A 144,179-nucleotide genomic window follows, 5' to 3' on the forward strand; every position below is an offset into this window, starting at 1 on the left:
ACAGAGATCCCACAGTGACCCAGTGTCCCACTGTGTCCGAGTGATCCAACAGGGCCCCAGTAATCCCCCAGTATCCCCCAGTGACCCAGTGATCCCACTGTGCCACAGTCATCCCACAATGTCCCAGTGATCCCATTGTGTCCCACAGTGATTCCACAGTGACCCAGTGATCCCACTTTGAACCCACAGTGAACTCAATGACACCACAGTGACCCAATGATCCCACAGTGTCCCAGTGATCACAGTGACCAAGTGATCCTTCAATGACCCACAAAGATCGAACAGCAACCCAGTGACCCCACGGTGCTCCCAGTGATCCCACAGTGACCCAGACACAACTCATGTGAGCCCCATTGGGTGAAGCCTGTGGTGAAGGCCTCGGTCAATCCCCTCTGGAGAGAAAGCTTCTTTTCGAATGATTCCTCCTCCTCCCAAAATTTCTCATTCCACATCTTCATGTGACGGCATTTCCACAAAAATAATCAACTGGAGAGAGAGATAAATATGGAATTGGTTAAAAACAAAGCAAGAGATGAAAAAAGCACAGAAAGAGCCCAGAGCTCCCTCACACTCACAATCATTCCATTACACTGGCAATCTCTCAGCAAATACCACTGATAAAATCACCAGTTACAAAGCAGAGAATCTGAAGAGAAGAGAGGAAAGTTGGGAGAGAGAGAGACTCGGGACAGACTGAAGAGCGCATGTTGTTTCAATCTTTCTCTAATACAAGTTTTCAGGGTTTTATCTCCTGCTTTGCCACTCACTCATTCCCCCTAAAATGTGCCGGTCTGACTGTCCGTCCTGGTCAATATTTGCTGCAGGGTCCAAACTGCCCCTAGTTCGTTTTCTCTTCTGTTCCTGGAACAGGGAACAAAAAGGTGAACGAACTTTCCCTTTGCTCTTTTCTCTTGTTTTAATTAGCAGTGGATAAAAAGCCTGTAGTTTGTGGTCAACGTTCAGTTTGTGGCTTTTTTCCAATTAGCCGAAGTGATAAAGTAAATTCATGTCATTTAAAAGAGTTAAAGCAAAGAACTTAAAAAAAAAACAAATAGACAGCAAGATCCCTCACTCAGTTGCAGGGACAATCTCTCAGCCACATTCATTTACACAGAAACAAAGCCCAGTTTATAAAGGAGATAAATGTAAAGATTGAGAGGCAATCTTTACAGAGATAACAACTTGTATTTATATATTACAGCAACTACTACAACAACAACTTGCACGTATATATATATATATATATATATATATATATATATATACATACATATATATTTGTATATTTACACATTACCACTACTACATGGCCCAGATAATGGTTGTGCATAAAGTGCTGAGAGGGAAAAGGGTTCGACGTTTCAAAGAGCCAGCCCAGGCACGGTGGGCCGAATGGCCTCCTCCTGTGATGTACCTACTATAATACTATGAAAACAGCTTCAACGTCTGGGACAGGAAACAAAATAGACGCCTTTACGGCAGCCATCTTATTGAGGGACAAGCTGGATATCATACTTGGGGGCCAAGGTGGCCATCTTATTGGGGTCAAGGTGACCACGTTAAACAAAATGGCACCCCTGAAGATTAAACAAAATGGTTGCCCTTGTCCTGAAACGAAATGGCCGCCAGTCAGGCAGCCATCTTGCTGAGGGGTCGGGCGGCCATTGTACTGAGAGGCAAGGTGGGCATTTGAAACAACATGCCGACCATGAAGTTTAATCAAAATAGCCGCATTGAACCGGAAGTAAAATAGGCACCAGTAAGGGTGAGGGGCAAGGTGGAGTTTGTTATGGTGAGAGAGACGGAGAGGGTTCATTTTTTGATCCTGTTAAATCACTGTTGCACAATAGTTAAAGATACAAACTGAGTGAGACTGGTACTAGCTGATGTTTAACACAAAGACAGTGGAGCAGTGAGGGAAATAAAGACCAAAATGTGAACTTCTGCAAAAAAAATGGATTAACATTTCTTTATTTGGAGGGAATGTTGAAGGAGAAGGAGAGACCAGACATTCAGAGGAAAAGTCCAATTAACCATTTAGTGTAGATAATGTAATTCTAGCTTCTCTTAAATAAATCAGAGTAAAATTGGACTCAATCTGAATGTAGTTCTGATCTGGGATTTGGTTCATTTCTCCATTTTTCATACTTTTCTTTAATCTGAAACAATAACAGTATTTGTAACAGTAACAGATCAGGAGAGTGCTGCGGGACCCTGTCCAGTTTAGTAACACAGCAGAAGGGTTAAGAGTACATTGTGATTTATTACAGAATCCAGCAGCTCACTGGGAAAGTTACACATGGTCCAGATGGAGGAGCAAAAAGGTGCAATGTGATTTTACACTTTAATTTGGGGCAATGACTTTTTATCTCCACGAGGTTTAATTTTACATTTAACTTGATGAGCTCTTTTTCCTAAAGAAACTTTAGGAACAAACCATGGCGTTATAAAGAAAACAATCATTTATTATTGTTAATACACTGGAAAAACTGACATTATAATTTAAACAACACCTTGGTTTTATGCCCGATTTAGAATTGCTTTAATCACATTCAAACAACACATTCTGAATTCCTAAAATGCATAACCGTTTGGAAATCAAATGTCCATCTTCGACTAAGCCCATAATGAAAGTTATATCCTCATGGTTGGCTCAATCTTGCCGGGAAGATTCCAGGTATTTTGATGGATACCGTTGTAGTATAGCGTGACTTTCTCTTGTATCCAGGTCATCTGCTTCACAGGCAATCTGTAAACCAGCAACGAGGCATCAAGCTGGAAGGTTGCGAGCAGTCAGGAAGATTCCAGGTGAGGTGGTGCTGCCAAGAAGTGAAAGGTGAACTTGGAGCAGTCGCGGTGGATCTGTGTCTCTCCCCATGCAACATCTGCCCAGATTTTAAAGAGATTTTTAACACAGAATCATTTTTCTGGGACGGTGGGTTATCAACAATAGGTTCCGACAAATACAACCCACGATTGATTGACACTTCACTTGTTTTCTCTCAGTGTCCAGAACGTAACCAAGTTAAGTCGGCAGATTTTCAAACCACCTCTAGCCCTCCTGGAATCGGTCTTGTTGCTATGTTGATCTATCCTCTGCCGTGTGATCATTTACATTTTGTCATTAACAATCTATTTAACAGTCCTTCCTCCTTTTAATCATCCTTTTCCTTCAGTCATGCTGAAGCCGATTTAGTCTCAGGCTTTCGTTTATCGGATGAATGTTTATTACACAGAGCAGCTGGGAAACTCCTGCAGTAATAATGGTCAGGGTCAGGTAAACAGGACTGAGTGACTTTATTGTGCAGCCTCCAGGCATCATCTTTAGAAATGTCAGAATGAAATCCACAAGAGTGTTACCCCAGAACAAACATGAACTGTCTGGCCTGCTTCATCTGCTGCTGTTCTGCTGGTCAGCACTCTCACACACTCCAGGCTGATTGCACAGTTTGTTTGGTTATTTAATGCTTTCTGTTCTCACTAATGTCTCTACCATCCTGTCACTTTATATGTTTGTCCGTCTTTCATTGTGGTGTTCTCCGTTTATATCGTTTATCTCTGTTGATATTCTGTGTGTTTTTCAATCTTGTTATTTCCACTTTTACTTCCATCACTTTGTATTTCTTTTTCAGTCTATCTCTCTCTGTCGTTCCATCCATGTCTGCTTGCTCTCTCTCATTCTATATCTGCTTTCATTCACTCTTTCTTTCTCTCTTTATTTTTCTCTCCTTTCTTGCAAACTGTCTTTATATCTCTCCTTCTCCGAGTAGCTGTCTTTCTCCCTCTTTGTTTCTCTTTCTCTCATTCTCTCTGTCTCTCTCTCCCACACACACTCTCTCGCTTTGATGTGAATCTGTCTGAAATTTGCTGCGCTTTTTTGATCATTATATTTCTTTTGTCTCTGTCTTCTCTCTCCATCTGTCCATCTCTCTCGCTCTCTTTCCCCTTCTTTCTGTCTCCATCTCCCGCTGTGTTTTTCTGCCTCTCTCTCCCTCCCTCTCACGCTCTCCCTCTCCCTCTCCCTCGCTTCCTTTCCCCCTCTCTCCGTCTCTTTCTCCGTCTTTCACTAACTGTCTATCATTCTATCTTTCTCTCTCTCCCTCTCCCTCCCTCTATCTCCCTTGCTCTCTCCCTTTCCATTGTTGGGGACTACACCCATTCTGATCAGGCCCACAGCAGCTACTTTTATTACCAACTTTTCAAAATTTGCCCGGTGGCCATTTGGTTGAAGTCCAGCTGAGCTCTTTAAAGCCGCCATTTCGAGCAACAATTCTTGTGTCGTCTGTGGAGTAAATCCCCTCTCAATCGGTCAGATTACCCATAAAATATATCAGAATCCGATTTAAGATCATTTCAGTGCTCTGTGCTGCTAATATAAAATGTACTTTCCATCCCCTGTGGAGTATGGAGGATGGAGTATCTAATGGGATTTAGTTCTAGTGCTTGAAACCCTTCAGCTCTTTCTATGATTTCATTAATTTAACAATTAGATTGAGTGGGTATTTCACCGCGTTCTTCAGCTCCTCTCTGAACTTAGTCTGGGTCAGGACATAAATACACGTGTTTGTGCAGGAACTGAGGAGCTGCAGCATTCCTGCTGCATATTGTGTGATATAATTAGGGTCAGTGGTGGAGTAAAAATACCAAATGTCTGCAATTCGTCGATAAATGTAAAATACAACCTGTGTCAGCCACAACAGTATAAAACTGCCCGATATTCCGAAGAGTAAAATGATGGATTTATTTATGTTCTCCATCTCTGGATCACTCTGATTCTCTCCATTGCTGCGGCCCCGGAGTCCCCTGCGGACTCGACTGGACACTAAAATACGCCTGACCGTCAGTGCATTGAAAAGCAAAATCAGACAGAACGGTACACAAGGGGTTAAAATTAGGTGAAACATGTCAAATGCGGCCCATACGGGGGATGTACGGAAGCTCAGTTTAATCGCACAAAACCAGTGAACATTATCAATTACAAAGTCAGGATCATATACAAAGTTCCAGGGGAGACTCTCCAAACAGCCCAGCACACTCACTGTTCCCAGAACCACAGACGCCGTTCTCTCGGTGCAATATTTAGCTTTCAGCTTCTCACAACAAATGGCCACAATTCGATCAAAGGTGAAGGCGACTGTGAACCAGACAGAAACACCCGTGGCTGCTTCACTCAAAAAGGTAATAAAACTGCACACTGGAGTAATGTCCAGGAATGACCATGGGAAATACATCTTCTTAATCCAATCCAGTATCACCTCAGCGATAACGACCAGGATATCGGCCACTGCCATTCCCAGTAGGTAGCGACTGATACATTTGGAGAGACAGCACTTTCCTCGGGACAGGATCACAATCGCCACCAAGTTAACTTTAAGAGAGAGAAAAGGAAACAGAAATTACTGATCAGACCTGGTGCCAAAGCAGCAGTTTGAGAGGATCTGGGGTGAAATTTCCAGCTTTGTTTGCCGAAGGGTGGAAAGTGATTCATTGACCTGGGCAGCACTTTCGGGAGAGAGTTATTTTTAAACACAATGATCAATAATGAATTTGGAGATGGATACAGAAAGTGAATAAAGTGAGCACCGGATCCACTGGAAGGGCTGAATGAGGGCGCAGTGCCGGTGGGGAAGGGAGAAGGGGTTTTACACACCGGGAATCCAGCAGATTAAATCCGGATTTGGGCTCCAGACGGATAGAAAGAGATCGAAGGTTGGGGATGGTGAGGGGACAGGGGGAGGTGCAGCTTGTGTATTGCTCCAGGTTAAGAGCGCCGACAATGGCTCGCGCCAAACGGGAAATGCAGTCGAGACTGAGCGAGTGAGTGAGATTGAGAGGGAGACAAGGAAAAGGGCATGTAGGAGCTGGAGGTGAGTCAGGAGCAAATGGTTTGGGAAAGCGGCTAAACTGAAGCAAGGGATGAGGAGACAGAGGATTCAATGCAATGGGTGGAGAGGCTGGGATTCACAGGGAGTGACTGCAGCAGAGTGTGAGAGGAAATCTAATCTATAGGTCCCACTAACACAAACCAACTAATACATTCAACAATTCATTTCTGTGGTTATTGGTGTCAGAGAACCTGTGTTGGTTACAGAATGTGTTCAATAAACTTACGTTGTAATTCAATTAAAATTAAATTTAAAATTATTAATTAAGTCAACCTCGTTGATAATTGAATTCAGCTGAGCGTTAAAATACAGTATCCGAATAATTCACCACGATCAATAAATTACTGATTCTATTCTTGAATTTTCATTATGTTTCGTGTTATCTTGGAAAACAAGGAACATTCACAAAAACAGACTGAGGACCTGACAGGGATATAAACATGAGGAGCGAGTCCCACAATAAAAACTCACCCAATCTGACCACAACGTAATAACACCTTCAAATCATATTTTCAATGTTTACTTGTACTGGAAGTTTCAGCAGTTCATTCTGATGAATCATTCACACCACAGCCTCTCGCTCCCCCTCTCACTCCCCCTCTCCATCACTCACTCCAGACCTCTTTCTTAGGTCCATTTACATAGCCGATTAAATCCTATCATCCTGAGCCTGTATTCTGTTCACCAGCCCCGTGTCCCACCGATCCTATTCTCAGTGTCACTTTGTTAAATTGTGAAGCCTTTGTGGAATAGTTTAATGTTTCTACAGATCATCCAATTCTCCACCTGTTCACCTACACTGTTCACTTCATCTACAAATCATGGAATAAACAGAATCAAATTCCTCTTCCAGACAGATCTGACAATCATTGAGATTTCTTCAAATGTAAATCTAAAGTAAAGGGAGAGATGGCGGGATTGATCAATTAGCTAAACTGCAACATTGTAACTATAATCTAGAGATAAATAGAAGGGCTCCTGATTCCAACAGATAGAGTGCGAAATGATACAAGATAACATCAAAACATTTCATTTTACAATGAAGTCCAGTGACAGTCAGTGAATTCATCCACAGTGAAGCAGAGAAGGAGATGTGAAAGAATCAGCAGCAAACTCTGTTCAGTCACCAGACATCTGAAGCGGCGTCAGATACACACATAGTGAAATAATATTTCACAACTGTGATTACCAATAAATACATTGAAATCCCAGTTACACTGGAGCAACTGATTGGGGAGGGAGGACACTGCACTGCCTCCTTGTAACACTGAGACCTTGAGCTGTCTCATTATCAATCACTGAAAACACATTGATGAAAACATATTCCAGGACAGGTTAGTTCCACAACATGAAACTGTTAACAGCTCCTGATGCTCTGATATCAGCTCTTAGTCCAGACACCTGATTCCAATACATTCAGTACAGAGAATAATCCAGTAACAATGCCAGGGTTGGGTACACAAATGTCACTTCAGATATAACGTAAATCGTTCAAGACCAAACTTTTAAAAGTTAGGGACATACCATTATTCAAGAATACATCCAGGACAGAGAATAATCCAGTAACAATGCCAGATTTGGAAATACAGAGTTCATCACGGATATAATGCAGCTCCGACAAGACCGAATGACCACATTCTATTATTGAAAGGATAGAACAGAACAGGCCACTACGTAAAATATTCCGGGAAGAAAAAATAATTTGCCAAGTACAGCAGCAGGGTTAAAATTTATTTACGCCATTAACAGCCGAGATAACGGCTTACCTGTAACTCCAATGGCTGCAAGAACAGGATAATAAATGAGCATTATCTGATAGATTACTGAATATCCCATTTCTCTGAGAAGCACTGACTTCTTTTGGCCTGGAAACCACAACTCCAGCAGGCACTCTGAGCTGATCCATTCCAACAAGCCCTGATTTATACAGGGGACAAGTCTCCACTGACACGGTTTTACTCCTGACCATTGCTATGAGTTACAGTCAGTTTAACAAACACATTACATCAGCAGCTTTGAGTCCGATCAAAATAATATTCTGATTAAAACACAAACATCTCAAAGTCCAGCACATTATCTTAATCAGATCTCTCTCAGGAATAAAATTTAAATCTGTTCTCTCAGAGAACTGATCCAACAATAATGCACGGCACAATTTACAGATTTTATATAATTATATTGACCATGTTCACTCATGGTGATTCATTTATAATTTAGAACGATTTCTCCGCAGTGAAGGCTGAATCCAGGGACACGAGCAGACCCGTTTCGCTCTGTTCCTGCAGTTTCCCAGTTAAAATATGAAATTTGAGTCTCCGACACGAGGGCAGTTAAAGGGCAGGTTGAGGATTGCAGCCCAGAAATGACTGTGGGTGATATTAGGAGACACTGAACGTGTCCCATTGACATTCCTCTCTCCGCTATTTCACTGCAGATGTTTACCCTTTTATTCTACATTGGTTTACGGCTCCACTAAAATTGGTCCCGTGTAACACCGAACTGAGCTCATGACTCGATTTGACCTCCATCACAAAGGCCCCGTGATTCCCTCACCCGCCTCCATTCCTTTCTCAGCCCATTGCCATTGAAACCCTCATCAATGTCTCTGTCCCCTCCAGACTCCATCCATCCAATACACTCCTGGCCGGCCATCCAACCTCCAATTTCCAAAAACGTGAGCTTGTCCAAAACTATGTTGTCTATGTCCAACCAGCACCAGGTCCTGCTCGGCCTCACTGACCCTCACTGGCTCCCAGTTCCTTATCACTTAAATTTAAAATTCTCATAATTGGGATTAGATCCTTCCATTTCTCACCCCTCCCCTTCTCCATACCTACAGACAACCCACCCGTCACCATCTCATCCATCGGACACTGGCCCCTTTTGCTGGGACTACCCTCACTTGGTTCCACTCACCTATCTGATCAGAGCCAGAAGAAGCTTCTCTTCCCACCCTATCACCGTTATCTCTGATGTTTCTAAAGGTTCAATCCTTGGCTCCCTCCTCTTCCCCATCTACATGCTGCCCTTTGGTGACACAGTCCTCACACATGCACCAGCTTTCAGATGGACGCTGACAAAACTACCGCTTCTCTTGACCCTTCCAATATCTTTGTGTTGCCAGACCCACATTCTGATTGAGTTGAGCCAAAGTTCCCTACAGTTAAAAATTGGTCAGTCATGATCTTTGGCTCCACAATCTCCACATCCGAGCCACGGATTCCATCCTCACCCCGGTTTTTTTGATTGGTGAGTCGTTCACCAATCACCCAAGCCCTAACTGAACTGCATTGGATTCAAGTCTCATAATCCTGTAGTTTATTTCATCCTTTCTTACACGTAAATTCATCAGAACCTCACCCCTCCCTAGCTCTGTAACCTCCTCCAGTCCGACAGCCCCTGCCAAACACTCCGCTGCTCCACCTGTGGTCGCTTGTAAACCGCAGTCTATTTGCCCTATTTTTGACAGCTGTGCCTTCATCCATATCCACGTTCCAGAATGCCCACCCTAAGCCCCTCCATCTCCCTCTCCTAATTTCAGGTGTCAGCCGTGGCACAGTATTAGCAGTCTCGCGTCTGAGTCAGAAGATTGTGCGTTCAAGTCCCACTCCAGAGACTTGAACACATAGTCCAAGCTGACAATGCAGTGCAGTACTGAGGGAGCGCAGTACCGTCGCAGGGTCATAAGAACATAAGAAATAGGGGCAGGAGTGGGCCATACGGCGCCTCGAGCATTGTCTGTCATTGAATAAGATCATGGCTGATCTTCGACCTCAACTCCACCTTTCCGCCGGGTCCTCGATTCCATTAGAGTCCAAAAATCTATCGATTTCAGTCTTGAATATATTCAATGACTCAGCATCCACAGCTCTCTGGGGTAGGGAATTCCAAAAATCCACCACCCTCTGAGTGAAGAAATTCCTCCTCATCTCAGGCCTAAATGGCCGACCCCTTATCCTGAGACTATGTTCTCGACTCTCTCGACAGGGGAAACGGCCTCCCCACATCTACCCTGCCAAGCCCGCTAAGAATTTTATACGATCGCCTCTCATTCTTCTAAATTACAGAGAATATGGACGCATTCTTCTCAATCTCTCCTCAGAGGACAACCCTCTCACCCCAGGAATCAATCTAGTGAACTTTCGTTGCACCGCCTCTAAGACCAATACTGAACACAGTTCTCTAGTTGTGATCTCAACAAAGCTCTGCACAATTGTAACAAGACTTCTTGCTCATGTACTCCAACCCCTTTTCAATAAATTCCAACATACCATTTGTCTTCCTTATTGCTTTTTGTACCTGCATGTCAGTTAACTTTTTGCGTTTCGTGGACAAAGACACCAAAACCTCTGAACACCAACATTTAACAGTTTCTCATCATTTAAAAAAAACATTCTGTTTTTCTATTCTTCCCACCAAAGTGAATAACCTCACATTTCCTCACATTATACTCCATCTGCCAACTTGTTGTCCACTCATTTAACCTGTCTATATCCCTTTGCACACTCTTTATATCCTCCTCTCAGCTTACTTTCCCACCAAGCTTTATATCGTCTGCAAAATGGGATGCATTGGTCAGTACTGAAGGATTGCAGTACTATCGGAGAGTCACTACTGAGGGAGTGCAGTACTGTCGTAGGGTCACGACTGAGGAAGCGCAGTGCTGTCGGAGTGTCACTACTGAAGGAGCACAGTGCTGTCGGAGGGTTACTACTGAGGGAGCGCAGTACTGTCGGAGGGTCAATACTGAGGGAGCGCAGTACTCTCGGAGGGTCACTACTGAGGGAGCACAGTACTTTTTTTTTTATTCGTTCACGGGATGTGGGCGTCGCTGGCAAGGCCAGCATTTATTGCCCAACCCTAATTGCCCTCGAGAAGGTGGTGGTGAGCCGCCTTCTTGAACCGCTGCAGTCCGTGTGGTGACGGTTCTCCAACAGTGCTGTTAGGAAGGGAGTTCCAGGATTTTGACCCAGCGACAATGAAGGAACGGCGATATATTTCCAAGTCGGGATGGTGTGTGACTTGGAGGGGAACGTGCAGGTGCTGTTGTTCCCATGCGCCTGCTGCTCTTGTCCTTCTAGGTGGTAGAGGTCGCAGGTTTGGGAGGTGCTGTCGAAGAAGCCTTGGTGAGTTGCTGCAGTGCATCCTGTGGATGGTGCACACTGCAGCCACAGTGCGCCGGTGGTGAAGGGAGTGAATGTTTAGGGTGGTGGATGGGGTGCCAATCAAGCGGGCTGCTTTATCTTGGATGGTGTCGAGCTTCTTGAGTGTTGTTGGAGCTGCACTCATCCAGGCAAGTGGAGAGTATTCCATCACACACCTGACTTGTGACTTGTAGATGGTGGAAAGGCTTTGGGGAGTCAGGAGGTGAGTCACTCGCCGCAGAATACCCAGCCTCTGACCTGCTCTCGTAGCCACAGTATTAATATGGCTGGTCCAGTTAAGTTTCTGGTCAATGGTGACCCCCAGGATGTTGATGGTGGGGGATTCGGCGATGGTAATGCCGTTGAATGCCAAGGGGAGGTGGTTAGACTCTCTCTTGTTGGAGATGGTCATTGCCTGGCACTTATCTGGCGCGAATGTTACTTGCCACTTATGAGCCCAAGCCTGGATGTTGTCCAGGTCTTGCTGCATGCAGGCTCGGACTGCTTCATTATCTGAGGGGTTGCGAATGGAACTGAACACTGTGCAGTCATCAGCGAACATCCCCATTTCTGACCTTATCATGGAGGGAAGGTCATTGATGAAGCAGCTGAAGATGGTTGGGCCTAGGACACTGCCCTGAGGAATTCCTGCAGCAATGCCCTGGGGCTGAGATGATTGGCCTCCAACAACCACTACCATCTTCCTTTGTGCTAGCTATGACTCCAGCCACTGGAGAGTTTTCCCCCTGATTCCCATTGACTTCAATTTTACAAGGGCTCCTTGGTGCCACACTCGGTCAAATGCTGCCTTGATGTCAAGGGCAGTCACTCTCACCTCACCTCTGGAATTCAGCTCTTTTGTCCACATTTGGAACAAGGCTGTAATGAGGTCTGGAGCCGAGTGGTCCTGGCGGAACCCAAACTGAGCATCGGTGAGCAGGTTATTGGTGAGTAAGTGCCGCTTGATAGCACTGTGGATGACACCTTCCATCACTTTGCTGATGATTGAGAGTAGACTGATGGGGCGGTAATTGGCCGGATTGGATTTATCCTGCTTTTTGTGGACAGGACATACCTGGGCAATTTTCCACATTGTCGGGCAGATGCCAGTGTTGTAGCTGTACTGGAACAGCTTGGCTAGAGGCGCAGCTCGTTCTGGAGCACAAGTCTTCATCACTACAGCTGGGATGTTGTCGGGGCCCATAGCCTTTGCTGTATCCAGTGCACTCAGCCGTTTCTTGATATCACGTGGGGTGAATCGAATTTGCTGAAGACTGGCTTCTGTGATGGTGGGGATATCGGGAGGAGGCTGAGATGGATCATCCACTCGGCACTTCTGGCTGAAAATGGTTGCAAACGCTTCAGCCTTGTCTTTTGCACTCACGTGCTGGACTCCGCCATCATTGAGAATGGGGATGTTTGCAGAGCCTCCTCCTCCCGTTAGTTGTTTAATTGTCCACCACCATTCACGACTGGATGTGGCAGGACTGCACAGCTTTGGTCTGATTCGTTGGTTGTGGAATCGCTTCGCTCTGTCTATAGCATGTTGCTTCCGCTGTTTAGCATGCATGTAGTCCTGAGTTTTTTAGGTGCGCCTGTTGGAGGGTCACTACTGATGGAGCGCAGTGCTTTCGGAGGGTCACCAAGCTAAACTTCCCAAACGGCTCCCACCTGCCCTATCGCTTAACACACATCTTACTTTTGTTTCTCTCCCGTCTCCCGTCATACCCACTCCGAGCTCACTTGACCATGAGACCACCTTCTTCTCACTCGACTCGATTCTAACGAAATTGCTGACCACCCAACTTAACTTCCTGGGCCGCATGTCAGCTGATATTATTAACGGTTCCGGCTCCTCAGTTTCTGCCCCCTCCCCTTCAAATCCGCCGTCATCACCCCTTCCTCAAAATAACCACCTTGACCCTCTGTCCTTGAAACAACGTCCCATCTCCAACCTCTCTTTCCTCTCTAAAGTCTTTGAACGTGATGTCACCTCTCAAATCCATGCCCATCTTTCCTGCAACTCCATGTGTGAATCCCTCTCATCAGGTTTCCACTCCTGCGACAGTACTGAAACGGCCCTTATCAAAGTCACAAATAACATGCTATGTGACGGTGACCATAGTAAAATATCCTTCCTCATCCTTCTCGACCTGTCTCCAGCCTTTGACACGGTTGGCCACATCATCCTCCACTCACACCTCTCCTCCATCATTCAGCTCGGTGGGACAACGTTCGCCTGGTTCCAATCATATCTATCCAGGCATACCCAGAGAATCACCTGCAATGGCTTCGCTTCCCACTTCTGCACCGTTATCTCTGAAGTTCCCCAAGGATTTATCCTTGACTCCTCCTATTTCTGATCTACACGCTGCCCCTCGGTGACATCATCCGAAAACACAACGTCAGGTTCCACGTGTACACCGACGACACCCAACTCGACCTCACAAACACATCCCTCGACCACTCCACTGTCTCTCATTTGTCACAATGCTTGTCCAACAACCAGCAATGAATCAGCAAAAATTTCCTCCAACTAAATATTGGGAAGACTGAAGCCATTGTCTTTGGTCCCCGCTGCAACCTCCATTCCCTAGCCACCGACTCCATCCCTCTCCCTGGCCACTGTCTGAAGATGATCCAGACCGTTAAAATCTTGGCGAACTGAGATGAGTTTCTGACCACATATCTGCTCCATCACCAAGACCGCCTGTTTCCACCTCCGTAACACTGCCCGTCTCCGCTCCTTCTTCAGCTGATCAGCTCCTTTAACCCTCATCCATGCCCTTGTTACCTCTAGATCTGACTATTCCAATGCTCTCCTGGCCGGTCTCCCATCTTCCACCCTCCATATAGTTGAACTCATCCAAAACCCTGCTGCCCGTATCCTAACTCGCAAAAATTCCCGTTCACCCAGCACCCCCTGTACTCGCTGACCTATATTGGCTGCCGGTCGGGGAACGCCTCGATTTTGAAATTCTATCCTTGTTTTCAAATCCCTCCATGCCCTCGCCCCTCCCTATCTCTGTAACCTCCTCCAGCCCGACAACCCTCCGAGATCTCGGCGCTCCTCCAATTCTGGCCTCTTGTGCATCCTTGGTTTTAATCACTCCACCATTGGCTGACGTGCCTTTAGCTGCCGAGGCACCAAACTATGGAATCCCCTCCCTAAACGTCTCCGCCTCTCTACCTCTCTCTCCTCCTCTAAGACGCTCCTTAGAATCTACCTCTTTGAACAAGTCACCTGTCCTCATATCTCCTTATGTGGTTCGGTGTCAAATATTGTTTGGTAATGTCTCCTATGAAGCATCTTGGGGCGTTTTACTACGTTAAAGGCGCAATGCAAATGCAAGTTGTTGTTGTTTTTATTGATCATGGTTGATCTGTATCTTAACTCTATCTACCTGCTTTGGTTCCAGACCCTTTAATACTCTTGTCTGACAAAAATCTGTCAGTCTCAGTGTTGAAATTGTCAATTGACCCCCAGCATCAACAACTTTTTAGGGGGGAGAGAGTTCCAGATTCCCACCAGTCTTCGTGTGAAGAAGTGCTTCCTGACATCACCCCTGACTGCATTCATTCTAATTTTAAGGCCATGGGCACTTGTTCTGTGCTCTCCATCTACCCTAATCAAATCCTTTAATCATCTTAAACACCTCCGTTAGCTCACCCCTTAATCTTCTATAATCAAGGGAATACAAGACTAGTCTGTGCAACCTGTCCTTATACTTTAAACCTTTTAGTCCCGGGATCATTTTGGTGAATCTGTGCTGCACCCCCTCAAAGGCCAATATTTCCTTCCTGAGGTGCGGTGCCCAGAACTGAACACAATACTCCAGATGTTTAACCAGAGCTCTGTACAGCTGGAACATAACTTCCACCCTTTTGCATTCCAGCTCTCTCGTGATAAAGGCCAACATTCTATTTGCCTTTTAAATTATTTTTTGTACCTGTCCACTCGCTTTCAGTGATTTCTGTGCATGGACCCTGAATCTCCCTGCTCATCCACACTTCCGAGCTTCTCACCATTTTGAACATTCTCTGATCTATTTTTCTTAGGTCCAAAGGGGATGACCTCACACTTTCCCACATTGAACTCTATCTGCCACAATTTTGCCCACTCAATTAATCTATTTCTATCCCGTTGCAACTTTCTGCTCCCATCCACACTATTTACTGTGCCTCCGAACTTAGTTTCATCAGCAAACTTAGATATACAGCTAATCCTTCATCCAAGTCATTTATAAATATAGTGAAAAGCCGTAGCCCCAGTTCAGATCAATGGGGGACACCACTAGTAACATCCTGCCAATTTGAGTACATATCCATTATTCCTATTCTCTGTCAATTCCTACTGATCAATTCCCCATTCAAGCCAATAGGTTGCCTCAAATTCCATGTGCTCTCATTTAGAGTCATAGAGTCATAGAGTTATACAGCACGGATAGAGGCCCTTCGGCCCATCGTGTCCGCGCCGGCCATCAAGCCCAGTCTAATCTAATCCCATATTCCAGCATTTGGTCCGTAGCCTTGTATGCTATGGCATTTCAAGTGCTCATCCAAATGCTTCTTGAATGTTGTGAGGGTTCCTGCCTCCACAACCCTCTCAGGCAGTGAGTTCCAGACTCCAACCACCCTCTGGGTGAAAAAGTTATTTCTCAAATCCCCTCTAAACCTCCTGCCTTTTACCTTGAATCTATGCCCCCTTGTTATAGAACCCTCAAGGAAGGGAAAAAAGCTCCTTAATATCCATCCTATCTATGCACCTCATAATTTTGTACACCTCAATCATGTCCCCCCTCAGCCTCCTCTGCTCCAAGGAAAACAAACCCAATCATCCCAGTCTCTCTTCATAGCTGAAGCGCTCCAGCCCTGGTAACATCCTGGTGAATCTCCTCTGCACCCTCTCCAAAGCGATCACATCCTTCCTGTAGTGTGGCGAACAGAACTGCACACAGTACTCCAGCTGTGGCCTAACCAGTGCTTAACAGTCCCTTATGTGGAACCTTGTCGAATGTTATCAGCATGATCTGTAAAAACTCCCACCAAACTCCCGTCTGCTGGGGAAGTGAGGCCTCCACATTGAGCAGCCTCCCACCTCGAATTGACTCTGAAAACACTCCAAGTCAGGCCAACCCAGCAATTGACTTGTGGGCCCCTTCAAATATTGGGCCCAATGAACGGGCACTGCAAGATCATGCGGGGAGTTATAACCATAGCTCTGAGGCTGAATTTGATAAATCTACAGCATTGACTATTTTACATAATTTGAGCTGTAAGGTTGGTTCAGAGAGAACGCATTTCATTCAACGAGAACGGGTGAGAGTGGCGTCATTGGAAGCGGCGTCACGAACGGAGCCGTAGCTTTTCAACATGCTAAGAGTGATATCATCGGCTGCCCCGGCGCATGTCGACGTCACGTGTTGAACAAAAACCGGAAGTACCCACACTGTCACTAAACACTCCCTTCAAACTAAAGAACAAAAGAACGTAAGAAATAGGAGCAGGAGTCGGCCATATGGCCCCTTGAGCCTTCTCCGCCATTCAATCAGATCATGGCTGATCTTCGACCTCAACTCAACTTTCCTGCCCAATCCCCATATCCCTTGATTCCCCTAGAGTCCAAAAATCTATCGATCGCAGTCTTGAATATATTCAATGACTCAGCATCCACAGCCCTCTGGGGTAGAGAATTCGAAAGATTCACAACCCTTTGTTGAAGAAATTCCTCCTCATCAAACTCCTAAATGGCCGATGCCTTATCTGGAGACTATGCCCCTAGTTCTAGACTCTCCAGCCATGGGTAATATCTTCTCAGCATCTATTCAATTAAGCCTTCTCAGAATCTTATATGTTTCAATGAGATCACCTTTCATTTTCAAAAGTCCAGAGAGTATAGGCCCATTCTACTCAATCTCTCCTCATAAGACAACCCGCTCATCCCAGGAATCAATCCAGAGAATGTTTGTTGCACCGGCTCTAAGGCAGGTATATCCTTCTGTCGAAAACTTAATTACCTATTATACACAATGCATTAACTTGGTCAAATATCCATCATGCTTTTCTCTTTGTTTTTGGTCAAGTAACTGTTCATGTATTTCTACATTAATGTGGTCTTTATAGTTTTCCACATTTATAGTTTTCCACACTTCCATACGTAAGGAGTCCAATACTGCACACATTACTCCAAATGCGGTCTCACAAGCCCTGTATAATTACAGCAAGAGTTTCTTACTCTCGTACTCCTACAGCCTTGCAATAAAGGCAAACATACCATTTGCCTTCCTAATTGCTTGCTGTACCTGCATGTTAACTTTATGTGTTTCGTGCACAAGGACACCCAAATCCTTTTGAGCACTAAAATGTAATAATTTTTCACCATTTGAAAAATATTCTGTTTTGCTATTCTTCCTACCAAAGTGAATAACCACATATTTCCCCACATTATACTCCATCTGCCAGCTTCTTGCCCACTAACTTAACCTGTCTAATATCCCTTTGCAGACTCTTTGAATCTTCCTCACAGCTTACTTTCCCACCTAGCTTCGTATCGTCAGCAAACTTTGTTATATTACACTCGGTTCTTTCATCCAAGTCATTGATATAGATTGCAATTAGCTGAGGCCCAAGAAACAATCCTTGCAGCACCCCACGAGTTAGAGCCTGTCTGAAAATGACCGTTTATCTCTACTCACTGCTTTCTCCCCGTTAGCAAATCCTCCATCCATGCTAATTTATTAGCCCCAACCACGTAAGCCCTTATCTTGTGTAAAAACCTTTAATGTGGCACGTTATCGAATGCTTTTTGAATACCCAAATATACTACATCTACTGGATCCCCTTTATTCTACCCTGCTAGTTACTTTCTCAAAAATCTCTGATAGATTTGTCAAACACGGTTTCGTTTTCATAAAACGATTTTGATTTTGCCTGATCATATTATGATTTTCTAAATGTCTCAGTGAGGAAAGCCTCATCCGGGTCTAAGGAGGACAGGAGTAGAACGTGATCCGGGTCCCAGGGGTAGAGGAGGAGGAAGTGATCCAGGATGGAAGGCGTTCAGGAAAGATAGGGAGGGAAAGAAAGAAGGGGAGTGGCAGTATAGTTTAAGGAGAATATTGCAGTGCTTGAGAGAGAGGATGTCCTGGAGGAGTCAAGGACAGAATCTATTTGGTTAGGGTTAAGAAATAAAAGAGGTGCCATTACACTACTGGATGTATTCTCTTGGCCACCAACTGGTGGGAATGATTTTGAGGAGCAAATTTGCAGGGAAATTACAGAGGGGTGCTGAAGCTATAGAGAAGTGATAACTGGGGACTTCAACTATCCTAATATAGACTGGGATAACAATAATAATATAAGGGGCACAGAGGGGAAGGCATTTTTGTAATGTGCTCAGGATAACTTTCGTAACCAGTACGTTTGCGGCCCAACGAGGCAGGAGGCATTGCTGGACTTGGTTCTAGGGAAAGAGATAAGCCAAGTGGAGCAAATTTCAGTGGGGGAGCATTTAGCGAGCAGCGATCATAGTATCATAAGGTTTAGAACAGCTCCGGAAATGGACACGGACCACTCTAAATAAAAGTATTCAATTGGAGGAGGGCCAATTTCAATGGGATCAGATCAGCGCTGGCCCGGGTAAATTGGAATCAATGATTGACAGGCAAAACAGTAATTGAACAGTGGGCGGCCTTTAAGGAGCAGATGGTTCGGGTATAGTTCAGGCACATTCCCACGAGGTGGAAAGGTAGGGCAACTAATGCCAGAGCTCCATGGATGACACAAGAGATAGAGAGTAAGATGAAATGGCAACAAGGGGCGTATGACAAATGTCAGGTTGATAACATAAGTGAGAACCAGGCAGAATATAAAAAGTTCTGAGGGGAAGTGAAAAAGGAAATATGAGGGGCAAAGATAGAATAGGATAATAGACGGGCAGCCAACATAAAAGGGAATCCAAAAGTCTTCTACAGGCATGTAAACAGTAAACGGATAGTAAGAGGAGGGGTGGGGCCGATTAGGGCCAATAAAGGAGATCAACTCATTGAGGCAGAGGGAATGGCTGAGATACTAAAGGAGTACTTTGCATGTGTCTTTACCCAGGAAGAAGATGCTGCCAGAGTCTCAGTAAAGAAAGATATAGTTGTGATACTGGATAGGCTAAACATTAATAAAGAAGAGGTACTTGAAAGGCTAGCTGTACTTAAAGTAGATAAGTCACCCGGTCCGGATGGGGTGCGTCCTACGTTGCTGAGGGAAGTCAGGGTGGAAATTGCGGAGGTACTGGCCATAATCTTCCAAACATCCTGAGATGCGGGGGTGGTGCCAAAGGACTAGAGAATTGCAAATGTTACACCCTTGTTCAAAAAAGGGTGTATGGATAAACTCAGCAACTGCAGGCCAGTCAGTTTAACCTCATTGGTGGGCAAATTTTTAGAAATGATAATCCGGGACAGAATTAAAAGTCACTTGGACGAGTGTGGATTGATTTGGGAAAGCCAGCACGGGTTTGTTAAAGCCAAACGTGTTTAACTAACCTGATAGAGTTATTTGATGAGGTAACAGAGAGGGTGGATGAGGGCAATGCAGTTGTACATAAGGTGCATATGGATTTTCAAAAGGCGTCTGATAAATTCCCTCACGGTAGGCTTATCATCAAGATTACGGCCCATGGAACAAAGGGTGCAGTCGCAACATAGATACAGAATTGGCTAAGGGACAGGAAACAGAGAGTAGTGGGGAACGGTTGTTTTCGGACTGGAGGGAGGTGTACTGTGGTGTTCTCCTGGGGTCATTGCTGGAACAACTGCTTTTCTTTATATAAATTGATGACTTGGACTTGGGTGCACAGGGCACAAATTCAAAATTTGCAGATGTCACAAAACTTGGAAGGGTGGTAAACAGTAAAGAGTATAGTGATAGACTTCAAAAGGATATAGAAAGTCTGGTGGCATGGGTGGTCATGTGGCAGATGAAAATTAACCACACTGTGGGATCACTGGGAAGCTGTGAGCTAAGTGGGACATGGTGGACACTTTGTTCAAGGTGGCCGCCTTAATGGCCGCCATTTTTTTCAGGTTCATTGCATTACAGGAGAAATTTCTTCACCCATTCTATGTAATTATATGTATAAAATCTATATAATATAAATGTTATTTTATATACATAAGTTGTTGTATATCAAGACTGTCCCTCAATCTTTTACACAGCTGCAGTTTGGACACTGAGATCACTGGGTGCACTGTGGAATCACTGGCTGCGCTGTGGAATCAGTGGGTGCACTGTGGATCACTGGGCACCGTGGATCATTGGTGCACTATCACTGGGTGCACTGTTGGATCACTGGGTGCACTGGGATCACTGGGATACTGTGGATCACTGGGTCACTCTGGGATCACGGTGGGATCTTTGGGTGCACTGCCCATTATTGGGGCACTAACATTGGGTGCACGTAGGACCACAGGTCATTTTGCGATCACTGTGGGATCACTGGGTGCACTGTGGATCACTGGGACACTGTGGATCATTGGTGCACTATCACGGGGTGCACTGTTGGATCACTGAGTCACTCTGCGATCACTGTGGGATCATTGGGTGCACTGTGGATCATTGGGACATTGTGATCATTGGGTGCTCTGTGGAATCACTGGGTGCACTGTAGTGTAACTGGGTAACTCTGCGATCACTGTAGGATCAGTGGGTGCACTGTGGATCATTGGGACACTGTGGATCACTGCGGCACTATCACTGGGTGCACTGTGGCATCACTGGGCTACTGCGATCAATGTGGGATAACTGGTTGCACGGTCGGATCACTTGATCACGGTGGGATCACTGTGCATTCCATGTAATTCGATGTAGTATACAAATTTATATAATGTTGTTGTTGTAGTAAAACAGGGAATCCCGGAGAAACCTCTTTACCCAGATGGGCCGAATGGCCTCTTTCTGTGCCATGCTGCATTGTATGCTATATATATATTATATAGCATACAATTTCGCATGGCACAGAAAGAGGCCATTCGGCCCAACTGCTATTTCTATTTTACAACAACATCTTCTTGTATGCATTATATATATATATATACAAGAAGATGTTGTTGTAAAATAGAAATAGCAGTTGGGCCGAATGGCCTCTGATCTATACTGTGCTATACTGTACATTCAATGTAAAATATATATAACTACATAATGATATTATATATTATATTGTATTACATATTCAATAATTTGTTGTTGTTGTCAAATAAGGAATTCAGCGGAAAATCTTTACCCACAAAGACCTAATGACCTTTTTCTGTGACGTGCTGCATTCTATGTAATATTTATACAAATATATATGATATTGTATTATACATACAAGAAGTAGTTGTAAGATAGAAATAGAAGTCGGGCCGAATGAACTCTGTGCTGTCGATACTACATATATGTCAATATATTATTAGATTATACACTGTATTATATTTTCTACTACAGAAGTTCTTGTCAAATAAGAAATTCAGGGAAACTTCTTTACCCTGATGGGCTGAATGGCCTGTTTCTGTGCCGTGCTGTATTCTCTGCAATATATATAAAGATATGTACGGGATTAAATTCGATAAACCCCCGAATCCGGGCGCGGGGGTCGATTAACCCCCACGTGATTAACCTGAACCCGGTCGTTGAGATGCAGACAGTCCGTGAGATTGGTGCTGCCTGGTGATTTCCCTGATTCCTGCGAGCGGTCAGGCCTGGCTGCGCTGTTCAGCAGCTTCTCACCAACAGAGGGGGCCCAGATATTGCGTGAGTCGTTAGCACTTCTTAAAGGCAGGCTGCAGCTCTTCAAGGCAGGTTGCACATCGCAAAGTCAAACATTTGATTCAGATACAAACCTTCGGGGTCATTTGTTCTTGTGCAGTTTTGATTGGCAGCTTCTTCTGAATTAAACAGACCATTGCTGAAAATGACTGGCTCCCAGTCACTGTTTTGATGGCATTTATCAGCCTCTCTTTTTCAAACTGGTGAGTCTGTTTGGAATCTCTGAGAATGTTAATCAAGTCGACAGCTTCCATAGTTTGTGAGAAAAAGACAACAAAAAACCAGGATGTTCGAAAGTTCGGTCACAGTTTCGTATAGTATTTGTAAATTATTTATTATTTTATTTTCCAATAAGGATCTGGATGAGCTTTACAGTAAAGCTGTTGCCTTACTGCTCCTATTTGTTTATTCTCTTACTGTTTCATCAATTTGTTTGGCAGATAAAGTCTAAAACAAGGTCTAGTGTTGTGTGAATCTGTCACCCCCTGAAGAGCAGGCACTATTCGGCACTGGATAGAACGAGTGGGCTGAGATAATCTGAAGGGGTTTCCCTGTTCATTACCCGTAGCCCTTGAAATGTTACATTGATATCAGGACAAGCGGAAACACTGAGACATTGGGAGTGAAGTCTCACGTAACAGAGCAGCTGCTTTTTCAAGCTTGGAAATTCAGCTGATTTTAAATAAGAAAAAATTGACTTCATTCAATTTGGCAAAAAAGCAACTATCTCTGAACTGTCTCCACTATATGAAAACCACCGACATTTTACTGATCGGCGAATAATGATCTTGTTCAAACTGTACAAAATAAAATTCAATTGTAATCTTTTTAAAGTAACAATCTGATATATAGCATTCTCCAACCAAAATAAAGCACCAAGCATTCCCAGGACGTTGAGAGATTATGTGAGTGGGTAAAACTGTGGTAAATGGAGTTCAATGTGAGGAAATGTGAGGTCATCCACTTCGGATCTAAGAAAGAATAATCAGAGAGTTTTCGAAATGGTGAGGAGCTCGGAACTGTGGAGGAGCAGAGAGATTTAGGAGTCCAAGTACAGAAATCATTAAAAGCTAGTGGACAGTTACAAAAATAATTAAAAAGGCTAATAGAATGTCGGCCTTCATTTCAAGAGGGCTGGAATATAAAGGGGTGGAAGTTATGTTCCAGCTGTACAGAGCTCTGGTTAGAGCCCATCTGGAGGATTGCATTCAGTTCTGGGCAATGCACCTCAGGAAGGATATATTGGCCTTGGAAGGGCTGCAGCGCAGATTCACCAGAATGATATCGGTGCTAAAAGTGTTAAATTATGAGGACAGGTTGCATCGACTCGGCTTGTATTCCCCTGAATATAGGAGATTAAGGGGTGACCTAATTGAGGTGTTTGAGATGATTAAAGGAGTTGATAGGGTCGATAAAGTGAAACTACTTCGCCTGGTGGCGAATCCAGAACAAAGGGGCATCACCTTAAAATTAGAGCTTGGCTGTTCAGGGTGATGTCAGGAAACACTTCTTCACACAAATGGGTAGTGGAAATCTGGAACTCTCTCCCACAAAAGTCTGTTGAGGCGGGGGGCCAATACGAAATTACAAAACGGAGATTGATAGATTTTTGTTCGGCAAGGGTATTAAGTGTTCTGGAACCAAGGCGGGTAGATGGAGTTAAGATACAGATCATCCATGATCCAAATGAGTGGCGGAACAGGCTCAAGGAGCTGATTGACCTCCTATTGCTCCAATTTAAAAGGCTCGAGGGGCTGAATGGCCTCCACCTGTTGCTATGTAACAGGCTCGAGGGGACGAATGGCCTCGTTCTGTTCCTGTGTCATGGGCTCGAGGAGCTGAATGGACTTCAGTTCCCATATAACAGGCTCGAGGGGCTGAATGGCCTCCTCCTTTGGCTATCTGACAAGCTTGAAGGGTTGAGTGGCCTCAATTCCTGTGTAACTGGCTCGAGGGGTTGAATGGCTCCTCCTGTTTTTATGTAACAGGCTTGAGCGGCTGATTGGCCTCCAGTTCCATTGTAACTGCCTCGAAGGGCTGAATGGCCGCCTCCTGTTTCTGTGTAACAGAATTGAGTGGATGAATGGCCTCCAGTACATACCTATCAGGCTCGAGCGGCTGAATGGCCTCTTCCTTTTCAAGCGTAATAGGGTCGAGTGGCTGAATGGCTTTTAGTTCCTGTATAACAGACTTATGGGGCTGAATGGCCTCCTCCTGATACTATCTAACAGGCTTGTGGGGCTGATTGGCCTCCTTTTCCTGAGTATCAGTCTCGAGAATTTGAATGGCCTCCTCTTGTTGCTATCCGATAGGCTTGAGGTGTAGATTGGCCTCCTGTTCGTGTGTAACAGGCTCGAAGGGCTAAATGGCCTCGTCCTGTTCCAGTGTCATGGGCTTGAGTGGCTACATGACCTCCAGTTCCTGTATAACATGCTCCAAGGGCTGAAAAGCCTCATGCTGTTCCAATCTAATAGGCTTGAGGGGCTCAATGGCCTCCTGCTGTTCCTGTCAAACAGACTTGAGGTGCTTGCCGCCATTTCATCCAAGATGGCTGCCTTACTTGATGCCATTTTGTCCAAGATAGCCGTCGTACTTGCGGCCATTTTGTCGAAGATGGACGCCATACATGCCGCCATACATGCCGCCATTTTGACTTAGATTGCCGCCACACTTGCCGCCATTTTGTCCAAGATGGCCGCCGTACTAACAACCGTTTTCTCCATGATGGCCCTCGTACCTGCCGCCATTTTGTCAAAGATGGATGCCGTACGTGCCACCATGCTCTCAGTGTGTTAATATATATATATAAACATATGATACATAACTTATAAATGCTAGTTGTTGTATTATTAGTAGTTGTTGTGGTCTCGATATAAAGAATGCCACTCGGGTATCACTCTGGGGTCACTGGGAGCATTCTGGGATCACTAACGCACTCTGGGATCAATCTGCGGAGCCTGGGTGCAGTCTGGGTTCACTGGGTGCACTCTGGGATCACTGTGGTATCACTGTCGACAATCTGCAGTGTAATTTCCGCCATTTTGTCCAAGCTGCGTGCGCACTTGCCGCCATTTTGTCCAAGGTGGCGGTTGTACTTGCTGCTATTTTGTCAAAGATGTCCACCATACTTGCAGCAATTTTTACCAAGATGGCAGCCGAAAATTCGGCCGCTTTGTCCAAGACTGCTGGACTCGCCGCCATTTTGTCCCAGTGAGCCGCCGTACTTTCCGCCACTGTGGGATCACTGTGGGGTGACTGGGTGCATTCTGGGATCATTCTGATGTCCATGGGTTCACTCTGGGATACTGTGAGCACTCTGGGATCTCTTTTGGATGACTGGGTGCACTCGGGGTTCTCTAGGTGCACTCTGGGATCACTCCGTGATGACTAGGTGTACTGTGGAGTAAATGTGGGTTCACGGAGACGTTCTGGGGTCACTCTCATGTTTCTGTCGACTCTCTGCGTGGTAATTTCCGCCATTTTTTCCAAGATGGTATTTGCCGACATTTTGCCCAGGACGTCTGCCGTACTTGCCAACATGTTGTTCAAGATGACCGCTGTACTTGCCGACATCTTGTCATAGATGGTTGCTGTACTATACGGCCAATTTGTCCAACATGGCCGCCATGGTTGCGGCAATTTTGTCGAAGAGGGCCGTCGTCCTTGCCGCCATTTAGTCCAAAGTGGCCTCAATACTTGCCGCCATTTGGGACAAGATGGCCGACATTTTTTGACAATTTTGTCCAAGAAGGCCACCGAACTTGCCGCCATTTTACCCCAGAGGGCCGCCGTACTTGCAGCAACTCTGGGGTGACTGGGTGCATTCTGGAATTTCTGGATGCACTCTGTGATCACTTTCGGTTGACTGGGTGCCCTGTGCGATCACTGGGTGTGACTCTTGTTTAACTCTGGGGTCACTGGGATATTCTGGGGTCAGTGTGGGATCACTGCTGTCACTCTGCGCGGTACTTGGCACCATTTCGACCAAGATGGCAGCCGTCGTCGCCGCCATTTTGTCGAAGATTTTTGCCGCACTTGCGACAATATTGTCAAAGATGGCCGCCATACTTACGGCCATATTATCCAAGAAGGACTCCGTACTTGCTGCATTTTATCCAACATGGCTGCCGTACATACCGCCGTTTTGACAAGATGGCCACCGTGCTTGCAGCCATATTGTCCATGTTTGCCGCTGTAATTGACGCCATCTTGTCTAAGATGGCTGCCGTACTTGCCGCCATGCCGGCCGTGTGTAATACTCTGGGATCACACTGGGGTGACTGGGTTTAGTTTGCGATCTCCAGCTGCACACTGGTATCCGTCTATGGTGACTGGGTGCGTTCTGGCATACCTGGGTGCACTCTCGATCAGCCTGGAGAGACTGTGTTTAATTTGGGATCACTGGGTACCCCCTGGGATCACTGGGTGCGACTCTGGGTTAACTCTAGGGTCACTTGGATATTGTAGGGCCACTGTTGGATCACTGGGACACTCTGCGCGGTACGTTCCGCCATTTTGTCCAAGATGGCCGCGGTGCTTGCCGCCATTTTATCCAAGATGGCTGCCGTGCTTGCCGCCATTTTGTCCACGATGGCATCACTACTTGCTGCCATTTTGTCCAAGATGATCGCTGTACTTCACGCCATCTTGTCCAAGATTGCTGCGGTAATTGCTTTCATGCTGTCCGGGAATAATACTCTGGGTTCACTCTGGTGTGACTGGATGCGCTCTGTGATCGCTGGGTGCACTCTGGGATCACTCTGGGTTAACTGCTTTTACTCTGGGATCTCCAGGCGCGCACTGGTATCACTCTAGTTCGACTGGGTGCATTCTGGGATCACTGGGTGCACTCTGGAATCACTCTGGAGAGACAGGGTGCACCCTAATCCCCGGGGTGCACTCTGGGGTCACTGTGGTGTGACTGGTTGCACTCTGGGTTCACTGGGTGCGCTCTGGGATCATAGTGTGCGACTCTGGGTTAACTCTGGGGTCACTGGGACATTGTGGGGTCACTGTGGGAGCAATGGGGTCACTCTGCGCGATAATTGCCTCCATTTCAAACAAGATGGTTGACGTACCTCCATTTTGTCCAAGATGGCTGCCGTATTTACAGCATTTCTGTCTAAGATGGCCGACGTATTTGCGGACGTTTTCTTCCAGAAGGCCGCCGCACTTGCCGCCATTTTGTCCAAGATTGTCGCTGTGTTTGACGCATTCATGTCCAAGATGGCTGCCGTATTTGCCGCCATGCTGGCCGTGGGTAAATACTCTGGGGTGACAGGGTGAACTCTGTGATCCATGGGTGCACTCCGGGTCACTCTGGGTTGACTGGGTGCATTCTCGGATCAGTGGGTGCCCTCTGGAATCCCTTGGCGCACTCTAGTATCACTCTTTGGATGACTGGGTGCATTCTGGGATCTCAGGGTGCAATCTCGGATCACTCAGAAGTGACTGAATGCACTCTGGGGTCACTGTGTTCATTAGGACATTCTGGGGTTACTGTGGGATCACTCGGGACAATCTGCACGGTATTTCCGCCATTTTGTGCGAGATGGCTGTGTTCTTGCCGCCAATTTATCCAAGACGGCGGCCGTTCTTGCTGCCATTTTGTCCAAGATGGTCGCCGTACTTGCCGCCATTGTGGCCGTCGTGTAAATACAAGTTGTTGTTGTAGGAGTAGTTGTTGTGGTGGTGGTCTAAAAATAAAGACTGTCATTTGGCATCGCTCTGAGGTGACTGGGTGCACTCCGGTGTCATTGTAGGGTCACTGGGACATTCTGAGGTCACCGTAGGATCATTGGGGACACTCTGCGCGGTACTTGCCGACATTTGGTCCAAGATGGCTGCCATACTTGCCGTCATATTGTCCAAGTTGGCTGCCGTTCTTGCCGCCATTTTGTCCAAGATGCCACCATGCTCGCCTAGTGTAAATACATATATATATATATATAGTATATATCTATAATAAATAGAAGTTGCTGTTGTTGTAGCAGTAGTTATGGCGGTGGTCTAAATATAAAGACTGCCACTCTGGGATTCTTAGTTGCACTCTTTATCACTCTGGAGTGACTGGGTGCACTTCGGGATCCCTGGGTGCATTCCAGCATCACTCTGGGGTGACTGGCTTCACTCTGAGTGCCCTGGGTGCAGTCTGGGTTCACTCTGGGGTGACTGGCTGTTCCCTGGAGCGACTGGGTGCACGCTGGCATCCTGGAGGGTAACTCTGGGTTGGCTGGGTGCATTCTGGGATCACTGGATGCACTCTGGAATCACTCTGGTGTGAAAGGGTGCACTCTGGGGTCATTGCGTGATCACTGAGCACTCTGTGTGCAATTGTTGCCGCCATTTTGTACAAGATGGCCGCCGTACCGACCGCCACTTCGTCCAAAATGCCGCCATTTTGGCCGTATGTATATCTATATATATTATAAACACAAGTTGTTGCTGTTGTAGTTGTTGTGGTGGTGGTGGTCTAAATATAAACACTGCCACTCTGCGATCCCTCCGGGGTGATTGGCTGCACTGTGGGATCCCTGGGTGCAATCTCTAAAACACTGGGGTGATTGGGTTCACTCCGCAGATACTGTGATATCACTGGGGACACTCTGCGTGATACTTGCCCACATTTTGTCCAAGATGGCCGCCGTACTTGCCGCAATTTTGTGCAAGATGACCACCGGACTTGCCGCCATTTTGTCCAAGATTGCTGCCGTGCTGGCCATGAGTAAATACATATATATATATATTGTGAATAGAAGTTATTGTTGTTGTAGTAGCAGTTATTGTGGTGGTGGCCTAAATATAAAGAGTGCCAATCTGGATTATTCTGGGGTGCCCATTGCCTCCTTGAGAGGGGACCGGCCGAGGCCTCCTCCCACAAAGGGAACAGACCGAGGCCTCCCCCAGAGGGGACCGACCGAGGCCTCCTCCACAGGCTGCAACCAAACAGGGCCCACGTGAGTTCGGTCTGTTTATTGCCCTGGGGTTTAATTTCCTCTCTGGGCTCTGGTTTTGGGGCCTCGGTTTAATATGTTCCCATTCGATTGTGACCGTTCTGATGTCACCAGGTTAAAGCCTGGGGTTAAAGTAGCCCGGCCTGCAATGTTAAACAAACACGTTAACCCAGTGTGAGACAAACAGGGGCCGAGAGGAGATTAACGTCGGGAACATGAACTGCTGAACGGGCTTCGAGGGTTTGTTACAATTTCAAAATGATGCTTGTGTTTCGGGGAGATGGCACAACTTTGAGGGGACAGAGCGGCCATTTGCGGGATTTTGATGGAGCAAATAAGGACAAACTGTTTCCAGTGGCAGGGGGCCGGTAACCAGGGGACACACATTCAAAATAATTGGCAAAAATGCCAGAGGTGACATGAGGAAGGATTATTTTTACGCAGCGAGATGTTATGTTCTGGAATTTACTGCCTGAAAGGGTGTTGGATGCAGATTCAATAGTAACTTTCAAAAGGAAATTGAATAAATACTTGAAAAGGAACACATTGTTCGGTTTGAGGAAAGGAGTGGAACCAACTGCAAAGAGCCTGCACAGGCTCGAAGGTCCGAATGGATTGCTTCAGGGAAATATCATTCTGTGATATTGCTGGCTGGTTCTTGGCAGCCATTTTGCAAAAGCTGCATGGCAGTCATTTTGCGTTGCATTGCGGCCATTTTAAGTCGCATGTCAGGCGGCCATTTTGTGGAGCCCCAGCTGAGCTCCACACAATTTGTGTAAATTGCATATCCAGACCCCCCCCCCCCACACCGCGTAAGACCCACCCGGTGAATAGACCGACCGGCCATATCTATGGTACCAGTTGGAGGATGTGTGACGTAGTTTCCAGGAACCTTTATTCAATATTTTAAAATACGAAAACCAGTAATTTTATTTTAAATAATGAGGGGGGCAGGCCGGAGCTGAAGTAAACGGTGGAGTTTTATTAACACAGCATATGGACAACAACTTACATTTATATAGCGCCTTTATATTAGCAAAACATCCCAAGGTTCTTCACATGAGCAATCAGACATAATTTGCCACATAAGGAAATATTAGGACAGGTGGTCAAAAGGCTGGTCAAAGAGGGAGGTCTTAAGGAGCATAGTAAATTAGGAGAGAGAGGCGGAGAGGTGGAAAGGTTTAGGGATAGAATTCCAGAGCTTTGGGCCTCGGCAGCTGACCACGCGGTGCTCAGGGACACGTTCCAGATTCTGACTCATCACTGGGAGAGGCACCCAGGAGTACCGAATCCAATTATCAGTGTCCCACTGCAGCCCAGACTGAGTCCCACCCTGGGCCTTTCCTGTCTGTACATTGACCCAGTGTCCCACTGCAGCCCAGACTGTGTCCCACCCTGGGCCCTTCCTGTCTACATTGACCCAGTGCCCCACCGCAGCCCAGACTGAGCCCTACCCTGGGCCCTTCCTGTCTGTACATTGACCCAGTGTCCCACTGCAGCCCAGACTGAGCCTCACCGTGGGCCCTTCCTGTCTCTACATTGACCCAGTGCCCCACTGCAGCCCAGACTGAGCCCCACCCTGGGCCCTTCCTGTCTGTACATTGATCCAGTGTCCCACTGCAGCCCAGACTGAGCCCCACCCTGGGCCCTTCCTGTCTGTACATTGATCCAGTGTCCCACTGCAGCCCAGACTGAGCCCCACCCTGGGCCCTTCCTGTCTGTACATTGACCCAGTGTCCCACTGCAGCCCAGACTGAGCCCCACCCTGGGCCCTTCCTGTCTGTACATTGACCCAGTGTCCCACTGCAGCCCAGACTGAGCCCCACCCTGGGCCCTTCCTGTCTGTACATTGACCCAGTGTCCCACTGCAGCCCAGACTGAGCCCCACCCTGGGCCCTTCCTGTCTGTACATTGACCCAGTGTCTCACTGCAGCCCAGACTGAGCCCCACCCTGGGCCCTTCCTGTCTGTACATTGACCCAGTGTCTCACTGCAGCCCAGACTGAGCCCCACCCTGGGTCCTCCCTGTCTGTCCATTGACCCAGTGCCCCATTGGCGACCATCCAGCCCCGGATATCCGGCAGAATCAGCGCTGGGGGACCGGGTGACTGAGTCTCGTGACCCTGGCGCTGGGCCTCTGACGTCACAATGGGAGACGACGCTCGCTCAGCTCGAGCTGGAAACCGTTAAAGGGCCGTTAGGATTTAAACCTGGAGCGCGGCCAGTTAAAGGGGAGGGACAGAGAATCGGCCAAAAATATTCATATAATGAGACCAGGAATGGTTATAAATTGAAATGTTCATATAATGAGACCAGGAATGGTTATAAATTGAAATGTTCATATAATGAGACCAGGAATGGTTATAAATTGAAATGTTCACACTCCCACTCTCAGTCTGGGTCTGAATTCCTGCAGTGACTCCAGGTGTCTATTTCCGTTTGAACTGAACTGATTCCCCCACAGCCTGAAACAGATTAAAGATTCAACAGGAAATAAACAGATTGAACAACAGTGTAAATAACAGGGAGACTGGGGTAAATATTTCAATAATAATTACAGACAAATATTACCCATAAAAAGGGATTGAATCCCATTGATATTTTATTTATTACATTGAACATTAACGCAAACACTCACCAGATCCGCTCCAGATTCCTGCTGGTCAGTATGAGGGAGCGGAGAGCGGGGACAGATCGGTCTGTGAAGGAATTTGATCCCAGGTCCAGAACCGTCAGTGACCGGTTTGTACTGAGAGCGGAGACGAGATCATCGGTACAAGAATCTGAGAGACTGACATCCCATAGACTGGGGATCAGAGAGAGAGAAATAACAGGAATCATGGTAAATCCCGAGTGTTTATTTGTATTATTATTATTTATACTGATATTAATGTACCGTGTCAGATATCCAGTTGTTATGAACACAATCTCACAGAGTCTGGGACTTATTCCAGTTCCTGTATTTTACAGTCCGGGTTCCTCAGAGCCGCAGACAGTAGTTTCACTCCTGAATCTCCCAGTTTATTATTACTCAGTTTAAGCACCGTCAGTGACCGGTTTGTACTGAGAGCGGTGGAGAGATCCTCGGTACAAGAAGCTGTGAGATCGTTATCACATAACCTGGAGATCAGAGAGAGAGAGAGACAGAGACGAGCAGAGATAACAGGAATCAAAGTATATTTCCAGTATTTATTTGCATTATTATTATTTATACTGAGATTGATGTACCGTGTTACATATCCAGTTATTATAAACACAATCTCACACAGTCTGATACTTACTCCAGTTTCTGTATTTTACAGTCCGGGTTCCTCAGAGCCGCAGACAATAGTTTCACTCCTGAATCTCCCAATTTATTGCTCGCCAGTCTAAACACAAAAAGACAGAGCGTGAGAGACAAACTGAGTCCAATCCCCGATCTAATACAATTTCTCTCTGATATTACAGGAAACACTGAAAAATCTTCAGGAAATTAATAACCAGATTTCCCTGTCACGGACAATGAATCTCACTCTGTCCAACTCCCCATAGATTCAGTGACTGTCAGTAAATGTATTTATTAAATAAAGTGCTGTCTGTGTGATGCCTTTAAATGTCCCTCAGTCCGGTCTCATTCCCTGATGATCAGAATGACCCTCCTGGAGGTCAGTGGCCGATCCCATCATGTTTGGGGAAACTTGTCTCACTTCTGCTGCTGCTTAAATCCCAGATTTTATGGGAATGTGGCGATTTTCCCCGAATTAAATAATAAAGCGGTGATTTCCTGTACTTTATGCAGTATTATATTAATCTGTATAATATCTCGGGGTGAGTTATTTTGTGAAACGGCGCTAACGGCTGCTGTAAAATCCGTCCCCCAGGATTTCATGTGATAAGGAGTGTTTATTCTGTCCTGGTACAAGTTTTAAATGTCCATTTGCTCCTTGTTTACAGGGGAGGGGAGTCTCTCTCTTTATGCCCATTAAACTGTCTCCATATTTATTTCAGGTGTAACGGGCCCGACAGTTTATGGGGATTTTTCTGAAGTTCCCTCCCCGAGCGGGGCCTCACACACACGGGGGCAGATTATGGGAATATCCCGGGTTCACTGCCCCCTGGTTAACCCAGGAGTCTCCCGCTTTGTGTGGGGCCACACCGCTGGCCTGTGTGTGTCTGTACTCCTGGGCTAATACCCCACAACCCGTTAGATTGGAACGTTTTTACCGACAGATTTTAGTTCCAAAATCCCACTGAAGTGTCGGCCTGGATTAATGAGCGAGGGGCCTGAATCCACGACCTTCTGACTCAGAGGCACGAGTGCTGCCAGCTGGGTGATGAGATGGTGGATGTATTGCAGAGTGTGAAGGGCTGTGTCATTGATGAGTTGAGATAACTTACCGACCTCCTGCGGGGAAAGCTCAGCTCGCCCACTGGCGGTTGACTGCCCGAAAGCTGTGTTTTGCTCTTTGTTATTGAATGTTTGGTGTTTCTGCTTCCCTCTCCTACACACGTTGACAGTCCGGTGACCGTCACTTGCCCCCACACCTCGGTAAGAGGGTGGGATGCTCCGACACACAGACTGCTGCAATTAGTGTCAGTCTACGTGTAAGTAACAGTGAGAAGGAATCTCTTCAATGGACGTATCGCAGGCAGTGAGAAAAACAGCAATAAATATAATTTATTACAATTAAATTATCAGACTCTTTCAGTGACCTGTATTTACTGATCCGATAAGGGCTGTGAAATCCTGACTGGTTCACCAGGATCCATTTAAGATTCTCCAGTCCTGAGGGAATTACGAACCGATTCTTTTATTATTTGTCATATTTGTGTTGAATCTGCTTCTCTCTGATTTAACTGAACTGTTTGTTTCTCTTCATTACCGAGCAACAATACAATCCGTGACTGTTCTGCAATTGGCCTAACAGTTAGAGACAAATAAACAGTTACCTCAAAACCTGGCATTTGTGCAGTGCGGGTCCCAGCCGCTGGAGTGCTTCACACTGAATGTAGCAGTTCTCCAGATCGAGGAATTTAATTGTATCACAGAGTCCAATGACATGAGACAACACAGCACAGTCAATCGGGGTCAGTCGCAATCCATTAAATGTAAGTGTTTCAACAGATCCGACTGTGACCCGAGCCAGTGTTTTATTCTGAGACTCAAACAGGTAGTGGAATGTGTTCAGGAGGTTCCATTTCCCAGTTTCACTCTCTGTCTTTCCAATCTCTCCTTCAACCTTCTCCTTCACCCAGTCAATCACTCCGCAGATTGTTTGATGAAGAAATGGACCCAGAAACTCCTCCAGGGGCCGAGCTGACTGTGAGGAGGAGAGACCAACAACAAAACGGAGAAATATCTCAAATCTCCCATCTTCCTTGCTGTGGGCTTCACTGAGGAGTTTCCGGATGTCCCCTGGATCTGGAGTCAGGAATTGTGCGAGTGCGGCTACAAACTCTTGGATGGTGAGGTGCGGGAATGTGTAAACCACACTCTGGGCAGAATCATCTCTCTGCAAAAGTTCCATCATGAACCCAGACAGGAACTGGGAAGGTTGCAGATTGTACTTGATCAAATCTCCATTTCTAAACACAATCTTCTTCTCGGAGACTCCAGTGAAGGCCATCTCACCGATCTTCAGTAACACGTCACGGGGGGATTCAATCTCTCGGCCATGGTTTTTCAGAATGTTGTAAATATAGTAGGAATATAGTTGGGTGATGGTCTTGGGAACTCGCTGATGTTTCCTGTCTCTTTGTGTGAAGAAGGGACCCAGTGACAGACCGAGGATCCAGCAGTAGGAAGGGTTGTAACACATGGTGTACAGGATCTCGTTCTCCTCCACATGTTTGAAAACAGCTGCTGCCACCACCTGATCTTCAAAAAACTTGTTGAAATATTCCTTCCGTTCTTCACCAACAAATCCCAGGATTTCAGCCCAGACACTGATCTCAGCCTTTTCCAATAAATGTAATGCAGTGGGGCGGCTGATCACGAGCACTGAACATCCTGGGAGCAGCTTGTGCTGTATTAAACTGTACACAATGTCAGACACTTCACACCAGTCTTCAGGATCTGTGCACATGTACTGAGGTTCTGTATTTCTTCGATTGTCAGCAAAATCGATACTGTCCTTGAATTCATCTAAACCATCGAATATAAACAGTAATCTCTCTGGGTTCTTCCAGAGCTCTCCCAGAATATTCCCAAAGTAAGGATACAGATCCAGTGTCAGATTCCTCAGGTTTATTCTGCAGTTAATCGCGTTCAATTCGCGGAATTTAAAACTGAAAACAAATTGAAAGTGTGGGTATATTTTCCCAGTGGCCCAGTCATAAACAATCTTTTGTACCATTGTTGTTTTTCCAATCCCCGCGACTCCGCTCACTGCTACTGAACTCCCAGATTTGGATTTTCTCCGGGAAAAACTGCTCTGGAACAATTGATCAGTTCGGATTTTTTCCAGTTCTCTCCGGAGATGTTTCTCTCTCCACTCTTCATGGTCTCTGCCTCTTGCCAGCAGTTCATGTTCTACTAGTGTCCGATCTCGAACAGTAGAAATGACCGTTAGCTCAGTGTATAGATTGACCAGCTGGAAAATCTTAACCTTCTCCTTTATTAGGATCGTGTTCACTCTCAGTGTTTCAGTTTGGACCCGAAGTGTTTCCTTGTGTTTCAGTTGAACATCTTCAATTAGAACAGACAGAAAGTGGTTCTCAATGTAAGATGCATTGACATAAAAACAAATTCTCAATATCACTTTACGATTCAGTAAAATTTTCCGAGATTTAATTCACAGCTTCAATAGAGGTGTGAGCAGGAAATTAAACTCAGTTACTGAAAACCTCGCTTGAAAGTGAATCATGGCGGAGAGAAGTTTCAAATCCTCACTTGATTCTAATATTTACTGAACATGGAGATTTCTATGAAGGTGATATTTTCCCTCTGATGATTAATTCAATCAGCCCTGCCCTGTACCTTGGACATCTCATTACAAATCCACACATGATTCTGTTATACGAAACTAGAGTTTCCAATGGAATAATTTATGAAACCGTCAGTGGTGCTGACCTTTTGCGGAAATGGGAAATAGGTTATTGTGGGCATTGGGAGAGGGATAGACTGTGAATGGACAGAAGTCCCACTCTTATTGTATCAGACCTCGGGCAGGTTATCTGGGATATTTTGGCACTGGGAGAGGGACAGACTGTGAATGGACAGAAGTCCCACTGTTATTGTATCAGACCTCGGGCAGTTTATCTGGGATATTGTGGGCACTGGGAGAGGGATAGTCTGTGAATGGGCAGAAGTTTCACTGTTTAACCTCGGTGGTGGGGAACCTTTTAGAAACTGGACGTGGGAGGTTATCTGGTGCATTGCCTGCACTTCTATAGTCACCTGATCAGAGGTAAAGGTTACTGCCATTCTGAAGTGACAGATGGGACTCAAAGATAATTTAAGGTTTTGGAGTTTAGGTTGAGGGAATGGTGATGTATTTTGTTTGGGCAAGAGACTTCGGTCTTGAAAGGTTTCAGTGGAATTCCCAACATTAGAAAGAACATAAGAAACAGGAGCAGGGGTAGGCCATACAGTCCCTCGAGCCTGCTCCGCCGTTCATGAAGATGGTGGCTGATCGACCTTAACTCCACTTGGCCGCCCGATCCCCAAATCCATTGATTCCCTTAGTGCCCAAAAATCTATCGATCTCAGTCTTGAATATACACATCGGAAACAGGAAGCAAGTTCACAATCAACAAAATAATTAATAACGGGGAAGGGAAGTCAGGGTAATTTTCTCACCCAAAGGGCCAGAGAGCCTGGGAAGGACACTAAAGGAGCAGTGTAAGTGGGGTCAAGAGACAATTGAACATGTTTCTGTGGATACACTGAGAGGAGGGGTAGGTGCGGTCATCTCTCCAACAGGGCCACGCTTATTTGGGCCAAATGGCCATTTCTGTCTTACTCACTCTCCTGTTATATTGTGTTTCAGAAATTGTCAACAATTTTGCAGCAGTTTTACACCTACATTGAATGTGTTTTTCGAACAGTCCTTTCATATCATCGATTAGAATTAGAATTAGAACTACTGCCCACATCACTCAGTGTAATGTTAGAGCAGAAAACATTCACAGTTCATTTCAACTGTTCTCCCAATAATTATACTCTGTTGTTTCATTTTGTTCTGAATTTCCTGCAATGAAGGTTTGGGAAATTACAAATCTGTTTCCATCAGTCATTATATTGCGTATAAAAAGACCCCTGAGTTAAAGGACTATTCTTTCAGTGGAATAAGGTTCTCTCTTTCACTGCCATTCTGAAGCTCGCCCATAACTTCCCAATTACCCTGAACATTGTCTTTCCCTCACAATCCTCCACGGATTAATGAACTATTGAGTGAACATCTGTGCATCTTCTCAGATCAGATCGAACATTTTAATGTATCATTCTCTGCTGTGAAATGAAAACATTTTAATATTTCGCATTTCTCCACCTCTTTCCCTACAGTTGATGGTGGGCAGATTTCTCGGGGCGCAGGTAACCCATAACATCTGGCTCATGGCATTGCTCATGGATTGTCAGCCCAGGACATCTGTGTGGCACATAGGAGCTGTGTATGGGGATTCACAGTGTATCAGGATCCTGCCAGGTGTGTATGGGGATTCACAGTGTATCAGGATCCTGCCAGGTGTGTATGGGGATTGACAGTGTATCACGATCCTGCCAGGTGTGTATGGGGATTCACAGTGTATCAGGATCCTGCCGGATGTGTATGGGGATTGACAGTGTATCAGGGTCCTGCCAGGTGTGTATGACGATTGACAGTGTGTCATTATCCTGTCAGGTGTGTATGGGGATTGACAGTGTGTCATTATCCTGTCAGGTGTGTATGGGGATTCACAGTGTATCAGGATCCTGTCAGGTGTGTATGGGGATTGGCAGTGTATCAGGATCCTGCCAGGTGTGTATGGGGATTCCCAGTGTATCAGGATCCTGTCAAGTGTGTATGGGGATTGACAGTGTATCAGGATCCTGCCAGGTGTGTATGGGGATTCCCAGTGTATCAGGATCCTGCCAGGTGTGTATGGGGATTGACAGTGTATCAGGATCCTGCCAGGTGTGTATGGGGATTCCCAGTGTATCAGGATCCTGTCAGGTGTGTATGGGGATTGGCAGTGTATCAGGATCCTGCCAGGTGTGTATGGGGATTCACAGTGTATCAGGATCCTGCCAGTTGTCTATGGGGATTGACAGTGTATCAGGATCCTGCCAGGTGTGTATGTGGATTCACAGTGTGTCAGGATCCTGCCAGGTGTGTCTGGGGATTCATAGCGTTTCAGAATGCTGCCAGGAATGTAGGCAGCTGGATTAACTGGAGTAATACAAACTTACCAATAATTCAAAACAAGTTGTGACTTTTAACTTCAGGCTGCGCAAAACATGTTTTTCCTGCTATACCAGGGCATCTCACAGAAGTGTATGAAGTGCTGCAGTGTATTAGGATCCTGCCAGATGCAAGTGGTTTCACAGAATTAACGACAAATTGAAATGAACGTTTATTCTCTTTCCTCCATCCTTTGAATTTCTGATTCCCAGATTCTGACAATCTCTAAACAAAAGACTACAGTCAAACATTCTGATTCTCAGGAGTGAAATAAACGGTTTGAAATCTCCATTTCATCACTTACCTTTCAGGTGATTGGGTATTTCAGATAAACCTCGTCCGATGTTCATATAATCAAATGGATCAGGACCTGTTTAAATCAATGAGCTTTCATGAAATCAGATCTGTGTAATATTATAGTAAATTATGCAGTGTTTCAATCTGAAATTGAATTCAGTGTGTGATTTTACCGTACCAAGTTCCTGAATCTCTTTCAGTATTTTGTCCAACTTTGGTAATCTGTACATTTTCACAAAGGATTCCCACATCTTCCTTCGGGCCTGAGAGCCTTTCTCCATCACCAGATTTAGGAGAAGTTTGGAACTGTCCGTCCTGTTTGCCTTCTCCGCGAGCTCAGTGACTTTCTGTAAAGAATAATGATGAATATATTGAGGAGTGGAGTGAAAGACAAAGACTGAGACTGAAGGAAAGGAGCTGCTCTGTGATGGGATCTCCCAGTTTATATTGAGGAGTGGAGTGAAAGACAAAGACTGAGAATAAGAAATAGGAGCAGGAGTAGGCCAATCGGCCCCTCGAGCCTGCTCCACCATTCAATAAGATCATGGCTGATCTGATGCTAACCTCAAATCTAAATTCATGTCCAATTTCCTGCCCGCTCCCCGTAACCCCTAATTCCCTTTACTTCTAGGAAACTGTCGATTTATGTTTTAAATTTAATTAATGATGTCGCTTCCACAGCTTCCTGGGGCAGCAAATTCCACAGACCTACTACCCTCTGAGTGAAGAAGTTTCTCCTCATCTCAGTTTTGAAAGAGCAGCCCCTTATTCTAAGATTATGCCCCCTAGTTCTATTTTCACCCATCCTTGGGAACATCCTTACCGCATCCACCCGATCAAGCCCCTTCACAATCTTACATGTTTCAATAAGATCGCCTCTTATTTTTCTGAACTCCAATGAGTAGAGTCCCAAACTACTCAACCTCTCCTCATATGTCCACCCCCTCTTCCCCGGGATTAGCCGAGTGAACCTTCTTTGTACTGCCTCGAGAGCAAGTATGTATTTTCTTAAGTATGGAGACCAAAACTGTATGCAGTATTCCAGGTGCGGTCTCACCAATACCTTATAGAACTGCAGCAATACCTCCCTGTTTTTATATTCTATCCCCAAAGAGAATGAGAAGGAAAGGAGCTGCTCCGTGATGGGATCTCCCAGTTTATATTGAGGAGTGGAGTGAAAGACAAAGACCGAGAATGAGAAGGAAAGGAGCTGCTCCGTGATGGGATCGCCCAGTTTATATTGAGGAGTGGAGTGAAAGACAAAGACCGAGAATGAGAAGGAAAGGAGCTGCTCCGTGATGGGATCTCTCGGTTTATATTGAGGAGTGGAGTGAAAGACAAAGACTGAGAATAAGAAGGAAAGGGGCTGCTCCGTGATGGGATCTCCCAGTTTTTATTGAGTTGAGTGAAAGACAAAGACTGAGAATGAGAAGGAAAGGAGCTGCTCCGTGATGGATCTCCCAGTTTATATTGAGGAGTGGAGTGAAAGACAAAGACTGAGAATGAGAAGGAAAGGAGCTGCTCCGTGATGGATCTCCCAGTTTATTGAGCACATAAAGTAATCACTGGGCCGGGTTCTGATCCATTCTGAACATGGGCAAAATATTCTGTGAACATCTTGATTCATCAACAACAACATTGCACCTTTAATATAGAAAAATATCCCACGGCGATTCACAGGAGTGGAATCAGACAATGGGCCTGAGACAAAGGAGGGCATATTATTAGGGATGACCAAAAGCTGGATAAAGAATCAAATTTTCAGGAGAAGAGGGAGATAGAGAGGTGGAGGGGTTTCGGGAGTGAATTCCAGAGCCTGGGTCCATAAACTACGGAATGCTAGGCCACCGCTGGTCGGGCGATGGGGAGAGGCACAAGATGCCAGAGTCAGAGCAATAGAGAATTCTAGTGAGGGGCGAGACCATGAAGTGATTTAAACAGGAGGATGGGAATTGAAAATTGAAGTCATTCGAGAACTGCGATAGGTGAACGAGCACCGGAGTGAGGGGTGAGCGGGACGGGGGAGGGACAGGTTACAGGCAGCAGCGTTTTGGATGTGTTGAAGTTTACAGAAGGCGGAAGATGGGAAGCCGGCCAGGAGAGCATTGGAATAGTTGCGTCCGGAGGAAATTTCCTCCAATTAAATATTGGGAAGACCGAAACCATCCCTTTGTCACTTCCACACTCCACCATTCCAATGGTCTCCAGGCAGGCCTCTCACATTCCAGCCTCCGTAAACTTAAGCTCATCCAAAACTCTGCTTCCCATAGCCTAACTCACACCAAGTCCCGTTCACCCAACACCCCTGTGCTCGCTGACCTACATTGGCTCCCGATCCGGAAACTGATCGATTTTAAAATTCTCATCATTTTGCACAAATCCTACCATGGCCTTGCCTCTCCTTATCTCTGTAACCTCCTCCAGCCCTACAAACCCCTCAGATCTCTGCACTCCTCCAATTCTGGACTCTTGTGCATCCCCGATTGTCGTTGCTCCATCATTGGTGGCCGTGCCTTCAACTGCCTAGTCCAGAAGCTCTGAAAATTCTCTCCCTAAACGTCTCCGCCTCTCTACCTCGCTCTCCTTTCCTTTAAGACGCTCCTCAAAACCTGCCTCTTTGACCAAGCTTTTGGTCACCTCTCTGAATATCTCTTCGTGTGGCTCGGTGTCAAATTTTGTTTGATAATCGCGCCTGTGAAGCGCCTTGGGACGAATTACTATGTTAAAGGCGCGATATAAATGCATGTTGCTGTTGTCGTTACCCTGTCCTTTCTCTGTACAGATACTGACTGATCCATTGGGTATTATCATCTCTTCGTATCATTGGTTCAGATTCAAAATTTTCAGTTTTATCCATTTCTCCTCTTTTTGGCCTGTTTCTGTTCTGTAACATTCTGTGATTCTAAGATGTGATATTCTGTCACTTCTGTTACGTTTAAATAATCCAAACTCATTCTGTGTCCATCCCACTTACGTGATATTCTTGTCCACTGAAATGGTCCTCGCCTGTTAACATGAGACTGAGTCCCTCCACCCCTTCTTCAATCGCCTGTTCTAGTCTGTCCCGGTAGAATTTCGTCAACTGGAACAGCTGGTAATCGTCGCACTTTGTCAGGAACTCAGTGATTGCAGTGTTCGGATCTGTGAACAAAAATGGAGAAAACTAAACACATTATTTACTTTCTATCCGGGCGGCTACATTTCCTCTTATACCAAACGGCTGAAGCCTCCTGTGAGCCACATTATCAAACACCTTCTGAAAACCCATATACACCGCCTGTGCTACATTCCATCAATCCGTACAGTCAATTCTTAAAAACCGGTGTTTAATTATGTGAAACACGACTTGTCTACAGATCATCCCCTATATCTCTAAATGTTCATTAATTCCACCTGGAATTACAGATTCAAGTAGTTTGCCCACTGCTGATGTACACTAATTGATCTCCAGTTACCCAGTTTATCTTCTCTCTTTCTTGAACAGATACATTACTTTGTCTCTTTCGAATCCATCAGCGCAGATTTTATATCCAAAGTCTCCTCCCTGACTTCATTTAACCACATTGGTTGTAGGTCCAGCGGCATCTCTACTTTGGTTATTCTTCTCAGATCCAAATCCTTCTCTAGTTATCTCTAACTCTGGTCCCACATCCTCCTCCAGTACACCTACATTCCCACCAACACCATCAGTGTTAGAATCTTCATTAAACTCCCCGCAAAATGTTATAACCAGGAAGATTTTGCTCTGATTCCCGTGTAAACCTAAACCATATGGTCTCATAGCTCCTGGACCATATCTCCTATGCTTCTGACTTTCCAAATGTGTTTGGAATGATTTGTACATTCACAGACATAAAACGTAATCCAAACTCCAATTTTTGGGGAATTTTATCCATTATTCGTTTTTCTTCCCCCCCTCAACATCCATAATTTATCTCCCAATACTGAAAAACCTCCTACCTTTTATCCTGCTAATAACTTTTCATTATTTCATAAATCTTCTGTTCCTGCTCCAACAGTTTTATTAATTCCACTCTCTAGTCTCAGGCCCGGATGTTTCCCACCCTCCAGTCATATCAGCTGATGACCGTCCCACTGCTCCATTCACCCAGTCTGTAAAACCATTGTTGGTTGGTTCAGACCGTGACCGTCCCTTCCCTTCTCCCTGAACTCACTCTAGTCCCCAAGACCGTGAACCCTTCCCTCCTGCTCCATTCACCCAGTCTGTGAAGCCATTGTTGGTCGGTTCAGACCGTGACCGTCCCTTCCCTTCTCCCTGAACTCACTCTATCCCCAAGACCGTGAACCCTTCCCTCCTGCTCCATTCACCCAGTCTGTAAAACCATTGTTGTTCGGTTCAGACCGTGACCGTCCCTTCCCTTCTCCCTGAACTCACTCGATCCCCAAGACCGTGGACCCTTCCCTCCTGCTCCATTCACCCAGTCTGTAAAACCATTGTTGGTCGGTTCAGACCGTGACCGTCCCGTCCCTTCTCCCTGAACTCACTCGATCCCCAAGACCGTGGACCCTTCCCTCCTGCTCCAGCCCTGCAGCCACACATTGACCTGACTCATATTTCCATCCTAAGCAGCCCAGTGTAAAACAATTTGGAGACCACCACCCGGAGGGCTTGTTTTTACAGTCTCGAGCCTAAATCTTAATATTCCCTCTATAATCGTATTCGTATTATTGTTTCCGACTATGGCTATTTGCCGATCCCCCTTCCTTTTCAGAGATGGTCCCACGCGTTCCAGGATGTTGTTCACTCTAGCACCAGGGAGGCAACTTACTATTCGGTACCTACTCAGGGCAGCAGAAGTGACTCTCTATTCCCCTGACTATAGAATCTCCCACCACTATCACTCTCCTATTCCTGTGCCCCGCCTACCTCTCACCCCCACCCCACTCGGGGTGTCCCCCTGCTCCCCATCCTCTGAGTCACTGTCTCTATCCACCTTACAGTCCCCAACATCAGGTATCTATTGGACAATTCCAGTACTCAGGAGATCCCTCCACCTGTGACTGCAATGTCCCTCCAGATGGTCACTCACTTCCCTCTATCTACACAGTATCTGTGTTGTTACCTCTTCCTGTGTGAGCTGCAGGTTCTTGCTCCTGATCTGGATCCTTTGTCAGGAGAGAAATTATATTTTGATGAATTTTCTGAACCTACCTGTTTCCATTCTCATTCTTGTTGAAGATGTTGGATCTTCTCCCCTGTTTGGTCCTTCAGCCATGGTGGTGACAAACGTTCCCAGATTCTGATGCTCTGTAATAAATATATTACTGGGAGGATTAGACAGAAATATTAAAATGATGAGAACGTTCTCTTGTTAAACATGATATCCAGTCTCTTCTCCCCCATCAGTACAACAGCTGTTAGTTCTGGGATCGAGAATTTCTCGAGTGTTATGATCAACACCCCACATCAGGTGTGATACAGACAGCTGCTCAGTGAAATCCAGTGGGTCCCTCTGATCTCCACAACCCAGTTCCCGTCGGACAAGACTCTGGACTGGGAGTGCCCATTGGTAAGATTTACTCAAACAGTGCAGGCCAGAACCAGCGTTATTCCTGAGGTAGTGAATATTCTGGAGGGAAATATGGAGAGGGTGATCATTGATGAATTAAATGAACATTCACTCGGTTTTACACAGTTTGGGGGTATTGTATCATTTAATTTACAGATGTATTGAATATTTTTGATTTGTTGAGCTACGTTATTAAATTCAGAATATGAATATGATACCTATCCACAAATACAATATATAGCTGGGTGTGATTCCGCTGGTGTTTGTGGGCAGTGACATTGTCCATGTGTTCAGGGAGATGTCTCCTGGTTGGTGCTTCTATTAGAATATATTTACCACATCTCTTATGTGTCAGCAAATGACTGATGAGCACTGTAGGAGGTGAGGAGATTTATCACTGTTCTAATATTAACACTAATGCGCACTGTAGGAGGTGAGGAGATTTTCCACTGATCTAATATTAACACTAATGAGCATTGTCGGAGTTGAGGAGATTTACCACTGTTCTAATATTAACACTAATGAGCACTGTAGGATGTGAGGAGATTTACCACTGTTCTAATATTAACACTAATGAGCACTGTAGGAGGTGAGGAGATTTACCACTGTTCTAATATTATCACTAATGAGCACTGTAGGTGAGGAGATTTACCACTGTTCCAATATTAACACTAATGAGCACTGTAGGTGGTGAGGAGATTTCCCACTGTTCTAATATTAAAACGAATGAGCACTGTAGGAGGTGAGGAGATTTACCATTGTTCTAATATTAACACTTATGAGCACTGTAGGTGAGGAGATTTACCACTGTTCTAATATTATCAATAATGAGCACTGTAGGTGAGGAGATTTACCAATGTTCCAATATTAACACTAATGAGCACTGTAGGAGGTGAGGAGAGTTACCACTGTTCGAATATTAACACTAATGTGAAATGTTATGGTTCGTGTAACTTTAAACCCTTAGGTGATGCACAGAATTTATTTGTTGTATAGCTTTAAACATCTTACAATCTCAGAAAACGCCATCAATATATAATTGGTCGATATGGCTGCTGTTTTACTCTGAAGATTCTCCACTTGTGTACGACCCCACACACGCGTTTCCCATCAAACTATCAGTCAGTGTCCTTTCCTTTCCCCACTGTGGAAATGTAAAAGTGATTAAGTCTCAGATCAGTAATTTCTCCAAACTCTCGAAGTTATTCGGCGGCATTACTTTATAACCAAGTTTGAGACTTTGTAAAATTCAGTTCCTGCTGTTTCTCTCACACTGGCACTAGTACAATAAATAAACAACGAAAACTTGCATCTCCATAGCGCCTTTAACATCAAAAAATATCCCAAGGCGTTTCACAGAACCCGAATCAGAGAAAAGATGGATGCTGAATAAAGAAGGGGTGGTCAAAAGGTTGATTCAAGAAGTGGATATTAGAAGGGTCTTAAAGGAGCAGAGGGAGGTGGAGAGGTTTGGGGAGAGAATTGCAGAACATCGAGCCGGGATAACTGAAGGCTTTACTATGTGTGGAGGTGGAAGATGTTGGTATGGTTCTTAATGAATACTTTGCATCTGTCTTCATAAAAGAGGGGGACGATGCAGAGATTGTAGTTAAGGGGGAGGAGTGTGAAATATTGGATGGGATCAACATAGTGCGAGGAAGTATTAATGGGATTAGCATCTTTGAATGTAGATAAATCACCAGGGCCAGATAAAATGTTTCCCAGGCTGTTAAGAGAAGCAAGGGAGGAAATAGCGGAGGCTCTGACCTTCATTTTCCAATCCTCACTGGATACAGGCGTAGTGCCGGTGGATTGGAGGACTGCTAATGTTGTACCGTTGTTTAAAAAGGGAGCGCACAACAGACTGAGTAATGACAGGCCAGTCAGTCTAACCTCGGTGGTGGGCAAATTATTGAAATCAATTCTGAGGGACACAATAAACTGTCACTTGGAAAAGCACGAAGTAATCAAGTACAGCCAGCATGGATTGAAGGGACGGTCATGTCTGACTAACTTGATTGAATTTTTTGAGGGGGTAACAAGGAGGGTTGTTAAGGGTGGTGCATTTGATGTAGTCTACATGGATTTTCGCAAAGGCTTTTGACAAGGTCCCACAAGGCAGACTGGTCAAAAAAGTAAAAGCCCATTGGATCCAAGGGAAAGTGGCAAGTTGGGTCCAAAATTGTCTGTGGCAGGAATAAAGGGTCATGGTGGACAGGTGTTTTTGAGACTGGAAGGCTGATTCCAGTGGGGTTCCACAGGGCTCAGTACTAAGCACCTTGCCTTTTGTGATATATATTAATCATTTAGACTTAAATATAGGGAGCATGATAGTTTGCAGATGATATATAAATTGGCCGTGTGGTTGATAGTGAGGAGGAAAACTAGACTGCAGGAAGATATCAATGGACTGGTCAGGTTGGCAGAAAAGTGGCAAATGGAATTCAACCCAGAGAAATGTGAGGTAATGCATTTGGGGAGGGAAAACAAGGCAAGGAAGTACACAATAAATGGGAGGATACTGAGCTATAGAGGAACAAAGTGACCTTGGAATGCATGTCCACAGTTCCCTGAAGGTAGCAGGACAGGTGGATAAGGTGGTTAAGAAGGCATACGGGATACTTTCCTTTATTAGCCGAGGCATAGAATGTAAGAGCAGGGAGGTTATGCTGGAACTGAATAAAACACTGGTTAGGCCATATCTTGAGTACTGGTACAGTTCTGGTCGCCACATTACAGGAAGGATGTAGTTGCACTGGAGAGGGGACAGAGGAGATTTATGAAGATGTTGCCAGGACTGGACAATTTTAGCTATGTGGTAAGAGTGGATAGGCTGGGGTTGTTCTCTTTGGAACAGAGGAGGCTGAGGGGTGAATTAATTGAGGTGTATAAAGTTATGAGGGGCCTAGATAGAGTGGATAGGAAGGACCTATTTCCCTGAGCAGAGAGATCAATAACCAGGGGGCATAGATTTAAAGTAATTGGTAGAAGGATTAGAGGGGAGCTGAGGAGAATTTTTTCACCCAGAGGGTGGTGGGGGTCTGGAACTCACTGCCTGAAAGCGTGGTAGAGGCAGAAACCCTCATCGCATTTAAGAACTACCTGGATGTGTACCTGAAGTGCCGTAACCTAAAAGGCTACGGACCAAGTGCTGGAAAGTGGGGTGAGGCTGCATGTCTCATTTTGGGCCAGCGCGGACACAATGGGTCGAATGGCCTCCTTCTGTGCCGTAAATTTTCTATGATTCTAAGATTCTAAAGCAGAACTGCCATAGATGGGGTGAGGAGGGAGTGAAATATAGAAGAGGCCAGAGTCGGAGGAAAGAGAGATCTTGGTGGTAGGGGCTTGTAGGGCTGGAGTCGGTTAGAGATAGGGAGAGATGGGACCATGGAGGGATTTAAACACAAGGACGAGAGTTTTAATTTGGAGATGCTGGGGGACCAAGAGCTAATGTAGGTTCAGAAGTGATCGGTGAGCAGGGTTTTGGATTCACTTAACTTTACAGTGGGGGAACGGAGCAAAGCCGGCCCGGAAAGTATTGGAAAAATCGAGTCGACAGGTGATAAAAGCACGGAGGAGGGTTTCAGCAGCAGATGGGCTGAAGCAGGGATGGAGATGGACGATGTTACAGAGGTGGAATCAGGCGGTCCTTGTGATGGAGAGAATATCAGATCAGAAGCTCAGCTTGATGTCAAATCGAACGCTGAGGTTGTGAACAGTCGGGTTCAATCGGAGACATTGGCTGGGACGGGAATGGAATGACTGGCGAGGGAACAGTATTCATGGCAGGGGCTGAAGACGGTGTCTTTCGTCTTCCAAATGTTTACTTGGAGAAATATTTTTTTAATTCGTTCATGAGAATGTGGGCGTCGCTGGCGAGGCCAGCATTTATTGCCCATCCCTAATTGCCCTTGAGAAGGTGGTGGTGAGCCGACTTTTTGAACCACTGCAGTCCGTCTGGTGACGGTTCTCCCACAGTGCTGTTAGGAAGGGAGTTCCAGGATTTGGACCCAGCGACGATGAAGGAACGGCGATATATTTCCAAGTCGGGATGGAGTGTGACTTGGAGGGGAACCTGCAGGTGGTGCTGTTCCCATGTGCCTCCTGCCCTTGTCATTCTAGGTTGTAGAAGTCGCTGGTTTGGAGGTGCTGTCGAAGAAGCCTTGGCGAGTTGCTCAGGTGAGTCACTCGCCACAGAATACCCAGCCTCTGACCTGCTCTTGTAGCCACAGTATTTATGTGGCTGGTCCAGTTAAGTTTCTGGTCAATGGTGACCCCCAGGATGTTGATGGTGGGGGATTCGGCGATGGTAATGCTGTTGAATGTCAAGGGCAGGTGGTTAGACTCTCTCTTGTTGGAGATGGTCATTGCCTGGCAGTCTGGCGTGAATGTTACTTGCTGGTTGTAGCTGGTCAAAGACTGGATGTCGGGCAAACAGCGTGACAAAGCAGAGGCAGTGGAGGGGTGGAGAGGTAGAACAGAGTATTGTCAGTGCACGTGAAAGCTGACCCCTTGTCTTCGGATAATGTGTCCAAGGGGCAGCATTTGGAGTAGAAAGAGGAGGGGGCGAGGTTAGATCTCGAGGGGGCGGGAAGAGACACCTTTGATGAAGATTCTCTGGCTACGACTGGACAGGTAAAAGTGGAACCAAATGAGGGCAGTCCCACTGAGCTGGACAATGGAGTCGAGGCGTTGGAGGAGGAGATTGTGATCGACCGTGTCAAAGGCTGCAGAGGTGGAGAAGAATGAGGAGGGATAGATTACCACAGTCACAGACACAGTAGGTGTTATTTGTGACTTTGATTATTACCACTTCAGTGCTGTGACAGGAGGGGAAACCTGATTGGAGAGATTCACACATGGAGTTGTCAGAAAGATGGGCAGAAATTTGGGAGGTGACAAAATATTGAAAGGAAAGAGAGGCTGGAGATGGAGAAACACGTGTCTGAACTATTCACCCACTCAAACCCTCTCCTCTGTAATGCAAGGGTCTCATTTGTAGTTTCATCTTCTCGAAGAAGATAAAATCATTTCACATTTACAGAACATTCCAAGCTCTGGCTGGAATCTCCCAGTTCCATCAGAGGAGTTCTCTAGTACCATGATACAGAATTAGTGCAAAGCTCCCGATGTTGTCTTTTCACAAAACTGGTTCAGAAAAAGCAGACTCATCACTTCCCCTTTTCAAACAGAATGACACAGGTTGGACAGCACAGAAATAGGCCATTCGGCCCAACTGCTCCACACGAGCATTTCCCCGACATCGACATCGAACCCCATCAGAATATCCTTCGATTCATTTCTCCCTCATGTGTTTATCAAACTTCACCTTAAATTCAGCGGGCCGCCGGAGAGGGGCCGGGTCAGCGGGGCATCGGAGAAGGGCTCCATCACCCTCACCCTCTGCACTGACCCGCTCCATCACCCTCACCCTCTGCACTGACTCGCTTCTTCACCCTCACCCTCTGCACTGACCCGCTCCATCACCCTCACCCTCTCCACTGACCCGCGCCATCACCCTCACCCTCTGCACTGACCCGCTCCATTACCCTCACACTCTGCACTGACCCGCTCCATCACCCTCACCCTCTGCACTGACCCGCTCCATTACCCTCACACTCTGCACTGACCCGCTCCATTACCCTCACACTCTGCACTGACCCGCTCCATCACCCTCACACTCTGCACTGACCCGCTCCATCACCCTCACCCTCTGCACTGACCCGCTCCATTACCCTCACACTCTGCACTGACCCGCTCCATCACCCTCACCCTCTGCACTGACCCGCTCCATCACCCTCACCCTCTGCACTGACCCACTCCATCACCCTCACCCTCTCCACTGACCCGCTCCATTACCCTCACACTCTGCACTGACCCACTCCATCACCCTCAGACTCTGCACTGACCCGCTCCATCACGCTCACACTCTGCACTGACCCGCTCCATCAACCTCACTCTCGGTACTGACCCGCTCCATCAACCTCACTCTCAGTTCTGACCCGCTCCATCACCCTCACTCTCAGTACTGTCCCGCTCCATCACCCTCACTCTCAGTACTGACCCGCTCCTTCACACTAACTCTCAGTACTCACCCGCTCCATCACCCTCACACTCTGTACTGACCCGCTCCATCAACCTCACTCTCTGCACTGACCCGCTCCATCATCCTCACTCTCAGGACTGACCCGCTCCATCACCCTCACTTTCAGTACTGAAACGCTCCATCACCCTCACTCTCAGAACTGACCCGCTCCATCACGCTCACTCTCAGTACTGACCCTCATCATCACCCGCACTCTCAGTACTAACCGGCTCCATCACCCTCACTCTCAGCACTGACCCAGACCATCAAGCTCACTCTCAGTACTGACCAGCTCCATCACCCTCACTATCAGTAATGACCCGCTCCATCAACCTCAATCTCAGTACTGACCCGCTTAATCACGCTCACTCTCAGGACTGACCCGCTCCATCACCCTCACTCTCAGTACTGACCCGCTCTATCACCCTCACTCTCAGTACTGACCCGCTCCATCACTCTCACTCTCCATCACCGTCACTCTCAGCACTGACCCGCTCCATCATCCTCACTCCCAGCACTGACCCGCTCCATCAACCTCACTCTCAGTACTAACACGCTCCATCACCCTCACTCACAGTGCTGACCCGCTCCATCACCCTCAATCTCAGTACTGACCCGCTCCATCACCCTCACTCATCGTGCTGACCCGCTCCATCAACCTCACTCTCAGTACTGACCCGCTCCATCACGCTCACCCTCTGTACTGACCCGCTCCATCACACTCACTCTCAGCACTGACCCGCTCCATCACCCTCACTCTCAGTGCTTACCTGCTCCATCAACCTCACTCTCAGCACCGACCCGCTCCATCACCCTCACTCTCAGAGCTGACCCGCTCCACCTCCCTCACTGTCTGTACTGACCCGCTCCATCAACCCCACTCTCAGGAATGACCCGCAACATCACCCTCACTCTCAGTACTGACCCGCTCCATCACACTCACTCTCAGCACTGACCCGCTCCATCACCCTCACTCTCAGTAGTGACCCGCTCCATCACCCTCACTCTCAGTAGTGACCCGCTCCATTAACCTCACTCTCAATACTAACCCGCTCCATCAACCTCACTCATCGTGCTGACCCGCTCCATCACCCTCACTCTCAGTACTGACCCGCTCCATCACCCTCACTCTCAGTAGTGACCCGCTCCATCAACCTCACCCTCTGTACTCACGCGCTCCATCACACTCACTCTCAGTACTGACCCGCTCCATCACCCTCACTCTCAGTGCTGACCCGCTCCATCACCCTCACTCTCTGTACTGACCCGCTCCATCACCCTCACTCTCAGTCGTGACCCGCACCATCACCCTCACTCTCAGGACTGACCCGCTCCATCACCCTCACTCACAGTACTGACCCACTCCATCATCCTCACTCTAAGTACTGACCCGCGGCAACACCCTCACTCTCAGTACTGACCCGCTCCATCACCCTCACTCTCTGTACTGACCCGCTCCATCACCCTCACTCTCAGTACTGACCCGCTCCATCATCCTCACTCTCAGTACTGACCCGCTCCAACACCCTCAATCTCTGCACTGACCCGCTCCATCAACCTCACTCTAAGTACTGACCCGCTCCATCACCCTCACACTCAGTAGTGACCCGCACCATCACCCTCACTCTCAGTACTGACCCGCACCATCACCCTCACTCTCAGAACTGACCCGCTCCATCACCCTCACTCTCAGAACTGACCCGCTCCATCACCCTCACTCTCAGAACTGACCCGCTCCATCACCCTCACTCTCAGTCCTCACACGCTCCATCACCCTCACTCTCAGTACTGACCCGCTCCATCACCCTCTCTCTCAGTGTTGACCCGCTCCTTCACCCTCACTCTCAGTACTGACCCGCGACATCACCCTCACTCTCAGTACTGACCCGCTCCATCACCCTCACTCTCAGTACTGACCCGTTCCATCACACTGACTCTCAGTTCTGACCCGCTCCATCACCCTCACTCTCAGATCTGACCCGCTCCATCAACCTCACCCTCTGTACTGACCCGCTCCATAACCCTCACTCTCAGTACTGACCCGCACCATCAGACACACTCTCAGCAATCACCCGCTCCTTCACCCTCACTCTCAGTGCGGACCCGCTCCGTCAACCTCACTCTCAGTACTGACCCGCTCCATGAACCTCACTCTCAGTACTGACCCGCTCCATCACCCTCACTCTCTGCACTGACCCGCTCCATCACCCTCACTCTCAGTACTGACCCGCACCATCACTCTGACTCTCAGTGCTGACCCGCTCCATCACCCTTACTCTCAGTACTGACCGGCTCCATCACCCTCACACTCAGTACTGACCCTCACCATCACCCTCACTCTCAGTACTGACACGCTCCATCACCCTCACTCTCAGTACTGACCCGCTCCATCACCCTCACTCTCAGTACTGACCCGCTCCATCACCCTCTCTCTCAGTAATGACCTGCTCCAGCAAACTCACTCTCAGTACTGACCCGCTCCATCACCCTCACTCTCAGTGCTGACCCGCTCCATCACCCTCACTCTCTGTACTGACCCGCTCCATCACCCTCACTCTCAGTCGTGACCCGCACCATCACCCTCACTCTCAGGACTGACCCGCTAAATCACCCTCACTCTCAGTACTGACCCGCTCCATCACCCTCACACACAGTACTGACCCGCTCCATCATCCTCACTCCAAGTACTGACCCGCTGCAACACCCTCACTCTCAGTACTGACCCGCTCCATCATCCTCACTCTCAGTACTGACCCGCTCCATCACCCTCAATCTCTGTACTGACCCGCTCCATCAACCTCACTCTAAGGACTGACCCGCTCCATCACCCTCACTCTCAGTAGTGACCCGCACCATCACCCTCACTCTCAGTACTGACCCGCTCCATCACCCTCTCTCTCAGTGTTGACCCGCTCCTTCACCCTCACTCTCAGTACTGACCCGCGACATCACCCTCACTCTCAGTACTGACCCGCTCCATCACCCTCACTCTCAGTACTGACCCGGTCCATCACACTGACTCTCAGTTCTGACCCGCTCCATCACCCTCACTCTCAGATCTGACCCGCTCCATCAACCTCACCCTCTGTACTGACCCGCTCCATCACCCTCACTCTCAGTACTGACCCGCACCATCACACACACTCTCAGCAATCACCCGCTCCTTCACCCTCACTCTCAGTGCGGACCCGCTCCGTCAACCTCACTCTCAGTACTGATCCGCTCCATGAACCTCACTCTCAGTACTGACCCGATCCATCACCCTCACTCTCTGTACTGACCCGCTCCATCACCCTCACTCTCAGTACTGACCCGCACCATCACTCTGACTCTCAGTGCTGACCCGCTACATCACCCTTACTCTCAGTACTGACCGGCTCCATCACCCTCACACTCAGTACTGACCCTCACCATCACCCTCACTCTCAGTACTGACACGCTCCATCACCCTCACTCTCAGTACTGACCCGCTCCATCACCCTCACTCTCAGTGCTGACCCGCTCAATCACCCTCACTCTCAGTGCTGACCCGCTCCATCACCCTCACTCTCTGTACTGACCCGCTCCATCACCCTCACTCTCAGTCGTGACCCGCACCATCACCCTCACTCTCAGGACTGACCCGCTAAATCACCCTCACTCTCAGTACTGACCCGCTCCATCACCCTCACACACAGTACTGACCCGCTCCATCATCCTCACTCTAAGTACTGACCCGCTGCAACACCCTCACTCTCAGTACTGACCCGCTCCATCATCCTCACTCTCAGTACTGACCCGCTCCATCACCCTCACTCTCAGTCGTGACCCGCACCATCACCCTCACTCTCAGTACTGACCCGCTCCATCACCCTCTCTCTCAGTGTTGACCCGCTCCTTCACCCTCACTCTCAGTACTGACCCGCGACATCACCCTCACTCTCAGTACTGACCCGCTCCATCACCCTCACTCTCAGTACTGACCCGCTCCATCACACTGACTCTCAGTTCTGACCCGCTCCATCAACCTCACTCTCAGATCTGACCCGCTCCATCAACCTCACCCTCTGCACTGACCCGCTCCATCACCCTCACTCTCAGTACTGACCCGCACCATCACACACACTCTCAGCAATCACCCGCTCCTTCACCCTCACTCTCAGTGCGGACCCGCTCCGTCAACCTCACTCTCAGTACTGACCCGCTCCATGAACCTCACTCTCAGTACTGACCCGATCCATCACCCTCACTCTCTGTACTGACCCGCTCCATCACCCTCACTCTCAGTACTGACCCGCTCCATCACCCTCTCTCTCAGTGTTGACCCACTCCTTCACCCTCACTCTCAGTACTGACCCGCGACATCACCCTCACTCTCAGTACTGACCCGCTCCATCACCCTCACTCTCAGTCCTGACCCGCTCCATCACCCTTACTCTCAGTTCTGACCCGCACCATCACCCTCACTCTCAGTGCGGACCCGCTCCGTCAACCTCACTCTCAGTACTGACCCGCTCCATCAACCTCACTCTCAGTACTGATCCGCTCCATCAACCTCACTCTCAGTACTGACCCGCTCCATCACCCTTACTCTAAGTACTGACCGGCTCCATCACCCTCACACTCAGTACTGACCCTCACCATCAGCCTCACTCTCAGTACTGACCCGCTCCATCACCGTCACTCTCAGTGCTGACCAGCTCCATCAGCCTCACTCTCAGTACTGACCCGCTCCATCACCGTCACTCTCAGTGCTGACCAGCTCCACCACCCTCACTCTCAGGACTGACCCGCTCCATCACCCTCACACTCAGTACTGACCCTCACCATCACCCTCACTCTCAGTACTGACACGCTTCATCACCCTCACTCTCAGTACTGACCCGCTCCATCAACCACACTCTCAGTGCTGACCTGCTCCACCACCCTCACTCTCAGTACTGACCCGCTCCATCACCCTCACTCTCAGTACTGTCCCGCTCCATCACCCACACTCTCTGAACTGACCCGCTCCATCACCCTCACTCTCAGTACTGAACCGCTCCATCACCCTCACTCTCAGAACTGACCCGCTCCATCAATCTCACTCTCATTACTGACCCGCTCCATCAACCTCAGTACTGACCCGCTCCATCACCCTCACTCTCTGTACTGACCCGCTCCATCACCCTCACTCTCAGTAGTGTCCCGCACCAACACCCTCACTCTCAGTACTGACACGCTTCATCACCCTCACTCTCAGTACTGACCCGCTCCATCAACCACACTCTCAGTGCTGACCTGCTCCACCACCCTCACTCTCAGTACTGACCCGCTCCATCACCCTCACTCTCAGTACTGTCCCGCTCCATCACCCACACTCTCTGAACTGACCCGCTCCATCACCCTCACTCTCAGTACTGAACCGCTCCATCACCCTCACTCTCAGAACTGACCCGCTCCATCAATCTCACTCTCATTGCTGACCCGCTCCATCAAACTCAGTACTGACCCGCTCCATCACCCTCACTCTCAGTACTGACCCGCTCCATCACCCTCTCTCTCAGTATTGACCCGCTCCAGCAACCTCACTCTCAGTACTGACCCGCGACATCACCCTCACTCTCAGTACTGACCCGCTCCATCACCCTCACTCTCAGATCTGACCCGCTCCATCACCCTCACCCTCTGTACTGACCCGCTCCATCACCCTCACTCTCAGATCTGACCCGCTCCATCACCCTCACTCTCAGTACTGACCCGCTCCATCACCCTCACTCTCAGTCGTGACCCGCACCATCACCCTCACTCTCAGTACTGACCCGCTCCATCACCCTCTCTCTCAGTGTTGACCCGCTCCTTCACCCTCACTCTCAGTACTGACCCGCGACATCACCCTCACTCTCAGTACTGACCCGCTCCATCACCCTCACTCTCAGTACTGACCCGCTCCATCACACTGACTCTCAGTTCTGACCCGCTCCATCAACCTCACTCTCAGATCTGACCCGCTCCATCAACCTCACCCTCTGCACTGACCCGCTCCATCACCCTCACTCTCAGTACTGACCCGCACCATCACACACACTCTCAGCAATCACCCGCTCCTTCACCCTCACTCTCAGTGCGGACCCGCTCCGTCAACCTCACTCTCAGTACTGACCCGCTCCATGAACCTCACTCTCAGTACTGACCCGATCCATCACCCTCACTCTCTGTACTGACCCGCTCCATCACCCTCACTCTCAGTACTGACCCGCTCCATCACCCTCTCTCTCAGTGTTGACCCACTCCTTCACCCTCACTCTCAGTACTGACCCGCGACATCACCCTCACTCTCAGTACTGACCCGCTCCATCACCCTCACTCTCAGTCCTGACCCGCTCCATCACCCTTACTCTCAGTTCTGACCCGCACCATCACCCTCACTCTCAGTGCGGACCCGCTCCGTCAACCTCACTCTCAGTACTGACCCGCTCCATCAACCTCACTCTCAGTACTGACCCGCTCCATCAACCTCACTCTCAGTACTGACCCGCTCCATCACCCTTACTCTAAGTACTGACCGGCTCCATCACCCTCACACTCAGTACTGACCCTCACCATCAGCCTCACTCTCAGTACTGACCCGCTCCATCACCGTCACTCTCAGTGCTGACCAGCTCCATCAGCCTCACTCTCAGTACTGACCCGCTCCATCACCGTCACTCTCAGTGCTGACCAGCTCCACCACCCTCACTCTCAGGACTGACCCGCTCCATCACCCTCACACTCAGTACTGACCCTCACCATCACCCTCACTCTCAGTACTGACACGCTTCATCACCCTCACTCTCAGTACTGACCCGCTCCATCAACCACACTCTCAGTGCTGACCTGCTCCACCACCCTCACTCTCAGTACTGACCCGCTCCATCACCCTCACTCTCAGTACTGTCCCGCTCCATCACCCACACTCTCTGAACTGACCCGCTCCATCACCCTCACTCTCAGTACTGAACCGCTCCATCACCCTCACTCTCAGAACTGACCCGCTCCATCAATCTCACTCTCATTACTGACCCGCTCCATCAACCTCAGTACTGACCCGCTCCATCACCCTCACTCTCTGTACTGACCCGCTCCATCACCCTCACTCTCAGTAGTGTCCCGCACCAACACCCTCACTCTCAGTACTGACACGCTTCATCACCCTCACTCTCAGTACTGACCCGCTCCATCAACCACACTCTCAGTGCTGACCTGCTCCACCACCCTCACTCTCAGTACTGACCCGCTCCATCACCCTCACTCTCAGTACTGTCCCGCTCCATCACCCACACTCTCTGAACTGACCCGCTCCATCACCCTCACTCTCAGTACTGAACCGCTCCATCACCCTCACTCTCAGAACTGACCCGCTCCATCAATCTCACTCTCATTGCTGACCCGCTCCATCAAACTCAGTACTGACCCGCTCCATCACCCTCACTCTCAGTACTGACCCGCTCCATCACCCTCTCTCTCAGTATTGACCCGCTCCAGCAACCTCACTCTCAGTACTGACCCGCGACATCACCCTCACTCTCAGTACTGACCCGCTCCATCACCCTCACTCTCAGATCTGACCCGCTCCATCACCCTCACCCTCTGTACTGACCCGCTCCATCACCCTCACTCTCAGATCTGACCCGCTCCATCACCCTCACTCTCAGTGCGGACCCGCTCCATCAACCTCACTCTCAGTACTGACCCGCTCCATCAACCTCACTCTCAGTACTGACACGCTCCATCACCCTCACTCTCTGTACTGAACGCTCCATCACCCTCACTCTCAGTACTGACCCGCACCATCACTCTGACTCTCAGTGCTGACCCGCTCCATCACCCTCACTCTCAGTACTGACCAGAACCATCACCCTCACACTCAGTACTGTCCCTCACCATCACCCTCACTCTCAGTACTGACACGCTCCATCACCCTCACTCTCAGTACTGACCCGCTCCATCACCATCACTCTCAGTACTGACCCGCTCCATCAACCACACTCTCAGTGCTGACCATCTCCACCACCCTCAATCTCAGTACTGACCCGCTCCATCACCCTCATTCTCAGCACTGGCCTGCTCCATCACCCCCACTCTCAGTACTGACCCGCTCCATCACCCACACTCTCAGTACTATCCGGCTCCATCACCCTCACTCTCAGTACTGTCCCTCATCATCACCCGCACTCTCAGTACTGACCGGCTCCATAACCCTCACTCTCAGTACTGACCCTCACCATCACGCTCACTCTCAGTACTGACCCGCTTCATCACCCTCACTCTCAGTACTAACCCGCTCCAGCACCCTCACTCTCAGTACTGAACCCCTACAGCAACCTGACTCTCAGTACTGATCCGCTCCATCAACCTCTCTCTCAGTACTGACCCGTTCCATCACCCACACTCTCAGCACTGACCCGCTCCATCACCCTCACTCTCAGACCTGACCCGCTTCATCACCCTCACTCTCAGTACTGACCGGCTCCATCACCCTCACTCTCAGTAGTGACCCTCACCATCACCCTCACTCTCAGTACTGACACGCTGCATCACCCTCACTCTCAGCACTGACCCGCTCCATCACCCTCACTCTCAGAACTGACCCGCTCCATCACCCTCGCTCTCAGTACTGACCCGCTCCAACAACCTCACTCTCAGTACTGACCCACTCCATCACCCTCACTCTCAGTACTGACCCGCTCCATCACCCTCTCTCTCAGTATTGACCCGCTCCAGCACCCTCACTCTCAGTACTGACCCGCGACATCACCCTCACTCTCAGTACTGACCCGCTCCATCACCCTCACTCTCAGATCTGACCCGCTCCATCACCCTCACCCTCTGTACTGACCCGCTCCATCACCCTCACTCTCAGTACTGACCCACACCATCACACACACTCTCAGCAATCACCCGCTCCTTCACCCTCACTCTCAGTGCGGACCCGCTCCATCAACCTCACTCTCAGTACTGACCCGCTCCATCAACCTCACTCTCAGTACTGACACGCTCCATCACCCTCACTCTCTGTACTGAACGCTCCATCACCCTCACTCTCAGTACTGACCCGCTCCATCATCCTCAATCTCAGTACTGACCCGCTCCATCATCCTCACTCATCGTGCTGACCCGCTCCATCACCCTCACTCTCAGTGCTGACCCGCTCCATCACCCTCACCCTCTGTACTGACCCGCTCCATCAACCTCACTCTCAGCACTTACCCGCTCCATCACCCTCACTCTCAGCACTGATCCGCTCCATCACACTCACTCTCAGCACTGACCCGCTCCATCACCCTCACTCGAAGGACTGACCCGCTCCATCACCCTCACTCTCAGCACTGACCCGCTCCATCAACCTCACTCTCAGAACTGACCCGCTCCATCACTCTGACTCTCAGCACTGACCCGCTCCATCACCCTCACTCTCACTGCTGACCCGCTCCATCACCCTCACTTTCAGTGCTGATCGGCTCCATCACCCTCACTCTCAGTAGTGACCCGCTCCATCACCCTCACTCTCAGTACTGACCCTCATCATCACCCGCACTCTCAGTACTGACCGGCTTCATCACCCTCACTCTCAGTACTGACCGGCTCCATCACCCTAACTCTCAGTACTGACCCTCACCATCACGCTCACTCTCAGTACTGACCCGCTTCATCACCCTCACTCTCAGTACTGACCCGCTCCATCACCCTCACTCTCAGTACTGACACGCTCCATCACCCTCACTCTCAGTACTGACCCGCTCTATCACCCTCACTCTCAGTACTGACCCGCTCCATCACACTCACTCTCAGTACTGACCCGCTCCATCACCTTCACTCTCAGCACTGACCCGCTCCATCAACCTCACTCTCAGCACTGACCAGCTCCACCACCCTCACTCTCAGTACTGACCCGCTCTGTCACCCTCACTCACAGTGCTGACCCGCTCCATCACCCTCAATCTCAGTACTGACCCGCACCATCACCCTCACTCATCGTGCTGACCCGCTCCATCAACCTCACTCTCAGTGCTGACCCGCTCCATCATCCTCACCCTCTGTACTGACCCGCTCCATCACCCTCACTCTCAGTACTGACCCGCTCCATCACCCTCACTCTCAGTGCTGACCCGCTCCATCACCCTCACTCTCAGTGCTGACCCGCTGCATCAACCACATTCTCAGTGCTGACCAGCTCCACCACCCTCACTCTCAGTACTGACCCGCTCCATCACCCTCACTCTCAGTACTGACCTGCTCCATCACCCCCACTCTCAGTACTGACCCGCTCCATCACCCACACTCTCAGTACTGTCCCTCATCATCACCCGCACTCTCAGTACTGACCCTCACCATCACGCTCACTCTCAGTACTGACCCGCTTCATCACCCTCACTCTATGTACTAACCCGCTCCAGCACCCTCACTCTCAGTACTGAACCCCTACAGCAACCTCACTCTCAGTACTGATCCGCTCCATCAACCTCTCTCTCAGTACTGACCCGCTCCATCACCCACACTCTCAGCACTGACCCGCTCCATCACCCTCACTCTCAGTACTAACCCGCTCCATCATCCTCAATCTCAGTACTGACCCGCTCCATCACCCTCACTCATCGTGCTGACCCGCTCCATCACCCTCACTCTCAGTGCTGACCCGCTCCATCACCCTCACCCTCTGTACTGACCCGCTCCATCAACCTCACTCTCAGTACTTACCCGCTCCATCACCCTCACTCTCAGCACTGACCCGCTCCATCACACTCACTCTCAGCACTGACCCGCTCCATCACCCTCACTCTCAGTACTGACCCGCTCCAACACCCTCACTCTCAGTACTGACCCGCTCCATCACCCTCAATCTATGGACTGACCCGCTCCATCACGCTCACTCTCAGTACTGACCCGCTCCATCAACCTCACTCTCAGAACTGACCCGCTCCATCACACTGACTCTCAGCACTGACCCGCTCTATCAACCTCACTCTCACTGCTGACCCGCTCCATCACCCACACTTTCAGTACTGATCGGCTCCATCACCCTCACTCTCAGTACTGACCCGCTTAATCACCCTCACTCTCAGTACTGACCCGCTCCATCACACTCACTCTCAGTACTGACCCGCTCTATCACCCTCACTCTCAGTACTGACCCGCTCCATCACCCTCACTCTCAGTACTGACCCGCTCCATCACCTTCACTCTCAGCACTGACCCGCTCCATCACCCTCACTCTCAGTACTGACCCGCTCCATCACCCTCACTCTCAGTACTAACCCGCTCCGTCACCCTCACTCACAGTGCTGACCCGCTCCATCACCCTCAATCTCAGTACTGACCCGCTCCACCACCCTCACTCATCGTGCTGACCCGCTCCATCACCCTCACTCTCAGTGCTGACCCGCTCCATCATCCTCACCCTCTGTCCTGACCCGCTCCATCACCCTCACTCTCAGTACTGACCAGCTCCATCACACTCACTCTCAGCAGTGACCTGCTCCATCAACCTCACTCTCAGTACTCACCCGCTCCATGACCCTCACTCTCAGTGCTGACCCGCTCCATCACCCTCACTCTCTGTACTGACCCGCTCCATCACCCTCACTCTCAGTAGTGACCCGCAACATCACCCTCACTCTCAGGACTGACCCGCTCCATCAACCTCACTCTCAGTACTGACCCGCTCCTTCACCCTCACTCTCAGTACTGACCCGTTCCATCACCCCCACTCTCAGTACTGTCCCGCTCCATCACCCTCACTCTCTGAGCTGACCCGATCCATCACCCTCACTCTCAGTACTGACCCGCTCCATCACCCTCACTCTCAGTACTGACCAGCTCCATCACTCTCACTCTCAGCACTGACCCGCTCCATCACCCTCACTCTCTGTCCTGACCCGCTCGTTCATCCTCACTCTCAGTCCTGACCCGCTCCATCACCCTCACTCTCAGTGCTGACCCGCTCCATCACCCTCAATCTCAGTGCTGATCCGCTCCATCACCCTCACTCTCAGTCCTGACCCGCTCCATCACCCTCACTCTCAGTGCTGATCCGCTCCATCACCCTCACTCTCAGTGCTGACCCGCTCCATCACCCTCACTCTCAGTGCTGATCCGCTCCATCACCCTCACTCTCAGTCCTGACCCGCTCCATCACCCTCACTCTCAGTGCTGATCCGCTCCATCACCCTCACTCTCAGTCCTGACCCGCTCCATCACCCTCACTCTCTGAACTGACCCGCTTCATCACCCTCACTCTCAGTACTGAGCACTCCCCGTCCTGCAGCACCAACCTGCCACTTTATTCAACCACATGCCGCGCGGCCTTCGATTCAGCGATCTGGAGATCAGCCCCCTGGCCCGGACCCTCCGCTCCTCATCGCCGCCCATCATCACCGCCACTTTGGGCATCCTGGGCTGGAACCGCCTCTCCTTCACGAACGAGTACAAATTCGGAAAGACCTGGAACCAATCCCCATCGTCCAAGAACCAAACCTCATCATCCAAGAACCAATCCTCATCATCGCCGATCATGACCTGGAACCGCTGCTCCTCCTCGGCCTGGGCCCGCTCCGCTTCTCGGAACCGCTCCTCCGCCACCTGCAACCACCCCTCCACGGTCTGGAACCACTGCTCACCGCCGCCCCTCTTCACCGCCGCCTTCTGCCGCTCCACCATGGTCCGGAACCGCCGCTCCAAGACCTGGAACTGCTGTTCCACGGCTTGTATCCGATCCTCTGCCGCCGCCATCACGGCTCCCCGCCCGACCCTCCACCCGGGCCGGCCGCGATCACAAAATGGCCGCCAGTGATCGCACGGAGCAAACTCCGCCCGTAAGAGGCAGTGCGCCTGCGCACAACACAGCCCCGTCCCGTGAATAAAGATGACGTGGAGATGCTGGTGATGGACTGGGGTGGTGAAATGTCAGGAGTCTTACAACACCAGGTTATAGTCCAACAGTTTTATATCAGATCACAAGCTTTCAGGAAAGGATGCCCCAGAGCATGGTACATTGGCGAGACCATGCAGGCACTGCGACAACGGATGAACGACACGGCGCAACAATCGCCAGACAGGAGGGTTCCCTCCCAGTCGAGGAACACTTCAGCAGTCAGGGACATTCAGCCTCCGATCTTCGGGTAAGTGTTCTCCAAGGCGGCCTTCGAGACACACGACAACGCAAAATCGTCGAGCAGAAATTGATAGCCAAGTTCCGCACCCATGAGGACGGCCTCAATCGGGATCTTGGGTTCATGTCACGCTACACGTAACCCCACCAGCGAAAAAAAAGTTTTCTGTTTTTAGTACAACGGGTCATTCTCTGTCTTTCACTTCCTTTCGGATGTTTCGCTCTCTCTCTCTGTCTGTCTTTGGGTTCGGACCGTTTGTATATTCAGTCGTCCTGTATGTAATGTCTGTCTGTCTGATTGCCTTGACAACGGGCAGTTGGAAAGATTATCTGTAATCACCTGGCATTGTTCTCTGAATATAAATGCGGCACCTTCCGTGGAATCCCAAACTCACCTAACGAAGGAGAAAGCCTCCGAAAGCTTGTGCTTTTCAAATAAAACTGTTGGACTATAACCTGGTGTTGTAAGATTCCTTACACGTTAATAACGTGACCGAGGGCTGTGGTGGGGGGAGAGGGGGCGTGGTGGGCGGAGAGGGGGCGTGGTGGGGGAGAGGGGTAAAGGGACAGGGCGTGGTGGGGGAGAGGGGGACGTGGTGGGGGAGTGGGGTAACGGGACAGGGCGTGGTGCGGGAAGGGGTCGTGGTGAAGGGGAGGGGTAACGGGACAGGGCGTGGGGTGGAGTGCGGTAACGGGACAGGGCGTGGGGGGAGTGGGGTAACGGGACAGGGCTTGGGGGGTGAGTGGGGTAACGGGACAGGGCGTGGGGGGAGTGGGGTAACGTGACAGGGCGGGGGGAGTGGGGTAACGGGACAGGGCGTGCGGGGGAGAGGGGTAACTGGACCGGGCGTGGGGGAGAGTGGTGTAACGGGACCGGGCGTAGGGGGGGAGTGGGGTAACGGGACCGTGCATGGGGGGGGGGTGGTGTAACGGGACAGGGCGTGGTGGGGGAGAGGGGGCGTGGTGGGGGGAGTGGTGTAACGTGACTGGGCGTGGGGGGAGTGGGGTAACGGGACAGGGCATGGGGTGAGTGGGGTAACGGGACAGGGCGTGGTGGGGTGAGATGGTTAACGGGACAGGGCGTGGTGGGGGAGAGGAGGGCGTGGTGGGGGAGAGGGGGCGTGGTGGGGTAGTGGGCTAATGGGACTGGGCGTGGGTGGGGAGTGTGGTAACGGGACTGGGCGTGGGGGGTAGTGGGGTTACGGGACAGGGCGTGGGGGGAGTGCGGTAACTGGACAGGGCGTGGGGGGAGTGGGGTAACGGGACAGGGCGTGCGGGGGAGAGGGGTAACTGGACCGGGCGTGGGGGGGAGTGGGGTAACGGGACCGTGCGTGGGGGGGTGTGGTGTAACGGGACAGGGCGTGGTGGGGGAAAGGGGGGCGTGGTGGGGGGAGTGGTGTAACGTGACTGGGCGTGGGGGGGAGTGAGGTAACGGGACAGGGCGTGGTGGGTGTGAGGGGTAACGGGACAGGGCGTGGTGGGGGAGAGGGGGCGTGGTGGGGTGAGATGGGTAACGGGGCAGGACGTTGTGGGGGAGAGAGGGGCGTGGTGGGGGGAGGGGGGCGTGGTGGGGGAGTGGGCTAATGGGACAGGGCGTGGGTTGGGAGTGGGGTACCGGGACAGGGCGTGGTGGGTGAAAGCGGGCGTGGTGGGGGGAGAGGGGGGCGTCGGGGGGAAGTGGGGTAACGGGGCCGGGCGTGGGGGGGAAGTGGGGTAACGCCAGCTTCTCCAACTTATCCACGTAACTGAAGTCCCTCATTCGTGGAATCATTCTCGTAAATCTTTTCTGCACCCTCTCTCAGGCCTTCACATCTTTCCTGAAGTCGAATGGCCAGAACTAGACACAGTACTCCAGTTGTGGTCAAACCAATGTTTTTAAACGTTCAACATATCTTCCATGCTTTTGTACTCTATGCCTCTATTTAGAACAAGAACATGCATTAATATATCACCTCTAACATAGTAAAATGTCCCAAGGAGCGATTATCAAACAAAATTTCACAATATTGTGATAAGGATATATTGGGACAAATGACCAAAATCCTGGTCGATGAGGTAGGTTTTAAGGAGCATCTTAAATGAGGAGAGGGAGGTGGAGAGGTTTAGGGACGGAATTCCAGAGCTTGGGGTCCAGGCAGCTGAAGGCACGGCCGCCAATGGTGGAGTGATGGAAATCGGGGGATAGGCAAGAGGCCAGAATTGGAATAGCGCAGAGATCTCGGAGGGTTGCAGGCACGATTCCACCTTAACTGCGGTGGGCGCGGCTGCGCATCAGTTTGTTGTTTGCCACGCATATCATCATTCCGTCTGCTAACCAAACCAGTGCTCTCTGGTGGGGATGCTGCTGAGGTGACGTCAGCTACCAATCAATTTGTCGCAAGGGCGGGAGTTCAAGTTAGGTCGGACGGGAGTGTTGGACTGCAGATGTCGGCGTCTGGTGTGGGTCAGTGGTACAGCTGCTCAGAGACCGGTCTCCACAAATAGTGTACAGTCCGATGGAGAGATAGATATAGATCAATAGATATATGTAAAAGTTTAGATGGATAGAGAAGAAATAGTGCAAAAGTTTAGATATAGAAGAAATAGCTTAAACGTTTATAGATATTGAAGAAATTTTGTAAAAGTTTATAGATATAGAAGAAATAGTGTAAAAGTTTAGAGATAAAGCAGAAATAGTCTAAAAGTTTAGAGATATAGACGGAATAGTGTAAAAGTTTATGCATGTCGAAGAAATAGTGTAAAAATGTATGGATATAGAAGAAATCGTGTAAAAGTTTATATACATCGAAGAAATAGTGTTAAAGTTTATAGATATAGAAGAAAAAATGTAAAAATTTATAGATATTGTAAAATTATATACTAACTTGACTAAAGTGTAAACATGTGTATATTGGATAAATAAATACACATATTTTCGTCCCTTCATTATATAACTGACTTGAGTTTCCAATCAGAAAACTTGAGCACACGAGGATTCAGTAAAGATATAATGAGGAGATGTGTTCAATTAAATGAAAGCTTTTCACCTCCAGTGCGAATTGTGGAGAACTATTATTTTAGTCTCAAGACAAAGACATTTAAGGCATTGGTAGCAAATAACATTGGAGGGAGTCTCCGATTAGTGCAATTAACAGTTTTTGTCACCATCCTATTCAACGTTAGCTTCTGAAGTAAACTACAAATGAACCCAAATTACCCGGCATATTGTAATAATTGTTTATCGATTTCCATATTTCATATTTACAAATTAAGTTATTCTGACAGATCATCTGTTATTAAAGATCCTTCTACGATTGTGCTAAAATATAGTTTCCAATCACATTGGTACATTGTAAACAAAACAATGAAGTTGATTTAAATTGTTTTATACAATCACTATCCAAAAGTCATCAGTTGCCCCAAGGATTGTCACTTTTTATCTTTGTCTGTTGCCTCCCTCAGTTCAGGTTCCTCATGAACAAACTGCTCCCTGCCTTACACAGAGGCAGCCAGAATAAATGAGACCTGCAAGATGTACAACTGTAATGCAATATTTGTTCAAACCCTGCTGAGGATTCAATGGGGCGGGGCGGAAATCTTTAATTAAACTGTTGCCCCTCTCCAAATTCACACTGACTGATTTGACAGCTGTTTTGTATTTCTAACTCAATTTAAAAATTCTGATGGCAAACAATTTATTTCTGTTTGAATCAGAGTCATTAAGCTGATTCAAAAAAAATGCTGATTGGAATCGTTCCCATCTGATTTTTAAAATATAATGAGACTGGTCTGCTCAATCCGAATGCAACTTAAACCCTTTTCATAAATTATATAAATGTATCAGCCAATATAACATTAAATTGTTAGAATTATCCATTATTTTGTAAATTGATCTGTTTGTTACATACCCTGAATAATGTTTTCTAAAAAGATTTGTATTCAAAGTTGTGATTTTTTTTTACGGTGGTGCACACGGCCTTTATATCGGTGCACAAACCCAAATTCATTCCGCACATGGCCAAAAAAAATAGAGGGAACATTGGTTGTAGGGCTGGAGGAAGTTACAGAGATAGGGAGGGGCGAGGGTCATGGAGGGATTTGAAAACAAGGATAAGAATTTTAAAATCGAGGCATTCCCGGACCGGAAGCCAATGTAGGTCAGTGAGCACAGGGGGTGATGGGTGAACGGGAATTGGTGCGAGTTCCGATACGGGCAACAGAGTTTTGGATGAGCTAATGAGGCTGGAAAATGGGAGGCCGGGCAGGAGAGTATTGGAATAGTGGAGCCTGGAGGTAACAAATGCATGGACTAGGGTTTCAGCAGCAGATGAGCTGAGCCGGGGCAGAGACGGGCGATGTTACAGAGGTGGAAGTGGGCGGTCTTGGTGATGGAGCAGAAATGTGGTCAGAAACTCATCTCAGGTCGCCAAGGTTGTGAACGGTCTGGTTCATCCTCAGACAGTGGCCAGAGAGAGATATGGAGTCGGTGGCTAAGGAATGGAGTTTGCAGCGGGGACCAAAGACAAGGGCTTCAGTCTTCCCAATATTTAGTTGGAGCAAATTTTTGCTCATCTAGTACTGTGGACAAGCAATGTGACAAATGAGAGACAGTGGAGGTGTTGAGGGAGGTGGTGGTGAGGTAGAACTGGGTGTCGTCAGTGTACATGAGTAATCTGACGTGTTTTCGGATGATGTTGCTGAGGGGCAGTATGTAGATGAGGATAGAGATGGGGTCAATGATAGATCCTCGGGGGACTCCAGAGTTAACGGTGCGAGAGCGGGAAGAGCAGCCATTGCAGGTGATTCTCTGGCTACGACAGGATAGATAAGAATGGAACCAGATAAGCGCAGTCCCAACCAGCTGGACGATGGAGGAGGGGCATTGGAGGAGGATGGTGGGGTCAGCGTGTCAAAGGTTGTTGACAGGTCGAGAAGGATGAGGAGAGATAGTTTACCACGGTCACAGTCATAGAGGATGTCATTTGTGATGAAAGCCCAGGATTCCATTTGCTTTTTTAACCACTTTCTCAACCTGTCCTGCCACCAAAGATTTGTGCACATATACCCCCTGATGTGTTCCTGCACCCGTGTTAGAATTGTACCAGTTAGTTTATATTGCCTCTCCTCGTTCTTCCTGCCAAAATATATCACTTCGCACTTCTCTGCATTAAATTTCATCTGTTATGCGTCCGCCCATTCCACCAGCCTGTTTATATCCTCTTGAAGTCTATCACTATCCTCCTCACTGTTTACTACACTTCCAAGTTTTGTGTCATCTGCAAATTTTGAAATTGTACCCTGAACACCCAAGTCCAAGTCATTAATATGTATCAAGAAAAGCAGTTGTCCCAGCACCGACCCTGGGGAACACCACTGTATATCTTCTTCCAGTCCGAAAAACAACCGTTCACCACTACTCTCTGTTTCCTGTCACTTCGCCAATTTCCTATCCATGCTGCCACTGCCCCTTTTATTCCATGGGCTTCAATTTTGCTGATAAGCCTATGATGTGGCATTTTATCAAACACCTTTTGAAAGTCCAGATACAAAACATCAACTGCATTGCCTTCCTCATAACTCAGTTAGATTAAGAGCAGTTATGGAAAAGGACAAAGATAGAATAGGAGTACAAGTTTTCAATTGGGGGAAAACCAATTTTACTAAGCTGAGAAGTGATTTAGCAAAAGTGGACTGGAAACAGTTACTTCAAGGTAAATCAGAGTCAGAGCAATGGGAGGCATTCAAGGAGGAGATAGTGAGGGTTCAGAGCAAATACGTTCCCACATAAAAAAGGGTGGCACTCACAAATCTAGAGCCCCCTGGGTGTCAAGGAGCATACAGGTTAGGATAAAGCAAAAAAGGGAAGCTCAATACTGCAGAAAGCCGAAAGCTCAATACTGCAGAAAGCCGAGAGGAGTATCAAAAGTGCAGGGGTGAAATAAAAAAGGAAATTAGGGAAACAAAGAGAGGGTATGAAAGAATATTGGCAAGTAAAATCAAGGAAAACCCAATGGTGTTTTATAAATACATAAAGAGCAAAATGGTAACTAAGGAAAGAGTAGGGCCTATTAGAGACCAAAAAGGTAACCTTTGTGTGGAGATGGAAAATGTGGATATGGTTCTTAATGAATACTTTGCATCTGTCTTCACAAAAGAGGGGGACGATGCAGAGATTGTAGTTAAGGAGGAGGAGTGTGAAATATTGGATGGGGTAAACATAGTGTGGGGGGAAATATTAAAGGGATTCGCAACTTTGAAATTAGATAGATCGCCAGGCCCGGCGAAGGAAGGAAATAGCGGAGGCTCTGACCATCATTTTCCAATCCTCTCTGGCTACATGCGTGGTGCTGGAGGAATGGCGGACTGAAATGTTGTACCATTGTTTAAAAAGGGAGAAAGGGATAGACCGAGTAATTACAAGCCAGTCAGCCTAATCTTGGTGGTGGGCAAATTATTGGAATCAATTCTGAGGGACAGCATTAATCATCATTTAGAAAAGCACGGATTAATCAAGGAGAGTCAGCATGGATTTAAGGGAAGGTCGTGTCTGACTAACTTGATTGAATTTTTTGAGGCGGTAACAAGAAAGATCGATGAACGTAGCGCATTTGATGTAGTCTACATGGATTTTAGCAAGGCTTTTGACAAGGTCCCACATGGCAGACTGGTCAGGAAAGTAAAAGCCCATCGGATCCAAGGGAAAGTGGCAAGTTGGGTCGAAAATTGGCTCGGTGGCAGGAAGCAAGGGGTAATGGTCGACCGGTGTTTTTGTGACTAGAAGGCTGTTTCCAGTGGGGTTCCGCAGGGCTCAGTACTAGTTCCCTTGCTTTTTGTGGTATATATCGAGGATTTCGAATTAAATGTAGGGAGCATGATTAAGAAGTTTGCAGATGATACAAAAATTGGCCATGTAGTTGATGGTGAGGAGGAGAACTGTAAATTGCAGGAAGATATCAATGGACTGCTCAGGTGGGCAGAAAGGTGGCAAATGGAATTCAATCCGGAGAAGTGTGAGGTAATGCATTTGGGGAGATCAAATAAGGCAAGGGAGTACACAATAAATGGGAAGATACTGAGAGGTGTAGAGGAAACTTGGAGTGCATGCCCATAGATCCCTGAAGGTAACAGGTCAGATAGATAAGGTGGTTAAGAAGGCAAACAGGATACTTTCCTTTATTAACCAAGGCAGAGAATTTAAGAGCAGGGAGGTTATGCTAGAAATGTATAAAACATTGGTTAGGCCATAGCTTGAGTACTGTGTACAGTTTTGGTCACTACATCACAGGAAAGATGTTGATTGCACTAGAGAGGGTACAGAGGAGATTTACGACGGCATTGCCAGGACTGGAGAATCAAAGCTATAGGTTGCATAGGCCGGTGTTATTTTCTTTGGAACAGAGGAGACCGACAGGAGATTTAATTGAGGTGTAAAAAAATTATGAGTGGATAGGAAGGACCTATTTCCCTTAACAGGGGAGTCAATAACCAGGGGGCATAGATTTGAAGTAATTGGTAGAAGGATTAGAGGGGAGCTGAGGAGAACTTTTTTCATCCAGAGGGTGGTGGGGGTCTGGAACTCACTGCCTGAAAGGGTGGCAGAGGCAGAAGCCCTCAACTCATTTAAAAAGGTGCTTGGATGTGCACTTGAAGTGCCTTAACCTACAGGGCTACGGACCAAGAGCCGGATGGCTCTTTTTCGGCTGGCAAGGACACGAAGGGCTGAATGGCCTCCTTCTGTGCTGTAAATTTCTATGATTCCATCAACCCTCTTTGTTACCTCATCAAGAAACTCAATCATGTTAGTTAAAGACAATTTGCCTTTAACAAATCCGTGCTGGCTTTCCTTAACTAATCTACACTTGTCAAAGTGACGATAATTTTTTCCCGAATTATCGTTTCGAAAAGCTTCCCCACCACCGAGGTTGACTGGCCTGTAGTTGCCAGGTTTATCCTTACGCTTTTTTGAACAAGGGTGTAACATTTGCAATTCAGCCTGATTCTCACTTGTATTATCAACCTGACATCTGTCATACACCCGCTTTTTCTGCTTCATCTTACTCTCTATCTCTTTCGTCATCCAGGGAGCGCTGGCTTTTGTTGCCCTCGTGGGAATGTACTTGAACCATCTCCTCTTTAAAGGCCACCCATTGTTCGATTACAGTTTTGCCTGTCAATCTTTGATTCCAATTTACCCGGGCCAGATCTGATCTCAACCCACTGAAATTGGCCCTCCTCCAATTAAGTATTTTTACTTTAGATTGTTCTTTGTCTTTTTCTATAACGAATCTAAATGTTATGATACTATGATCACTATTTCCTGAATGCTCCCCCACTGACACTTGCTCCACCTCATTCCCCAGAACCAGTATGCCTCCTTCCTCTGGGCCAGAAGCATACTGATCAAGAAAGTTTTCTCAAACACACTTCAGAAATTCCTCCCCCTCTTTGCCATTTACACTATTACTCACCCAGTCTATATTAGGATAGTCGAAGTCCCCGATAATCACTACTCTATAGTTCTTCAACCACTCTGTAATTTCCCTGCAAATTTGCTCTTCTGTATCCTTCCTACTAGTTGGTGGCCTATAGAATACACCCAGTAGTGTAATGGCGCCTCTATTGTCTCTTCACTCAATCCAAATAGATTCTGTCCTTGACCCCTCCAGGACATCCTCTCTCTCCAGCACTGCAATATTCTCCTGAACCAATACTTCCACCACCCCCCTCCATTTTTCCTTCCCTATCTTTCATGAACACCTTGTATCCAGGAATATTTAGCACCCAATCCTGCCGTTGTTTGAGCCAGGTCTCTCTTATCGCCATGACATCATGTTCCATGTGGCTATTTGCGCCTGCAGCTCACCAACCTTATTTACCACGCTTCATGCATTTACACACATGCACTGTAAACCTATCGTAGACCTTCTCGTATTCTCTCTTAGTCTGATCCCCCTAATCCTGTACTATTTCTTATTCTAGTGCTATCTGTCTCTCCCAATCCTATGTGCACCTTGTTCCTCCTTTCTAATGCTACATCCTGATGCCCATCCCCCTGCCAAATTAGTTTCACCACCCCCCCCCCCCCCACCCCGCCGACAGTACTAGGGAATCTCCCTGCGAGGACATTAGTCCCAGCTCTTTTGAGATGCAACCCGTCCATCTTGAACTGGTCCCTCCTGCCCCAAAACTGGTCCCAATGCCCCAACAATCTGGCGCCCTCCCTCTTGCACCATGTCTCCAGCCACACAATAACCTGCCTTATCTTCCTATTCCTATACTCACTAGCACGTGGCACTGGGAGTAATCCAGAGATTACTAACGTTGAGGTCCTGCTTTTTAACTTCCTCCCGAGCTCCTGAAACTCGAGCCGCCGGACTCATCCCTTTCCTTTCCTGTGTCGTTGGTTCCCAAATGGACCACAAATTCTGGCTGTTCCCCTTCCCTCCTCAGACTGTTCTGCACCCTCTCTGTGATGTCCTTTACCCTGGCAGGACTCATGTCAGCGGTCACAGAAACGCCTGTGTGTCCCCCTGACTATCAAATTCCCGATGACTACTGAATTTCTACACTTCACTGTGCCCCCCACCCCCCCGTGCAGTCCATTGCCCCATTGCGCCAGGCTCAGGACTGCACTCCTTCGAGGTATTATTACCCTCACTGGTATTAATACTGGTTTGAGAGTGGCTCACACCCAGCAGATTCCTGCACTGCCTGCCTATTCCTACCCTTTCGGATGGCCACCCACTTGCTATCCCGAACTCTCTGTGGATGTGTGGTGACCACCTCCTGGAACGTACGATCCAGGAAACCTTCAGCCTTCCTTATGCTCTGCAGTGAGTCCAGCTGCCCCTCAAGCTGAGAAACCCTCAGCTTGAGCACGAGCAACTAGAGGCATTTCCTGCACACGTGGCCCTCCAGAATACATGAAAAGTCCTGAAGTTCCCACATGGCACAGAAATTACAGGCAATGGGTCTCTGCTGCCCCTCCATTATATTTAGAAATCTTTTTTTATCTAAACTCCCAATAGATGCTCTATTATTAATTCACTTATCCCGATTAACCTATGCTTTTATTTCAGGTATCTCAGAGCACTTCCTCTCTGTGCACTGGCCTTCCCCCCTCCTCAATTTCCCACTCAGTCCACAATACACTCTGTGCTTCAGCAGTTAACCTTCTACTTTATAAACCTTTTGAGAACAGCACTTACAACTGCTCAGTTAACTTTCAGTTCACAGTAATTACCCTCTATTCAGACAATCACCTACAGCTGATTGACCGTTAACTGCCACTAAATCACAGTTTCTGTTAACTGTTACCGAACTTGCAGTTTCTTCTAAAGTTTTAAAGTTCTGTGTTAAATTTTAAACTAAATTTTTAATTTCAATTCACCCGCTACTTGAACAGAGTCCCCCTCTTTCCAAATTCTCAAGTTCCCACTCGGTTCACAATGCATTCTGTGCTTCATCACACAGTCACAAATTAATCTTGTGTGTGTTTTAGAGTGAAAGGGTTTGATCGAAGAGGTGACTCCAGTCTGAGGCAGAGCCCAGCAGATATACAGTGTCTCCCCGCCCCCAGCACCATGTCAGAAAGAACCCACCTTTGTGGTCCACATAATATCGATATTACATTATGTGTTAATGTAGTACCAGACAGTGTTACTGAATTCAAATATATTTCATATCCAACTATCAAAATCAATCATCTTACAATTCTGAACTGGATACTGGGTTTTACATAATGTTATTTCCCATCAGTAAATCTATACCTGGATTTCACAATTGCAGTTGAATTAAATGATAATTTAAATATAAACTGGTGATAAAATAAGACGTAAATCTTACTTTTTTTAAAATAGTGATTTGTAAAATTTCTTCCAATTGATTATTTTGTGTTTTGTATCAGAATAATGTTCTGGGTGATCACCTGATCCAGCTCCCGGCCTCGGCCGAGGGTTCTTTTTATTAAACTGAGAGCAATGTATTTCCCCATAGAATCCAGATTCATTTCCCTGCTCTTTCAACACAATCAGCTGATTATTGTAAGGGGGTTGGAGTACAAGAATAAGAAAGTCTTGCTGCAATTGTATAGGGCTTTGGCGAGACCACACCTGGAGTACTGTGTACAGTTTTGGTCTCCTTATCTAAGGAAGGGTATACTTGTCTCAGCTGGAGTGCAATGAAGTTTCACGAGATTGACTCCTGGGATGACAGGGCTGTCCTATGAGGCGAGATTGAGCAGAATGGGCCTATACTCTCTGGAGTTTAGAAGAATGAAAGGTGATCTCATTGAAACATATGATTCTGAGGGGGCTTGACAGGGTAGATGCCGAGAGGCTGCTTCCCGTGGCCGGAGAATCTAGAACGAAGGAGTGTAGTCTCAGGATAAGGGATCGGCCATTTAGGACTGAGATGAGGAGGAATTTCTTCACTCACAGGGTTGTGAATCTTTGGAATTCTCTACCCCAGAGGGCTGTGGATGCTGAGTCATTGAATATATTCAAGGCTGAGTTCGACAGATTTTTGGACTCGAGGGGAATCAACGGAAATGGGAATCGGGCGGGAAAGTGGAGATGCGATTGAAGATCAGCCATGACCTTATTGAATGGTGGAGCAGGCTTGAGGGGCCGTATGGCCTACTCCTGCTGCGATTTCTTATATTCTTGTCATGGGAATCTGCTTTTAGCAGAAAATATAAACACCGTCTTTCAGCCCTTTAAACACTAACTGGAGTTTGCAGAAATGTCGTTTATCCAAATTTTGTTACATTCCAGATGTATAAAGAATGTGACGACCAGATGTTTCGCCATCGAATTCAGTATTGTGGCAGTAATTTAAATGGTCACTGCTAACAGTTACAGGTTTGCAGTGATTAAGACAACCAGATTTTCAGAGCAGACGGGGTCTGTTTTTAATAATGTGACTGTTTTATCGATGTCCTTCTGTAGATGTGGTGCTGCTTAATGTTCTGTCGAGCTCAAACTGATGGTGAATTCACTGAATCCCCAGTATCAGGTCTTGTGGTGTAAAAAATCCGTTATTGGAATCGCAGCTTCATGGTTAGAAAAAGTGTCTGACTGTTCAGGGTTAATCTTCATCTGAACTAAACTCCCAACACGAAGGTGGTTTTTGTTATTTCCGTTTCAGTTATTTTCGTTGAGTGATTTCCTCTATTGCCAGGGTAACAATCTGTCAGATCTCAGTACAAGAGGCGTTGGTTCCAATTTATATCCGAAAGACCATGAAACGTTCAGTGTAAACTCGTCTCTATATATTCAGACCATGAAACATTCAGTGTAAACTCCTCTCTATATATTCAGATCATGAAACAATCAATGTAAACTCCTATCGATATATTCAGACCATGAAACATTCAGTGTAAACTCCTATCTATATATTCAGTCCACGAAACATTCAGTGTGAACTCCTATCTATATATTCAGACCATGAAACATTCAGTGTGAACTCCGATCTATATATTCAGTCCATGAAACATTCAGTGTAAACTCCTATCGATATATTCAGACCATGAAACATTCAGTGTAAGCTCCTATCTATATATTCAGTCCATGAAACATTCAGTGTAAACTCCTATCTATATATTCAGTTCTTGAAACATTCAGTGTAAACTCCTATCGATATATTCAGACCATGAAACATTCAGTGTAAACTCCTATCGATATATTCAGACCATGAAACATTCAGTGTAAGCTCCTATCTATATATTCAGTCCATGAAACATTCAGTGTAAACTCCTATCTATATATTCAGACCATGAAACATTCAGTGTAAACTCCTATCGATATATTCAGACCATGAAACATTCAGTGTAAACTCCTATCTATATATTCAGACCATGAAATATTCAGTGTAAAACTCCTATCGATATATTCAGAGCATGAAACATTCAGTGTAAACTCGTTTCTATGTATTCAGACCATGGAACGAGGACGCCCAAATCTCTCTGAAAACCAACATTCAATAGTTTCTCATCATTTAAAAAATATTCTCTTTTTCTATTCTTCCTACTAAAGTGAATGACCTCACATTTCCCCACATTATTTCCTTACAGACTCTTTGTGTCCTCTTCACAGCTTACTTTCCCACCTACCCTTTGTATCAAACTTGGAGACATTACACTCGGTCCCTTCCTCCAATTCATAAAATCATAGAATGGTTACAACACGGAAGGAGGCCATTCGGCCGGTCGACTCTGCACCGGCTCCATGCAAGAGCAATCCAGCTAGTCCCACTCCCCCGCCCTATCCCCGTAGGCCGAATTTTTTTTTCCCTTCAAGCGTTTATCCAATTCCCTTTTGAAGGCCATGATTGAATCTGCTTCCACCACCCCCTCGGGCAGTGCATTCCAGATCATAACCACTCACTGCGTAAAAAGGTTTTTCCTCATGTCGCTTTTGGTTCTCTTGCCAATCACTTTAAATCGATGTCCTCTGATTCTTGACCCTTCCGCCAATGGGAACAGATTCTCTCTATCTGTATAGTCCCTCCATGATTTTGAATACCTCAATCAGATCTCCTCTCAACCGTCTCTGTTCTAAGGAGAACAACCCCAGCTTCTCCATTCGATCCACGTAACACTAATATAGATTGTTAATAGCTGAGGGCCAAGCACCGATCCCTGCAGCACCCCACTTGTTACAACCTGCCAACCTGAAAATGGCCCGTTTATCCCGACTCTCTGTTTTCTGTCCATTAACCAACCCTCTGTCCATGCCAATTTATTAACCCCAACCCCCTTAACTTAAGTAACAACCTTTTATGTGACACCTTATCGAATGACTTTTGGAAATCCAAGTATACTACATCCACTGGTTCCCCTTTATCTACCCTGCCAGTTATATCTTCAAAGAACTCTTAGGAAAATCGTGTTGAACAAATTTACTTTCATAAAACCATGTTTACTCTTCCTAATCATATTATGATTTTCTAAGTGCCGTGTTACCACTGCCTTAATGGATTTCAGCATTTTCCTGATGACTGATGTCAGGCTAACTGGCCTGTCGTTCCCTGTTTTTTCTCTCCCTCCTTTCTTTAATAGCGGGGTTACATTTGCTACCTTCCGATCCGCTGGGACCGCTCGAGAATCGAGGGAATTTTGGAAGATCATAACCAATGCATCCACTCTCTCTGCAGCCACCTCTTCTAGAACCCTCGGATGTCGACCATCATGTCCAGGGGATTTATCAGCTTCAGTCCCATTAGTTTCTCAGTACTTTTTCTCCACTGATATTAATTGTTTTCAGTTCCTCACTCTCATTTGCCTCTTTGTTCCCCACTATTTCCGGTATGCTTTTAGTGTCTTCTGCTGTGAAGACAGATACAGATTATCGACGCATATTAATCTTAAAAGGATTATTCTAACCATCCGTTTATCGATTAATAAATATATTTAATTTTACTTAGCAGTGTAAATAGAGGACTGTGTTTTAATGTGTGATTTCAAAACATCAGTGAGAAGCAGGCCCTTTAGATTAATGAACATGTCTGGCGTGTCATGTAACTTTCATATTACAAAGTGATCATCATAAGTAATACCGTTGTTGAGAAATGGCAGGGTTATAATATGTTCTATGCAAAACAAGTATAAGTGCAGAGACACAAAGTTCAAAGCACTTTTTTCCACTTGGCGGCTGTAAGTTGTCAGCAAGCTCAGGGAACGGAAATGAGATTCTGGGTGGAAACCAGATGGTGATGAGAATTAAAGATAAAACCTAATGCAGAGAATTAATCAACACCAAATGCGGGTGACCCCATTATTCTCAGATGGATGTTAGGGTTGAATTGAAACCCAGTGCTCCTTTAATTAAAAAACACAGGGATTGAATAAACCTTCTGGTAAAAAAATCAAACTGAAGGGGGAACTGAGTGGGTCTCAAAATGTCTGCCCCTGAGTGACACAAAGTAACAGCAAAATGCTGAAACTTGCAGAGACAGAAGCGAACGGTTTCCGTTTGTGGGAACTCACTTCCTCAAACTTTGGGCTGATATGAGGAAGAGCTTTCTGCACTTTGCACGGAGACACCACTCGCTGAGTCTGATCCAACCTGTGATATGGACACGTGTCTTCTGGCAATTTAACTTGTTCAGTCCCAGTCTGTGCAGGATTTTCCAAGTTGTTGATAGTTAAAGGTCGGGTTTCATCATCCTGCCGCTTGTCCCCAACACAAAATACACACGGATACTCAGAGTCACTCACTGATATACAGAGACATCCTCTCTCTCACACACTCACTCACTGATATACAGAGGCATCCTCTCTCCCACACACTCAGAGTCACTCACTGATATACAGAGGCATCCTCTCTCTCACACACTCACTCAGAGTCACTCACTGATGTACAGAGACATCATCTCACACACACACACACACACACACACACACACACACACACACTCAAAGTCACTCACTGATATACAGGGACATCCTCTCTCTCACACACACTCACTGATATAGAGGGGCATCCTCTCTCTCACACACACACTCACTGATATACAGGGGCATCCTCTCTCTCACACACACACTCACTGATATATAGGAGCATCCTCTCTCTCACACACACACTCACTCAGAGTCACTCACTGAAAAACAGAGGCATCCTCTCTCACACACACACTCACTGATATACAGAGGCATCCTCTCTCTCTCTCACTCACTCACTCAGAGTCACTCACTGATATACAGGGGCATCCTCGCTCACACACTCACTCAGCGATATACAGGGGCATCCTCGCTCACACACACACTCACTGATATACAGGGGCATCCTCTCACACTCACACTTACTCAGAGTCACTCACTGAAAAACAGAGGCATCCTCGCTCACAGCCACTCAATGATGTGCAGAGGCATCCTCTCTCTCACACACTCACTCAGAGTCACTCAGTGATATACAGAGTCTTCCTCTCTCTCTCTCTCACACTCACTCACTGATGTATAGAGGCATCCTCCCCCTCACACACACTCAGAATCACTCACTGATATACAGGGGCATCCTCTCTCACACACACTCACTCACTGATATACAGAGGCATCCTCTCTCTCTCACACTCATTCAGAGTCATTCACTGAAAAACAGAGGAATCCTCTCTCACATTCACTCACTCAGAATCACTCACTGATATACAGGGGCATCCTCTCTCTCTCTCACTCACTCAGAATCACTCACTGATATACAGGGGCATCCTCTCTCTCACACACACTCACTCAGAGTCATTAACTGAAACACAGAGACAGCGTCTCTCTCTCACACTCACTCAGAGTAACTCACTGATATACAGGGGCATCATCTCTCTCTCACACACACTCACTGATAGACAGGAGCATCCTCTCTCTCTCACACACACTCACTGATAGACAGGGGCATCCTCTCTCTCTCACACACACACTCACTGATAGGCAGGGGCATCCTCTCTCTCTCACACACACTCACTGATAGACAGGGGCATCCTCTCTCTCTCACACTCACTCACTGAAACATAGGGGCATCCTCTCTCTCACACACACTCACTGATATACAGGGGCATCCCATCTCTCTCACACACTCACTGATATACAGGGGCATCCCATCTCTCTCACACACTCACTGACATACAGGGGCATCCTCTCTCTCACACACTCACTGATATACAGAGGCAGCCTCTCTCTCACACACTCACTGATATACAGAGGCATCCTCTCTCTCACACACTCACTGATATACAGAGGCATCCTCTCTCTCACACTCACTGATATACAGAGGCATCCTCTCTCTCACACACTCACTGATATACAGAGGCATCCTCTCTCTCACACACTCACTGATATACAGAGGCATCCTCTCTCTCACACACTCACTGATATACAGAGGCATCCTCTCTCACACACACACTCACTGATATACAGAGGCATCCTCTCTCTCACACACTCACTGATATACAGAGGCATCCTCTCTCACACACACACTGATATACAGAGGCATCCTCTCTCACTGTCTCTCTCACATGGTTCATTGCCTTCCGCAAAGTGTGTGACACTGTGTCATTACCCGTTTGTTTCACACCCCACCCAATAAACAGTGCACAGGAACAGGAGGGGGCCGTCCAGCCCCTCGAGCCCGTTACATGGGAACAGGAGGGTCAATCCAGCCCCTCGAGCCTGTTCCGCCACTCTATTATATCGTAGCTGATCTGTACCTCAACTCCATATCACCTCGATATACCGAATAAAAGGGTAGATTTGATTACCTGTTACTTTGTACTGAAAACAGAATCTGACCCTATTGGGGAAACTGGAAACCAGGGACACAGACAGAGTGAGTGAGTGAGGAAAACTGTGGGAGATGGTGTTTAATGTGGGCAAGTGTGACGTCATCCACTTTGATCAGAAAAAGACAAATCGGAATATTTCCTGAATGGGAAGAGTGTGGGAACTGTGGATGAGCACAGAAATTTACGGCTCCAAGTACACACATCTCTAAATCCCAGTGGGCAGGTACAAGAAGTTATCTAAAAGGCTAATGGAGTGTTGGCCTTTATCTCAAGGGATGGAATATAAAGTGGAGGAAGTTATGTTACAGCTGTACAGAGCTCCAGTCAGAGCCCATCCAGTGCTCGGTCAATGAGCTAGGTTTTAAGGAGCGTCTTAAAGGAGGGGAGAGAGAGAGAGGTGGAGAGGTTTAGGGAGGGAATTCCAGAGCTTGGAGTCCAGGCAGGTGAAGGCACGGCCGCCAATGGTGGAGTGATGGAAATCTGGGGATCGGCAAGAGGCCAGAATTGGAGGAGTGCAGAGATCTCGGAAGGTTGGAGGGCTGGAGGAGGTTGCAGAGAGAGGGAGAGGGGCGAGGGTCATGTCGGGATTTGAAAACCAGGATAAGAATTTTTAAATGGAGGCGTTCCCGGACTTGAGCCAATGTAGATCAGTGAGCACAGGGGGTGAAGGGTGAATGGGACTTGGTGTGAGTTCAGATACGGGCAGTAGAGTTTCAGATGTTTATGGAGGGTGGAAGATGGGAGGCCGGGCAGGAGAGTATTGGAATAGTGGAGACTGGAGGTGGAAAAAGGAATGGATGAGTCTGATTAACCGTCTGATTCACACTCATATCCGGGGGAGGAGGGCAGTGGATTGAGATGATGGCGATGGATGGGGACCGGTTGATCCTCTCCAGGGAGAGGATGGCGGTGGATTGAGATGATGGTGGTGGATGGGGACTGGCTGATCCTCTCCAGGGGGAGGATGGCGGTGGATTGATATGATGGCGGTGGATGGCGACCGGTTGATCTTCTCCAGGGGGAGGATGGCGGTGGATTTAGATGATGGCGGTGGATGGGGACCGGTTGATCTTCTCCAGGGGGAGGATGGCGGTGGATTGAGATGATGGCGGTGGATGGGGACCGGTTGATCCTCTCCAGGGGGAGGATGGCGGTGGACTGAGATGATGGCGGTGAATGGGGACCGGTTGATCCTCTCCAGGGGGAGGATGGCGGTGGATTGAGATGATGGCGGTGGATGGGGACCGGTTGATCCTCTCCAGGGGGAGGATGGCGGTGGATTGAGATGATGGCGGTGGATGGGGACCGGTTGATCCACTCCAGGGGGAGGATGCCGGTGGATTGAGATGATGGCGTTGGATGGGGACCGGTTGATCCTCTCCAGGGGGAGGATGGCGGTGGATTGAGATGATGGCGGTGGATGGGGACTGGTTGATCCTCTCCAGGGGGAGGATGGCGGTGGATTGAGACAATGGCGTTGGATTGAGATGATGACGGTGGATGGGGACCGGTTGATCCTCTCCAGGGGGAGGTGGCGATGGATTGAGATGATGGCGGTGGATGGCGACCGGTTGATCTTCTCCAGGGGGAGGATGGCGGTGGACTGTGATGATGGTGGTGGATGGGGACTGGCTGATCCTCTCCAGGGGGAGGATGGCGGTGGATTGAGATGATGGCGGTGGATGGCGACCGGTTGATCTTCTCCAGGGGGAGGATGGCGGTGGACTGTGATGATGGCGGTGGATGGGGACCGGTTGATCTTCTCCAGGGGGAGGATGGCGGTGGACTGTGATGATGGCGGTGGATGGGGACCGGTTGATCCTCTCCAGGGGGAGGAGGGCAGTGGATTGAGATGATGGCGGTGGATGGGGACCAGTTGATCCTCTCCAGGGGGAGGATGGCGGTGGATTGAGATGATGGCGGTGGATGGGGACCAGCTGATCGTCTCCAGTCCCCTGGACTCTTCCATCAGTCAGGTCGCGACCCCGCCGGATTGGTGACATCACGCAAGAGCGCTGCATCCGGGCAGGCGCTGAGTCGTTGAAACGGCCGGAAGGGTTTAAAAATCTGGAGGCACGTGACACTTTCTGCGGTCGGTCAATCAAGTGAGAGAGGGCTGTGTCTGTGGGGGAGGCATTCATTTGTGCCGAGTGTGCAGTGCGCATACCCCGGCCCGGAAGGTCCCCGGGGGATGAGACGGTTGGGGATGACGGGGACGGACTTGTCAATCGGGTTTGATCCAATAGGTACAAAATCTATGGGGGGAGTTGGAGAATGAGAGAGAGCCCCTTACTTTAATCAGTGATGGGTGGGGTTGGGGGGAGAGGTAGAATGACAGAGAGTCCCATACTTTAATCAGTGATGGGTGGGAGAGGGAGAATGACAGAGAGTCCCTTACTTTAATCAGTGATGGGTGGGGTTGGGGGGAGAGGGAGAATGACAGAGAGCCCCTTACTACAATCAGTGATGGGTGGGAGAGGGAGAATGACAGAGAACCCCTTACTTTAATCAGTGATGGGTGGGCGAGGGGGAGAGGGAGAATGACAGAGAGCCCCTTACTTTCATCAATGATGGGCGGGGTTAGGGGGAGAGGGAGAATGACAGAGAGCCCCTTACTTTAAACAGTACAACTTGTTTCCTGTTTCTATGTAAAATACTGACTGTTCAGATTTCCCACATTCCTGAGCTGCTTGCATTGACTTAAATGACATTAACTTCCAGCGAATATCCTGCAATTTTCTGCGTCTGGCCCGAGGGACTTCAAAGCTCGGTTTGTTCGTCTTAGAGCAGGTAAAGGGGAGATTTAATAGTGGAGTTTTGATAGGGTAGATCGGGAGAAACTCTTTCCACTGGCAGGAGGGTCGGTAACCAGAGGACGCAGATTGATGAGAATTGGGAAAAAAGCCAGGGGGAGATGAGTAGAATTTTCTTTACGCACCGAGTTGTTCTGATCTGGAACCGAATGCCTGATAGGGTTGTGGAAGCAGATTCGTGTTTAAAATCTGCCCCAATGCCTGTGTGTATAACTGATGCTCCGACTGTCCATTCGCTCGCGGTGAACAAATTTGTTTAGTAACTTTCAAAATGGAATTGGTTAATCACTTGTAAAGGAGAAAGGTTGCAGGACCATTGCGAAAGTGCAGGGGAGTGGGATTAAATGGATACCTCTTTCAAAGAGCCAGCACGGACAGCAGGGGCCGAATGGCCTCCTTCTGAGCTGTCTGCTTGAAATCAATGGGGGGATTGGAAATCGAAGCATTTACATAATTTGAGCACTTAATACGAAACTTAACTCGCATCAAACCCACTTGAATCAGCTGGTAGGAAGAGTAAAGGCAACGCGAGGTTTCGGGTTATGCCCCACATGATCTTTATATGTCAGTAACATTTAGCGGAAGAGGTGACAGCGAGGTTGATGTGCGCTGACACTTCCTGGAGGGCTCCACTCAGATTGTGTCCAGGGGAGAGCAAGGCGGGGAGATCAGCCGAATCCCCGAGTACCAGAGTCCTGACTGGGGACGGGGAGAGCAAGGCGGGGAGATCAGCCGAGTACCAGAGTCCTGACTGGGGACAGGGAGAGCAAGGCGGAGAGATCAACCGAATCCCCGAGTACCAGAGTCCTGACTGGGGACAGGCAGAGCAAGGCTGGGAGATCAGCCGAATCCCCGAGTATCAGAGTCCTGACCGGGGACAGGGAGAGCAAGGCGGGGAGATCAGCCGAATCCCCGAGTACCAGAGTCCTGACTGGGGACAGGAAGAGCAAGGCGGGGAGATCAGCCGAATCCACGAGTATCAGAGTCCTGACTGGGGACAGGAAGAGCAAGGCGGGGAGATCAGCCGAATCCACGAGTACCAGAGTCTTCACTGGGGACAGGGAGAGCAAGGCGGGGAGATCAGCCGAATCCCCGAGTACCAGAGTCCTGACTGGGGACAGGGAGAGCAAGGCGGGTAGATCAGCCGAATCCACGAGTACCAGAGTCTTCACTGGGGACAGGGAGAGCAAGGCGGGTAGATCAGCCGAATCTACGAGTACCAGAGTCTTCACTGGGGACAGGGAGAGCAAGGCGGGGAGATCAGCCTGATCCCCGAGTATCAAGTCCTGACTGGCGACAGGGCCCGTGTGGACCAGATCACATGTCGCTTCAGTCTTTTCAATGGACGAATTGGGTGAGTGACTGAGAATGATGAGAGTGGGGGATTATATCGAAGGAAACACATGTCTGCATTTAGTGCAGATCTCTCCTCTTTCTCTCGTCACACACACGGTTCTGGGTGGAAACCAGATGGTGATCAGAATTAAAGATAAAACCTAATGCAGAGAATCAATCAACACCAAATACGGGTGACCCCATTATTCTCAGTTGGATGATAGGGTCGAATTGAAACCCAGAGCGACTTTAATCAAAACACAGTGGAATTGAATAAACCTTTTGGTAAACATTAAACTGAAGGGGGAACTGAGTGGGTCTCAAAATGTCTGCCTCTGAATGACAGAAAGTAACAGCAACATGCTGAAACTTGCAGAGACAGAGGCGAACGGTTTCCGTTTGTGTGAACTCACTTCCTCAACCTTTTAATCTATAAGAACAAGACGCTTTTGCACTTTGCATGTGGTCTGCCCTTGCTGCGTCTGATTGAACGTTTGATATGGACAATTGTCTTCTGGCAATTTAACTTGTTACATACCAGTCCGTGTACGATTTTAGAAGTGGTTGATGGTTAAAGGTTAGATTTCATCATCCTGCCGCTTCTCCCCCAACAGAAAATACACACAGATACTCAGTCACTCGCTAATATACAGAGGCATACTCTGTCTCCCTCTCACACACACAAACTCACTCAGATATACAGAGCCATTTTCTCTCTCTCTCTCTCTCTGCCTCTCACATACACAAACACTCAGTCAGTCCCACATTGATACACAGTGTGTCTCCCTCCGTCACGTATGCACATACCTGCTCAGAGTCACTCAGATATACAGACACATCCTCTGTCTCTCTCTCTCTCTCTCTCTCTCTGTCTCTCTCACACACACACACACCCACTCAGTTGTTCACTGATGCACAATGTATCTGGCTCCATCACATAAACACACATTCAGAGTCTCACAGTTAGGCAGAGGCATCCATTGTCTCTCTCTCATACTCATACAATCCTCAGTTGCTCACTGATAAAATCTGTTTCACTCTCCCTCTCTCTCATGTACACACAAACATTAAGATTCACTCACTGAAATAGACACGAGTTCACTTCCCCTATCTCTCTCTATCAAACACACAAAGAATCACTGACTGATATACCCACGCCTCCTCCATATCTCAAATGGTACATTGCCATCTTTTGGGGTCGGTACCCGAGAGTGCCTGCCCCGCCCATTGTGTAAGGAACGGTAAACTGCCATCCTGTGGTGACACGGTGCCCTCCCCGCCCCATTGTGCCATACACGGTACACTGCCATCCTGTGGTGACAAAGTGCCCTCCCCGCCCCCTTGTTCGAGACAAGGTACAATGCCATCCTGTGGTGACAAAGTGCCCTCCCCGCCCCGTTGTATCAGACACGGTACAATGTCATCATTGGTGACACTGTGCCCTCCCTGAAGTGTGAGTCCTTCGATCATATCCATTGTGTTTGGACAGTGGCCCTGATAAATCTTTCAATTCCAATTCCCCATCAACTATTGATATTTTTGGGGATAGTGATTTGATTTATCCTAAAACTAAGAATGGGCCATATTTGTTCACACATTCTACTTCAAATCATTTCGTTACTGATCGTGATTTTATCTAATCAGAGATATTTTATTACAGGCATGAGAATGAGTTGTAATCTATCGTCCAGTTCTGTACATCAATGACCATTTATAGCAAAATAGAAACAAGTTAATTGCTGAGAGCTTCTATTTTCTCTTGTTCTCTTAAATATGGTCAAAGTTCCCACCACATTCCCACACTGAGGTGTTGTTATTACAGTTAATACCTATTTGACTGTTAAATATTGTTATTAAAATGTCTCACTTGTAGTTACAAACGTTGCTTCCCCACCCCCACGTGCCAGAACTTTGGAATTTGCAGCTAACTGGAGACACATCCAGCCTCTGAGTCAGGAACTGTCAATTCAAGACGGTTAGAAACCCGGTCCACAGTTGTTAATAGGACTTATACTCATCGCAGTGTCCAAACAGTAACACTCACAGCAGGGGAAATCTCTTCTTTCTGTGATAAATCAGTCCCATGTTATGTTATGTTTTGTAAATATTCAGTGAAGTGAACTCACTGTAATAGTCACACTTCCCAGTCACGGTGTTGGGGCAGTACAGCTGCCTTCTGTGGGTAGAACCATATCCCTGAGGATATTGTCCCATCAACTCTCCCTGTTTGTCGATGATGCTACTAAAATACACTTGGAAACTGGGGGTCTCGCCCCTGGATGGAGTTCAGCCAGAAAATATAAAGGAATGGTCACTGATTCACAAATAGCAAATGTGATCCTAAAACCAGGGGCGGGACATGGAGAAGGAATTGCCTCTAACTAGGGCTGGAGAATGAAACGATCACATATTGTGGTCGGGGTGGGAAAGAGACATGGAATGTGGAACAGAGTTCATCAAACAGTGTGTTTATTCAATCAAATATTTGTTGTTCAATTGTTTAAGTTTCAATTACTTTTATTTTAATTCAACATTAGAGGGAAAGTGCAGATTACATTCTCCTTCACACAGTCAATGTTTGTCTCATTTTCTGCCCTGCCATTATTAGATCTCCCGGTGAATGACGGAGTGATTGAGAAAAGCCCACAGCTGGAAGTAAACAGGGATTGTGGACTGAGGAACAACAGCAGGTGAATCAGCACAGGATTGTGAGAGCAGCAACCAGAGAGAACCCTTCCGATTCAAAGAGCTTCCATAGATGGACTGGGGAGAAAGGTAAGAGAAAGTCTCACTTACTCAGATAAACACTGGTCCTGTTGGCGGTCCACAAAGGTTACAAGTTAAGGGGCGAAATGGTGAGAATGAGACTGGGAGAGTCTGATCACCGAGTACAATTATCCAGCATGAGGCCGTGCAATGAAATGTGAAGTGAGATCAGTTTCTATCTCAAAACACACAGTCACTGATGAATCTTGTGTGTGTTTTGGAGTGAAGGGGTTTGATCGAAGAAGTGGCTCCAGTCCGAGGCAGAGCCCAGCAGAAAAACAGTGTCTCCCCGCCCCCAGCATCAAATCGGAATGAACCCACCTTGATAGCCCTCATAATATCGATATTACGCTGTGTGTTCAGGTAGTACCAGACAGTGTTACCGAATTCAAATATATTTCAGATCCAACTATCAAAATCAATCATCTTACTGGGTTTTACTTAATGTTATTTCCCATCAGTAAATCTATTTCTGAATTTCAAAATTACAGTTGAATTAAATGATTACCATTTCGATATAATTTGGTGATAAAATTATATGTAGATCTTAAATTTTAATAAAGATTTGTAAAATTTCTTCCATTTGATTATTTTGTGTGCGGTGTCACAATAAAGACCATCCTAAAACTCACTTCTTTGACCAAAATTTTGGCCATTTTCTGTCTGATTCGGCATCTGTGAAGCGCCTTGGGATGTTTTTTCGATGTTAAAGGCTCTGTGGTGATGCAAGTTGTTGCTGTTGTGTGTTTATTATACTAGTGTCAGTGTGAGTGAAACAGCAGGAATTGAATTTTACAAAGTCTCAAACTTGGTTATAAATTAATGCCGGAGAATAACTTCAAATATAGTTTGGAGAAATTACTGATCCTTGATTTAATAATTTTTACATTTCCACAGTGGGGAAAGGAAATGGCACTGGGACTGATAGTTTGATTGGGAGCACATTCGTGAGACACACATACAACTGCCAGTCACAAACGTGATTATATAAAAACAATCAAATCCACCACTTGAACATTGAGACTGTAAAACCCAGAACGACATTCTCTAAATAAATATTGTGCATCACCTGAATGTTTAAAGTTACACGATTCATAACATTATACATTAGTGTTAATATTAGAACAGTGGTAAATCTCCTCACCTCCTACAGTGCTTATTAGTGTTAATGTTAGAACAGTGGTAAATCTCCTCACCTCCTACAGTGCTCATTCGTGTTAATATTAGAACAGTGGTAAATCTCCTCACCTCCTACAGTGCTTATTAGTGTTAATGTTAGAACAGTGGTAAATCTCCTGACTTCCTACAGTTTTCATTAGTGTTAATATTAGAACAGTGGTAAATCTCCTCACCTCACACAGTGCTCATTAGTGTTAATATTAGAACAGTGGTAAATCTCCTTACCTCCTACAGTGATTGTCAGGTGCTGACACCATGGGGATGTGGTAAATATATTCCAGTAGAAACACCAACCAGGACACCTCTCCATGAACACACGGACACTTTCACTGCCCAAAGGCACCAGAGGAATCCCACCCAGCTATATATTGTGTATGAGGATAGATATCATATTCATAAAGTATCTGAATTTAATGACGAAACTCAACAAATCAAAAATATTCAACACAATTTGTGAATAAAAATAACACAATTGCCTCAGACTGTGTTAAACCGAGTGAAGGGTCATTTAATCCATCAATGATCACCCCGCTCCAGATTTCCCTCCAGAATATTCACTGCCTCAGGAATAAGGCTGGTTCTGGCCTGTACTGTGTGAGTAAATCTTACCAAGGGACGCTCCCAGTTCAGAGTCTCTGCCGATGGGTTCCCGTCTGGAACTGGGTTGTGGAGATCAGCGGGACTCACTGGACTTCACTGGGCAGCTGTCCATGTCACACCTGATGTGGAGCGTTGATCATAACACTCGGGAAATGCTCGATCCCAGAGCGAACAGCTGTTGTGCTGATGGGGGAGGAGAGACTTGGAATCATGTTTAACAAGGCAATGCTCTCCTGCTTATTTTAATATTTCCGTCTAACCCTCCTATTTATATTATATTCATTAGAGGGGATCAGAATCTGGGAACGTCTGTCACCACCATGGCTGAAGGTTCAAACAGGGGAGAAGATCCAACATCTTCAACAAAAATGAGAATGTACACAGGTACGTTCAGAAAATTCTTCACAATACAATTTCCGTCCTGACAAAGGGTCCAGATCAGGAACAAGAACCTGCAGTTCACACAGGAAGATGTAACAGTACAGATACCGTGTAGATAGAGGGAAGTGAGTGACCATCTAGAGGCATAGTGCAGTCACAGGTGTAGGGATCTCCTGAGTACTGGAACTGTCCAATTGATACCTGATGGTGGGGACTGTAAGGTGGACAGAGACAGTGACTCAGAGGATGGTCTTCCTGAGTAACAGTGTGAGGCCAGGGAGCAGGGGGACACCCCGAGTGGGGCGGGGGTGAGAGGCAGGTGGGACACAGGAATAGGTGAGTGATAGTGATGGGATATTCCATAGTCAGGGAATAGACAGGCTCTTCTGCAGCCCTGAGCAGGTCCCGATCTGAACCGATCAAGAACAATGGTTTTACAGACTGGGTGAATGGAGCAGGAGGGAAGGGTTCACGGTCTTGGCGAATAGAGTGAGTTTAGGGAGAAGGGAAGGGACGGAAACGATATGAACCGACCACCATTGGTTTTACAGACTGGGTGAATGGAGCAGGAGGGAAGGGTTCACGGTCTCGGGGCACGAGGGTGAGTTCAGGGAGAAGGGAAGGGACGGTCACGGTCTGAATCGAACAACAATGGCTTTACAGACTGGGTGAATGGAGCAGTGGGAGGGTTTCAGCTGATATGACTGGAGGGTGGGAAATATCCGGGTCTGAGATGAGAGAACGGAATTCATAAAACTGTTGGAGCAGGAGCAGAAGATTTATGAAATAATGAAAAGTTATTGGCAGGTAAAAAGGAAGGTGGTTTTGAAGTATTGAGAGATAAATTCACTTGGTATTAAAAAAAACAATAAACGGAAACGGGTCAACATTCCAAAAAATCGGAGTTATGGTTGAGTTTTATCTCTAAATATACAAATCACTCCAAACACATTTGGAAAATCAGAATCATCAGAGATGTGATCTAGTATCTGTAAGACAGGGCCTGATTTTTCACAGGACTCAGAGCAAAACGTTCTTGGTTATCACATTTTGAGGAGAAAGAAAAATACCTCTGGTCGCCAGTATTAATAAAGCTTCTATGACAGAGCTAGAACAATAACAACTTACATTTATATAGCGCCTTTAATATAGTAAATCTACCCAAGGGGCCTCACAGGAGCGATTATCAAACAAAATTTGACACAGAGTCAAATAAGGAGATGTTCGAACTGGTGACGGAAAGCTTGGTCAAAGAGGTAGGTTTCAAGGATATTCCAAAAGGAGAACAGAGAGGTAAAGAGAAGGATTTGGATCTGAGAAACATCGCCGAGGTGGATAAATCACTGGCCCAGAGATAACACACCCGAGGCTGTTAAAGGAAGTCAAAGAGGCGATAGGAGGGATTCTGACCCCAATTTCTCAATCCTCGCTTGTTATCAAAAATATCCAGGTGGACTGAAGGAGCCCAAGTAATGTCTCTGCTAAAATAGGGAGAGAGGGTCAACGGGTAACTGGAGACCAATTAGTCTCCGTCAGTAGTGGGCAAACTCCTAGAATCTGTAATTCCAGATCGAATTCGTGAACGTTTCGAGATGCAGGGGATGATCAGGGGAGGCTGGAAATGATTCGCTGCAGACAAGCTGTATTTGACAAATCTGATGCAGCTTTGTTGAGAGGTGACTATATAGGTCGATGGAATGTATCACATGCGGTGTCTCTGGGTTTTCAGAAGGTGTTTGATAATGTGGCTCACAGGAGGCTTTAGCCGTTTGTTATAAGAGGAAATGTAACCGCCCGGATAGAAAGTCGATAATGTGTTTAGTTTTCTACATTTTTGCTCACAGATCCGAACATTGCAATCACTGAGTTCCTGACAAAGTGCGACGACTATCACCTGTTCCAGTTGACGAAATTCTACCGGGACAGACTGGAACAGGCGATTGAAGAAGTGGTGGACGGAGTCAGCTCGTTGTTAACATACGAGTGGAATTTCAGTGGACAGGAACATCGGGTAAGTGGGCTGGAAACAGAATGAGTTTGGATTATTTAAACATCAGGGAACTAACAGGATATGAGATCTTAGAATCAAACAATGTTACAGAACAGAAACAGGCCAAATAGGAAATAAATGGATCAAACTGAAAATACAGTAAATCTGAAACAATGATACGATGAGAGGAAAATACCCAGTGGATCGGTCAGTGCTTGCACAAAGGATAGAGGAACGCTTCGGGTATAACTTTTCTGTGGACTGAAAAAAAAAGGAAACAGTTTCAGTGGGACTGGGAAAAGGAGAGACCAATATATTAATTATTGTTCTTTACAGAAAGTCGTTGATCTCGTGGAGAAGGGAAACAGGGCGGACAGTTCCAAACTTCTCCTAAATCTGGTGATGGAGAAAGGCTCTCGGGCCCGAAGGGTGATGTGGGAATCCTTTGTGAAAATGCACCATGCGGTACCAAAGTTGGACAAAATACTGAAAGAGATGCAGGAACTTGGTACGGTAAAATCACACACTGAATTCAATTTCAGATTGAAAAACTGCAGAATTTACTTTAATATTACACAGATCAGATTTCACGAAAGCTCATTGATTTAAACAGGTCCTGATCCATTTGATTATATGAACATCGGACGAGGTTTATCTGAAATACCCAGTCACCTGAAAGGTAAGTGATGAAATGGAGATTTCAAACCGTTTATTTCACTTCTGAAAATCAGAATGTTTGACTGTAGACTTTTGTTTAGAGATTGTCAGAATCTGGGAATCAGAAATTCATAGGGTGGAGGGAACAGAAATGAAACCTCGTTAGGAATATGCGGAGGTTGCATTATTTCACTTAATCCAGCTGATGATCGCCAGCACTTGTTAAATCCCCACACACCTGGCAGGATCCTGATACACTGTGAATACCCATACACACCTGGCATGATCCTGATACACTGTGAATCCCCATGCACACCTGGTGGGATCCTGATACACCGTGAATCCCCACACACAACTCCTATGAGGCACATAGAAGCTCTGGGCTCAGAATTAATGAGCAGTGCCTTAAGCCAGACTTTAAGGTTGACCGACTACTCTAGAAATCTGGCCCACCATCAACGGTAGGGAAAGAGGTGGAGAAATGCAAAATATTAAAATATTTTCATTACACAGCACAGAATGAGACGTCGGTGTTCGATCTGATCTGAGAAGATGTTCAGATGTTAACACAATAGATCATTAATCCGTGGAGTAATGTGAGGGAAAGACAATATTCAGGATAATTCGGAAGTTCTGGGCTGGCTTCCTAATGGCAGTGAAAGAGTGAACTTATTCCACTCAAAGAATAGTCCTTTAACTCAGGGTCTTTTTAGACCCAATGGAATGACTGATGGCAGTGAAAAAGAGAACTTATTCCACTCAAAGAATAGTCATTTAACTCAGGGTCTCTTTGGACCCAATGGAATGACTGATGGCAGTGAAAGAGAGAACTTATTCCACTCAAAGAATCGTCATTTAACTCAGGGTCTTTTTAGACCCAATGGAATGACTGATGGAAACAGATTTGTAATTTCCCAATCCTGCATTGTAGGAAATTCAGACCAAAATGAAACAACAGAGTATAATTATTGGGAGAACAGTTGATATGAACTGTGAATGTTTTCTGCTCTAACATTACACTGAGTGATGTGGGCAGTAGTTCTAATTCTAATTCTATGAAAGGACTGTTATAAAAACACATTAAATATAGGTGCAAAGCTGCTGAAATATTGTTCACAATTTCTGAAACACAATATAACGGGAGAATGATTAGAGACAGGAAAAGGCCATTTGGCCCAAATAAGCCTGCCTCTTTTAGAGAGATGGCCCCACCTACTCCTCCTCTCAGTGTATCCACAGAAACACGTTCAATTGTCTTTTAACCCCACTTACACTGCCCCTTCAGTGTGTTTCCCTGGTAACTGTGTCCCCCGCTCTCTGAGAAAATTACCCTGATTTCTCTTCTTATTTCTGACTTTAAATTTTCTCCGTCTCTAATTATTTTCGTGAGTGTGATCCTTTTTCCTGCATTAAAGTTGTGAATTACGTTGAAATGATTCAATACCGAAGTCTCTTACACAAACAAGATACATCAAACCATCTCACCATTCCCTCAACCTAAACTCCTAATACCTTAAATTGTCTTTCTTAATCCCCCCTGTACCTTCAGAATGTCAGTAATATTTACCTGTGATCAGGTGACTAAAGAAGTATAGGTCTGATAAAATAACATTGAAACTTCTGTTCATTCACAGTTTGTCCCTCTCCCAGTGCTCACAATATCCCAGATAACCTGCCAGAGGTCTGATACAATAACAGTGGAACTTCGGTCCATTCACAGTCTGTCCCTCTCCCAGTGCCCAAAATATCCCAGATAACCTGCCCGAGGTCTGATACAATAACAGTGAAACTTCTGTCCATTCACAGTCTGTCTCTCTCCCAGTGCCCACAATACCCAGATAACCTGCCGGAGGTCTGATACAATAACAGTGAAACTTCGGTCCATTCACAATCTGTCCATCTCCCAGTGCCCACAATACCCCAGATAACCTGCCCACGGTCTGATACATTAGAATCATAAATTTTTTACAGCACAGAAGAAGTCCGTTCAGCCCATCGAGCCCCTGCCGGCTCTTTGCAAGAGCTACCCAGTTCGCCACATTCCCCTGCTATTTCCCCGTAGCCCTGCAAAACTTTTCCTTCAAGTATTTATCGAATTCCTTTTCGAAAACCACGATTGAATCTGCTTCCACAAACCCTTTCAGAGAGAGCAGTCCAGACCATAACTACTCGCTATTTAAAAAAAGTTTATTCTCCTGTCGCCATTGGTTCTTTTGCCAATCACTTTCAATCTGTGTCCTGTGGTTCTCGACCGTCCGATCAATGTGAACAGTTTCTCCTTATTTACTTGACCTAAACCCTTCATGGATTTGAAAACTTCTATCAAATCTCCTCTCAATCTTCTCTGCTCCAAGAGGAACAACCCCGGCTTCTCCAGTCTAATCACATAACTGAAGTTCCTCATCCCTGGAGCGATTCGAATAAATCTTTTCTGCATCATCTCTAAGGCCTTCACATCCTTCCGAAAGTGCGGTGTCCAGAATTGGACACAATACTCCAGTTGTGGCCAAACCAGGGAATTATAAAGCTTCATCATCACTTCCTTGTTTTTGTAGTCGATGCATCTATTTTTCAAGCCAAGTATCCCGTATGCTTTTTAAACTGCTTTCTCAACTTGTCCTGTCACCTTCAAAAATTTGTGAACATACACCCCCAGGTCTCTCTGTTCCTACACCCCCTTTAGAATTATACCATTTAGTTTATATTGCCTCTCCTCATTCTTCCTGCCAAAATGTTTCACTTCGCACTTCTCTGCGTTAAATTGTATCTGCATATGTCCGCCCATTCCACCAGCCTGTCTATGTCCTATTGAAGTCTATCACTATCCTCCTCACTGTTTACTGCACTTTCACGTTTTGCGTCACCCAGATCCAAGTCATTAATATATAGCAAAACAAGCAGTGGTCCTAGTACCGACTCTTGGGGAACACCACTGTATACCTTCCTCCAGTCCAAAAAACAACCGTTCACCACGACTCTCTGTTTCCTGTCACTGAGCCAATTTCGTATCCATGCCGCCACTGCCCCTTTTATTCCATGGCTTTCAAATTTGCTAATAAGCCTATTTTGCGACACTTTATAAAACGCCTTTTGAAAGTCCATATCAACATCAATCGTATTGCACTCCTCAACGCTATCTGTCACCTCATTTAAAAACTCAATCAAGATAGTTAAACACGATTTGCCTTTAACAAATCGGTGCTGGCTTTACTTAACTAATCCACACTTGATAAAGTGAATATTAATTTTGTCCCGGATTATCATTTCTAAAAGCTTCCCCACAACTGAGGTTAAACAATAGATTTCTGCCCATTTCAGTCTATTCAGTACACACAGTATCCCAGATAACCTGCCCTAGACCTGATACAATAACAGTGGAACTTCTGTCAATTCAGAGTCTCTCCCTCTCCCACGACACACAATATCGCAGATAACATGCACGAGGTCTGATACAATAACGGTGGGACTTCTGTCCATTCACAGCCTGTCTCTCTCCCAGTGCCCACAATAATCAAGATAACTTGCCCAAGGTCTGACGAAATAACACTGACGAGTAAAGTGATAATGAGAAGTTGTTACTTTTTTCAAAATAACTAACATTGAGAACCACTTTCTGTCTGTTCTCATTGAAGATATTCAACAGAAGCACAAGGAAACACTCCGGGTCCAAACTGAAACATTGAGAGTGAACACGATCCTAATAAAGGAAAAGGTTAAGATTTTCCAGCTGGTCACTCTGTACACTGAGCTAACGGTTATTTCTACTGTTCGAGATCGGACACTTGTAGAACATGAACTGCTGGCAAGAGGCCGAGACCATGAAGAGTGGAGAAAGAAACATCTCCGGAGAGAACTGGAAAAAATCCGAACTGATCAACTGTTCCAGAACTGTTTTTCCCAGAGAGGCAGTTTGTTCCAGAAAATGAAGAGTTTCTTCCAGCGATCCAGTTCTGGGAGTTCTGCAGCAGTGAGCGGAGTCGCGGGGATTGGAAAAACAACAATGGTACAAAAGATTGTTTATGACTGGGCCACTGGGAAAATATACCCACACTTTCAATTTGTTTTCAGTTTTAAATTCCGGCATTTGAACGCGATTAACTGTAGAATAAACCTGAGGAATCTGATACTGGATCTGTATCCTTACTTTGGGAATATTTTGGGAGAGCTCTGGAAGAACCCAGAGGGATTACTGTTTATATTCGATGGTTTAGATGAATTCAAGGACAGTATCGATTTTGCTGACAATCGGAGAAATACAGAACCTCAGTGCATGTGCACAGATCCTGAAGACTGGTGTGAAGTGTCTGACATTGTGTACAGTTTAATACAGCACAAGCTGCTCCCTGGATGTTCAGTGCTAGTGACCAGCCGCCCCACTGCATTACATTTATTGGAAAAGGCTGAGATCAGAGTCTGGGCTGAAATCCTGGGATTTGTTGGTGAAGAACGGAAGGAATATTTCAACAAGTTGTTTGAAGATCAGGCGGTGGCAGCAGCTGTTTTCAAACATGTGGAGGAGAACGAGATCCTGTACACCATGTGTTACAACCCTTCCTACTGCTGGATCCTCGGTCTGTCACTGGGTCCCTTCTTCACACAAAGAGACAGGAAACAGCAGCGAGTTCCCAAGACCATCACCCAACTATATTCCTTTTATATTTACAACATTCTGAAAAATCATGGCCGAGAGATTGAATCTCCCCGTGATGTGTTACTGAAGATCGGTGAGATGGCCTTCACTGGAGTCTCCGACAAGAAGATTGTGTTTAGAAATGGAGATTTGATCAAGTACAATCTGCAACCTTCCCAGTTCCTGTCTGGGTTCATGATGGAACTTTTGGAGAGAGATGATTCTGCCCAGAGTGTGGTTTACACATTCCCGCACCTCACCATCCAAGAGTTTGTAGCCGCACTCGCACAATTCCTGACTCCAGATCCAGGGGACATCCGGAAACTCCTCAGTGAAGCCCACAGCAAGGAAGATGGGCGATTTGAGATATTTCTCCGTTTTGTTGTTGGTCTCTCCTCCTCACAGTCAGCTCGGCCACTGGAGGAGTTTCTGGGTCCATTTCTTCATCAAACAATCTGTAGAGTGATTGACTGGGTGAAGGAGAAGGTTGAAGGACAGATTGGAAAGACAGCGAGTCAAACTGGGAAAAGGGACCTCCTGAACACTTTCCACTACCTGTTTGAGTCTCAGAATAAAACACTGGCTCGGGTCACAGTGGGATCTGTGGAAATACTTATATTTAGTGAATTGCGACTGACCCCGATTGACTGTGCGGTCCTGTCTCATGTCATTGGAATCTGTCACACAATAAAAGAACTCAATCTGGAGGAGTGCTCCATTCTTTGTGAAGGACTCCAGCGGCTGGGACCCGTACTACACAAATGCCAGGTGTTGAGGTGACTGTTCATTTGTCTCTAACTGTTGGGCCAATTGTAGAACAGTCACTGATTGTATTGTTGCTCCGTAATGAAGGGCAACACACAGTCCAGTTAAACCAGAGAGAAGCAGATTCAACACAAATATGAAAAATGGTAAGAGGATCGGTTAGTAATTCCCTAAGGACTGGAGATCCTAAAATTAATCCTTGTGAACAAGTCGGGATTTTACAGTCTTTATCGGATCAGTAAATACAGGTCACTGAAAGAGTCTGATAATTTAATTGCAATAAATGATAGTTATAGTTGTTCTTCTCACTGCCTGAGATACGTCCATTGAAGAGGCTCTTCTCATTGTTACTTGCACGTAGACCGACACTAACTGCAGCAGTCTGTGTGTTGGAGCATCCCACCCTCTTACCGAGGTGTGGGGACAAGTAACAGTCACGGGACTGTCAACGTGTGTGGGAGAGGGAAGCAGAAACACCAAACATTCAGTAACAAAGAGCAAAACACAGCTTTCGGGCAGTCAACCGCCAGTGGGCGAGCTGAGCTTTCCCCGCAGGACGTCGGTCCGTTATCTTAACTCCTCAATGACACAGCCCTTCACACTCTCCAATACATCCATCATCTCTTCACCCAGCTGGCAGCACTCGTGCCTCTGAGTCAGAAGGTCGTGGATTGAGGCCCCTCGCTCACGAATCCAGGCCGACTTTTCAGTGGGATTTGGGAACTGAAATCTGCCAGTAAAAAGATTGAAATATAATGGGTTTTGGGGTATTAACCCAGGAGGACAGCGGAAGGGCCCCACACACAGCGGGAGACTCCTGGGTTAACCAGGGGCAGTGAACCCGGGAATTTCCCATAATCTGTCCCATATGTGTGAGGTCCCGCTCGGGGAGGGAACTTCAGAAAATCCACAAAAAACTTTCAGGCCCGTTACTCATGAAATAACTGTGGAGCCAGTTTAATGGAAATAAAGTGAGAGACTCCCCTCCCCTATAAACTAGGAGTAAAGGGACATTTAAAACTTGTAACCGGACAGAATAAACTGTCCTTGTTACATAAAATCTGGGCCACGGATTTTACAGCAATAGTTAGCGCCGTTCCACATTATAACTCACCCCCAGATATTATACTGATTAATATAATACTGCATAAGTACAGGTAATCACCGCTTTATCATTTAATTCGGGGAAAATCATCGCCTTACGATAAAATATTGGATTCATGAAGCAGCAGAAATGAGACAAGTTTCCCCAAACTTGACAGGGCCGGTCACTGACCTCCAGGAGGGTTATTCTGATCATCAGGGGGCAGATTATGGGAAATTCCCGGGTTCACTGCCCCCTGGTTAACCCAGGAGCCTCCCGCTGTGTGTGAGGCCCCATTTTTGGCCGGTGTGTGTCTGTCCTCCTAGGTAATAACCCAAAACCTGTTGGATTTAAAGGCTTCACACAGACAGCACTTTATTTAATTAATACTTTTACTGACAATCCCTGAATATATGAGGCGATGGACAGAGTGAGATTCGTAGTCAGTGACAGGGAAATCTGGTTGTTAATTTCCTGAAGATTTTTCAGTGTTTCCTGTAACATCAGAGAGAAATTGTATCAGATCGGGGATTGGATTCAGTTTGTTTCTCACTCTCTGTCTGTTTGTGTTTAGACTGGGGAGCAATAATCTGGAAGATTCAGGAGTGAAACTACTGTCTGCGGCTCTGAGGAACCCGGACTGCAAAATACAGGAAACGTGGTAAGTATCAGACAGTGTGAGATTGTGTTTATAATAACTGGATGTCTAACACTGTACATTAATGTCAGTATGAGTAATAATAATACAAATAAATACTGGGAATTTAATCTGATTCCTGTTATCTCTGATCCTCTCTCTCTCTCTCTCTGATCTCCAGGTTAAAGGATAACGATCTCACAGATTCTTGTACCGAGGATCTCTCCTCCGCTCTCAGAACAAACCGGTCACTGACGGTTCTGCACCTGAGTTACAATAAACTGGGAGATTCAGGAGTGAAACGACTCTCTGCGGCTCTGAGGAACCCGGACTGTAAAATACAGAAACTGGGGTAAGTATCAGACTATGTGAGATTGTGTTTATAATAACTGGATGTCTAATACTGAACATTATTATTAGTATCAGTAATACTGTTGTTACTGATAATAATGTACAGTGTTTATTATCAGTAATCGTGTTATTAATAAACACTGTACATTATTAGTATCAGTAATAGTGTTATTAAAAAACAACGGGGATTTACCCTGATTCCTGTAATTTCTCTCTCTCTGATCCCCAGTCTGGATGGTGTCGGTCTCACAGATTCTTGTACCAAGGATCTCGTCTCCGCTCTCAGTGCAAACCGGTCACTGACGGGTCTGAACCTGGAATCAAACTCCTTCACAGACCGATCTGTCCCCGCTCTCCGCTCTCTCATACTGACCTGTAGGCGTCTGGAGTGGATCTGGTGAGTGTTTGTGTTACGTTTAATGTAATAAATAAAATATCAATGGGATTCAGTCCCTTTTATGTGTAATATTCGTCTGTAAATTTATTGAAATATTTACCCCAGTCTCCCTGTTATTTCCACTGTTGTTCAATCTGTTTATTTCCTGTTTAATCTTTCATCTGTTTCAGGCTGGGGGCGAATCAGTTCAGTTTAAACGGAAAGAAGCACCTGAAGTCACTGCAGGAATCCAGACCCGGACTGCGTGTGGGAGTGTGAACATTTCAATTTATAACCATTACCGGTCTGCATGGTCACCAATGAGGCGCTGGTTCAAAGTACAGACAGGAAAGGCCCAGGGTGGGGCTAAGTCTGGGCTGCAGTGGGACACTGGGTCAATGTGCAGAGAGAAAGGGCCCAGGGTGGGGCTCAGTCTGGGCTGCAGTGGGACACTGGGTCAATGTACAGACAGGTAGGGCCCAGGGTGGGGCTCAGTCTGGGCTGCAGTGGGAGACTGGGTCAATGTACAGACAGGAAGGGCCCAGGGTGCGGCTCAGTCAGGGCTGCAGTGGGACAGTGGGTCAATGTACAGACAGGAAAGGCCCAGGGTGGGGCTCAGTCTGGGCTGCAGTGGGACACTGGGTCAATGTACAGACAGGAAGGGCCCAGGGTGGGGCTCAGTCTGGGCTGCAGTGGGAGACTGGGTCAATGTACAGACAGGAAGGGTCCAGGGTGGGGCTCAGTCTGGGCTGCAGTGGGACACTGGGTCAATGTACAGACAGGAAGGGCCCAGGGTGGGGCTCAGTCTGGGCTGCAGTGGGACACTGGGTCAATGTACAGACAGGAAGGGCCCAGGGTGGGGCAGAGTCTGGGCAGCAGCATGACACTGGGTCAATGTACAGACATGAGGGGTCCAGGGTGGGGTCAGCCTGGGTTGCAGTGGGATCCTGGGTCAATGTACCGACAGGAAGGGCCCACGGTGGGGCTCAGTCTGGGCGGTAGTGGGACACTGGGTCAGTGTACAGAGAGGAAGGGCCCAGGGTGGGGCTCAGTCTGGGCTGCAGTCAGACAGTGGGTCAATGTACAGAGCGGAAGGGCACAGGTTGGGGCCAGTCTGGGCAGCAGCATGACACTGGGTCAATGTACAGACATGAGGGGTCCAGGGTGAAGTCAGCCTGGGCTGCAGTGGGATCCTGGGTCAATGTACCGACAGGAAGGGCCCAGGGTGGGGGTCAGTCTGGGCTGCAGTGGGACACTGGGTCAATGTGCAGACGGGCAGGGCCCAGGGTGGGTCTCAGTCTGGGCTGCAGTGGGACACTGTGTCAATGTACAGACAGGACGGGCCCAGGTTGGGACCAGTCTTGTCTGCATTTGGACACTGGGTCAATGTTCAAACAGGAAATATCCAGGGTAACTATTGTCCCTATGAACATTGGGTGTCCCTCCCAGTGAGGAGTCGGACTCTGTAATAATGACCCTACAACTCCCAAAATCTCTGCCCTTCTCCAATTCTGGCCTCTTGCACATCCCCAACTGCCATTGCTCCACCATTGGCGGCCGTGCCTTGAGCTGCTTTCGCCCTAATCTCTGGAATTCCCTCCCTAAATCCCGCTGCCTCTCTCCCCCTTTAAATGCTTCTTCTTTGCCCAAGCTTTTGGTCATCTGTCCTAATACCTCCTTGTGTGGATCAGTGTCACATGAATCGCTCCTGTGAAGCGCCCTGTGACGTTTTACTACTATAAAGGTGCAATATAAATGTAAGTTGTCTGTGTGCTGTGTTAATAAAACTCCACCGCTTACTTCAGCTCAGGCCTGGTCTGGTTATATTTTTTTAACGGTGTTCGTGTTTTAAAATATTGAATATCGGATCCTTGAAATTACATCTCTCCTCCTCCAAGCGGCATCGCAGACGTGACTGTTTGATCGCGTGAGTCGTGCGTGTGGTGGCGGGTAGAGCGGGGCGGGAGGTCTTACTCGGGAGGCTGGATATTCAGTTTGCACCGACTGTGAGCAAAAGAGTTCAGCTGGGTGCCCACAAAATGGCCTCCCGACATGCAACGCAAAATGGCCGCCATGCACCTGCCTCAAAATAGCCGACGTGAACCCGCCGCAAGATCACAGAATGATCCATCACGAAAGGAAGCCATTCGGCCCATCGTGCCGGTGTCGACTCTTTTAAAAAGCTAACCAGACAGTCCCATTACCCTGATATTTCCCCGTGTCTAACACATTTTTCCTTTTCTAGTAATTATCTAATTCCCTTTTGAAAGTTACTATTGAATCTGCTTCCACCTCCCTTTCAGGAAGTGAATTGCAGATCATTACAACTTGCTGCAAAAATAAATAATCCTTCCTCATGTCACCTCTGGCTCTTTTGACAATAATTCTGAATCTGTGCCCTCTGGTAACCGACCCCCTGTCAATGGAAACAGATTCTCCTCATTTACTCAATCAAAACACCTCAATTGGCCGCTTTGTCCCCTCAAAGTTGTCCCATCTCCCCGAAACACAAGCATCATTTTGAAATTATCGCAAACCCTCGTAGCCCGAACAGGGGTTCATGTTTCCGACGTTAATCTCCTCTCGGCCCCTGTTTGTCTCACACTGGATTAACGTGTTTGGATAACACTGCAGGTCGGGCTACTTTAACCCCCAGGCTTTAACCTGGTTAAATCACAACGATTACAATCGAACAGGAACATGTTAAACCGAGGCCCCAAAACCAGGGCCCAGAGAGGAAATTAAATCCCAGGCAATAAACAGACCGAACTCACGCGGGCCCTGTTTGGTTGCAGCCTGTGGAGGAGGCCTTGATCGGTCCCCTCTGGAGGAGGCCTCCGTCGGTATCCCTCTGGAGGAGGCCTCTGTCAGCCCCCTGTTGGGGAGGAGTCCATGGACGTTCCCCTCTCGGGGGTGGGGCGCAATGGGCCCCCCAGAGGGATCCCAGAGTGCAATCTTTATGTTTAGACCACCAATACAACTGCTACTATTACAAGAACAATTTTTATTTATCATATATTTTTAATATATTTTTGTGTATTCATACACGGCCAGCATGGCGGGATGTTGGACAAAATCGCGGAAAGTACGGCGGCAATCTTGGACAAAATGGCGGCAAGTACGGCGGCCATTTTGGATAAAATCTCGGTCAATCCGATGGCCATCTTGCACAAAATGGTGGCAATACGGCGGCCATTTTGGACAAATGTCGGGAGAACAGCAGCCATCTTGGACATAATGGTGGGAAGTACCGCACAGACTGTTCCCAGTGATACCACAGTGATAGCAGAATGTCCTGGTGGCCTCACAGTGACCCCAGAATGATCCTAGATTGCAACCAGGGACCCCAGAGTGCACCCAGTCACCTCAGAGTGATCGCAGAATGGAAATCCTTACAGTTAGACCAACACAACAGCAACTACTACTACAAGAACAACAACTCGTATTGAGAAAGATATACTATATATGTTTATTTGCACACGGGCAGCATGGTGGCATTTTGGACAAAATGGCTGCAAGTACGGCGGCCATCTTGGACAAAACGTCGGCAAGTACCGCGCAGAGAGTCCCCAGTGATCCCAGAGAGATCCCAATTGGCAGTCCTTATATTTAGACCACCAGAACAACTGCTACAACAACAACAACAACAACAACAATATGTATTTATAATACATATAATGTATATATGATATGTGTATTTATACAAGGGCCAGAATGATCGCCAAGACGACGGCCACCTTGGACAAAACGTCGGCAAGTACCGCGCAGAGTGTCCCCAGTGATCCCACCGTGACCGCACAATGAACTCGGAATGCCCCCAGTCACCGCAGAGAGATCCCAATTGGCAGTCCTTATATTTAGACCACAACAACAACAACAACAACAACAACAACAACATGTATATAAGTACGGCGACCATCTTGGCCAAATTCGGGGTAAGTACGGCCGTCATCGTGGACGAAATGGCAGCAAGTACGACCGCCGTCTTCGATAAAATAGCGGGAAATACCGCGGCCATCTTGGACAACATGGCGGCAAGTGCAGCAGTCTTCTTGAACAAAATTGCGGCAAATACGCAGCCATCCTGCACAAACTGGTGGAAAGTACCGCGCAGAGTGTCCCCAGTGACCTCAGAATGTCCCAATGAACACAGTGACGCCTCAATGCACCCAGTCACTCCTGAGTGATCATAGAGTGCACCCTGGGATCCCAGATTGCACCTTGATCCGACAGTGCACCCACTCACACCAGAGTTTTCCACAGTATTTACACACGGCCAGCATGGCGGCAAGTACAGCAGCCATTTTGGACAAGAAAGCGTCAAAATCAGCTGTATGTCTAAGCTTGAGAAAACAGCTACTCTGTTAGGTGAGGCTTCACTCCCAATGTCTCAGTGTTTCTGCTTGTCCTGATATCAATGTAACATTTGAAGGGCTGTAGGTAATGAACAGTGAAGCCCCTTCAGATGATCTCAGCCCAGTAAGAGAACAAACAGAATAGTAGCAGTAAGACAACAGTTTTGCTCTAAAGCCCAACCAGATCCTGATTGGAAAAGAATATAATAAATAATTCACAAATACTATACGAAACTGTGACCGAACTTTAGAACATCCTGGTTCTTTGTTGTCTTTTTCTCACATACTATGGAAACTGTCGATTTGATTAACTTTCTCAGAGATTCCAAAAAGACTCACCAGTTTGAAAAAGACAGGCTGAAAAATGGCTTCAAAACAGTGACTGGGAGACAGTGATTTTAAGCAATGGTCTGTTTAATTCAAAAGAAGCTGCCAATCAAAACTGTACGAGAAGAAAGGACCCTGGAGGATTGTATCTGAATCAAATGTTTGATTTTGTGAGGTGCAGCCTGCCTTTAAGAGGTGCAGGCTGCCTTTAAGAGGTGCTCACCACTCACGCAATATAGGGGGCCCCCTGCTGGTGAGAATCCGCTCAACAGCGCAGCCAGGCCTGACTGCTCGCGGGAATCAGATAAATCACCAGGCAGCACAAATCTCACGGCCTGTCTGCATCTCACCAACTGGGTGCAGGTTAATCACACGGGGGTTAATCGACCCCCGCGCCTGGATTGGGGGGTTGTCGAATTTAATCCCGTACATATCTTCATATATATATTACATAGAATATAGCACGGTGCAGAAACAGGCCATTCAGCCCATCTAGGTAAAGAAGTTCCCGTGAATTCCTTATTTGTTAGCAACAAATTCTTCAATATGTAGTATAATATAACATATAATATAATTTTCTAGTTACATATATGTTATTTTGAATGTACAGTGCAGCGCAGTATAGCACAGAGGCCATTCGGCCGCCTGCTATTTCTATTTTGAAACAAAATCTTCTTGTATATATAATATTTTTATCTTTGGATATATATATATATATATATATATATACATATATATATATTGCATAGAATACAGCACGGCACAGAAAGCGGCCATTCGGTCCATCTGGGCGATGAAGTCTCTCCGGGATTCCCAATTTTACTTCAACAACAACAACATGATATTCATTTGTATACTACATTGAATTACACAGAATGTACAGCAGAGAAACAGTGGTCATTCGGCCCAATTGGGTAAATAAGTATCCCATAGAGACCCCACAGTTACTAAGTGATTCCACAATGCACCCAGTGATAGTGCCCCATTGATCCACAGTGCCCCAGTGATCCACAGTGCACCCAGTGATAATACCACAGTGCTCCCAAAGTGATCCCAGTGATCCCACAGTGCACCCAGTGTTCCCACAGTGCACCCAGTGATTCCACAGTGCACCCAGAGGTCCCAATATCCCAGTTCACTGCATTTGTGTAAACGTTTGAGAGACTGTCTTTATATACAACAACTTGCGTGTATAAAATAACGTGTGTGTATATATATATATATATATATATATATGTATATATATAAATGTATATAATATTTCTAAGTTACATAGAATGGGTAAAGTAGTTTCTCCTGGAACCCCATGAAGCTGAAACAAAATGGCGGCCAGTAAGGCGGCCATCTTAAACAACATGGCCGCCAGTGTCCCAGTGATGCCACAGGAAGCCAATGATCCCACAATGTCCCACTGATCCCACAATGTCCCACTGATCCCACAATGTCCCACTGATCCCACAATGTCCCACTGATCCCACAATGTCCCACTGATCCCACAATGTCCCACTGATCCCACAGTGTCGCAGTCATCCCACAATGTCCCAGTGAACTTGCAGTATCCCAGTGATCCCACAGCACTCCCAGTGATCCCACAGTACTCCCAGTGATCCCACAGTGACCCAGACACAATTTACGTGAGCCCGATTGGGTGCAGCCTGTGGTGAAGGCCTCGGTCAGTCCCCTGTGGAGAGAGAGCTTCTTGTCAAGGATTCCTCCTCCTCCCAAAAATTCTCTTTCGACATCTTCATGTTACAGCATTTCCACAAAAAAATACTTTGGTTAATTAAAAGCAATTGATTAAAAACAAAGCAAGCGATTAAAAAGGCACAGCTAGAGCCCAGCGCTCCCTCACACTCACTCACTCACACACATTCACACTCACTCACTCACTCACTCACTCATTCCATTACACAGGCAGGCAATCTCTCAGCAAACACCACTGACAAACACACTCCCCAGTTACAAAGCAGAGAATCTGAAGAAAGGAGAGAAAAGTTGGGACAGAGAGATACAGAAAGACACTCAGGGCAGACTGAAGAGCAAATGTTGCTTCTCTTTCTCTCCAATAGAAGTGTGCAGCGTTTTCTCTCCTGTTTTGCCACTCACTCCTTCACTCTCCACCGCCCCCCCCCACCCCTCCCCTAAAAGGTGTTGTCCTGGTTAGTGTTTTCTGCAGGGTCCAAATTGCCCCTGTGTTCATTTTCTCTTCTGTTACTGGAGCAGGCGACAAAACCCTGGGCATTTTTTGCTACTTCACCAGTTTGGAAAGGTGAACGAACTTTCCCTTTGCTTTTTTCTCTTGTTTTAATTAGCAGTGAACATAAAGCCACTAGTTTGTGGTCAACTTACAGTTTGTGGCTTTTTGCAATTAGCCAAACATTTCAAATAAATTCAAGACATATAAAAGAGCCAAAGCAATTTTTTAAAAACCTAATACACCGCATGATCCCTCACTCAGTTACAGGGACAATCTCTCAGCAGCATTCATTTACACAGAAACAAAGCCCAGTTTATAAAGGAGAAGAATCGAAAGAGTAAAAGATTGAGAAACAATCTTTATCGACAACAACATATATACATATATATAGATATGTACAACTACTACAACCTCAAATTGTATACAAAAATATACATATGTGTGTGTGTATTATTACAACTACTATTACAAGCATCCATGAGGGCTGTGGGGGAAAAGTAGAGCGGGAAATGGGACTAATTGAATCGCGCTTTCAAGGAGCTGGCACAGGCAGGTTGGGCTGAATGGACTCCTCTTGCACCATGCCTGCCATCATAATGTGAATCGATGAACACAACTTCAACGCCATGAACCTGAAACAAAATGGCACCCGAAAGGCGGCCAACTTACGAGTGGGGCAAGATGGTCATATTGAAAAAATTGGCCGCCATGAAGTTAAACAATATGGCCACCCTGATGCTGAAACAAAAAAGCCGTCAATAAGGCGGCCATCTCACTGAGGGGCAAGGCGTCCATGAATTTTAATCAAAATTGCCGCTCTCAACCGAAACAAAATGGCCACCAGTAAGGCAGCCATCTTACTGAGGGGCAAGGAGAAGCTTGTTGTGATGAGAGACACAGAGAGGGATAATTTGCTTTTCCTGTTAAATCACTGTTGCACTATAGTTAAAAATACAAACTGAGTGAGACTAACACTAGCTGGTGTTTAACATAAAGACAGCGGTGCAGTGAGGGAATTAAACATCAAAATGTGAACTCTGCAAAAAAATGGATAAACATTTGGTTATTTGGACTGAATGGTGACAGAAAAGGAGAGACCAGACATTCGGAGGAAAAGTCCAATGAACCATTTTGTGCAGAGAATGTAATTCTAGCTTGTATTAAATAAATCAGAGTAAAATTGGACTCAATCTGAATGTAGTTCTGATCTGGGATTTAATTCATTTCTCCATTATTCATATTTTTCTTTAATCTGAAACAATAACAGGATTTTAACAGTAACAGAACAGGAGAGTGCTGCGGGACCCTGTCCAGTTTAGTAACACTGCAGAAGGGGTAAAAATACATATTATTTATTACAGAATTCAGCAGCTCACTGGGAAAGTTGCACATGGTACAGATGGAGGAGCAAAAAGATGGAAAGTGATTTTACACTTTAATTTGGAGTAATGCCTTTTTATCTCCACAAGATTTAGTTTCACGTTTAATTAATGGGCTCTTTATCCTAAACAAACTTCAGGCACAAACCATGGCTTTACAGAGAAAACAAACATTTATTATCAATTCAATAGAAAAAATGACATCAGAATTTAAACATCATTTTGGGTTTATGCCCGATTTAGAATTGCTTTAGCAAAAATTAAACAACACATTCTCAATTCTCAAAATGCATAACCGTTTGGAAATCAAATGTTTATCTTAGACTAAGCCCATAACGAAAGTTTTAGACTTGCCGAGAAGATTCCAGGTATTTTGATGGATACCGTTGTAGTGTAGTGTGACTTTCTCTTGTAGACAGGTCATCTGCTTCACAGGCAATCTGTAATCCTGCATCGAGGCATCAAGCTGGGAGGTAGCGAGCAGTCAGGAAGATTCCAGGTGAGGTGGTGCTGTCAGGAAGTGAAAGGTGAGGTTGGAGCAGTCGTGGTGGATCTGTGTCTCTCCCCACTCAACTTCTGCCCAGCATTTAAAGAGATTTTTAACACAGAATCACAACTCTGGGACGGTGTCTTGTCAACAATAGGTTCCTACAAATACAACCCACGATTGATTGACACTTCACTTGTTTTCTCTCAGTGTCCACAACGTAACCAAGTTAAGTCGGCAGGAGTTCAAATGACCTCTAGCCCCCCTGGAATTGTTCTTGTTGCTATGGTGACCTATCCTCTGCTGTGTGATCTTTTACAATGTGTCATTAACAATCATTTTAACAGTCCTTCCTCCTTTTAATCGTCCTTTTCCTTCAGACATGCTGAAACCAATTTAATCTCAGGCTTTCGTTTATCAGATGAATGTTTACTGCACAGAACAGCTGGGAGACTCCTGCAGTAAGTAATGGTCAGGGTCAGGTACACAAGGCTGAGTGACTTTATTGTGCAGCTTCAATGCATCACCTTTAGAAATATCAACATTAAATCCACAAGAGTGTTACCCCAGAACAAACATGAACTGTCTGGCCTGCTTCATCTGCTGCTGTTCTGCTGGTCAGCACTCTCACACACTCCAAGCTGATTACACAATTTTTTTTGTCCGTCTTTCAATGTGTCTGTTCTCTGTTTATGCCGTTTGTCTCTATTTATTTTCTGTGTGTTATTCTATCTTGTTATTTCCACTTCTACTTCCATCAATTTGTAATTTTTTTGTCAGTCTCTCTCGTTCCATCCATGTCTGCTTGCTCTCTCTCATTATATACATATATATATATGCTTTCTTTCACTTTCTTTCTCTCTTTATTTTTTCTCTCCTGTCAAAGAAACTCACTTTATTTATCTCCAGCTCTGTGTACCTCTGTCTCTACCCCTCTTTGTTTCTATCTCTCTCTTTGTCACAGACCCTCTCCCCTTTATGTGTACCTGTTTTAATTTTCTGCGCTATTTTAATCATTATATTTCTTTTGCCTTGTGTTCTCTGTCTCTGTCCCCTCCTCTCTCCATCTCTCTCTCCTTCTGTCTTTCTCTTTCTCTCTCCCAGTCTTTCTGTCTTTCTTACACTCTCTGTCCCACTATCTCCCTGTCCTTATCTCTGATCTCTCTCACGCTCTCCCTGTGTCGCTCTCTGCCTCTCTTTCTCGCTCTCACTCTCTGTCTCTCCCTCGCTCTTTATATCACTATCTCGCTCTCTCTCACTCTTTATCGCTGTATGTTCCTCTCTGTCTCTATGTCAGTCACTCTCCCCTCTCTCTCTCCCTCTCTGTATCCCTGCCTGTCTCAGTCTCTCTCCCTCTTTCTCCAACTCTCTGAGTTTCTCTATCTCGTACTTCTCTCCCTCCCCCTCTCCCCCTCTCTCTGCCTCTCTCTCTCCTTCTCCATTTATTTGGAGTGCACCCATCCTGGTCTGGCCCGAAGCAGATACTTTGATTCTCAGCTTTGCACATTTTGCTGGATGACCATTTAGTTGAAGTCCAGCTGAGCTCTTTCGTGCTGCCATTTCGAGCAAAATGCATGTGTCGTCTGCAGAATAAATCCTGCCTTAATGGGTCAGATGTTAAATCAAATATATTATCAGAACCATATTTCAGATCATTTAAGGGCTCCGTGCTGCTAATATAAAATTTACTTTCCATCCGCCGGGAAGTGTAGGGGATGGAGTATGAAATGGGATTTAGTTCTAGTGCTTCTATGATTTCACTAACTTAACAATTAGATTGAGTGGGTATTTCACCGCGTTCTTCAGCTCCTCTCTGAATGTAGTCTGGGTCAGGACATAAATACACGTGTTTGTGCAGGAACTGAGGAGCTGCAGCATCTTTGCTGTATCATTTGTGATATAAAGAGGGTCAGTGTCGGAGTAATAATACCGAATGTCTGCAATTCGCACTTTAATGTAAAATACAACCTGTGTCAGCCACAACAGTATAAAACTGCCCGATATACTGAAGAGTAAAATGATGGATTTCTTTCGGTTCTCCATCTCTGGATCACTCTGATTCTTTCTATTGCTGCGGCCCCGGAGTCCCCTGCGGACTCGACTGGACATTAAAATACGCCTGACCGTCAGAACATTGAGCAGAAAAATCAGACAGACCGGGACACGAGGGGTTAAAATGAGGTGAAACATCTCAAATGCGGCCCATGCGGGGAAGTACGGAAGCTCGGTTTAATTTCACAAAACCAGGGAACATTATCAATTACATATCCGGGTTCATATACAAAGTACCAGGGGACATTAAACAAACAGCCCAGCACACTCACTGTTCCCAGAACCACAGCCGCCGTTCTCTCGGTGCAATATTTAGTTTTCAGCTTCTCACAACAAATGGCCACAAATCGATCAAAGGTGAAAGCGACTGTGAACCAGACAGAAACCACAGTGACTGCACCACTCAAGAATATAATAAAACTACACACGGGAGTAATGTGCAGGAATGAACCTGGGAAATAAATCGCACCAATCCAATTCAATATCACACCAATGATAACGACCATGAGATCGGCCACTGCCATTCCCACCAGGTAGCGACTGATACATTTGGAGAGACCGCACTTTCCTCGGGACAGGATCACAATCGCCACTTAGTTAACTGTAAGAGAGAGAAAAGGAAGCAGAGAAATTACTGATCAGACCTGGAGCCAATGCAGCAGTTTGAGAGGATCTGAGGTGAAATTTCCAGCTTTGTTGTTGCATCGAAGGGTGGAAAGTGATTGATTGACCAGGGCAGCGCTTTCGGGCAGAGAGATGTTTTTAAACACAATGATCAATAATGAATTGGGAGATGGATACAGAAAGTGAATAAAGTGAGCACCGGATCCACTGGAAGGGCTGAGTGAGGGCACAGTGCCGGTGGGGAAGGGAGAAGGGGTTTTACACACCGGGAATCCAGAGGATTAAAGACGGATTTGGGCTCCAGACTGACGGGAAAGAGAGTGAAGGGTCGGGAAGGTGAGGGGATAGTAGAAGGTGCAACTGGTTTGTTGCATTGGGTAACGAAAGCCCACGGGGGCAGGCAGTAAACAGGAAAGCCAGCTGTAGCCCGAGCCAGTGAGTGAGATTGGGAGGGAGAAAAGGAAAAGAACATGTAGGAGCTGAAAGGGAGTCAGGAGTAGATGGTTTAGGAAAGTGGACAAACTGAAGGAAGGGTTGAGGAGACAGAGGATTCACTGCAGTGGGACGAGAGGCTGGAATTAGAAGGGAGAGACTGCAGCAGAGTGTTAGAGGAAATCTAATGAATAGGTCCCACTAACACAATCCAACTAATACATTCAACTGTTCATTTCTGTGGTTATTGATGTCAGGAAATCTGTGTTTGGTGTAAAATGTGTTCAATAAATTTACATTGTACATTCAAATCGATATGTATTAATTAAATCAACCTCGTTGTTTATTGAATTCAGCCGAGTTTCAACGTACAGTATCCGAATAATTCATTATGATCAAGAAATTACTGATTCTATTCTTTGAGCAAATTTTAATTATGTTTCGTGTCAATGTGCAAAACAAGGAACATTCATAAAAACAGACTGAGGACCTGACAGGGATATAAACATAAGGGGTGAGTCACACAATACAAACTCACCCAATCTGACCACATCATAATAACACCTTCAAATCACATTTTCTACATTTAATTGTACTGGAAGTTTCAGCAGTTCATTCTGATGAATTATTCACACCACAGCCTCTCGCTTTCCCTCTCAGTCACCTTCTCTATCACTCACTCTGCTCTCTTTCTCACATCTATTTTCATATCCGATTAAATCCTATCATCCTGTGCCTGCATTCTGTTCACCAGCCCTGTGTTCCACCGATCCTATTCTCATTGTTAGTTTGTTAAATTGTGAAGCCTCCGTGGAATAGTTTACTATTTCTACAGATCATTCAAGTCCCCACCTGTTGACCTACACTGTTCACTTCATCTACAAATCATGGAATAAACAGAATCGAATGCCTCTTCCAGACAGATCTCTTAATAATTGAGATTACTTCACCTGTAATTATAAAGTAAAGTGATAGATGGCGGGATTGTTCAATTAACAAAACGCCAAGATCACACTTATAATCTACAGATACATCGAAGGGCTCCTGATTCCAAAAGGGACAGTGCAAACTGAGACAACATAACACCAAAACATTTCATTTTACAGTGAAGCCCAGTGACAGTCAGTGAATTCATCCACAGTGAAGCAGAGAAGGAGATGTGAAAGAGTCAGCAGAAAACTCAGTTCAGTAACCAGACATCTGAAGCGGCGTCAGATACACACATAATGAAATAATGTTTCATAACAGTGATCACCAATAAATACATTGAAATCCCAGTTAAACTGAAGCATGTTATTGGGGAGGGAGGACACTGCATTGCCTCCTTGTAACACTGAGACCGTGAGCTGCCTCATTATCAATCACTGAAAACACATTGATGAAAACATATTCCAGGACAGGTTAGTTCCACAACAAGAAACTGTTATCATCTCCTGATGGTCTGATACCAACTCTTAGCCCAGACACCTGATTCCAATACATTCAGTACAGAGAATAATCCAGTAACATTGCCAGCTTTGTATATAAAAAGTCATTACAGATTTAATGTGACTCCTACAAGATCGAACATTTGGAAGCTAAGGACATACCATTATTCAACACAAAATTCAGTGCAGAGATTAATCCAGCATCAATGCCAGGGTTGGATATAAAAGGGTCATTATGAATATAATGCAGCTCCTACAAGACCGAAAGAGCAGAGGCTTAACATATTCCACCATTCAACCAATAGAACAGAACAGGTGACTGTCTTAAACGCGGTAGGAGAAAAAAATCATATCCCAAGTACAGCAGCAGAGTCAGCAGAAAACTCAGTTCAGTAACCAGACATCTGAATCGGCGTCAGATACACACATAATGAAAAAATATTTCATAACAGTGATAACCAATTAAAATCCCAGTTAAACTGAAGAATATTATTGTGGAGGGAATACACTGTGCTCCCTCCTTGTAACACTGATACTGTGAGATGCCTCATTATCAATCACTGAAAACACATTGATGAAAACATACTCCAGGACAGGTTAGTTCCACACGATGAAACTATTAACAGCTCCTGATGGTCTGACATCAGCTCTTCGCCCAGAGACCTGACCCCAACATATTCAGTACAGTGATTATTCCAGGAACAATGCCGGGGGTGGAGACAGAAAGGCGACTACAGATATAATGTAACTCCTTCAAGACCGAACTTTTAGAAGTTAAGGACATACCATTGTTCAACATTACATTCAGTACAGGGAATAATCCAGTAACAATGCCAGGGTTGGATACACAATAATCATTACGGATATAATGCAGCTCCGACAAGACCGAATGAGACTGAACACATTCCATCATTGAACGGATCGAACAGAGCAGGCGACTGTAAAACATGCAGGGAGAAAATATAATTTAGCAAGTACAGCAACAGAGTTAACACTCATTTACACCATTAACAACTGGGATAGTGGCTTACCTGGAACGCCAATGGCTGCAAGAACAGGATAATAAATAAGCATTATCTGATCGATTACTCGATATCCCATTTCTGTGAGAAGCACTGACTTCTGTTGGCCTGGAAACCACAGCTCGGCCAGGCACTCTGAGCTGATCCATTCCAACAAGCCCTGATTTATACAGGGGATACGTCTCCACTGACACGGTTATACTCCTGACCATTGCTATTAGTTACAGTCAGTTTAACAAACACATTACATCTGCAGCGTTGACTCCAATGTAAATAATGTGGTGGATAGAACACAAACATCTCAAAGTCCCCGTCAATATCTGAATCAGACCTCTCTCAGGAATAAAGTTTAAATCTGTTCTTATCCAGGATTGATCCAACAATAATGAGCAGCTCCATTTACAGTTTTTATATGATTGCATTGATCATGTTCATTCCTGGAGATTAATTTATAAATGTTACAGAATCTCCGCAGTGTAGACTGAATCCCGGGACACAAGCAGACCGGTTTCACTCTGTTCCTGCAGTTTCCCAGTTAAAATATAAATTGTGAGTCTCTGACACGAGGACAGTTAAAGGGCAGGTTGAGGATTGCAGCCGAGAAATGACTGTGGGTGATATTAGGGGACGGACACTGAACATGTCCCATTGACATTCCTCTCTCCGCTATTTTACTGCAGATGTTTACCCGTTCATTCTGCATTGGTTAACGGCTCCAGTAAACTTGGCCCCCTGTAACACCGAGCTGAGCACATGACCCGATTTGACCTCCATCACAAAGGCCCCGTGATTCCCTCACCCGCCTCCATTCCTTCCTCAGCCCATTGCCATTGAAACCCTCATCAATGCCTCTGTCCCCTCCAGACTCCATTCCTCCAATGCACTCCTGACCGGCCAACCAACCTCCACCTTCCATAAACGTGAGCTCGTCCAAAACTCTGGTGTCCGTGTCCAACCAGCACCAGGTCCTGCTCGGCCTCACTGACCCTCACTGGCTCCCAGTTCCATATCACTTAAATTTAAAGATCTTCCTTGGGTTTAAGTCCCTCCATGGCCCACCCATCCCCGTCTTCACACCCACAGCCAACCCACCAATGACCTCCTCAGCCATGGTTTACTGGCCTCCTTTGTTGGGACTCCCCTCACTTGGTTCCACTCACCTATCTGATCAGAGCCAGGAGAAGCTTCTCTTCCCACCCTATCACCGTTATCTCTGATGTTTCTAAAGGTTCAATCCTTGGCTCCCTCCTCTTCCTCATCTACATGCTGCCCTTTGGTGACATAGTCCGCAGACATGGACCAGCTTTCAGATGAACGCTGACAAAACCACCGCCTCGCTTGACCCTTTCTGCAGGAACAGAGAGATCTGAGGTTATATGTGCTCAAATCGTTGAAGATGGCAGTGCAGTTTGAGAAAACAGTTTAAAAAAGCAACCGGGTTACTGGGCTTTATAAATAGAGGCATAGAGCACAAAAGCAAGGAAGTCATGATGAACCTTTATAAAACACTGGTACGGCCACACTTGGAGTATTGTGTCCAGTTCTGGGTCCCGCACTTTAGGAAAAATGTGAAGGCCGTAGAGAACGTGCAGAAGAGATTTACTCGAATGATTCCCAGGATGAGGCACTTTAATTGCTTGGATAGACTGGAGAAGCTGGGGTTATTCTCCTTGGAACCGAGAAGGTTGAGATGAGATTTGATAGAGGTATTCAAAATCATGAAGGGTCTGGACAGATCAGATAGAGAGAAACTGTTCCCATTGGCGGAAGGGTCAAGAATCAGAGGACATCAATTGAAGGAGATTGGCAAAAGAACTAAAGATGACATGAGGAAAAACCTTTTTACACATTGAGTGATTAGGATCTGGAATGCACGACCAGAGGTGGTGTGGATGCAGATTCAATCATGGCCTTCAAAAGGGAACTGGATACGTACTTGAAAGGAAACAATTGCAGGGCAACGGGGAAATGGCGGGGGAGTTGCTCGAGCTGAATTGCTCTTGCATAGAGCCGGCACGGACTCGATGCGTCGAATGGGCTCCTTCTGTGCAGTAACCTTTCTATGATTTCAATGTCTTTGCATTTGTCAGACCCACATTCTGTTTTATATGAGACACAATTTTCTCCAGTTAAAATGGGGAACTCCTAGCCACGGATTCCACTCCGGTCCTCCACTTCTGGCAACTTGTGCATCCACAGTTCATTTGTCCTTCTTTTGACAGCCGTGCCTTCAGCCATATCCACGCTCCAGTGTGTGGTCTCCACAAACCCCTCTCTCTCCCTCTCCCCGTTTCAGGTACCAGCCGTGGCTCAGTGGTGGCACTCTCACCTCTGAGTCAGAAGGTTGTGAATTCAAGTCCCACTCCAGAGACCTGAACACATAATCCAGGCTGACACTGCAGTGCAGTACTGAGGGAGCACAGTGCTGTCAGATGGTCAGTACTGAGGGATCACTGTGCTCTCGGATGGTCAGTACTGAGGGAGCACAGTGCTGTCGGTTGGTCAGTACTGAGGGAGCTCAGTACTGAGGGAGCGCAGTGCTGTCGGATGGTCAGTACTGGGGGAGCACTGTGCTGTCGGATGGTCAGTACTGAGTGAGCACTGTGCTGCCGGATGGTCATAAGAACATAAGGAATAAGGAGCAGGAGTAGGCCATTCGGCCCCTCGGGCCTGCTCCACCATTCAACCAGATCATGGCTGATCTTCGATCTCAACTCCACTTTCCGGGCCTATCCACATATCCCTTGATTCCTTTAGAGTCCAGATGTTCATCGATCTCAGCCTTGAATATACTCAACGACTCAGCATCCACAGTCGTCTGGGGTAGAGAATTCCAAAGATTCACAAACCTCTGACTGAAGTTTCACCTCATCACAGTCCTAAATCGCCCACCACTAATCCTGAGACTATGACCCCTAGTTCTAAACTCTCCAGCCAGGGGAAACAGCCTCTCAGTATCTGTCAAGTCCTCTAAGAATTTTATAAGTTTCAATGCGATCACCTCTCATTCTTCTAAACTAGAGAATATTGGCCTATTCTTCTCAATCTCTCCTCATATGACAACTCTCTCAACCCAGGAATCAATCTGGTTAACATTCGTTTCACCACCTCTAAGGCAAGTATATCCTTCCATAGATATGGAGACCATAACTGTAGACAGTACTCCAAATCCCTGTACAATTGCAGCAAAACTTCCTTACCCTTGTACTCAACCCCCTTGCAAAAAATTCCGAAACACCATTTGCCTTCCTAATTGCTTGCTGGACCTGCAGGTTAACTTTCTGTTTTGTGGACAAGTTCCCCCAAATCTCTCTGAACACCAACATTTAATAGTTTCTCACCATTTAAAACATATTCTGTTTTTCTATTCTTTCTATCAAAGTGAATAACCTCACGTTTCCCCACATTATATTGCATCTGCCACCTTCTTCCCCACTCACTTAACCTCCCTATATCCCTTTGCAGAATCTTTGTGTCCTCCTCACAGCTTATTTTCCCACCTATCTTTGTATCATCAGCGAACTTGGTACATTGGTCAATACTGAGGGAGTGAACTACTGTCGGAGGGTCAGTATTGAGGCAGCACAGTACTGTCGGAGGGTCAGCATTGAGGGAATGCAGTTCTGTCGGAGGGTCAGTATTGATGGAGCGCAGTATAAGTTTCAATGCGATCACCTCTCATGCAGTTCTGTAGGAGGGTCAGTGTTGAGGGAGTGCAGTACTGTCGGAGAGTCAATACTGATGGACTACAGTCCTGTCGGACGATCAGTATTGAGGGAGCATAGTACTGTCGGAGGGTCAGTATTGAGGGAACACAGTGCTGTCCGAGTGGCAATTCTGAGGGACTGCTGCATTTTGGAGGGGCAGTAATGAGGGAGCGCAGCAATGTCGGAGGTGCCAACTTTTGTCAGAGATGTTACAGCGAGGGCTCATCTTTCCTCTCTGGTAAGTGTAATAGATCCACCGGCAATATTCAAAATAGCGTAGGGGAGCTCTCCCCGGTGTCCTGGCCAACATTTATCCCTCAACCAACAATACTGAGACCGATTTTCTGGTCATTTATCTCAATGAAATGTGTGGGATCTTGTTGTGTGCAAATTGGCTGTCGCGTTTCCCACATTACCACAGTTACTACACTTCACAATGTACTTCATTGACTGTTTTGGGACGTCCTGAGGTCTTGAAAGGCGCTATATAAAGGCAATTGCTTTCCTTCTTTCAGACGTCCCATGAAACCCATCTCTTGCTCCAAGCTTTTGTCATCCCTCCTAATACCTCCTTATTTTGGGCCTTCTTTCGGGCACTATCGGGTCCTTCTCTCCTCTGCCAAAACTGCTCCCTATTCCAGGATCATCCTGGAATGCAAAGATAACCCCCGGCTTCTCTTCTGCACGACAAACCATCTTCTTAAACAGCTCTCCCCCGCCCCCTTCGCTCTCACCTTCAAGGAAAAGTCCGAGGAGCTCATGGAATTCTTTGTCACTAAGATTGAGACCATCCGTTCAGCTGCCTCCCTTCCCCTAGCCCACCAAGCCAAACTTTCCCTACGGCTCCCCCCTGCCCTAGCCCTCAACTCACATATTACTCTTGTTTCTCTCATGTCTCCCCTCAAACCGTCTCCGAGTTTATCTTGACCATGAGACCCACTTCCTGCTCCCTCAAACCTATTCCCACTAAACTGCTGACCACCCAACTTCCCTTCCTGGGCCCCATGTTATCTGATATTATTAACGGTTCCTTCTCCTCAGGTACTGACCACTTCCCCTTCAAATCTGCTGTCATCAACACCCTCCTCAAAAAGCCCACCATTGAATCTCTGGTCTTGCAAATTACCGCTTCCTTCTCCAACCTCCATTTCCTCTCCAATGTCGTTGAACGCATTGTCACCTCTCAAATCCGGGCCCATCTTTCCCACAAATCCATGTTTGAATCCCTCCCAACAGGTTTCCGTCCCTGGCTCAGCACTGAAACGGCCCTTATCAATGTCATAAATGACATCCTATATGATTGTGACCATGGTAAACCTATCCCTTCTCATCCTTCTCGACATGTCTGCAGCCTTTGACACGGTTGATCACACCATCCTCCTTCAACGCCCTCTTGCATCGTCCAGCTGGGTGGGACTGTGCTCGCCTGGTTCCATGCTTATCTATCCAGTCATAGCCAGCAAATAACCTGCAATGGCTTCTCTTCCCATTACCGCACCATTACCTCGGGAGTCCCCGAAGGATCTATCCTTGACCCCCTCCTATTGCTCATCTACACGCTGCCCCTCGGCGACATCATCCGAAAACACAACGTCAGATTCCACATGTACATTGACGACATCCAGCTCTACCTCACAACCACCTCCCTCGACCCCTCCACTGTCTCTCATTTGTCACATTGCTTGTCCAACATTCAGTACTGGATCAGCAAAAATTTCCTACGACTGAATATTGGGAAGAGCAAAGCCATTGTCTTTGGTCACTGCCACCAACTCTGTTCCCTCGCCACCGACTCCATCCGTCTTCCTGGCCGTTCGCAACCTTGGCGTTCTATTTGACCATGAGATGAGCTTCTGAACACATACCGTTCCATCACTAAGACCGCGTCCTTCACCTCCCCAACATCAGCCGTCTCTGCCCCTGCCTCAGTTCATCTGCTGCTGAAACCCTCAGCCACGCCTTTGTTACGTCCAGACTGGACTATTCCAATGGTCTCATGGCCGGACTCTTATCTTCCACTCTCCATAAACTTGAGATCATCCAAAAGTCTGCTGCCCGCATCCTAACTCGGACCAAGTCCCTTTCTCCCATCACCACGGCCCGCATCCTAACTCGGACCAAGTCCCTTTCTCCCATCACCACGGCCCGCATCCTAACTCGGACCACGTCCCTTTCTCCCATCACCACGGCCCGCATCCTAACTCGGACCAAGTCCCTTTCTCCCATCACCACGGCCCGTAACGTAACTCGGACCAAGTCTCTTCTCCCATCACCACGGCCCACATCCTAACTCGCGCCAATTTCCTTTCTCCCATCACCACGGTCTGCATCCTAACTCCGACCAAGTCCCTTCTTCCATCACCACGGCCCGCATCCTAACTCGGACCAAGTCCCTTTCTCCCATCACCACGGCCCGCATCCTAACTCGGACCAAGTCCCTTCTCCCATCACCACGGCCCGCATCCGAACTCGCACCAAGTCCCTTTCTCCTATCACCTGTGCTCGCCGACCTACATTGGCTCCAGATCCGGGAGCGCCTCGATTTTAAAATTCTCACCCTTGTTTTCAAATCCCTCCATACCCTCGCCTCTCCCCAACTCTGTAACCTCCTCCGTCCCAACAACACTCCGCAATCTCTGCCCTCCTCCAATTCTGGCCTTTTGCACATCACCGATTTTAATCGCTTCACCATTGGCGGCTGTGCCTTCTGCTGCCTGGGCCTAAAGCTCTGGAATTCCGTCCCTAAACCTCTCCACCTCTCTCTCCTCCTTGAAGGTACTCTTAAAACCTACCTCTTTGACCTCTGTCCTAATGTCTCCTTATGTGGCTCAGTGTCAAATTGTGTTTGCTAATCGATCCTGTAAAGTGCATTGAGACGTTTTCCTACGTTAAAGAAGGTGTATACAGGCAAGTTGTTGATGTTCTTGTTTCAGTATGTAGAGGGGTCTGGGAGAGTGAGTCAACATGAAAAAGGGTACCAAGGACTGTAGATATCCAGACAGTCCCCAAATTGTGTCATCATATGGAGGGATGTCTGTGAGTGAGCCAATATGTAAAATGGTTCCAAGGACTGTAGATATTCAGGGAGTCCCCAGATTCTGTCAATATTTACAGAGGTCGGTGAGAGTGAGTCGATATTTACAGGAATACCAAGGACTGTAGATAGACATGGAGTCCCCGATTGTGTCAGTATTTATAGGGATTTGTCAGGGTGAGTCGAAATTTACAGAGATACCAAGGACTATTCTGGGAGTCCCCCGACTGTGTCAGTATTTACAGGGGTCTGTGAAAGTGAGTCGATATTTACAGGGATACCAAGGACTGTAGATATTCAGGGATTCCCCCGATTGTGTCAGTATTAATAGGGCTTTTTGTGGGTGTGTCGATATTTACAGGGACACCAAGGACTGTAGATATTCAGGGATTCCCCCGATTGTGTTCGTATTGGTCGGGGTTTGTGAGGGTGAGTCGAAATTTACAGGGATGCCAAGGACTGTAGATAGTCATGGAGTCCCCCAATTGTGTTAGTATTTACAGGGATCTGTGAGAGTGCGTCAAAATATAAAGGGTTACCAAGGACTGTAGATATTCAGACAGTTCCCAGATTGTGTCAGTATTTACAGGGGACTGTGGGAGTGTGTCGATATTTACAGGGCTACCAGGGACAGTACACATTCACGCTGTACCCAGTCTATGTCAATATTTACAGGAGTCTGTGGGACTGATTCAATATTTACAGTGTTACTAGGCAGTGTACACATTTAGACAGTCCACAGATTGTGTCAGGAAATTTAGAAGTGGATCCATGTTTTAAAGTATCCAGAGCCTTCATCGGAAAGGAACAGCCGCTCGAGCTTGAGGAATACAGCGAGACCCTTGTCTGTCTGACTGACTGATGGAAGGCTTTTTTGCGTGAAAGTGAATGCGGCTGGACGTGTTGTTACTCAAAGGCACTCCTTGCTGGTGAGCAGAGGCAAATGCTCGAGCAAAACAGCCGTTTTCGGGCAGACACAGAAAGCTTTCAAGTTTAAGTAAGGAAAGGTCTCCTGTGCCTCAGCGCCAACATGTTAAGCTGCAGGCTGTCTGCAAAGTAAAGAGAACGGCCTTGAGCTAATTTCTGCTTACTCCAAAAGCACGTTCGCTAGTTCCAACCAGAAACCTAAGGATGACTTTTATCTGTTAATTGTATTGCAGTCCTCCGTTGTACCAGCTGAACGATCGACGGGAAGCAGCAAAGATTGCTTTCTTTGGTAAATGTTCACCGTGAGCCTTTTGATATCCACGGACTCGTGGAGTCACATGTGCACGACCGAGACTGACTCGGTTCCTGCTGATACCGCAGAGCTGTGGGAGTGTGAGTTGCTGCTTACTCTGCACACCCTGGGCCATTGGAGCAGTCGGTAACGTGTCTAACTACAGGTCAGATGATTGTAGGTTTGATTTCTACCTGGCTTAAAGGTTTCTGCACCCTTCTTTAAATTACAAAATATATTTTATTTCATAATATTTAAGAATACACAAAGTTCAAAATAAATATTACAATTTCGAAGCAATACATTCATAACAATAAAAACCGTACACAATACTATCCCAATATTACAATTCAAACAATGTGCATATTTTATAATACATGGTGACCAATACAAGATGGGATGTGCTTACATGGTGCCTTTTCCCCATACAAACTTTGTGTCGCCTGCTCAAAATTACTTCACACAGAGGGTGGTGAACCTGTGGAATTCTCTTCCACGGAAGGCAGTGGAGGCCAAGACGTTGGATGTGTTCAAGAATGAGATAGATATATTTCTTAATGCTGAAGGGATCAAGGGATATGGGGAAAAAGCGGGAACAGGGTACTGAGTTAGACGATCAGCCATGATCATTTTGAATGGCGGAGCAGGCCCGAAGGGCCGAATGGCCTACTTTTGCTCATATTTTCCATGTTTCGATGTTTCTTAAAAACCCATGGTTTTTGCCTGAAGTTTATTTCGGAAAAGGAGATCATTAAGTTATAAGTAAAATTAAACCTTGTGAAGATAAAAAGGAATTGTCCCAAATTAAAGTGTAAAATCAAATTGCACCTTTTTGATCCTCCATCTGTACGATGTGTAACTTTCCCATTGAGCTGCTGGATTCTGTAATAAATCACAATGTACTCTCACCCCTTCTGCTTATTACTAAACTGGACAGGGTCCCGCAGCACTCTCCTGCTCTGTTACTGTTACAAATACTGTTATTGTTTCAGATTAAAGAAAAGTATTAATAATGGAAAAATTAAGAAAATCCTAGATCAGAACTACATTCAGATTGAGTCCAATTTTATTCTGATTTATTTAATATAAGCTAGAATTACATTCTTTACACAAAACGGCTCATTGGACGTTTCCTCCGAATGTCTGGTCTCTCCTTCTCCGTAAGCGTTACGACCAAATAATCAAATGTTAATCCATTTTTTTGCAGAAGTTCAGATTTTGGTGTTTATTTCCCTCACTGCACCGCTGCCTTTGTGTTAAACACCAACTAGTGCAAGTCTCACTCTTTTTGTATCGTTAACTATAGTTCAACAATAATTTGACAGGAACAGCAAATGAACCCTCTCTGTGTCTCTCACCGTAACAAGCTCCACCTTGCCCCTCAGCAAGTGGCTGCCTTCTAGGTGGCCATTTTTGTCAGGATCAGGGCGATCATTTTGTTTAAGCCTCAAGGCGACCATTTTGTTTGACATTGGCCCCCTTGCCCGCCAGCAACTTGGCCGCCTTGCCCCTCAGTAAAATGGCCGCCTTGACCCTCAGTTGGATATCCAGCTTGCCCCTCAGTAAGATGGCTGCCTTACTGGCTGCCATTTTGGTTCCGGTTCATGGCATTGAAGTTGTTGTTCATAATTTCATTGTGGGCACGCCACAAGAGGAGGCCATTCAGTCCACTGTGCCCATACCGGCTCTTTGAAAGGGCTTTACAATTAGTCCCTTTATTAATCCACACAGTCCAAGTGACTATTAATTTTGTCCCTGATTATTGTTTCTAAAAGCTTCCCCACCCCCGAGGTTAAACTGACTGGCCTGTAGTTGATGAGTTTTCAGGAGGAGGAACCCCTTAGAACACAAAGCCCTCAGACAGTGGTCGGCACAGAACGGGCAGTTCTGCGACCAGATAGTCGATGCCATTTGGCACAACCTCTCTTTGCCAGAACTGACCAACAACCACCAAGATGTGACCTTGACGTTGGGGAGAAAGGCCCTCCCAGTGCGCTCCTTCCAACACGCACAGAATATCAATGTCACCGCGAGCTGCCCTTGAGGCAAGGACGGGAACATCTTCAGCTTCCTGATGGGCTGCCCCTTCGTGCAGAATTTGTGGAGAGAGATGCGTTAACATCTGTCCAGGTTCATCCCAAAAAGTTCGGTAAAACAGGACGCTCGACGGGCTGTTCGGCGGGTTGTACACCGAGACAGATATCAACTGCTGCAGGAAGACCATCAACTCGGTGAATGAGGCCGTTTGGTCCGCCGGCAATCTGCTGGCCTTCTAGCTGAAATGGCTGTACACAACCGAGAGTTGCCGACTGGCACACTCCAAGGTCCAGGAGTACGTGCTGTGGGACGCACTGAAGCGAGGTGCAGACTATGCAACGGCTTTATGGGGAAAAGGAACCGCGTAAGGCCATCCCAACTTGTGTTGGTCACCATATATTATAAAACATGTACTGTGGTTGAATTGCAATATCGGGATCATGTTGTGTACGATCTGTTTTGAATTATATTGCTTTGAAATTGTGGTGTTTAGTTTGAGTTCTGTGGATTCTTACATTTTATGAAATAAAGCATATTTTGTGACAAAAAAAGTGCGCAGATTCCTTCGAGCCATCTAGAAATAAAACCTACAATCTTCTGACCTGTCGTTAGACACGTTCCGCGTTGCTTCACTGGCCCAGGGTGTGAAGAGTAAGTATGAGCTCACACTCCCACAGCGCTGCGGTATGAGCAGGAACCGAGTCAGTCTCGGTCATGCCCACGTGATTCCACGAGTCCGGTAATGTCAAAAGGCGCACAGTGAACAATCACCAAAGAGAACAATCGTTGCTGCTTCCCTTCGATCGCTCATCTGGTAGAACAGAGGAATGTCGTCGAAAACAAAGCAAAGTCATCCTTAGGTTGCTGGTTTAATTCAGGCTCGAAGAAGCCAGTGTGATTTTGAAGGAAGTAGCAATTATCTCAAGGCCGAATTCTTAATTTTACAGGCAGCCGAGAGCTTAACATATTGTTGCTGAGGCACAGGAGACCTCTTTTCCTTTCTCAAACCTGAAAGCTTTCTGTGTTTGCCCAAACACGGCAGTTTTGCTCGAGCATTTGCCTTTGCTCACCAGCAGGGAGTGCCTTTGAGTAACAACACACAAGTCAAACCGTACTCATTTTCAGGCAAAAATGGCTTTTGGCAGTCAGTCAAGGCTCTCACTGCTCCCTCAAGCTCGTGGCGGGGGTGGGGGGCCGCTGTTCCTTTCCGGCGACCTCGTCTGACTTCGGCGGGCTCGGGCTCTTCTCAGACATCATTCGCGATTACTGTCGCTTCCCGTTCTGCTGTTGCTCACTTGCTGATGCTCAATACCGCCGATTGGAGCAAAGTATTGAATATATTCAGGGAAGGGGCAATTCGTGGCGCTGCATGGAGGCGAGTATGAAGCGACCACTGTGAGGGGAAAGTTTTGAGCATAAATGGGGAATTAGCTCAGATGGTAAAGCGCTCGCTTCGCATGTGAGGTAGCGGGATCGATGCCCGCTTTTTCACATTGGGAGATGTCCCGAAACTAAAATGGTGTCAGTTGTCAACGAGTCCGTGACCCACGTAAATTCGAAGATGCGATGAAGAGAGTTCAAGAGGCAGCAAGGCTTTTGGTGTGCAGCAGTAAGCAAAAATTCTTGATTTTGGTGTTCAGCAAAGATGAGGTGAGACATGGAAAAAAGCTTCACAGGTCCTGATATCATTTCTGTGGATTGAACTCAGGATTTACAAAGTTAATAAAACTAATGCATTCCCTGTTGTGTTAAGAACACACTTGCAGTGGAGACTGCCAGGCAGCACTAACAATTAGGTCAGTTTGCAAGCTATCTAAAGTCATAAAGTAATGGGCAGTTTGCAAAAACAATCCAGCCAGGTAGGAGCTGACCAGACAATCTTCCGATTTGTCATTAGACACGTTATCCACTGCTCCACTGGCCCAGGGTGTGCAGAATAAGTAGCCGCTCACACGCCCACAGCTCTGCGGTATGAGCAGGTACCGAGTCAGTCTCAGTCATGCACCCGTGACTCCACGGGTCAGGGTTTGCCAAAAGGCGCACGGTGAACAATCACCAAAAAGAGAGCAATTTGCTGCTTCCCTTCGATAGCTCAGCTGTAGGAGCTGAGGATTATAGTTAATTAAACTCAAAGCCAACTCATCCTTAGATCACTGTTTCAATTCCGGTTTGAAGGAACGTGTCTGCTTTTGGATTAAGCAGCAATTAGCTCAAGGCCGCTCTTCTAACTTTCCAGGCAGCCGACAGCTCAACATGTCGACACCTCTTTTCCTTTCTCAAACCCAAAACCTTTCTGTGTCTGTCCGAACACGGCAGTTTTGCTCGAGAATTTGCCTCTGCTCACCAGCAGGGAGTGCCTTTGAGTAACAACACGTCAAACCGCACTCACTTTCAGGCAAACAAGTTTTCCATCAGTCAGTGAGACTGACGGGGCTCTCGCTGTTCCCTCAAGCTGGGGGCGGCTGTTCCTTTCCGGTGACCTCGTCTGTCTTCCGTTGGCTTGAGCTCTTCTCAGCATTATTCACGATTGCTGTGGCTTCACGTTCTGCTGTTGCTCACTTCTGATGTTCGATACCCGGGATTAGAGTAAAGTATTGATTGTATTCAGAGAGAGGCCAACTGAAGGCAAGATTTCTCTGCTGGTCGTGGAGCTGCTTGGAGGCGAGTGCAAAGCAGCGACTGTGAAGGGCAATTTACAAGAAGCAGCCTCAAATATGGAATAAAGTGGGGAGCAGCAACATGGACGCAGAATTGGCTAAGGGACAGGAAACATAGATTAGTGGTGAACGGTTGTTTTTCGGACTGGAGGGAGGTTTACAGTGGTGTTCCCCAGGGGGTCGGTGCTGGGACCACTGCTTTTCTTGATATATATTAATGACTTGGACTTGGGTGTATGGGGCACAATTTCAAAATTTGCAGATGACACAAAACTTGGAAGGGTAATGAACAGTGAGGAGGATAGTGATGAACCTCAGGAGGATATAGACAGGCTGATGGCATGGGTGGACACATGGCAAATGTAATTTAACACAGACAAATGCGAAGTGAATCATTTCAGTAGGATTAACGAGGAGACACAATATAAACTAGAGGGCACAATTCGAAAAGGGGTACAGGAACAGAGGGATTTAGGGGTAAGTATGTACAAATCATTGAAGGCGGCAGGGCAAGTTGAGGAACCGGTTAAAAAAGCATACAGGAACTTGGGCTTGATAAATAGAGGCATAGAGTACAAAACTATGGAAGTCATGTGGTTCGGCCACAACTGGAGCATTGCGTCCACTTCTGGGCACCGCACTTTAGGAAAGATGTGAAAGCCTCAGAAAGGGTGCAAAAGAGATTTACTGGAATGATTCCAGGGATGAGGGGCTTCAGTTACGTGGATAGACTGGAGAAGCTGGAGTTGTTCTCTTTGGAACGGAAACGGTTGTGATGACGTTTGTTCGAGGTATTCAAAATCATGAAGTGTCGAGATAGAGCAGATAGAGAGAAACGCTTCCCGTTGGCGGAAGTGTCAAGGACCAGAGGACATAGATTAAAGTTGATTGACAAAAGAGCCAAAGGTGACATGAGGAAAAACTTTTTTACACAGCGAGTGGTTAGGATCTGGAATGCATTGCCCGAGGCGGTGGTTCAATCATGGAAAGGAAAACATTTGCCGGGCTACGGGGATGGGTCTGGGGAGTGGGACTAGCTGGATTGGTCTTGTATACAGCTAGCGCGGACTCGATGGGCTGAATGGACTCCTTCCATGCGGTAACCTTTCTATGATTCTGGTCGAGTGCTCGCTGGGCATGTGCGAGAATGCAGGGTCGAATCTTCCACCTGAGAGAGCTGTCCACGACCGAGTGTTGCCGACTGGCACACTCCAAGGTGCAGGAGTGCATGCTGCAGGACTCACTGAAGCGAGGTGCGGCGTCGCAAAGGCTCTGTGGGGAATGGCTACTGTGTAAGGCTGTCCCACGTGGTATTGTATAGAATGTATTAAAAAACACGTACCTTGGTTAAATTGTAATATTAGGATCATATTATGTACGATGTGAAATTTATCGCTTTGAAATTGTGATATTTAATTTGATCTCTGTGTATTTTTAAATTTGATGAAATAAAGTATATTTTGCAATAAAGTTAAAGTTTGCAGCAACCTTTGCGCTCGGTAGGATGCGAACTTTCTAATCTTCTGATGTATAACACCAGAACAGGGTATCCAACGGTCCACTGGCACCCGTTGTGAAAAGTAAGCAGCAGCATGCACTCCGACAGCGTTGCTGTATGAGCAGGTATCGAATCAGTCTCGTTCAGGCCCACGCGATTGCACAAGTCTGGGAATTTAAAACGGTGAACAGTCACCAAACAGAAGGATCTTTGCTGCTTCCCTTCGATCGCTCAGCTGGTAGAATAGAGGACTACAGTGAAAAACAAAGCAGAGTCACCCTCAGGTTGCTGGTTTAATTCCGGCTTCCAGTAGCGAATGTGATTTTGGAATAAGCAGCAGTTAGATCAAGGCCGCTGACTGTGGCTTCCCGTTCTGCTGTTGCTCACTTGCTGATGTTAGATAAAACCGATTTGAGCAAAGTATTGAGTATATTCAGGGAGGGGGCCAGCCCAAGGCAAGATTTCTCTGCTGGTCGTGGAGCTGCTTGGAGGCGAATGTGAAACAGATATTGCGAAGGGCAACACATGAGCAAAAAACAGGGAATTACTTAGTTATATGAAACTTAGCGGGATCGATGCCTGCGTTTTCTACTCACCTTCCAGCTGGAGGCAATTATCCAAACAACAGAAATTGCTTCAGTTATCAGTGAGCCCACAACCCACGTTAAATCCTAAATTTCACCAAGTGTTACGGTACAGAGAGATCAAGGAGCAGCGAATCTTTTGGTGTGCTGCAGTAAGCAAACAATCTTGATTTTGTTATTGAGCAAAGACGGAAAAATAAAGCTTCACAAGCCCCAATGCTTTCCCTGAGGATTGAATTCGGGACTTAGTGGATTATTTGGATGACGCATTGCCTGCTGCGCTAAGAAGGCACTTGACATGCTAACAAGCAGGCAGCACTACCAAGTAGGACTGTTTACAAAGTGTAACGGCATAAAGTAAGGGGCCGTCTGCAAAAACCATCCAACGAGGTAGAACTCGAACCAACAATCTTCTGAAGTCTGGTCAGACATATACTCCACTGCTCCACTGGCCCAGGTTGTGGAGTGCAAGTAGGAGCTCACACTCCCACAGCGCTGTGGTGTGAGCAGGTACAGAGTCAGTCTCGGTCATGCCCACGCGATTCCACGAGTCCGGGAGTGTCAAAAACCGCAGGGTGAACAAGTACCTTTGCTGCATCCTTTCTATCATTCAGCTGATAGAGCAGAGGACAAAAGTGGAAAATAAAGCAACGTAATCCTTAGGCTGCTGGAAAGAACGAGTTGGCTTTTGGAGTAAGCAGCAATTACCTCAAGGTCGCCCTTTTAACTTTACAGGCAACCGACAGCTTAACATGTTGGTGCTCAGGAACAGGATACCTCTTTTCCTTCCTCAAACCGGAAAGCTTTCTGTGTCTCTGCTCACCAGCAGGGAGCGCCTTTGAGCACCAACTTTTTAAAATTTCAAAATATACTTTATTTCATAAAATTTAAGGATACCTACAGTTCAGTGTAAAAGTCGCAAATTCAATTCAAAACAATACAAAACAGATCGCACACACTATGATCCCATTACTTCAAATCAAAACACAGTACATGTCTCATAATATATTCTGTACAGCACAAGGTGGGATGGCCTTACACGGTGCCTTTTCCCCATAGAGTCTTTGCGTAGGCCGCACCTCGCTTCAGAACATCCCGCAGCACTGAATCCTGAACCCTGGAGTGTGTCAGTCCGCAACTCTGCAACACTCCGTTGTGGACAGCTCGTTCAGCTGGAAGGCCGGCAGGTTTCGGTCGGACCAAAGGGCCTCCTTCACCGAGTTGATCGTCTTCCAGCAGCAGTTGATATCTGTCTCGGTGTGTGTCCTGATATCAGTCCGTAGAGCACAGCGTCCTGTGATACCGAGGTGTTGGGGATGAACCAGGACAGATACCAACGCATCTCTCTCCACACCCTCGGTGCAAAGGGAGAGTGCACCAGAAGATCGACGACGGTCTCGTCCCCGCTGCATTCTCGAGGGCAGTTCGTGGTGGTGTTGAGATTCTGTGCGTGTTGGAAGGACCGCAGTGGAAGGGCCCTTCTCACCACCATCCAGGCTATATTCTGGCATCTGTTCATCAGTTCCGGCGATGATACCTTCTGCCAAATGGCATCGGCCGTCTGGTCGAGGACCTGCCCGTTCGTATCCAGCCTTTCCTTTCCCTGGAGGATCCCCAGAAAGTTCCTTGCCGACCACTGTCTGAGGGCTTTGTTGTCAAAGGGGTTCCTCCTCAGGAATTTCTTCACCTGGGTCAGGTGGGTGGGGGTGGTGTACGGTCCAGCTGGACGGTACTTCCTGCATCTGCTCGGTCAGCATAGAAACTCAGTGAGCAGTGATTTTTCCACAGGCTCGGCCTCTTCTCAGCAACATTCCTGATTACTGAGGCTTCCCGTTCTGCTGTTCTGGGGAATGAGGTGGGTCAAGTGGAGTAAGTGTCAGTGGGGGAACAGCTGCGAACGGCAATCATAATATCATGAGGTATCGATTAGTTATGGACAAGGAATGGAGCAATCCAGAGTAAAAATACTTTAATTGCAAGAGTGACAATTTCAGTGGGTTGAGAACGGATAAATTGTAATCAAAGATTGGCAGGCAATATTATATTCGAACAATGGGTGGCCTTTAAAGAGGAGATGTTTCAGGTGCAGTCCAGGTACATTCCCACGAGGGGGAAAGATAGGTCAACTGAAGCCAGATCTCCCTGGATGAAAGAGAGAGAGTAAGATGAAGCAGAGCAAGGGGGCGTAGGGCAGATGTCAGATTGATAATATAAGTGGGAACCAAGCTGAATAAAGAAGTTCAGAGGAGAAGTGAAAAAGGAAGTAAGTTGGGAAAACAGAATATGAGAGTAAACTGGCGGCTAACACAAATGGGAATCCAAAAGTTTTCTGCAGGCATATAATAGTAAACGGGTAGTAAGAAGAGGGTGTGGCCGATTAGGGACCAAAAAGGAGATCCACGCATGGCTGACGCACTAATTGAGTACTTTGCATTTGTCTTTAACAAGGAAGAAGATGCTGCTAATGTCATAGTCGAAGGGGAGGTAGTTGAGATAATGGATGGGCTAAAAAATGATGAAGAGGAGGTACTAAAAAGGCTGGCTCTGCTTAAAGTAGGTAAGTCACCAGATCCAGATGCGATACATCCGAGCTTACTGAGGGAAGTAAGGATGGCAATTGCTGAGTTAATGGCCATAAACTTCCAATCATCCTTAGATGATACGGAGGTGGTGCCAGACGACTGGAGAACTGCAAATGTTACACCCTTGTTCAAAAAAAGGTGTCAGGATAAGCCCATCAACTACAGGCTGGTCAGTTTAACCTCGGTGGTGGGGAAGCTTTTAGAAACAATAATCAGGGACAAAATTAATTGCCACTTGGACAAGTGTGGATTAATAAAGGGACTAATTGGATAGCCCTTTCAAAGAGCTGGCACAGGCACACTGGGCTGAATGGCCTCCTCTTGTGCCGTACCTACTATGAAAATATGAAACTATGATCAAAACAACTTCAACGCCATAAACCAGAAAGAAAATGGCAGCCAGTATGGTAGCAATCTTACCGAGGGGCAAGCTGGACATCTTATTGATTTGCAAGGCGGCCATCTTACTGAGGGGCAAGTCAGCCAAATTACCGGCGGGCAAGGGGGCAATGTCAAACAAATTGGCCGCCATGAAAATTAAACAAAATGGCTGCCCTGATCCTGAAACAAAATGGCCACCAGTAAGGCATCCATCTTACTGAGAGGCAAGGTGGAGCTGATTATGTTGAGAGACATGGAGAGGGTTCATTTGCTGGTCCTGTTAAATGACTGTTGCACGATCGTTAAAGATGCAAACTGAGTGAGACTGGCACTAACTGTTTTTTAACATAAAGACAGCGGTGCAGTGAGGGAATCAAAGACCAATTCTAGCTTCTATCAAATAAATCAGAGTAAAATTGGACTCAATCTGAATGTTGTCCTGATCTGGGCTTTTCTTCATTTCACCGTTATTCATATTTTTCTTTAATCTGAAACAATAAGAGTATTTGTAACAGTAACAGAGCAGGCGAGTGCTGCAGGACCCTGTCCAGTTTAGTAACGCAGCAGAAGGGGTAAGAGTACATTATGATTTATTACAGAATCCAGCAGCTCACTGGGAAAGTTACACATGGTCCAGATGGAGGAGCAAAAAAGTGCAAAGTGATTTTACACTTTAATTTGCGGCAATGACTTTTTATCTCCACGAGGTTTAATTTTACATTTAACTTGATGAGTTTTTTTTCCGAAAGAAACTTCAGACACAAACCATGGCCTTATAAAGAAAACAATTATTTGTTATTAATACATTAGAAAAATTGAGATTTGAATTTAAACAACACCTTGGGTTTATGCCCGATTTAGAACTGCTTCAACAAGAATAAAACAACACACTCTGAATTCCCAAAATGCTTAACGGTTTGGAAAACCAATGTCTATCTTAGACTAAGCCCATAATGAATGTTGTACACCGATGGTTGGCTCAAGCTTGCTGGGAAGTTCCCAGGTATTTCGACGGATACTGTTGTAGTGGAGTGTGACTTTCTCTTGTACCCAGGTTATTTGCTTCACAGGCAATCTGTAAACCTGCATCGAGGCATCAAGCTATGATGTAGCGAGCAGTCATGAAGTTTCCAGTTGAGGTGGTGCTGTCAAGAAGCGAAAGGTGGGAGCAGTCGTGGTGGATCTGTGTCTCTCGCCACTCAACTTCTACCCAGCTTTTAAAGACCGTTTCTACACAGAATCACACCTCTGGGGACGGGGGCTTCTTAACAACAGGTTCCTGCAAATACAACCCACGATTGATTGACACTTCACATTTTTTCTCTCAGCATCGGCAACGTAATCAAATTAAGTCGGCGGGTGTTCAAACCACCTCTAGCCCTCCTGGAATCGTTCTTGTTGCAATGGTGATCTATCCTCCGCTGTGTGATCTTTTACATTGTGTCATTAACAATAATTTTAATCGTCCTTTTCCTTCAGATATGCTGAAGCCGATTTAGTCTCAGGCTTTAGTTTATCAGATGAACGTTAACGACAGAGAGCAGCTGGGAAACTCCTGCAGTAAGTAATGGTCAGGGCCAGGTACAAAAGACTGAGTGACTTTATTGTTCAGCCTACAGGCATCATCTTTAGAGGAGTCAAAATTGAATCCACAAGAATGTTACCCCAGAACAAATATGAACTGTCTGGCCTGCTTCATCTGCTGCTGTTCTGCTGGTCAGCACTCTCACACACTCCAGGCTGATTACACAGTTTGTTTGGTTATTTAATGCTTTCTGTGTTCTGTTCTCACTCATGTCTCTACCCTCCTGTCACTTTATATGTTTGTTCGTCTTTCATTGTGTCTGTTCAGTGTTTATTTCGTTTGTCTCTATTTATTTTCTGTGCGTTTTTCTATCTTGTTATTTCCACTTCTACTTCCATCACTTTGTAATTCTTTGTCAGTCTCTCTGTCGTTCCATCCATGTCCTATATATATATATATATATATATAGAGAGAGAGAGAGAGAGAGAGAAAGGGCGAAAGAGAATATATACATATATACTCTCTTTCGCTCTTTCTCTCTCTTTATTTTTCTGTCCTGTCTTAAAAACTCTCTTTATTTCTCACTTTCTCTGTGTAACTCTGTCTCTGCCCCTATTTTTTTCTATCTCCCTCTCTCACAAATCCTCTCCCTTTTATGTGGATCAGTCTCAATTTTCTGCGCTTTTTGAATCATTATATTTCTATTGGCCCTGTGTTTTCTCTCTCTGCATCCTCCTCTCTCCGTCTCTGTCTCCCGCTGTCTCTGTCTGTCCCCTCCTCTCACTGTGTCTCTCTGTGTCGCTCTCTCTGTCTCTCTCTCTGTCTTTCCCTCTTTCTCCCTGTCTCTGCCCCACTCTCTCCCTGTCTTTCTCTCTTTTGTTCTCTGCCTCTCTCTATCTCTTTCTCGCTCTCACTCTCTGTTTCTCTCTCGTTCTCCATATCACTATCTCTTTCTCTCTCACTCTCTTTCTCTGTGTGTTTCTATCTGTCTCTTTGTCAATCTCTTTCCACCTCTCTCTTTCCCTCTCTGTACCTCCCCTGTCTCAGTCTCTCTCCCTCTTTCTCCTTTTCTCTGTCTTTCTCTCTATCGCTCCCTCTCTCTTTCCCGCTCTCCCCCTCTCTCTCCCTTTCTCTCTCTCTCTCTCACTCTCCCCCTCTCCATTTATGTGGGGTGCACCCATTCAGATCAGGCCCACAGCAGCTACTTTGATTCCCAGCTTTGCAAATTTTACTGGATGGCGATTCAGTTGAAGTCCAGTTGAGCTCTTTCGTGCCGACATTTCGAGCAAAAATGCATGTCTCGCCTGCAGAGTAAATCCTGCCTTAATAGGTCAGACTTTCAATAAAATATAACATCAGAAGCATATTCCAGATAATTTAATGGCTCCGTGCTGCTAATAAAAAATGTACTTTCCATCCCCTGGGAAGTGGAGTGGGTGGAGTATGAAATGGGATTTAGTTCTTGTGCTTGAAACCCTTCAGCTCTTTCTATGATTTCACTAATTTAACAATTAGATTGAGTGGGCATTTCACCGCGTTCTTCAGCTCCTCTCTGAATTTAGTCTGGGTCAGGACATAAATACACGTGTTTGTGCAGGAACTGAGAAGCTGCAGCATCTTTGATGTCTGCTCTGTGATATAACCAGGGTCAGTGCAGGAGTAAAAATACCGAATGTCTGCAATTCGCATATAAATGTAAAGTACAACCTGTGTCATCCATAATAATATAAAACTGCCCGATATACTGAAGAGTAAAATGATGGATTTCTTTCGGTTCTCCATCTCTGGATCACTCTGATTCTCTCCATTGCTGCGGCCCCGGAGTCCCCTGCGGACTCGACTGGACATTAAAATACGCCTGGCCGTCAGAACATTGAGCAGTAAAATCAGACAGAACGGGACACAAGGGGTTAAAATGAGGTGAAACATGTCAAATCCGGCCCATGCGGGTGAATTAACGAAGCTCTGTTTAATCTCACAACCCCAGGGAACATTATCAATTATAAATCTAGGTTCATATATAAAGTACCAGGGAACACTCTCTAAACAGCCCAGCACACTCACTGTTCCCAGAACCACAGCCGCCGTTCTCTCGGTGCAATATTTATTTTTCAGCTTCTCGCAACAAATGGCCACAAATCGATCAAAGGTGAAAGCCACTGTGAGCCAGACAGAAACAACTGTGGCTGCTTCAGTCATAAAGACAATGAAACTGCACAAGGGAGTAATGTCCAGGAATGACCATGGGAGATACATCGCATTAATTTTGTTCAATATCGGATCAGTGATAACGACCAGGAGATCGGCCACTGCCATTCCCACCAGGTAGACACTGATACATTTGGAGAGGCCGCACTTTCCTCGGGACAGGATCACAATCGCCACCAAGTTAACTGTAAGAGAGAGAAAAGGAAGCAGATAAATTACTGCTCAGACCTGGAGCCAAAGCAGCAATTTGAGAGGATCTGGGGTGAAATTTCCAGCTTTGTTGCTGCATCCAAAGGTTGAATGTGATTCATTGAACTGGGCTCCAGATTGACGGGAAAGGGAGTGAAGAGTCGGGAAGGTGAGGGGACAGGGGGGGATGCAGCTAGTTTGTTGGTCTAGATTAAGTAAGCCGACAGGGGCTGGCACAAAACGCGGAAGGAAGCTGGAAACCGAGCCAATGAGTGAGATTGGGAGGGAGAAAAGGAAAAGAAAATGTTGGAGCTGGAGGGGAGTCAGGAACAGATGGTTTTGGAAAGCAAATGATCTGAACCTCTCTGGCCACAGGGGATGTGCCAGAGGACTGGAGAACCGCTACTGTAGTACCATTATTCAAGAAGGGGAGTAGGGAAAAACCGGGGAACTACAGGCCAGTGAGCCGAACATCAGTGGTAGGAAAATTATTGGAAAAAATTCTGAAGGACAAAATTAGTCTCCACTTGTAGAAGCAAGGATTAATCAGGGATAGTCAACATGGCTTTGTCAAGGGAAGATCATGTCTGACTAATTTGATTGAATTTTTTGAGGAGGTGACTAGGCGTGTGGATGAGGGTAACGCAGTGTATGTGGTATCCATGGATTTCAGTAAGGCCTTCGATAAAGTCCCGCACAGGAGACTGGTCAAGAAGTTACGAGCCCATGGAATCCAGGGTGCCTTGGCACTTTGGATACAAAACTGGCTTAGTGGCAGAAGGCAGAGGGTGATGGTCGAAGGTTGTTTTTGTGACTGTAAGCCTGTGGCCAGTGGGGTACCACAGGGATCGGTGCTGGGTCCCTTGCTGTTTGTGGTCTACATTAACGACTTGGATATGAATGTAAAAGGTATGATCAGTAAGTTCGCCGAGGATACAAAAATTGGTAGGGTGGTAAATAACGAGGAGGATAGCCTCAGTCTGCAGGACGATATAGATGGGTTGGTCAGATGGGCGAAACAGTGGCAAATGGAATTTAACCCGGAAAAGTGCGAGGTGATGCACTTTGGGGGGACTAACAAGGCAAGGGAATACACAATGAATGGGAAGACACTAGGCAAGACAGAGGGTCAGAGGGATCTTGGTGTGCAAGTTCACAGATCCCTGAAGGCGGCGGAACAGGTAGATAAGGTGGTAAAGAAGGCATATGGGATACTTGCCTTTATTAGACGAGGCATAGAATATAAGAGCAAGGAGGTTATGATGGAGCTGTATAAAACACTGGTTAGGCCACAGCTGGAGTACTGTTTGCAGTTCTGGTCGCCACACGACAGGAAGGATGTGATCGCTTTGGAGAGGGTGCAGATGAGATTCACCAGGATGTTACCGGGGCTGGAGCGCTTCAGCTATGAAGAGAGACTGGGAAGATTGGGTTTGTTTTCCTTGGAGCAGAGGAGGCGGAGGGGGGACATGATTGAGGTGTACAAAATTATGAGGGGCATAGATAGGATGGATACTAAGGAGCGTTTTCCCTTCGTTGAGGCTTCTATAACAAGGGGGCATAGATTCAAGGTAAAAGGCGGGAGGTTTAGAGGGGATTTGAGAAAGAACTTTTTCACCCAGAGGGTGGTTGGAGTCTGGAACTCACTGCCTGAAAGGGTTGTGGAGGCAGGAACCCTCACAACATTCAAGAAGCATTTGGATGAGCACTTGAAATGCCATAGCATACAAGGCTACGGACCAAATGCTGGAATATGGGATTAGATTAGACAGGGCTTGATGAGAGGCTGGAATTCACAGGGAGAGACTGCAGCAGAGTGTTAGAGGAAATCTAATCTATAGGTCCCACTAACACAATCCAACTAATACATTCAACAGTTCATTTCAGTGGTTATTGTTGTCAGTGAACCTGTGTTGGGTATAAAATGTGGTCAATAAATTTACTTTGTACATTCAATTAAAATATAATTTAAAATTATGAATTAATTCAATCTCATTGTTTGTTGAATTCAGCCGAGCTTTAAAAATACAATATCCGAATAATTCATCACGATCAAGGAATTTCTGATTGTATTCTTGAAGTAAATTTTAAAAGTAAATTTTAATTATATGCAGTGTTAATTTAGAAAACAAGGAACATTCTTAAAAACATTCATGAGGACCTGACAGGGATAGAAACATGTGGAGCGAGTCCCACAATAAAAACTCACCCAATCTGACCACATCATATTAAAAACCTTCAAGTCACATTTTCTATGTTTAATTGTACTGGAAGTTTCAGCAGTTCATTTGGATGAATTATTTACACCACGGCCTCTCGCTTTCCCTCTCAGTCGCCCTCTCTCTCACTCACTCTACTCTCTTTCTCAAGTCCATTTTCATATCCGATTAAATCCTTTCATCCTGTGCCTGCATTCTGTTCACCAGCCCCGTGTTCCACCGATCCTATTCTCAGTGTTAGTTTGTTAAATAGTGAAGCCTCTGTGGAATAGTTTAATGTTTCTACAGATCATCCAATTCTCCACCTGTTCAACTACACTGTTCACTTCATCTACCAATCAAGGAATAAACAGAATCGAATCCCTCTCCCAGACAGATCTCACAATAATTGAGATTCCTTCTCCTGTAATTATAAAGTAAAGGGATAGATGGCGGGAATGTTCAATTACCAAAACGCCAAAATCATACTTATAATCTACAGATACATAGAAGGGCTCCTGATTCCAACAGGGACAGTGCGAACTGAGACAACATAACATCAAAACATTTCATTTTGCAATGAAGTCCAGTGATGGACAGTGAATTCATCCAGAGTGAAGCAGAGAAGGAGATGTGAAAGAGTCAGCAGCAAACTCAGTTCAGTAACCAGACATCTGAAGCGGCGTCAGATACACACATAATGAAATAATATTTCATAACAGTGATCACCAATAAATACATTGAAATCCCAGTTAAACTGAAGCATGTTATTAAGGAGGGAGGACACTGCACTGCCTCCTTGTAACACTGAGACCGTGAGCTGTCTCATTATCAATCACTGAAAACACATTGATGAAAACATATTCCAGAACAGGTTAGTTCCACACGATGGAAATATTAACAGCTCCTGATGGTCTGATACCAGCTCTTAGTCCTGACAGCGTCTGATTCGAATCCATTCAGTACAGGGAATAATCCAGTAATAATGCCAGGTTTGGATATACAAAGGTCACTACAGATATAATAAAACTCCTACAAGTCCGAGCGTTTAGAAGTTAAGGAGATAGCATTATTCAACAATACATGAAGTTCAGAGAATAATCCAGTAACAATGCCAGGGTTGGATATGCAAAGTTCATTACAGATATAATGCAGCTCCTACAAGACCGAAAGAGCAGAGACTTAACACATTCCATCATTCAACCAATAGAACAGAACAGGTCACTGTGTAAAATATGCAGCGTGAAAAAACAATTTGACAAGTACAACAGCAGAGTTAACATCGATTTACACCATTAACAGCTGGGATAATGTCTTACCTGGAATTCCAACGGCTGCAAGAACAGGATAATACATGCGTTGTATCTGAATTATTGCTGGAGATCCCATTTCAGTGAGAAGCAGCTACTTCTGTTGGCCTGGGAACCACCGCTCCGGCAGGCACTCTGAGCTGATCCATTCCAACAAGCCCTGATTTATACAGGGGATAAGTCTCCACTGACACGGTTTTACCCCTGACCATTGCTATTCGTTACAGTCAGTTTAACAAACACATTACATCAGCAGCTTTGACTCAGATGTAAATAATTAAAAGTCTACGACATTATCTTAATCAGACCTCTCTCAGGAATCAAGTTTAAATCTATTCTCATACAGGACTGAACCAATAATAATGAGCGGGTCCATTTACAATTTTTATATAATTGAATTGGCCATGTTCACTCCTGGTGATTCATTTTTAAATGTTACCGATTTCTCCGCAGTGTAGACTGAATCCAGGGACACAAGCAAACCCGTTTCACTCTGTTCCTGCAGTTTACCAGTTAAAATATGAATTGTGAGTCTCTGACACCAGGACAGTTAAAGGGTAGGTTGAGGATTGCAGCCTTGAAATGACTGTGGGTGATATTAGGGGACGGACACTGAACGTGCCCCATTGACATTCCTCTCTCCGCTATTTGACTGCAGGTGTTCACCCGTTTATTCTACATTGGTTAACGGCTCCAGTAAAATTAGCCCCGTGTAACACCGAGCTGAGCTCATGACCCGATTTGACCTCCATCACAAAGGCGCCGTGATTCTCTCACCCGCCTCAATTCCTTCCTCAGCCCATTGACCATTGAAACCCTCATCAATGCCTCTGTCCCCTCCAGACTCCATTCGTCCAATGCGCTCCTGGCCGGCCACTCAACCTCCACCTTCTATCAACGTGAACTCGTCCAAAACTCTGTAACCCGTGTCCAACCAGAACCAGGTCCTGCTCGGCCTCACTGACCCTCACTGGCTCCCAGTTCCATATCACTTAAATTTAAAATTCTCATTCTTGGATTTAAATCCCTCCATAGCCCACCTCTCCCCGTCTCCATACCTACAGACAACCCACCAGTCACCTCATCATTCATCAGACACAGGCCTCTTTTGGTGGAATTACCATCACTTGGTTCGAGTCACCTATCTGATCATAGCCAGGAGAAGCTTCTCTTCCCAACCTATCACCGTTATCTCTGATGTTTCCAAAGGTTCAATCCTTGGCTCCCTCCTCTTCCTCATCTACATGCTGCCCTTTGGTGACACAATCCACCCCTGTTTTTTTTTGATTGGTGAGTCGTTCACAAATCACCCAATCCCTTACTGAACTGCATTGGATTCCAGTCTCAAAACCCAGTATTTCATTTCTTCCTTTCACCCCTCCCTGACACTGCAGTGCAGTACGGAGGGAGCGCAGTGTTGCTGAAGTGTCAGTACTGAGGCAGCACAGTACTGTCGAAGGATAACTACTGAGGGAGCGCACTACTGTCGGAGGGTCAATACTGAGGGAGCGCAGTGCTGTCGGAGGATCAGTACTGAGAAAACACAGTACTCTCGGAGGTTCAGTATTGAGGCAGCACAGCAATGTCGGAGGCGCGGACTTTTGTCGGACACATTAAAGCGAGGGCTCATCTGTCCTCTTCGGTGGGTGCAAAAGATCCCCTGGCAATATTCAAAATAGTCCAGTGGAGTTCTCCCCGGTGACCTGGCCAATAACTTTCCCTCAACCAACATTACTAAAACTGATTTTCTGATCATTTAACTCAGTGAAGTGTGTGGGATCTTGTTGTGTGCAAGTTGGCTTTCGCATTTCCTACATTACCACAGTGACGACACTTCACAGTATCTTTCATTGACTGTTTTGTGACGTCCTTCTTTCAGGCCTTTCATGAAACCTAAAACTTGCTCCAAGCTTTTGTCATGCCTCCTAACATCTCTTTCTTTTGGGCCTTCTTTCGGGCACGACTGGGTCCTGCTCTCCTCTGCCAAAACTGCTCACTATTCCAGGATCATCCTGGAATGTAAAGATAACCCCCGGCTTCTCTTCTCCACTACAAACCACCTCCTTAAACCCCTCTCCCCTGCCCTCTCCACACTCGCCTGCAACGAAAAGTCCGAGGAACTCATGGAATTATTTGTCACTAAATTGAGACCATCCGTTCAGCTGCCTCCCTTCCCCTAGCCCACCAATCCAAACTTCCCCTCCGGCTCCCCCCTGCCCTAGCCCTGAAATCACATATTTCTCTTGTTTCTCTCGTGTGTCCCCTCATACCCTGTCCGAGCTCATCTTGACCATAAAACCCACTTCCTGCTCCCTCGACCCTATTCCCACTAAACTGCTGACCACCCATCTTCCCTTCCTGGCCCCCATGTTAGCTGATATTATTAACGGTTCCCTCTCCTCAGGTATTGTCCCCCTCCCCTTCAAATCCGCCGTCATCACCCCCTTCCAAAAAAAAACAACCTTGAACCTCTGTCCTTGCAAATTAACGCCCCATCTCCAACCTCCCATTCCTCTCCAAAGTCCTTCAACGTATTGTCACCTCTCAAATCCGTGCCCATCTTTCTCTCAACTCCGTGTGTGAATCCCTCCCATCAGGTTTCTGCCCCTGCCACAGTACTGAAACGGCCCTTATCAAAGTCACAAATGACATCCTATGTGACGGGGACGATGGTAAACTCTCCCTCCTCATCCTTCTCGACCTGTCTCCAGCCTTTGACACGGTTGACCACACGATCCTCCTCCAACACCTCTCCTCCATCGTCCAGCTGGGTGGGACTCTGCTCGCCTGATTCCATTCTTATCTATCCAGTCATGGACAGAAAATAACCTGCAATGGCTTCTCTTTCCACTCCCGCACCATTACCTCTGGAGTCCCCGAAGGATCTATCCTTGACCCCCTCCTTTTTCTCATCTACACGCTGCCACTCGGCGACATCATCCGAAAACACAACGTCAGATTCCACATGTACACTGACGACACCCAGCTCTACCTCACCACCAACTCCCTCGACCCCTCCACTGTCTCTCATTTGTCACATTGCTTGACCGACATTCAGTACTGGATCAGCAAAAATTTCCTGCGACTCAATATTGGGAAGAGCAAAGGCATTGCGTTTGGTCCCTGCCACAAACCCCGTTCCCTAGCCACCGACTCCATCCTACTCCCTTGCCGTTCGGAACACTGGCGTCCTACTTGACCATGAGATAAGCTTTTGACCACAATTCGCTCCATCACTAAGACCGCGTCTTTCACCTCCCCAACATCAGCCACTGCCTCAGTTCATCTGCTGCTGAAAACCTCATCCACGCCTTTGTTACCTCCAGTCTGGACGATTCCAATGGTCTCACGGCCGGCATCTTATCTTCCACTCTCCATAAACTGGAGATCATCCAAAACTCTGCTGTCTGCATCCTAACTCTCACCCAGTCCCTTTCTCCCATCACCACGGCCGGCATCCAACTCGGACCACGTCCCTTTCTCCCATCATCCCTGTGCTCGCCGACCAAAATTGGCGGCAGATTCGGGAACGCCTCGATTTTCAAATTCTCATCCTTGATTTCAAATCCCTTCATACCCTCGCCATTCCCTATCTCTGTAACCTCCTCTGTCCCTACAACCCTCTGCGATCTCTGCAATTCTGGCCTTTTGCACATCACCGATTTTAATCGCGTGATAATTGGCGGCTGTGCCTTCTGCTGCTTAGTCCTTAAGCTCTGGAATTCCGTCCCTAAACCTTTCCGCCTGTCTACCTCTCTTCCTCCTTTAAGACGTTCCTTAAAACCTACCTTTTTGACCCCTGTCCTAATATCTCTTTATGTGGTTCAGTGTCAAATTTTGTTTCATAATCGCTCCTGTAAAGCGCCATGGGACGTTTTACTCCGATAAAGGAGCTGTATCAATGCCAGCTGTTGTTGTTCTTGTGTCAGTATGTAAAAGGGTACCAAGAACTGTAGACATTCAGAAGTCCCCAGACTGTGCCAGCATTTAAAGGGGTCTGTGAGAGTGAGTCAACATTTACAGCGGTACCAAGGACTGTAGACATTCAGAAAGTCACCAGACTGTGTCATTATTTACAACGTTCTGTGAGAGTGAGTCAATATATAAATGGGTACCAAGGACTGCAGATATTCAGACGGTCCCGATATTGTGTCCGTATTTACAGGGGTCTGTGAGAGTGAGTTGATATTTGCAGTGCGACCAACGTCTGGAGATATTCAGGGAGTCTCCAGACTGTATCATTATTTATAAGGTTCTGTGAGAGTGTGTCAATGTATAAAGCGGTACGAAGGACAGTAGATATTCAGAGAATTTTCAGATTGTGTCATTATTTACATTATTTACAGGAGGCTGTGGGAGTGAATCGATATTTACTTGGGTCTGTGGGAGTGAATCAACATTTAAAGGGCTAACAGGGTACCTTGTCTGTAGGGTTGCAGCTATAACCAGTCTCAGTCAATATTTACAGGGGAATGTGGGACTGATTCAATATTTACAGTGTTACTAGGCAGTGTTCACATTTAGACAGTCCACAGATTGTGTCAGTAAATCCAGTTGCGAATCAATATTTTAAAGTATCTAGAGCCTTCCTCATAGTCTGTATGAATAATTGCAGGGAAATCCATAGACTGCGCGAATATTTACAGTGGAACCCAAAGACTGTGCCATTATTTACAGGTAGATCCAGAGATTGCCCCAATAATTACAAGAGGATCCATAGACTTGCTAATATTGATGGGGTATCCCGAGATTGTACCAATATTCGAATAATGGTCT

The 144,179-nt window shown here is 46.7% G+C and overlaps 2 protein-coding genes across 6 annotated transcripts; one reads left to right on the top strand and one right to left on the bottom strand.

The window, feature by feature from the left end:
- Positions 1-29,741: 29,741 nt before the first annotated feature.
- Positions 29,742-63,646, bottom strand: LOC137317671 (NACHT, LRR and PYD domains-containing protein 3-like). Of its 2 annotated transcripts, none has more exons than XM_067980837.1 (9): positions 62,326-63,646; positions 43,614-43,709; positions 41,415-41,581; positions 38,619-38,787; positions 38,448-38,513; positions 33,711-35,448; positions 32,063-32,149; positions 31,420-31,587; positions 29,742-31,246 (listed from the first exon to the last, which is right to left on the bottom strand). In XM_067980837.1, the coding sequence occupies exons 1-9, from the start codon at positions 62,780-62,782 to the stop codon at positions 31,159-31,161; spliced, it is 3,036 nt and encodes a 1,011-aa protein (XP_067836938.1). In that variant the 5' UTR covers positions 62,783-63,646; the 3' UTR covers positions 29,742-31,158. The 2 variants fall into 2 exon arrangements, with proteins under 2 accessions (XP_067836938.1, XP_067836939.1); XM_067980838.1 differs by lacking the exon at positions 62,326-63,646 and adding an exon at positions 44,983-45,320.
- Positions 62,518-101,776, top strand: LOC137317672 (NACHT, LRR and PYD domains-containing protein 3-like). 4 transcript variants are annotated; one of them, XM_067980840.1, is made up of 11 exons: positions 62,522-63,171; positions 87,165-87,331; positions 89,388-89,485; positions 91,327-91,493; positions 91,809-91,980; positions 92,086-92,151; positions 95,762-97,535; positions 99,183-99,269; positions 99,427-99,597; positions 99,826-99,993; positions 100,164-101,776. In XM_067980840.1, exons 2-11 carry the CDS (start codon positions 87,315-87,317, stop codon positions 100,249-100,251), a joined length of 2,808 nt encoding a protein of 935 aa, XP_067836941.1. In that variant the 5' UTR covers positions 62,522-63,171; positions 87,165-87,314; the 3' UTR covers positions 100,252-101,776. The 4 variants fall into 4 exon arrangements, 3 of the variants coding, with proteins under 3 accessions (XP_067836941.1, XP_067836943.1, XP_067836942.1); XM_067980842.1 differs by lacking the exon at positions 62,522-63,171 and adding an exon at positions 83,083-83,198; XM_067980841.1 differs by lacking the exon at positions 62,522-63,171 and adding an exon at positions 83,833-84,575.
- Positions 101,777-144,179: the final 42,403 nt, after the last annotated feature.

This window comes from Heptranchias perlo, unplaced genomic scaffold, assembly GCF_035084215.1.
Source record: "Heptranchias perlo isolate sHepPer1 unplaced genomic scaffold, sHepPer1.hap1 HAP1_SCAFFOLD_63, whole genome shotgun sequence".
NCBI classification, from domain to species: domain Eukaryota; kingdom Metazoa; phylum Chordata; class Chondrichthyes; order Hexanchiformes; family Hexanchidae; genus Heptranchias; species Heptranchias perlo.

What these genes read in the sequence shown, in the direction of transcription:
- LOC137317672 (XM_067980840.1), top strand. An exon ending in TGCAAAATACAGGAAACGTG is followed by an intron (nt 99,270 to 99,426) that starts GTAAGTATCAGA and finishes TCTGATCTCCAG; the next exon opens with GTTAAAGGATAACGATCTCA. An exon ending in AGGCGTCTGGAGTGGATCTG is followed by an intron (nt 99,994 to 100,163) that starts GTGAGTGTTTGT and finishes CATCTGTTTCAG; the next exon opens with GCTGGGGGCGAATCAGTTCA.
- LOC137317671 (XM_067980837.1), bottom strand. Translation starts at nt 62,782, where the DNA reads ATGGCGGCGGCAGAGGATCGGATACAAGCCGTGGAACAGCAGTTCCAG. An exon ending in GTGGTTGAATAAAGTGGCAG is followed by an intron (nt 43,710 to 62,325) that starts GTTGGTGCTGCA and finishes TATTTATTACAG; the next exon opens with AGCATCAGAATCTGGGAACG. An exon ending in TGTAAAATACAGAAACTGGA is followed by an intron (nt 31,588 to 32,062) that starts GTAAGTATCAGA and finishes TCTGATCCCCAG; the next exon opens with TCTATGGGATGTCAGTCTCT.